This window comes from Schistocerca piceifrons, chromosome 3 (genome assembly GCF_021461385.2).
Source record: "Schistocerca piceifrons isolate TAMUIC-IGC-003096 chromosome 3, iqSchPice1.1, whole genome shotgun sequence".
NCBI classification, from domain to species: Eukaryota; Metazoa; Arthropoda; class Insecta; order Orthoptera; family Acrididae; genus Schistocerca; species Schistocerca piceifrons.
The window spans coordinates 747,121,017-747,265,195 of record NC_060140.1 but is presented as its reverse complement, the minus strand read 5'-3'; positions in this window follow the sequence as shown (position 1 = coordinate 747,265,195).

Genomic DNA, 144,179 nt, shown 5'->3' with positions numbered 1-144,179 from the left:
CCCACCCTATAGTCCTGACTTAGCGCCCAGTGATTTTCACCTGTTCCCTAGGTTAAAAGAACATTTGGCCGGAAAGCGATCCAGCTCTGACGACGAGGTGAAAGAAGAGGTTCATAACTTTCTGAACAGCATAGCGGCGAGCTGGTATGACATGGGCATACAAAAACTGCCACAGTGTCTACAAAAATGCATCGACATAAATGGTGATTATGTCGAAAATTAGCTACATGCTCAAGCTGTAAACTGATGTAAACCATTGTAGAAATAAACAGGTCTATGTACTTATAAATAAAATAGACCTTACTTTTGGGATTACCCTCGTGTTTCGATGCAATCTTAAACTGAAAACTTTTCTAACGTCGAGAAAAAACGAACCTTCTTGGTTACTCATTTATGTATTTTTAGGATGTACGTAGATATAGTGGAAACTGCATAATCGAAGAGGGTGTAGGAACGTACAGAGTTTCTTGGCAAAGTCATACCTTTAGAGTGGTAGAGAAATGTCTCTAAGAGGCGGACGCAGAAGGCAATGGAGCCACTGCATTGAAGATACACACCGTATATTCATACGACATGTGGCCTGCAATTGAAAAAGTGTCGCATTCATCTCTTCACTGGAAAAAGAATCCAGATTAGCCCTCATTCGGATCTCCCACAAACGAGTGCCGACGTGGATGTAACCTTGCGAAAAAGACCGAATAACCAACGAAAGGGTAACACGCAACGAGTCAGAGTGTGGAATGCCAGAACTCTGAATATGATAAAGAAGCTGGAAATACCGAAAACAGACATACAAAGGCTCAGTACGGACGTAGTGAGTTCCAATAAAGAAAAATTGAAAGAAGACATAGAGGCTAATACAAACAGCAGCAGAAAATGTTAAACACGAAAGTAGAATTCGTTATGAATAAGGAGGTAGGATCGAACATGAGATACTGTGAACAGTTCAGTGATACCGTTGTTCTCATCAAAATCGACAGCAAACCAACGCTAACAGCAATAGTTCAGGTGTACACATCAACGTTAAGAAGTAGAGAAAGTAAATGAGGATGTTGAAGGGGTAATTCAGTAAAAAAATAGAGATTATAATCCAATAACCTGAAGGAACTGAAATGCAAATAGCATGAGGAACTGAAATGCAAACAGTAGGGGAAGAACGGATAAAAGAGTTACAGCAGAATATGGGCTTCGTAGTAGGAATGGGAGAGGAGGAAGACTTCCTGAGTTCTGCAATAAATTTTAGTTAGTGACAGCCAATCACTGTCAAAAACCACAAGAGGAGTAGATATACTTGGAAAAGGCCCACAGATACGGATAGATTTCAGATGGCTTACATCACGACCAAATAGATATTTCGAAATCAGATATAGGATTGTAAGGCGCACCTAAGTGCAGATATAGACTCCAATTTCAATTTAATAATGATGAAGAGTAGACTGAAGTATAAGAGAATCGTCCGGAAGGATGAACATGGAAAGAAGTGGGATATGGAAATTATCTAAGGCTATAGATACTGAGACAGTGAACAGCACAATAAGCACTTGAAGAGGAGTGGACATCTCTACAAAGGGCAAGTACAGGATCTGGACAGAGAAAACAAGGAATTCAACACCAACAAAACCTTAGGTAACAGATGAAGCACTTAAATCGATCGAAAAGAGAAGGAAGTGCAACAATGTTCACGAAAACACAGGAATACAGGAATGTAAGACACTTAGGAATGAAATAAACAGGAAGTGAAGAGAAGCCAAAGTTAAATAGTTGTAAGAAAACGTGAAGAAATCGAAGTAGGCTTGGTAGTTGGAACGTCTGATTTAGCAAACTGAAAAGTAGGAACAACCCTCGGTTAAATTAACAGCAAGACTTCAGTATTAATAATAAAAATGTAATTTCATTGTCTGACGCAGAGTAGAGAGCAGTTAGATGGAAAGAGAACACTGAAGGCTTTCTACATCTACATCCATACTCCGCAAGCCACCTGACAGTGTGTGGCGCAGGGTACCTTGAGTAACTCTATCGGTTCTCCCTTCTATTCCAGTCTCGTATTGTTCGTAGAAAGAAGGATTGTCGGTATGCCTCTGTGTGGGCTCTAATCTCTCTGATTTTATCCTCACGGTCTCTTCGCGAGATATACGTAGGAGGGAGCAATATACTGCTTGACTCTTCGGTGAAGGTATGTTCTCGAAACTTCAACAAAAGCCCGTACCGAGCTAGTGAGCGTCTCTCTTGCAGAGTCTTCCACTGGAGTTTATCATCTCCGTAACGCTTTCGCGATTACTAAATGATCCTGTAACGAAGCGCGCTGCTCTCCTCTGGATCCTCTCCTCCATCAACCCTATCTGGTACGGATCCCACACTGCTGTGCAATATTCAAGCAGCGGGCGAACAAGCGTACTGTAACCTACTTCCTTTGTTTTTCGATTGCATTTCCTTAGGATTCTTCCAATGAATCTCAGTCTGGCATCTGCTTTACCAACGATCAACCTTATATGATCATTCCATTTTAAATCACTCCTAATGCGTACTCCCAGATAATTTATGGCATTAACTGCTTCCAGTTGCTGACATGCTATTTTGTAGCTAAATGATAAGGGATCTTTCTTTTAATGTATTCGCAGCACATTACCTTTGTCTACATTGAGAGTCAATTGCCATTCCCTGTACCATGCGTCAATTCGCTGCAGATCCTCCTGCATTTCAGTACAATTTTCCATTGTTACAACCTCTCGATACACCACAGCATCATCTGCAAAAAGCCTCAGTGAAATTCCGATGTCATCCACAAGGTCATTTATGTATATTGTGAATAGCAACAGTCCGATGACACTCCCCTGCGGCACACCTGAAATCACTCTTACTTCGGAAGACTTCTCTCCATTGAGAATGACATGCTGCGTTCTTTTATCTAGGAACTCTTCAATCCAATCACACAATTGGTCTGATAATCCATACGCTCTTACTTTGTTCATTAAACGACTGTGGGGAACTATATCGAACGCCTTGCGGAAGTCGAGAAACACGGCATCTACCTGGGAACCCGTGTCTATGGCCCTCTGAGTCTCGTGGACGAATAGCGCGAGCTGGGTTTCACACGACCGTCTTTTTCGAAACCCATGCTGATTCCTACAGAGTAGATTTCTGGTCTCCAGAAAAGTCATTATACTCGAACATAATACGTGTTCCAAAATTCTACAACTGATCGACGTTAGAGATATAGGTCTATAGTTCTGCACATCTGTTCGACGTTCCTTCTTGAAAACGGGGATGACCTGTGCCCTTTTCCAATCCTTGGGAACGCTACGCTCTTCTAGAGACCTACGGTACACCGCTGCAAGAAGGGGGGCAAGTTCCTTCGCGTACTCTGTGTAAAATCGAACTGGTATCCCATCAGGTCCAGCGGCCTTTCCTCTTTTGAGCAATTTTAATTGTTTCTCTATCCCTCTGTCGTTTATTTCGATATCTTCCATTTTGTCATCTGTGCGACAATCTAGAGAAGGAACTACAGTGCAGTCTTCCTCTGTGAAACAGCTTTGGAAAAAGACATTTAGTATTTCGGCCTTTAGTCTGTCATCCTCTGTTTCAGTACCATTTTGGTCACAGTGTGTCGGGACATTTTGTTTTGATCCACCTACCGCTTTGACATAAGACCAAAAATTCTTAGGATTTTCTGCCAAGTCAGTACATAGAACTATACTTTCGAATTCATTGAACGCCTCTCGCTTAGTCCTCCTCACACTACATTTCGCTTCGCGTAATTTTTGTTTGTCTGCAAGGCTTTGGCTATGTTTATGTTTGCTGTGAAGTTCCCTTTGCTTCCGCAGCAGTTTTCTAGCTCGGTTGTTGTACCGCGGTGGCTCTTCTCCATCTCTTACGATCTTGCTTGGCACATACTCACCTAACGCATATTGTACGATGGTTTTGAACTTTGTCCACTGATCCTCAACACTATCTGTACTTGAGACAAAACTTTAGTGTTGGGCCCTCAGGTACTCTGAAATCTGCTTTTTGTCACTTTTTCTAAACAGAAAAATCTTCCTACTTCTTTTAATATTTCTATTTACGGCTGAAATCATCGATGCAGTAACCGCTTTATGATCGCTGATTCCCTGTTCTGCGTTAACTGTTTCAAATAGTTCGGGTCTGTTTGTCACCAGAAGGTCCAATATGTTATCGCCACGAGTCGGTTCTCTTTTTAACTGCTCAAGGTAGTTTTCAGATAAAGCACTTACAAAAATTTCACTGGGTTCTTAGTCCCTGCCACCCGTTATAAATGTTTGAGTCTCCCAGTCTATATCCGGCAAATTAAAATCTCCACCCAGAACTATGACATGGGGGGGAAATCTACTCGAAATATTTTTCCAAATTATCCTTCAGGTGCTCAGCCACAACAGCTGCTGAGCCAGGGGGCCTATAGAGACATCCAATTACGATGTCTGAGCCTGCTTTAACCGTGACCTTCACCCAAATTATCTCACATTTCGGATCTCCGTCAATTTCCTTCGATACTATTGTACTTCTTATCGCTTTTACGAAGGGGAGGACTTGCTCGGTGGCGTAATGGAAAAAGAAATGGAATTCCATATGGAAGACACAGCGGACCAAGGATTACAGAGATTAGCAGAGCTTTGGGAGACTTGTCATCAAATCAGGCAGAAGGCATAGATAACATTCAATCGGAATTCCTAAAATAGTTGGGGGAAGTGGGAACCAAACCAGCATTCAAGTTAGTATGTGTAATCTGTGAGACTGGAGAAGAACCATCAGAGTTCCGGAAAAATATTATCCAGAGAGTAGCGAAGATAGCACGAAGATAAGTGTAAGAACTATCGCACAGTCAGCTTAGAGACTACTGCATCCAAGTTGATGACGAAAATAAGGGTGATCAAAAAGTCAGTATAAATTTGAAAACTTAATAAACCACGGAATAATGTAGATGGAGAGATAAAAATTGACACACATGCTTGGAATGACATGGGGTTTTGTTAGAACAAAAAAAAAAACAAAGTTCACAAAATGTCCGACAGATGGCGCTGGACAGCAAAACTGCTACCGTGACGGGTGAGAGGTACGCCGATATGTTACAGAATCGCATCATCCCCACCCTGGCTGATAAACACTTGCTGGAACGTACGATGTTTATGCAGGATGGCGCTCCACCCCATATTGCTAGACGCGTGAAAGATTTCTTGCGCGCGTCGTTTGGTGATGATCGTGTGCTCAGCCGCCACTTTCGTCATGCTTGGCCTCCCAGGTCCCCAGACCTCAGCCCGTGCGATTATTGGCTTTGGGGTTACCTGAAGTCGCAAGTGTATCGTGATAGACAACATCCTACGCCAATGCCTCACCATAACTCTGGACATGCTTTACAGTGCTGTTCACAACATTATTCCTCGACTACAGCTATTGTTGAGGATGATGGAGGACATATTGAGCATTTCCTGTGAAGAACATCATCTTTTCTTTGTCTTACTTTGTTGTGCTAATTATTGCTATTCTGATCAGATGAAGCGCCATCTGTCGGACATTTTTTGAACGTTTGTATTTTTTTGCTTATAATAAACCCCCATGTCATTCCAAGCATGTGTGTCAATTTTTACCTCTCTATCTACATTATCCGTGATTTATTCAGTTTTCAAATTTATACTGACTTTTTGATCACCCGGTATATAAGAACGGCAAATGAAATTGACGATCTGTTAGACGACATTCAAAAAAGAAAGGGAGATTAGAGCTTGAAGTCCCATCGACATCGAAGTCGTTAGAGATGGAGCACAAATTAGGGAATGTTTCGAGGATAGGGAACGAAACGGACTGTGGTGATTTTCTTGTTGGTTATGTGTGTTTACTGTATGTACTGTTGCCAACTGTAGATGTGTGTTTCGAAACAGCATATACATTAAACACATATAACCAACAAGCAGTAAATGTTAGGTGTTCAAACGAAATGTGTTCGGAAACGCTGAAAACATGTCCATGCAGGCTTACCAAGCCAAGTGCAGGGCCACACATTTGGAATAAGAAGAGCACAAAATCACCACTGAAGGTTCTTCATAAATAAAAAGAAACGAAATGCGTATGGCACAAAACAAACTGCCTTTCGTTTAGTTGCATAGACGGACCACTCCTCCGTGAACGAAGGGGCAACGGAGGAACGACAGAAACTAAAGGAAAATAATGAGTGGCATATGACTTCAGTTATTAGTACCTGTACTAGTGCTGTAGTTTTCTGAAAAGATATAATCTTATAATGTACATTTTAATTGTCGATAGGGACAAGTTTTCGCATTTCACTCTGAGGAATAGTACTATGTACAGTATTTGGGGCCCGGTAGGCAGATGTAGTAGTGGAGATCTACGCGAGTCTTAGCGACATTTTCCGAAGGCGTTCGTAAGTTCATCGTAACTGAAATACGCCCTTTGGTGTTGGAGACGGCTGGAGAATTCACTGCTACAACAATACTTTGCTGGATAGTAGTTCACCTTCATCTACACTATTTGCATATTCCGCAAGCCACCTTACGACGAGTGGCGGGGAGCACCCTGTATCACTACTATTAGTTTCCTTTCCTGTTTCAAACACAGTTACACCGAGGGGAAAAACGACTATCTACATGTATCCATAAGAGCTCTAATTTCTCGTATCTTATCTTCTTGGTCATTATGCGCAGTGTATGTTGGCGGCAGTAGAATCCTTCGGCAGCCAGCTACAAATGCCGGTTCTCTAAATTTTCTCGTAGTGTTTCTCGAAAAGAACGTTGCCTTCCCTCCAGGGATTCCCTTTTGAGCTCCCGAAGGATCTCCGTATTACTTGTGTGTTGTTCGAACCGACTGGTAACAAATCTAGCAACCTGCCTTAGAGTTGCTTCGATGTCTTCCATTAATCCGACCTGCTACGCATCCCAAACTCACGAGCTGCACTCAAGACTAGCTCACACTAGCGTCCTGTAATTTGTGCAGGTTCCCTTACGGATGAACGACACTTTTCCAAAATTCTCCCAGTAAACCGAAGTCGACCATTCGGCTTCGCAACCACTATCCTCATATGCTCGTTCCATTTACATTACGCTCAGATACTTAAACGACGTGACTGTTTCAAGCAGGACGCTACTAATACTGTACCCGAACGTAGCGGGTTTGTTTATCCTACTCATCTGCATTAACTTACATTTTTCTACATTTAGAGTCTGCTGCCATTCATCACACCAACTATACATTTTGTCTACGTCATTCTGTAACGTCCTACAGCCACGCACCTTCGACGCCTTCCCGCACACAACAGCATCATAAGCAAACAGCCGAAGATTGTTGCCCACCCTGTCCGTCAGACTTTGTATTTAGGGGAACTCGGGGTGGAACGGGATACTTGACGTTTAACAATTTCTATAAAAGGGAACACAAGGAAACACTTCTTAAAGTGATAAAAAACACCTTGTAGTGTAACCTAATGAACTTTATTTGAAAATGACTTAAAACAATACATTTTGCATTTTTTACAATTTTTCAAAGAAAGTCTTGCATATTTCCCGTTCCGCCCCAGCCACGGGGAAGAGTGGTATAAGGGTATTTTTTGTTAAATTATTGCATAAACGTTGAACTTGAATTACGAATATCGTATTAAACTATGACAAAATGTTGTATAACAGGCAATTCAGACTAAGGAATGTGTAATTAAAACAATTAAAAAGTCATTCTTCAAAATAAGAAAATATTTTAATGTCATTCTGAAAAATGTACAATGCTTAATAACCACCAAACCACTAACTACTAGCCCTTTCGACGACAGTCACAAATCAGTATTTCCTCCTTATCTTCACTGTCTATGCCAGCATATGAATTGTGTGCCCACTGTGGCGTACGACCCAGCCGTCATTAGAAACGGAGTAGAAGTCCCCACAGTAGAGACACTCAGCATCCTCTCTCTCTCTCTGATTCTCTCTTCTCCATCATCTTCTTCCTTTTATTTTTCTTAAGGTCTTTGATGTCCTCTCTCTTGGTTTTTTTGGATGTACAGTTTGATATTTTTGCTTATGTTGCATTGCACTTGACGTCTCTGTCCTGACATTGTTCATATTTTTGCACCCTCCTCCTTTCTGCAGGCCTACTTTACGTGCGACAGCATTCTGCAGTTCTTCTTATAAGGAGAATCTGTTAATACGACGGTTTTTCCTTTTCGTCTTGTAGTCCGACGAGTATTTTGACAGATTAGGGGGATTGGAATGACAGCTTCGGGCGATATCGGGAAAGCTGAGTTGTTCGGCGAACATAGCTGGTTGGGAGAGTCTGGCATCCATGAACATCCAGGCTGGGTTTGCTTTCTACTTGCATCAAAATATGACGGGGCAGAACGGGACACTATCCCATTCTGCCCCGTCCCGCTCCACCCCAAGAGCACTCTTGAGGATAACAACTTTCATGGAGTGTAATAACTGATCTATTTAAACGCATTAAATAGCTATAACAAATGCCATGGACTTTAAGGGAATGTGTAGTTTTAGGGTATACAATTAACAGCTTACCTGGCGTTAAAATTCACCAAACGTTAGAACAACGCAAGCGGTAACGTGACGGACAACAATTCACTTAGATCTCGCACTTCAAACTAAATCAGAATGCTGCCCTAACTTCCCTTTCCATTCGGAGAAATACGTACGTGGCCATACAACAGGTTGCAACACTGTCCAATCTAGAAAAGAGCAACTTCCCATTGTGCCCCGCTATCCCATTCTGCCCCGAGTTCCCCTACATAGAAAATAATAGCGGTTCTATCACACTTACCTGGAGCACTCCCGACGATACCCTGGTCTCTGATGAACAACCGCCGTCTAGGACAGCATACTGCGTTCTATTACTTAATCAGACTTCGAGCCACTCACGTATCTGGGAACCTATTACGCATGCTGGTACCTTAGTTAAGAGCCTGTAGCGGAATACCGCGTCAAATGCTTTTCGGGAACCTGGGATTATGTAATCTGCCTGCTACCCTTTATCCGTAGTCTGCAGTATACCACCTGAGGTAGGGGAAAGCTGAGTTTCATATTAGCGATTCCTTCTAAAATCGCGCTGATCGTGGATAAAAGCTTTTCGGTCTCTAGAAAATTTATTTCATTGAAACTCAGATAATTCATTCTAGAATTCTGCAGCAAACGGATGTTAAGGATGCTCATTTGTAATTTAGAGGGTCCATTCTTTTACCCTTCTTATACATAGGAGTCACCTGCACTTTTTTCCAGTCGCTTGGGATTTTCCGCTGGGCTTAAGATTCGTGATAAATGCAAACTAAGAAAGGGGCCAGCGCCATAGAGTACTCTTTGTAAAAACGAATTGGGATTCCATCCGGACCGGGCGACTTATTTTCAGATCTTTCAATTGTTTCTCTACAGCAGGTGTCAGTAACGAGCTGAATTGTTATTATCTGTAAAAGGAGAAGAGCCAATGAGAATGCCCGTGGGTGAAAAAGAAATCAAATATCCTGCTGAAGGCTAAAACTCCTAAATATTTAACAAATTTTGGATGTCTCTAGGAACTCACAAAATCAGAGGAGATACATGTCAAGCAGACTGGCAGTTTCCAAGTTGCGAGGATGAACTTTGCTTTGAGTGCAGGCATGATTGATTTTAAGGGGGAAATTTTGCTGTAGTAGTAGTTTACTGGTATTGGTGACTTTTAAAATCCGAGTGTATGATAATTGACACTAAACTGGATCTTTACACTCTAAGACAGAAAGAGCGACGAACCATAACGGCATTATCCGAATGAGACGAAAGTGGTAGATGCGACGTACACATACAGACAAACAAATGATTACACTTCCAGAAAAATTGAATGATTTATTCAAGAGGAAGAGCTTTATAAATTGAGCAAGTAGTTATTCGGCTTGGGATTGACAGAACTCTGTCCTGCTGAGGGGTAACGTGCCAAATTGTGTCCAATTGGTATGTTAGATTGTCAAAATCTCGAGCTGGTTGGAGGCCCTGCCCATACCATTCGAAGATCCTACCAGCTTGTTGGCCAAGGTAACGTCTGGCAAGCACTAAGACAAGAGGTAGAAACTCTTGCCATTTGTGGGTGGGCATTATCTTGCTCAAATGTAATCCCAGGATAGCTTAGCATGAAGGGCAACGAAACGGCCGTAGTATATAGTCAACGTACCGCTCTGCTGTAAGGGTGCTGCAGATGACAAAGGGGTCCTGCTGTGCAACGAAACACATTGGAATGAAGCCTCATCCGTAAAGAGAACATTTGCACTGAAATGAGGATTGACCCATTGTTGGATGAACCATTCGCAGAAGTGTACCTGTGGAGGCCAATCAGCTGCTGATAGTGCCTGCACATGCTGTACATGGTACGGAAACAACCCGTAGCACCCCCCCTGCGGGTCCGGGGTAAGAATAGGCCCAAGGTATTTCTGCCTGTCGTAAGAGGCGACTAAAAGGAGTTTCAACCGTTTCGGCCTTTCATGTGATGGTCCCCCTTGGGGTTTGATCTCCATTTTTCAAAATTCTACAGAAGTACGAGCCTTTTGGGGAAGGACGCCTTACGTGGTGTCTCACTGGTCCTCAGTGTACTAAGACCTTGGCACTCAGCATTGTAATGGCGTTGTAACCACACCCACTATTCCTCAAATTGGGCCTAAACGCCTGATGGGTTGCACAAGTTACCCCCATAGTGCGTCCCCAGCTGCACCTATGGTCATGATGGACTTTCCATGGCACCCGAAATCCGGCACAGTAGCCAGCCCGTTGTGGTGGGGTCGTCATGTACCCTCTAGGTTGTAGCCCCCTGACAACACAGGGATCGTACTGCCAATACCTGAGCTGCACCCTCCCCACATCAGCCAAGGAGTAGATGCCCATCTCCTTGGGGCATCAGGACTCCCGGCAACGGTCATCCTGCCAGGTGGCCCTTGCTGAGGCTGGGTGCCGCCCGTGGGGAGAGCCCCTGGTCGGAGTGGGTGGTATCGGGGCAGATGTTTCGCAGATGAAACTTCAACATGTATCGGGTCACTCTGCGGCCGAGTCTTTTAAAAAGAAAGGTACTGTCTCTGGTTCTGGTTCTCCTGCCCTTTCCCCCTTGGCCACTCCCTGGGAGGAAGGACAGGCCCGCCGGCTTGGGGCGAAGTACTTCCCCTGCTATTTAGTCTGTTCTCGGACCAATGGGGGGACGTGCGCCACCTCCAAGCCCATGTTCTTTGTCCAGCACATCGAGGACATCATTGGGGAAATCGAGGCTCTCAGTAAAATGCGTTCGGGGTCCGTTCTTATAAAGACGACCTCCGCCACTCAGTCGGCGGCGCTCCAGGCGTGCGACCGACTAGGGGACATCCCAGTGTGCATTGTCCCGCATCTGGCACTGAATAGGACGCAGGGGGTTATTTTTCATTGGGACCTCCTGCTGCAATCTGATGAGGAGCTCAGGGCCAACCTGGAGCGCCGAGGCGTGCATTTCGTCCAGCGAGTCCAGCACGGCCCCAAAGACCGTCGCATCGACACCGGGGCCTTTATCCTCGCCTTCGAGGGGGACGTTCTCCCGGAGAAGGTAAAGGTGATATGCTACCGGTGCGACGTGCGACCTTACGTCCCGCCTCCTATGCGCTGCTTTCGGTGTTTGCGCTTTGGGCACATGTCGTCACGGTGTGAGGCTGAGCCCCTTTGTGGCGATTGTGGACGTCCTCTTCGTGAGGAACATACATGCACCCCACCACCTCGGTGCGTCAATTGTCCTGGCATCCACTCGCCTAGATCTTTAGACTGCCCCGCATATCAGATAGAGAAGAAGATTCAAGAATTAAAAACTTTGGATCGCCTCTCTTATTCTGAGGCCAGGAAGAAGTATGACCGCCTCCATCCCATGACTTTGACAACTTCGTTTGCCTCAGTCGTGTCCACTCCTTCCACAGTATCCTCACCCCTATCCTGTTCCCCTCCACCTCCTCACCCCATCCGGGGTCTATGCCTCCACCTCCCAAATCCCTCCCTTCCAAATCCTCCCTCGCGGCCCCTGCCCCCTCTGCCCCAGTGGCCACCCTTCCCCCTCCTCCCCCCTCCGCCGCCTGAGAAGCGATCCTCTTCTCAGGCATCCATCGAGGAAACGTTCTGGACCCCGGCTTCCGAGGTCTGGCGTTCCAAAACGGACCTCGTACGTGAGGACCTGTTGGAGAGGAGGTATCCTCTGCACTATGCACAGGTGGGGTTTACGTGGTCGCCTGCCCCTTTTTATTGATTCCTTTTTAACAGATCGAAAGTTTAGGGTACATGTGGGTTCCGTATTGTCCGACGTCTTCCTCTAGGAGAACGGAGTGCCTCAGAGCTCCGTCTTGAGCGTAACCCTTTTTGCCATAGCGATCAATCCAATTATGGATTGCATTCCACCTAATGTCTCAGGCTCTCTTTTCGTCAATGACTTCGCGATCTACTGCAGTGCCCAGAGAACATGCTTCCTGGAGCGCTGCCTTCAGCGTTGTCTAGACAGCCTCTATTAATGGAGTGTGGCAAATGGCTCCCGGTTCTCTGAAGAGAAGACGGTTTGCATCAACTTTTGGTGATATAAAGCGTTCCTTCCACCATCCTTACATCTCGGTCCCGTTGTTCTCCCATTCGTGGAAACAACTAAGTTTCTAGGGCTCACACTGGACAGGAAACTTTGTTGGTCTCCGCACGTCTCTTATTTGGCTGCCCATTGTACACGTTCCCTTAATGTCCTCAGAGTTCTTAGTGGTTCATCTTGGGGAGCGGATCGCACTGTCCTGCTTCGCTTGTATCGGTCCATAGTCCGATCAAAGCTGGATTATGGGGGCCTCGTCTACTCGTCTGCTCGGCCATCCCTCTTACGCCGTCTCAACTCCATCCACCTTTGGGGGTCAAGTCTTGCGATCGGAGCATTCTACACTAGTCCCGTCGAGTCTTTATGCTGAAGCTGCCGAATTACCATTGACCTACCGGCGCGACATACTGCTTTGTTGGTATGCCTGCCAGCTGTTGTCAATGCCTGACCACCCCTCTTATCAGTCCTTCTTCGCCGATTCTCTCGACCGTCAGTGTGGGTTGTATGTGTCTGCCCTGCTGCCCCTTGGAGTCCGCTTTCGTCGCCTGCTTCGACAATTGGATTTTGCCCTCCCTACCACCTTCAGAGAGGGTGAGAGCCCAACACCACCATGGCTCCAGGCTCTGTTTCATATCTATCTCGACCTCAGCTCGCTCCCAAAGGAGGGTATTCCGGCTGCAGTGTATTGCTCACAATTTGTCGAACTTCATGTGCGACTTGCCAGTCACACCTTTATTTACACTGATGGCTCCAAAACTGACGGTGTCGGCTGTGCCTTTGTCGTCAGGCCCGGCACCTTTAAATACCGGCTCCTCGACCAGTGTTCCAGCTTTATGGCCGAGCTTTTTGCTCTCCATCTGGCCGTTCAGTATGCCCGCCGCCACCGCCATTCATCGTATGTACTCTGCTCTGATTCACTCAGTGCTCTTCAGAGCCTTGGAGCTCCATATCCGGTCCATCCCTTGGTGCAACGGATCCAGCAGTCCCTCCATTCTTTTGCTGATGGTGGCTCTCCTGTCAGCTTTCTGTGGGTTTCCGGCCATGTAGGAGTGCCTGGGAATGAGGCTGCTGATGCTGCAGCCAAGGCTGCAGTCCTCCTGCCTCGGCCAGCCTCCCATTGTGTCCCGTCCTCTGACATTAGTGGGGTTGTTTGTAAGAGGCTTGTGTCTTTGTGGTGGGATACTTGGTCATCACTTCAAGGAAACAAGCTCCGGGCAATAAAACTGTTCCCAACTGCTTGGACAACCTCCTCGCGACCATCTCGGCGAGAAGAGGTCCTTCTGACCAGGTTGCGGATTGGGCATTGCCGGTTTAGCCACCGCTACCTGCTCTCCGATGACCCAGCCCCGCAGTGCCCTTGTGGTCATGCATTAACAGTGCGCCATGTTTTATTGTCGTGTCCCTGTTTTAGTCAATCTCGTGTTGTCCTGTCCCTGCCATCTACTTTACAGGATATTTTAGCTGATGACACTCGAGCAGCTGCTCGTGTCCTTCGTTTTATTACTTTGACTGGCTTGTCCAAAGACATCTAACTCCTTCACTTATTTTATCTGCATCTTTGTAAGAACTTTCTGGTGTCCTCCCTCCCCCCCCCCCCCTTGAGTTTTACTAGATTCTATGTGCTCTAACAATTGTGACTGGGCGCTAATGACCTCAGTAGTTGAGCGCCCTTAAACCCCAAACAAAAAAAACAAAAAAAACCGTAGCACTCTCCATACAGTGACGTGGTCAATGTTACCTTGTACAGCAGCAACTTCTCTGACGCTGACATTTGGATTATCGTTAACTGCACGAAGAATTTCCTCGTCCATTGAAGGCGTCCTCGTCGTTCTAGGTCTTCCCCAGTCGCGAGTCATAGGCTGGCATAGGCTGGAATGTTCCGTGCTCCCTAAGACGCCGATCAATTGCTTCGAACGTCTTCCTGTCGGGACACCTTCGTTCTGGAAATCTGTCTCCATACAAACGTACTGTGCCACGGATATTGCCCCGTGCTAATCCATACATCAAGTGGGCATCTGCCAACTCCGCATTTATAAACATTGCACTGACTGCAAAACCACGTTCGTGATGAACACTAACCTGTTGATGCTACGTACTGATGTGCTTGATGCTAGTGCTGTAGAGCAATGAGTTGCATGTCAACACAAGCACCGAAGTCAACATTACCTTCCTTCAATTGGGCCAGCTGGCGGTGAATCGAGGAAGTCCAGTACATACTGACGAAACTAAGATGAGCTCTAACATGGAAATTAAGCGTTTCCGGACACATGTCCACATAACATCTTTTCTTCATTTGTGTGTGAGGAATGTTTCCTGAAAGTTTGGCCGTACCGTTTTGTAACACCCTGTATAAATGTCAGTAACAAGATTCCTATCCATAAGAGGTAACCTCCTATTCCGAAAAGAACCCGGAAATTTGTGTATCAGTTTATAAATAAAAGTTTCATTAGATTTTTCTTAACTTTTGCAATAAATAATATTTTCCGTTAATCTTTTTCTTACACTAACTAGCAATAGTCCAGTACCAAAGTATCCCACTAGTTATGTAAGAAAATAGAATATTTTTGTGTCTTTTCCTTACAGCAGACGACTCCAGAAGATATTTATTGCTGAAAGTTTTTCAGGCATTTCTTTTTGGTACGTTAGGAGCGTCTGTCTGACTTCTGTAGTAGTGTGGGGTGTAAATCGCTTCTTGCAGGAGCCAAAGGTTACTTGTCAGATCAATCCGTTGCGCAACTCGTCAACATAACACCCACACACTGACAACTTTGGTATCTACCTTCTCATCTTCATCTACAGACCTTTTTTCACTCCTTCCATATTTCATCGTACCCTTCTTTAGCTAGTACTTGCTTGCTACATAAGCGCTTGTGACATAACTGCAAGAAAACACCGAATGAAATACGGACATGTAATAAATAATCGTTCATTTGTGATTCGGCTGCTTTTTACTGATTTTTCAAAGTTGTCCTGAGACACGGCTTTGAACTTGTGGTAAGACGAATCATTAAACAGACTTAACTGTGAAGGAGAGGACGCTCCATTTAAGTCTGTCACTTTTATTTAATAAGCGACGAGGAGAAAAAGCAAGTGCCATAACCTGCTTTCCATTACACTCTGCCCAGTGGAAGTGGAGTCAAAATGAGCGGTCACGTGTCTCGGTTTATCCGTAGATACTCGACCGTTTCGGGGAAAATGACATTTCAAACTATCGATGAAATTTAGATGCCTTTTTAGCTCGCTAGTCCCAGCTGAAATGGTAACACAGTGGTTAGCATCGCGGCCTCTCACTTTGTGCCCCATGTTTTCGACTACTGTTTTCATGCATGTTATTTTATTTTGAACAGCTGTGCGATCGCTACACATACTCTACACCTCCCGCCGCCTTGATCCCCCCCGTCCCCTGGCTGCTCCTCTCCTCTCCAACCCCCGCCCTCTGCCATGCCTTCACAATAGTGTCCCCCCTACCCTCCATCTCTACACCCTTCACCTCCTTTCCCAAGGTGGCTTCTGTCAACTCCCCCTCCCAGATGATGCCCTCTCTCCCTCCATTTATCCCTCCTATCAACTCTGATCCTCACCTCCCCCTCCTTTCCCCTGTCCTTTCCCCAGGCTCCCTCTTCCATCCTGTTTCTTCCCCACCTACCCTATCTCTGCCTCCCTTCTCTCCCCTGAGTCGTTTCTGCTCTCCCCTGCACTGCGTTTGCCACTCCTCCTCGCGTCTGCCCAGCCCCCCTTTCCTATGTCCCCTCCCTCCATCGGTTCCCCCTTTTTTCTTTTCCTCTCTTCCCCCCTTTTCCCCCTCATAGGTCCGAGTTCCCCCTCCCCCCCATCTGCCGCTGTGTCACCTGTATAGTGCTGTTATGAGTGAGTGTTAACAGTTTTATGCATCCCCTGTCAGTGTTGCGAACAGCCGCCATACTGTCGCTAGCTGTGTTTTTTATCTCGTGCGAACAGAAACCAAACTTTCGCCTTGTTTTTTAATTGTGCCTGTCTACTTCTTGTGTGTATGCATCTGCATCGTCACTGCAGTGTTTTTATATTTTAAATTCCACAACTTACGGCCATTTTACAATTTTTTACAATGTCACCGTTTTATCGCCAGTTTTTCTTATTTCCATTCTCATTATGTTTTTTAACTTTTCTGTAGGCTGTAGAGCAGCATATTACGCTGCTGCCAGCCCGCCCCTTCTCCCCCTATGAGGGGGGGATTGAATTCCAGTACAGAAAAAAAAGAACGCTACATCGCGCCACGGTCTACAGTAGAACATCTTTGCTTTACGAGGGCATGACTAAGGATGAGATCGGAGGCGCGAGGGCAGTGACAGTGAGACTGGGAAGGTGAAACAGTTCGCTTTGAGTGAGGTGTCCGATTTGGAACCTGGTGGCGAGGCGAGTAGTGTGCCGACAGTTGTTGTCTACTACAAGTTCGGCAGTTAAGTGACCGGCTCTGAGCGTAGCAGCGATAACAGGAAGAAGCACTCAGTCGGGTCCCTGGATTACGAACCATTCGGTTGCGGCCGGCTGTAAACCTTTGAACATGTGGGGCGCGTACCGAGGGAAGGAGCGTGTGGCATGCTTCATCTACCGACCGGACCTGGAGTCCAGCGGCAGACCGCCGCTGTGCTGCAGTTGTTTGTCGGCACGCTGTCCTTGCTGGATGTTTGACGGATATGTGTGGTGAATTTCCGATTTCGTTTATCGGATGCTAGAGAGCCGAGTGTCGACAGTAACCTTAGCTATAACTGCCATTTTCTTTACCAATCCTGAGACTGTTCGGTAGTTTTCTGGTTGATTGTGAGAGTTTCACGTCCGGTTCCATATCAGGCTTCTGGTTATTGATCGCGCTTCTGTCTCTAGGCAGGAAAGTTGTCTGTGCACTCCTATAAAACTACTGAATTTGTTTCTTTATTTAATGCTCTCATCTGAGTGTTGTTTGCTGTAAGGCGTAGGATTTGCGGCAGCGCGTATTTGTATATTAAGTGGGTTCAATTTATGTACCATGTCCTGCATGTACTATTACTGGAACGCAAAGTTTCATCTATTGTCTTATTGGGCATTTGTACTACCAAGGTTGACTGTGTTTTTTTGTTTGTGAGGATGGGGGCCAGTTAGTTATCAAGCCTCTATCAGTGAAGACTTTATTTTGCGTTTGTTACTACTATCTCAGACGTGGCCGTAATGTTATTCGAAAGGTTATGTTCTGTCTGCTGTCGGTCTGGGGTTCGTTAGCCAACCGAACGCTTTAGCTTGGGGTTTAGTGTTCCCCTCCGTATGGCGGTTACTTGTTTATTCCTCGCCCACTTGGCGCGAATTTGGTACAATTTTTGGTTGACAGTCAAACTTCCTGGTCGGTAACTGTATTTAGGTTTTGGCCGCATTACAAGTTTCGTTAATCTGACTCCATTAACTCATTAAAAATTATTGAGTTGTTTTTATTGTTGCTGTGATCTTGTCTGTCGTGCGGCGGCGTTCGGTCTATAGTAGAGGCCTCGCCCGATTCTTGTACTAGACTCTATATTTCTCTTCTAATTACGTACCATTTGTGTTTCTTTTGGTCGTCCGCGCTGGACCGAACGGCCAGATGGGTGCAGGTGGTCGTGCATCACTTAATCTTTCCGAACCCACTACACCTTGCCAAGAAGGGGCTGTATAGCCGTCAATGTATTTATTTGTATCTTAATCACACCATGCGTACTGCAGCTCTCCTTTTAAATTTTTGTCATTTCTAGCTCATGTAAATTGTCGGAATGTTAACCGGCTAATTTGCCAATTAAGTAATTACTACAGATATTTACTTAAATGCGTTTGTGGTATGTACTGTATACTCCTTGTATGCACTGTTGGTCTTTAAACTGGCCAATCACTGGGAGACTGAAGATCTGTTAATCTCGTGAAGGTTCTCACTGACTGTTTGTACCGTACAGGACGTAATACTTAACATCAATTTCGTCTGATTAGTTCTCTTACGTGCCTTGCGCACTTCCGCTATCCGGCGGTACACTAATTTTCTCATATGGTGGTTATTTGCGGAGTATACTTCTATTTTGGATTATAAATCTTAAAGTTTCTTTCGAGAAGGAATTTTTAGATCTTTTGTTGTACTACAGCAATTTTTAATTATTGTATTTAACCTGTTTGCTATTAATCAATATGGTACAGTTTTATGACTGTAAATTATTCTGTTTCTTAGTAGTCAGTGCAACGGGAGGTATTTTTCCAAAAGCTGTTCAATAAATCTAACTTAGTGTGTTCTGATAAAATAAAGTGAAAGTTCACAAAGTGGATGATGGTCAATCTCCCTTTGGCCCCGTTCCTACCACAGACAGCCTGACGCGGGTAAAGTGTACCATATTTATTCTTTTCATTTATGTACCCATACCTGTAGAAGATTATTAAACGAATTTTTTTTATCAAGTTACGGAATAAAAGAGCTTATATTAATTGTAAAATTACTAGTGGGTTTCACAATATGTGTCATACATTTACTATATAATATATATATTGATGGGTTACAATTTTTTTATAAGAAAATTGGTTCAAATGCCTCTAATCACTATGGGACTTAACATCTGAGGTCATCAGTCCCCTAGACTTAGAACTACTTAAACCTAACTAACTTAAGGACTTCACACACATCAATGCCCGAGGCAGCATTCGAACCTGCGACCGTAGCAGCAGCGTGGTTCCGGACTGAAGCCCGTAGAACCGCTCGGCCACAGCGGCCGGCAATCTTTCTATATTCTCATATTCTTATATTTCATTCTTACATCATTTATTATATTAATTCTTCTGTTTCATTCTTGTTTGTCAGGAAGATTTGGTACATTCCCGTGGATGATGTCAATCGTAGAAACATTCCAAACATGGAAATTCCTAGCGCCACGACCATCTCATGAAGGCAGTTTCGTCACAGTGGCATTTCTTATCACTTTACCGAAAACTGGCGATTGCAATGTTTGTGAATACACTACAGGAATTTCACTGAAAAGAATTTAAAATAATTTTCTCGTTCATTATTTTATTTTGTTTATTTATTTTTAATTCATTGACGAGACATGGCATTAGTAGAAGAATAAGGCCAAAGTTATTTCAGTACACATTGGAAAACATTCGTGTCGTAACCTTCTACAGATACGGGTTGATAAATAAATAACAAAAATAATGGATTTTCGAACAAGGGGCGCAAAATTGTGAGCACACGACGCTGACCACTTTGCCACTATTTCGACTGAGCCATTCATCCGCCAAAAGACACACAAACTGCCTCGAAAACTTTGACCATCGTTTATCCAGAAACAGTCGAGTATGTATGGATAAGCCGAGACACGTTTTTCGCATATTCTGCCTCCTCTTCTACTGATCCAAGTCTCTGGGAAATCGGGTTATGGTACTTGCCGTATTCTCCTGATGAGCGTATGAAGCTAGGTAACAGAGTAAATATGAGCCTGAATTAGGGTCACAAGCCGTAATTCGCATGTCCCCTTGGTAAGCGACTATGAGTGCTGTGCGCTGTTCGTACTATTCACTTACTGTGCCTATAGCATCTGGCAATATGATCTCCTGTCGGTAAGTAGTCTGAGTGACTTGAACTAGCCTTCGTAGTTGTGTAGTCGTTACGAATTCAACCGGTGGACTAAATTTATGTCAGCGCTATTTGGACAGACAGAAGGGGAGGGGCAATAGTTACATACGTTTCCTGACCACCAAATTGTGTGCCAGTGTCCAAATTAGGAACGGAACCTTTCCAAAGTTACTCATGGAGTGAGTACATGTGAAACTTTTGTAATCCTCACCGTTGTATGTGGGAATTACGGTAAGAGGCTTAAGTGTTTCATGTGGGAGAAATAGGCTATCGTAGTAAAGAAATACACTGATGCTCATAAACTAAGGATAATGCTGATACATGGTGAAACAACGCTCTGGTGGGCGTTTTGCGGGTTTAAATCACCTCGGGGTATGACCATGCGGTGCATTTGACCTGCGCTCGTCGCGCGGTGGCGTTGGCAGCAGTCCACATACGCAGAGGTGTGTTGGTGCATGTCAGAGTACGGTACAGCGAGTAGGTGTGCAGACGTTTCCAGACATGCTAATGGAGACTGTGTGTTGAAAATGGCCCAAGAAACACATATTGATGACATCATGAGGGGTAGAATTCTAGGGCGACTGGTGGCTGGTCAAACACAGCAGGTCGTAGCATGGGCCCACTGTGTGCCACAAAGTGTGGTCTTAAGATTATGGCAACGATCCAGCAAACAGGAAACGTGTCCATGTGCTACAGTACAGGACGTCCACAGTGCACAACACCACAAGAAAACCGATATCTCACCATCAGTGCCCACAGCTTGAGACCTGCGAGGTGCATTCCACTGACCACTGGTCCAGGAGAGCCCATAAAGCCTGGTATCAAGAAAACAGTACATGGTCATAGGAACAGTGGTCCCAGGTTATGTTCACAGACGATTCCATGTATAGCCTGAACAGTGATTCTCGTCGGGTTGCATCTGGCTTGAACCGGAACCAGATACCAACCCCTTAATGTCCTTGAGAGGGACCTGTATGGAGGTCGTGGTTTGATGGTGTCGGGTGGGATTATGATTGGTGCACGTAAACCCCTGCATGTCTTTGACAGAGGAACTGTAACAGGTCAGGTGTATCGGGACATCATTTTGCACCAGTATGTCTGCCTTTTCAGGGCTGCGGTGGGTCCCACCTTCCTCCTGATAGATGATACCGCGCGGCCCCACTGAGCTGCCATTGTGGAGGAATACTTTGAAACAGAAGATACGAGGCGAATGGAGTGGCCTGCCTGTTATCCAGACCTAAACCCCATCGAGCATGTCTGGGATGCTCTCGGTCGACGTATCGCTGCACATCTACAAACCCCTACGACACTTCAGGAGCTGGTGCAAGAACAGGAGGCTATGCCCCAGCAGCTGCTCGACCACCTGACCCAGAGTATGCCAATCCATTGTGCGGCCTGTTTACGAATGCATGGTGATCATATCCCATATTGATGTCGGGGTACACGCGTAGGAAACAGTGGCGTTTTGTAGCACGTGTTTCGGGTCGGTTTTCTCAACTTGTCACCAATACCGTGGACTTACAGATCTGTGTAATCTGGGTTCCCTATGTGCCTATGCTATTAGCGCCAGTTTTGTGTAGTGCCACGTTGTGTGGCACCACATTCTGCAATTATCCTTAATTTATGAGCGTGAGTGTAATGTAACAGGTTACGCAAAATCACAGAAATCATTCAACAGAGATACTGTTGATAATACAGTCAAACCGACAGAAAGCAAACAAATTCATGAAAAAGCCATGGGATACCTCCTAATATCTTGTCGGACCTCCTTTTGCCCGGCGTAGCGCAGTAACTCCCCGGGCATGGGCTCATCACTTCGTTGGAAGCCCCCCTGCAAAATTATTGAGCCATGCTGCCTCCATAACCGTTTATGATTGTGCGTGAGTTGCCGGTGCAGGATTTTGTGCAAGAACTGACCTCTCGATTATGTTCTCTCCCGTAGTGCTCAGAGCCATCTGTTCTCTCTATTTATCGCTTGTGCCTTATCCTGCGGTTGCGCAGGGTCGGCCATGGTTAATCGGATTTGGCATGTTAATTTAAGGGGTGGCCAGATGCCCTTCCTGCCGCCACTCCATACCCCCCGGGACGGAATTAGTGTACCCCAACTGGCTGTGTCTAATGTAATCCGTGGAATAGTGCGAATGTGTTTAGTAACTGAAGCGGAACGTGGGGACCAGCCCGGTATTCACTTAGTGGGATGTGGGAAACCGCCTAAAAACCACTTCCAGGCTGGCCGGCACACTGACCCTCGTCATTAACCCGCCGGGCGGATTCGATCCGGGGCCAGCGCGCGTACCCGAATCCAGGAAGCAGCGCGTAAGCGCTCTCGGCTACCCCAGCTGGTCAAAACCGATCTCTCGATTATGTCCCATAAATGTTCGATAGGTGGCCAAATCATTCGCTCGAATTATTCTTCAAACGAATCAGGAACAATTGCGGTCCGGTAACATGACGCATTGTTATCAACAAAAATTTCGTTCTTGATTGGCTGCAAGTGCTCTCGAAGTAGCCAGCGTAACCATTTCCACTCAATGATCGGTTCAGCTGGACCAGAGGGCCAGTACGTACCATGTAAAAACAGCCCACACCATTATGGAGCCACCAGCGGCTTGCACAGTACCTTGTTGACAACTTGAGTCTATGGCGTCGCGCAGTCTGCGACACATTCGAATCTTACTATCAGTTCTTACCAGCTGAAATCGGGACTCATCCGTCCAGGCCACGGTTTTCTAGTCGTCTAGGGTCCAACCGATATGGTCGGGAGCCCAGGAGAGGCGTTGCAGGCGGTGTCGTACTGTTAGGAAAGGCAATCGCATCGGTCGTATGCTGCCATAATACACTAATGCCAAATTTCGTCGCACTTTCCTAACGGATACGTTCATCATACGTCGACATTAATTTCTGCTGTTATTTCAAGCAGTGTTGTTTGTCTGTTGGCACTGAGAACTCTACCCAAAAGCCATTGCTCTCGGTCGTCGAGTGAAGGCCATTGGCCACTACGTTGTAGTTGAGAACAAGTGATGCCTCAAATTTCGCATTCTCGACACTCTTGACACTGTGGATCTCACTGAATTCCCTAACGATTCCCGAAATGGAATTTCCCATGCGTCTAGCTCCAAATACCATCTCACTTTCAAAATTGATTAATTCCCGCCTTGCGGCCATAATCACTTCGGAAATCTTTTCACATGAATCACCTGAGTACAAATGACAGTTCCGCCAATGCACTGCCGTTTTCTACCATGTACCCGCGACATTGCCACCATCTGTATATGTACGAGGGTAATCCCAAAAGTAAGGTCTCCTATTTTTTTATAAGTACAGAACTTTGTTTGTGTGACATTGGCCACACTGTTATGAAGAGTGCTTCACGTGCTGTGTGTAAACATGCGCACGCCGCGCTGTGGCGCTGTCTTGGCTTGGCAGCCATTGAGAATGGAGCTCCCGTTGGATGTTACCGCCAAGTGCGAATTGCGCGCAGTTATTCGGTTTTTGAACGCAGAGGGCACTGCACCGATTGAAATCCATCGCCAATTAACGGAAGTGTATGGTGAGTCATGCATGGATGTCAAAAATGTTCGTAAGTAGTCTAGAGTGTTTGCAGCTGGTCGGACTGAAATTCACGACGAACAAAGGAGCGGGAGACCGTCAGTTTCTGAGGAGACAGTGTTGAAGGTTGAGCAAAGCACGCGTGAAGATCGGCGGATCTCCATGGATGATTTTTGCACGTTGGTTCCTCAGGTTTCCCGAAGCACCGCTCACAGAATTTTAACGGAAACATTGAACTACCGGAAGGTGTGCGCAAGATGGGGTGCCACACATGCTGACTGAGGACCACGTGCTGCAACCAACTAATGCTTCCCGCGCATTTCTTCACCGCCTTGCAGCCGTACAGGACAACTTTCTGGATTCAATTGTCACGGGTGACGAAGCCTGGGCATACAACTTTACACCTGAGACCAAGGCAAAAATCACGCCAGTGGCGGCATCCTCCTTCGCCAAAGCCGCGAAAATGCAAACAAACACAGTCTGCCGGTAAAGCCATGACAACCGTTTTTTGGGATCGTAAAGGGTTATTGTTGGTCGACTTTATGCCCACTGGGACCACAATTAACGCTGACAGGTACTGTGACACTTTGAAAAAACTCAATCGGGTAATTCAGAACCGGAGAAGAGGAATGTTGAGCAAGCGCGTACACATTCTGCATTCACCTATAGTCCTGACTTGACGCCCAGTGACTATCATCTGTTCCCTAGGTTAAAAAAACATTTGACCTGAAAGCGATTCAGCTCCGACGACGAGGTGAAAGAAGAGGTTCATAACTTTCTGAACAGCATGGCGGCGAGCTGGTGTGACAAGGGCATACAAAAACTGCCACAGCGTCTACAAAAATGCATCGACAGAAATGGTGATTATGTCGAAAAATAGCTAAATGTTCAAGCTGTAAACTGATGTAAACCATTTTAGAAATAAACAGGTCTATGTACTTATAAAAAAATAGGAGACGTTACTTTTGGGATTACCCTCGTACTTATCGCTATCCCGTAACTTTTGCCACATCAGTATATACAGGACGTTATGTGATTCACTGCCAGTTCGGAATCATATTTGCTGCTCAACTGGATAAATGTGCTACGTATTTACAGTTTGCTCAAAAATTGCTCTGAGTACTGTAGGACTTAACATCTGAGGTCATCAGTCCCCCAGAACTTAAAACTACTTAAACCTAACTAACCTAAGGACATCACACACATCCATGCCCGAGGCAGGATTCGAACCTGCTACCGTAGCGGTCGCGCTGTTCCAGACTGAAGCGCCTAGAACCGCTAGGCCACACCGGCCGGCTGTACAGTTTGCGTTTAATTAATTCTTCTCTATAGATGCCCATCATTCCTTCATGAGAGCAACAGAGATTAGAATGTAAGACAGAAGCTAGTTACTTTGGAGCACTAACCCATTTTCCACGGTGACCTTGTTACTCACACCACGATCAGCTGAGTTCGGTTGTTGGCCATTGTAAGTAGGCTGTTTATGTTTTCTTAATGGCAACGTTACGTAGCGCTCTGTATGAAAATCACTGGCTGTGCTGTGTGCAGTCTGCAGCTAGTTTGCATTGTTGTCTGCCATTGTAGTGTTGGGCAGCTGGATGTTAGCAGCGCGTAGCATTGCGCAGTTGGAGGTGAGCCGCCAGCAGTGGTGGATGTGGGGAGGGAGATGGCGGAGTTTTGAAATTTGTACGACTGGATGTCATGAACTGCTATGTATATTATGACTTTTGAACACTATTAAGGTAAATACATTGTTTGTTCTCTATTAAAATATTTCATTTGCTAACTCTGCTTATCAGTAGTTAGTGCCTTCCGTAGTTTGAATCTTTTATTTAGCTGGCAGTAGTGGCGCTCACTGTATTGCAGTAGTTGGAGTAACGAAGATTTTTGTGAGGTAAGTGATTTGTGAAAGGTATAGGTTAATGTTAGTCAGGGCCATTCTTTTGTAGGGATTATTGAAAGTCAGATTGCGTTGCGCTAAAAATATTGTGTGTCAGTTTAAGCACAGTCTTGTATAATTGTTCAAAGGAGCGTTTCATATGTCGACCCTTAGCCTAGGATACCTCACTAGAATCTTCTGATTTTTTTTCTTGTAGTTTGTGTAATTAGTGTAGCTATTGGTTATTGCTAGCACGTAATTATAGAGAGAATTTCCTTTGTAGTTGCAGTCTTTCATTGTTGTACAGTAAAACAGGTGTGGCACGCATGTAGATTTGCACCAAGTATTTCGCAGCTGCAATTAATTAGATATTATTTTCAGTGCTATATTAATGTGTTTTCTTATTTTGCTCTTCAAATTGTGCTTTTTCTGTGTTGTCGTGTGAAATATTGTGACAGTAATGGCGTGTGAAAAACGCAATACTAGGCTCCAAAGTAAACTGAGAAATGACAGTGAAGACGAAAGCAGTGTATTAGCGCCACCGTGTAATGAATTAACTAACGTTCAAAGTAGTAACTTGGTAATTGTGCATAGGGAAATGGAGCAGGCTGCAAATAATGGTGTAGGCAGTGAAACAATTAGTGAACAGGGAAGCATTATCGATCGAGCGGTCGGCAACAACTTGCCTCAGGAATCCGAAATGACAGGACACAATCCTGCAAATACTGTAGAGTCAGGTTTTGCGTCCTCGCGGTTTTCTCAAATAAGTCCAGACACATTTCCTGCTTTTCAAAATGCGAATATTGCCGGTTCAAATGCATTGTCGAATAGCACTGAGGAACATGTTTCAGACACCAGTGCATTGTTATTACAATTAATGCAACAAATGGGACAAAAGCTTCAAAAGTTACACAATGGAACAACACCAGAGACATATACAGCAACAGTTAGACACAATGGAACAAAATCTTCAGAAGTTAGACACCACACTTGAACAAACACGTTAAGATTTAACTACTGAGTTACATAACATTGAATCGAAATGTCAAAAAGTCTGTAATGACGTAAAAACACAAATTTGCGAGCATTTTTATCCTATTTTTTCGCGGCATGAAAATGCATTACAGAACCACGAAGCAGCCATAAAAGAACTGCAAACTATTGTTCATGAAAATCATGAGACCTTGTGGGCTAAAATTGACTCAGTTGCATCTACCGATTCGGTTACGCTACTTGCAAAAACTCAGGGAAACTTAAAGGACACAGTAGATACTCTGAAAACTGGTTCAGAAAGACACATGGAGGGAATTAGTTCATTATCAGAGAAAGTAGTTGAACTTTCGGATCAGCTAAATAATTTATGTACGAAGGTAGATGATAATCTGAATGACACAAAACCGGTAGTCTTTAATGACACAGAAGAGTGCGAACAAATTAGGAAATTCAAACAAAATCAGAATCAAATTAATACGCAACACCAAAGAGAAATCCGGGAAGTACAAGATCAGCTGACACAGGTAATACAAGAATTACATATTTCAGAGGACACTCGCACTCCAATACGGGAAGAGGGACATAGAAATACGGAACAGCCACAAAATAATAACACGGGGTACTTCCGAAATTATACAAGAAATTGGCAAGGTACACCGAATTTTTAGATGGAACCGCCGAAACGAAGTAACAATGACCGATATGCGACTCGCCGACATGATGACTTTGACTATAAGCTGTTCAAAACATTTAGGAATTCTGGCAACGACATTCATCCACAAGCGTGGCTCCATCAATTCTCTCATTGTTTTCCTCCCAACTGGTCATTAGAGTACAGATTAGAATTTGTGTGGCTTCTTGGAGAATGAACCTACTGTAAGAATGCGATCGGTCATTCACGATTGCCACAGTGAAGGAGAATTTTATCATGCCTTCCTCTCAGCATATTGGTCTCAAGCTACAGAAGACCGAGTAAAACATAGCATCATAATGATGAAACATTTCGAACAATCTGAATGTTTCAGTCTTGTGAAATATTTTGAAGACATGTTGCACAAGAATCAGTACCCGTCAAATCCATACAGCCCCTCAGAACTCATCCGCATTTGCTTAATCAAATTGCCTGAACATTTACGACATATTATTTTGGCAGGACGTTGCAAAGACGACATTGAAGCTTTTCAGGGACACTTACGACAATTAGAAATTGACACACAGTCGCGGGATGCAAAAACAGGAAAACAATCACTACAGGTCACATCCGTCACAATTCTGTGATGACAGAAACAATAACTGGACCCAAGTCTATTCTCACAACGCAAATCGTGACCAAAACAGACACCACCCATATGACAACCACTGGCAGAGTAATAATAGTTACAGAGAAAGATCGCATTTCTGTAGTAATGAATATGACAGAGATTACCATAGAAACAGACAATATGGGAACACAAACAATTATTATCAAGGGAGACAGAATAACGTCAGACGCAACAGTTCAGCGCGCAGTTACGATTCAGGAAGAAATTCCCCACCACATGACCGACAAACAAGAAACTATGTAAACTACCGGCAAAACGACAGACCTGAATTCCATCAGAACTGGCGAGCTTCAAACAGGGCAGGGCCTTCTCGTCAAGGTGAATTTGTAGAAGTTAGGTCTCCTGATCCCAATAACGACGTGCGCCAACAAAGAGACAGACAATGACTTGCACCGCAGGCAGCCACATGCGCCGGCTGGCTCAGAGAAAAATAACATAGATGCTAACCTTGAGAAAAATTCCAGTATTCTTTACCGACGTGTACCGCATGACAATTGCATTCAAGTTCAAACTCTGAGTACTATGAAGAGTAAAGGATTTCACCACACTTCACATATAAAACCGCTTATTGAGAGATAATCTGCTTTTTAACTTAGTCTTTGCCATAAAATTTTTCACTTTACATTACTAGTATTCTTTGTTAGACTTAGAAACTGTTAACATGCAACAGTGTTTGAAGTTAAGTATCCAATCTAGAACCTAGGATACATATTTAGACAGTAGTTACGAGTGCATTGTTATAGTGAACAGACGACACAGTGTTACTGTGTATGTACATTCGTGCTTGTTAGTTGCGCGATTACGTAACGACTATAAGGCTTACATACTTAGAACATTTACCAGTACTGCTAATGAGATTTTAATGGAACATTTTGGTTTACTTGAAAATACATTCTGGATTTGAAGTACTTTCTGTGAGATACCAGATGACACAGTGGTTAGTTTATGTGACAGCTACACGATTTTATCACGACGCTACTAATGAGTGACAATATACAGTGTTGCTTTTGCAGTGTTTCTGTTTTATTTCTGCACAGTTTTTTTGTATTATTCTGGAAAGTAAAACATGTTTTAGTAGTAACTTTTGTGGTATAGCTACAATGAGACAGCCTTTTTCATAGCACAACAATACGTTACATTATTATACTTTCTTGATCATGGTAAGGTATGTAATAACTATGGTATCCATACGCAAAGCATTTCATTTTCGTTGATGATGAGGTAAGTATATTGACTTCAGCAGAACTTTGCTTACAGAGGACGATAACTACGACACTTCCACAGAATTATCTTACAGAAAGACGCACATTTAGCGCTACAGGACACCCATTTGAGAGATTAATTTTGTACTTAAGCCATTAATTTTTTAAGATTTTTGAATTACAAAGAAAGTTTTCCATGATACAATTCATTCCATTGCTGTAATCTGTAACACCTGAGGGTATAATTACATTAATCCTCAGGGGGGTACACGCTTACTTTTGTGTACCATGTGTTTGGCAAGCACAAAGAGTCCTAGCTAATGTGTTATTTGCTTATACAACTTTACACATCGGTACCATATTTCTCTAACACACAAATTACACAGCTATCTGATCATTTAACTGAGAGATAAACTTTTTTTTACTACAGCAGTGACACATGTTTACGCAATTACACTGTTGGATAATTTCACACTTATGAAATTGTATTTTGCCTGTACTTTGTGTACTGTTCATATTTTTTTTGGAACCATTGTGATACTACGAGAGCGTTGAATGATGTATTTGGTATGGGATCATGATTTTTAAAGTACGTTTGAGGTATAGGACACTTTTGACACGAGCAGAGAATTTTTTTAGGTTTTGAAATTATTGAAGGAAGCTACGGCGATTTTGAGCTTTGGCTGAGGTTTTATGATGTTATGATTATGATGTGTATTACACTGTTGCGGTATGTTTATGATCAATAAGCTGATGCTATATGAGGAATTTGATTATGCTATGTATTTACTATGATGAAATATTGAAGAAGTGTCGACGAATATGTATATGTGTAATAAGGTAAGGAATAATGAGTAGTGGTTAGGGACTCTGACTTGTGAAAAAGGATGATGGAAACCAAGAATCGTATTTTAAGAGTTATGAAATGTGTGTATATGCGTGAATGTATCACAATGCCGATGAAAACTTTTTGAACACTTATATTCATAGGATTTTCTTTCTACACATTTGCAACGCAAATTCTCGACTTGTGAAATTTTTTATATGAGACTGTCACTGTAATGCAAACTGGTGTCGTAAATATTTCAGTAAGAAAGTTAAGTGACCACCTTCACGTAATGAGTCGTGGGCACCCAGCTGCCCGACAGTCGCCTGGAAAAAAGCTATTAGTGTGTGCCTTTCAGAGCCACAGGTGGAGGAAAAAATAAAGGAGGCCATTATCCTTGCTATTGACATTCCTTTGTAGAAAGCATCGCAAATACGACACGCTCAAACTTGAAAACATATGATTATACTGTGGAGCTCTTAATTTATGATATTTACTAAAATGTCTAATGAAACGATGAGAAACATTTCACGGCTATTGTCTTGCTAGTTGAGAGAAATGCCATATGGCTTGCTTTATGTACAGGGCTATTACAAATGATGGAAGCGATTTCATAAATTCACTGTAGCTCCATTCATTGACATATGGTCACGAGACACTACAGATATGTAGAAAAACTCATAAAGTTTTGTTCGGCTGAAGCCGCACTTCAGGTTTCTGTCGCCAGAGCGTTCGAGAGCGCAGTGAGACAAAATGGCGACAGGAGCCGAGAAAGCGTATGTCGTGCTTGAAATGCACTCACATCAGTCAGTCATAACAGTGCAACAACACTTCAGGACGAAGTTCAACAAAGATCCACCAACTGCCAACTCCATTCGGCGATGGTATGCGCAGTTTAAAGCTTCTGGATGCCTTTGTAAGGGGAAATCAACGGGTCGGTCTGCAGTGAACGAAGAAACGGTTGAATGCGTGCAGGCAAGTTTCACGCGTAGCCCGCGGAAGTCGACGAATAAAGCAAGCAGGGAGCTAAACATACCACAGCCAACGGTTTGGAAAATCATATGGAAAAGGCTAAAGCAGAAGCCTTACCATTTACAATTGCTACAAGCCCTGACACCTGATGACAGTCAAACGCTTTGAATTTTCGGCGCGGTTGCAACAGCTCATGGAAGAGGATGCGTTCAGTGTGAAACTTGTTTTCAGTGATGAAGCAACATTTTTTCTTAATGGTGAAGTGAACAGACACAATGTGCGAATCTGGGCGGTAGAGAATCCTCATGCATTCGTGCAGGAAATTCGCAATTCACCAAAAGTTAATGTGTTTTGTGCAATCTCACGGTTTAAAGTTGACGGCCCCTTTTTCTTCTGCGAAAAAAACGTTACAGGACACGTGTATCTGGACATGCTGGAAAATTGGCTCATGCCACAACTGGAGACCGACAGCGCAGACTTCATCTTTCAACAGGATGGTGCTCCACCGCACTTCCATCATGATCTTGGGCATTTCTTAAACAGGAGATTGGAAAACCGATGGATCGGTCGTGGTGGAGATCATGATCAGCAATTCATGGCCTCCACGCTCTCCCGACTTAACCCCATGCGATTTCTTTCTGTGGGGTTATGTGAAAGATTCAGTGTTTAAACCTCCTCTACCAAGAAACGTGCCAGAACCGCGAGCTCGCATCAACGATGCTTTCGAACTCATTGATGGGGAGATGCTGCGCAGAGTGTGGGAGGAACTTGATTATCGGCTTGATGTCTGCCGGATCACTAAAGGGGCACATATCGAACATTTGTGAATGCCTAAAAAAATTTTTGGAGTTTTTGTATGTGTGTGCAAAGCATTGTAAAAATATATCAAATAATAAAGTTATTGTAGAGCTGTGAAATCGCTTCAATCATTTGTAATAACGCTGTATTTATTTACTCATTTGTTTAATATCTAGTTTCTAGCTGCACTGCAGCATTGGTTAAAATAAAATTTAATAGATGTACTAATACAGTTATTTTATGCCTACAGATCCAGTCAATTTTAAATTTATGATCTACTTCCAAGAAAACGAGGCCACATAAATAGACATTTCCCTTCACAGGAATTGTATAAATAATTTTTTTAGTGACTTGGTAACTTTCTTGCAGAGTAAGTTTTTGTGATGCATCACTCTAGTGTTAAGATGTGACATAAATATTAAACATCGCCATCTCTACTACAATATTTTTTCTGATTGAGCTTTCTCATGTTTAGATCTAAGTTATTGCATTTGCTGCTGCTGTTTGCCAGGCATGGTGCTACTAAATTTCGCTTTGTATTACTCTGTTAAGCTAGTTTTACTACTGATTTATTTTTCTTGTTGCTGCACATTGGCTCATATTAGTTGTAATGTTGCATTGCTTGGTAATTTAGATTTACTGTAGCTTGCTTTGACAATTTCCATTTTTTTCATTGCTGTTTGTATTAATTGTTTTATGCTGCTGCATTGCCTCGTCCCTTAGTTTAGCATCTGAGCTCAGTAGATTTAAGTTAGCTTAAGAGGGGGTAGACTATATAAGAGAATGAGTTGCGATGAATTGGAAGAAATGCATTGAGAAGTTATACGAAAAAAGTACAGAAAGCAGGTATAGGTAGGATTTTCTTGGAAATTAATGATGAGGTAAGATAATGGAAAATAATGACGTAAGAAAAATGTGAACATATAAATACAGAAAGCATGCTTGGATAGGATTTTTTTGGTGGAAACAAATGTTGAAATAAGATGAAAGATCTATGAAATGAAGTTTTGGGTTGGACTGCAGTACCAAATGTTACACTTAACACGAACCCTGTCTTTCCTTTTGTATTATTCCGCTATGTGTTTATGTACCCTTGTGCATTTGTCTTCTTCCTGTCTTTATGTGTTTAGCTAATAAGATTTACGTTGTAGAATTTTTCAAATACTATGTTATTTTCTTTGTAAAGAGGTTTAGACATTATTTATTCTGTTTTGTTTTGATGCTCATGTGTGACATTAATGTTTCATAAACTATTTTCATTATTTTATGTATGTACTTATGTCATAATTCTTGTAACACTGATGTGCATGTTTATTTCTATTCTTTTGTAAAGCCTGTTTTACTACAAATGTTACCTGTGTTATTATGTTTTTAATGATGTATTTTGTACCTTTGTTAGTGTATTCTTATGTTATAAAATTGTAATTGACACCAGTTCATCAAATTAAGTAACTTGTAAGTTACATTTCACTGCAGACATTTCTGTTGGTCATAGTATATGGACAATATGTGAGAAGTAGGGACTGATAGTGTTTGCACGTGTGTTAATAATTCAGCAAGGGACTGATAACAGCATTGCTGGTTCTAAGGACAATTTCAAAAACTTTGTGAGTGCACAAGTGGTGGTTTATGGACTTGCTATAATATTGTCCGCAAGACTCTTCGACGGTGATTGTGCACCTGCACAGTTGCAACAGATGGCTGCTGGCCGTCTCTACAAGGACTACAGTGGTTCTGCATCTTTGATGGCCCACCATTACCATTATTTCTACAAGGACTGCAGTGGGTCTGCACCTCTGGTGGCCCACTAATACCGTAATCTCTACCAGGACTACAGTGGGTCTGCTCTGTGATGACCTACGTACCAATATTCTTCAAAACTTCGACTGACTCTGCGGTGGGTTTGCTCTGTTGTGGCCCATTACCTGTCGGCATGTCAAGAGTCAGCACTGTCTTTTCGTTGGAAGGACAACACTACTTCTTCAAGACTGCATGGAAATCCACTACTTCAGTGTGCATTTTCTTCTACTGCTATTTTACTGTGATGAACGATGAGGACTGTCTTTATTTACTGTGAGAAAATTTTAGCTTTTGAGCAACATTGTATCAATAAGTGTGTGCCTTGGATTTCTTTGTTATTGTAATTACGAAAAATTTTATCAAATCATTATTGGCCTCTGCCTAAAACAATTTGTAAAATTTTTTGTGGGGAGCATGGGGGCTATGTAAGTAGGCTGTTTATGTTTTCTTATTGGCAACGTTACGTAGCGCTCTGTATGAAAATCACTGGCTGTGCTGTGTGCAGTCTGCAGCTGGTTTGCATTGTTGTCTGCCATTGTAGTGTTGGGCAGCTGGATGTTAACAGCGCATAGCGTTGCGCAGTTGGAGGTGAGCCGCCAGCAGTGGTGGATGTGGGGAGAGAGATGGCGGAGTTTTGAAATTTGTAAGACTGGATGTCATGCACTGCTATGTATATTATGATTTTTCAACACTATTAAGGTAAATACATTGTTTGTTCTCTATTAAAATCTTTCATTTCCTAACTATGCCTATGAGTAGTTAGTGCCTTCCGTAGTTTGAATCTTTTATTTAGCTGGCAGTAGTGGCGATCGCTGTATTGCAGTAGTTGGAGTAACGAAGATTTTTGTGAGGTAAGTGATTTGTGAAAGGTATAGGTTAATGTTAGTCAGGGCCATTCTTTTGTAGGGATTATTGAAAGTCAGATTGCGTTGCGCTAAAAATATTGTGTGTCAGTTTAAGGACAGTCATGTATAATTGTTCAAAGGGGACGTTTCACCATTTCCAAGAGCATATTCCTAAGTCACGCTTTGCGGGTGTACACGAATGTGCATGTCATATTCAATTTAAGAAAATAGGAATACGCACTTTAATATAGCCGAAATTAACTGATGGTGATGCAGATAACAATTGTTCTATAACACCCATGGTGAAAACGGAAACTGTTCTTAAGGTCATTTGTCGCCGCGGAAATCGATTTTGTGAGGCCTTACGACTCCCACTGTATTTTTAAGATTACACGGTAACGTTTATCAGAGTCATGTTATTTAATGACCGCGTCACAGAGCGTGTACTTTCGTAGGACATACTGTAATTGTAGTTGTCGTGGCTTCTGACAAGATGACGATGCACGGAGCATTTGGTGCGCGATGAAGCAGACAATGACACGTTCAGGTGTTTCGTCTCCACGAACGAGTTAGGGAGACCAGCTTTCACCGCATCCGGCAAACACTATTGGACACTAGGTCAATGTAATACTCCTTTTTCTCTCCATCTCAAGGAATACAGCATTGCATGCGCGAACAGCCAGGGTATAACTTCAAGTGGGATGCAAATTTCCCAATAAGCACTTGAAAGACCAGATTATCGTATGGATTTGTCTTTATAGGGAGAAACGCCTAGCCGGCCGGTGTGGCCGAGCGGTTCTAGGCGCTACTGTTCGGAACCGCGCGACCGCTACGGTCGCAGGTTCGAATCCTGCCTCGGGCATGGATGTGTGTGATGTCCTTAGGTTAGTTAGGTTTAAGTAGTTCTAAGTTCTAGGGGACTGATGACCTCAGATGTGAAGTCCCATAGTGCTCAGAGCCATTTGAATCATTTTTGAGAAACGCCTGACAATACTTATTTCAGATCTATTAGTTAGACGCCCTTATCACTTAAGAGGTAGGGTAATCGACATGTCGAAATGTTTTCTATACATTCGGAGGTGATTTCTCTGTATGTCTCATCCGTGAACGCTTTCGTTATTTAAAAGTTTCGGTTGTTGTCTCCAATTATTATTAATTGTATCGCCGTGAATATTTATTAGTCTGTGTAATGGAATGGAACGAACTCCATTTAACGTATTGTAGTATAGGATGCACACTGCATTATATCACCTTTACAAGTGAAATTGTGGAAAAAGTTTAGCGCATGCGGCTTCAAAATTACATTATGGCAGGAAACTTTTACTGAGCCAGCGTTTAAATACAGTTATAAATATTTAGTTTTTTTTCAGGGGAGTGGTGGCGGGTCATCAGAATTCCTACTGCATAAAATGGTTTTGTTTATGCGGTCTGCCACGAATTCCTCTCCTCTGTCAGTCTCTTCATGTCACCCAACGTCCTCAATTATTTGGTTGTTATATTCCAATCTCTCTCTTCTCCTAGATGTTTTACACTCTGTATCTCCCTCAAGTACCATGCAAGTTATTCTTTGATGTCTTAACATATGGGACCGATGGCCTTTGTAGTCTGGTCCCTTCAACCCCCACAAACCAATCAACCAACCAACCATCTTAACATATGTTCCGTCATCTTGTCTCTTCTTCTTGTCAGCGTTTCCCATATGTTCATTTATGCAGTGATTCTGTGGATAACTCTTCAGTCCTTATCAGTCACCCTAATTTCCAATATCCTTCTATAGCACAACATCTCAAACTCTTTGATTATCTTCTTTTGCGATTTTCCCACAGCCCTTGATTCAGTTCCATACAGTGCTGTGCTCCAAATGTAATCCGACAGAAATTTCTTCCTCAAATTCAGGCCCACGTCTGATACCAGCATATTTCTCTTGGCCAGACATACCCTTTTTGTCAGTGCTAGACCGCTTTTTATATCCCCTCTGCTTTCTTCGTCTTCAGCTATTTTGTTTCCAAGATAGCAGAATTCCTTCACTTCGTCTACTTCGTAGTCCCTACTTTTGATGTTACCGTTATCGACAGTCTCATTTCTAGTACTGCTCATTAGTTTCGTATTTCTTCGATTTGTTCGCAACCTGTTGCGTACGCTTATTCCGTACAACAGATTCTGACATTCTTCCTCCCTTTCAAGGGATACTGTAATCTACTGTAATCATATTACCTTAAAAAAATGGCTCTGAGAACTATGGGACTTAGCTGCTGAGGTCATCAGTCCCCTAGAACTTAGAACTACTTAAACCTAACTAACCTAAGGACATCACACACATCCATGCCCGAGGCGGGATTCGAACCTGCGACCGCAGCGGTCGCGCGGTTCCAGACTGTAGCGCCTAGAACCGCTCGGCAACCCCGGCCGGCCAGTTACCTTCCTTCGGTGAGACTAGTACAGCCAATCGAAAATAAAGACTTCGTAGCCAGTCACGGTGGCCGAGCGGTTCTAAGCGCTTCAGTCCGGAACCGCGCGACTGCTACAGTCGCATGTTCGAATCCTGCCTCGCGCATCGATGTATGTGATGTCCTTAGGTTAGCTAGGTTTAAGTAGTTTTAAGTTCTAGGGGACTGATGACCTCAGATGTTATGTCCCGTAGTGCTCGGAGCCATTTGAACCATTTGAAAGACTTCGTAATACATTTATGAGTTTCCGAATTGAAAGCAGATAACTACTACTTTTTGAGAAGGGCCATTCCTACCCTACGGAGAATGTAAGAGTTCGTCGTGTGAAGTGACTGGTAAGTCTTCACATGTGCCTTCAATTGCAGCCACATCGTGGATACCCACCGTAAGTAATGTGCGGGACTCTTGCACGTCTCCTCGATTCCTGGAAAACCTCTGCCGCCGTTGTCAGCTGAAGCGAACAACGTCATTACAATAGGGCTTTCTGATGATTTGTGTGGAATGGACATTTGATAGATGGGCCGCAATAAAGCAGATAAATCGCCAACTCAATGCAAGACAGCAAAAACTGCTGAGCCCAAAAAGGGCGCAGAGGGTAACGCGGTAGCAAGAACATCACTGATGGCGATTCGTAGCGTAGGTAGCCATCGCCTGGGCTGCCGATGGCAGGCTAGCAGTACGTCGAAAATTACATGAAGCAATGCATCCCACTTACCGACAAGGCACCGTTCAGGTAGATGGAAGATATGTTCTCGTGTGAGGAACGCTTACATGTAATGAAACTGAAGCATTTGTCGTAGTCTCGCCCGTTCGGAGAGTGGTACTGGAGTTTATTGTCCGATCATCCTCATGTTTGTTTATTTGTAACACCCCAATGCAAACTGGCATCTTCGGGGAACACTCTAAAATGTTGTCAGTTGGTTCTGTGGGCCGCCATCTCAACTGAGCTCATTCCATTTGAGTATGTATGCGAACCCATCACGAGAGACTTGAGCGCTTTGGACCCAGCTTCGACTAAGCTCTGTAGGTTCAGAGCGGCCGGTAAGTGAGAAAGGATGGCTCTCAAACGCTACCGATGTGCCGTGGAGTCCCTGTGGCGACGCGTCACTGCCATAATCAGGCCGATAGGTAGCGCTACATGCTACTGTGATACTATCTCTAACTGAAGCATTTATGAACGCAGTCAAATACCGTTACAGCTGCAGCGTTCATTGTCGCTTTGTACTGACGTGTCTGAGAGGTCCAGCATCGTAGTAAACCAAGAGCTGAATCTTAAAAAGTACGTTGCAGTCGACATCTATCACCGCCTTGGCTAATCCCTATATCTCCATCTACATTCGTTGCAAACCACTGTTGAGTGCATGGCACAGGGTGGTTATCACTGTATCACTGTATCACGCGAGAGGGTTTCCTCCCGTTCCCTTTGCGCATGAGGCGTGGAAAGAATGACTGTCTAAATATCTCTGGGTATTCTGTACTTAGTTGAAACAAGATTTTGTAGTCCGTACGGAAATTATACGTAGGGTGCTGAAGTTTATGACTAGATTCAACACCTAATACTGATTCTTATTAAATTATTCTGCGCTTGCAGCGTTACAGATGTCTTGTAAGGACATTATAGTAAACCAAAGCGCTGCTATATTCAAAGACTTATTATTAAGATGTTATTTTCCGGCGCTATAAGCTTATTTCGGCTCCATAACCATTATCAAGCCACCTGTAAACATATGGAGTTGTTAGTGCAAGTATCTATGTCTACATGATGCTAATAACAATTTTGTACATATCTGTCGTGATACTTCCACAACACATAGTTAACGCTGTCGCTCTCTAATATTGTGTACTGCTCCATATTGTAGGTGTTGTGCAGAATTAATTGTTATTCTCTAGGTAAGTAGTGCTTCAGCAGTGGAATTTGTTGCTGTATTCGCTAAGGGTTATTTAATACTTTCCATAAGTTTGACAGTTTCAATTTGCAGCTGAGTCAACAATGCTACACTATGTGATCAAAAGTATCTGGACATCCCCAAAAACATACGTTTTTCATATTAGGTGCATTGTGCGGCCACCTACTGCCAGATACTCTATATCAGCGTCCTCAGTAGTCATTAGACACCATGAGAGAGCAGAATGGGGCGCTCCGCGGAACTCACGGACTCGAACGTTGTCAAGTGACTGGGTGTCACTTACGTCATACGACAGTACGCTTGATTTCCACACTACTAAACATCCCTAGGTCCACTGTTTCCGATGTGATAGTGAAGTGGAAAAGTGAAGGGACACGTACAGCATAAAAGCGTACAGGTCGACCTCGTCTGTTGACTGATAAGAAACCACCGATAGCTGAAGAGGGCCGTAATATGTAATAGGCAGACATCTATCCAGACCATCACACAGGAATTCCAAACTCCATCAGGATCCACTACAAGTACTATGACAGTTAGGCGGGAGGTGAGAAAACTTGGATTTTCTGGTCGAGCGGCTGCTCATAAGCTACACATCACGCCGATAAATGCTAAACGACATCTCGCTTGGTGTAAGAAGCGTAAACATTGGACAATTGAACAGTGGAAAAACGTTGTGTGGAGTGACGAATCACAGTACACAATGTGGCGATCCGATGGCAGGGCGTGCGTGTGGCGAATGCCTGGTGAACGTCACCTGCTAGCGTGTGTAGTGCCAACAGTAAAATTTGGAGGCGGTGGTGTTATTGTGTGGTCGTGTTTTTCATGGAGGGGGCTTGCACCGCTTGTTGTTTTGCGTGGCACTATCACAACAGGAGCCTACATTGATGTTTTAAGCACCTTCCTGCTTCCCACAGTTGAAGAGCAATTCGGCGATGGCGATTGCATCTTTCAGCACGATCGAGCACCTGTTCATAATGCACCGCCTGTGGCGGAGTGGTTACACGACAATAACATCCCTGTAATTGACTGGCCTACACATTCCTGACCTGAATCCTACGGAACACCTTTCGGATGTTTTGGAATGTCGACTTCTTGTCAGGCCTCACCGACCGACATCGATACCTCTCCTCAGTGCAGCACTCCGTGAAGAAAGTGTAAGTTGTCATCAAGGCTAAGATTGGGTCAACACAATATTGAATTCCAACATTACTGATGGAGGGCGCCACGAACCGGTAAGTCATTTTCAGCCAGGTGTCCGAATACTTTTGATCACATAGTGTACATCGTTTCATAGTTGAGTCACTCATCTACGGAAATGGGTGTGGTAGTAGCTAATATTCGCTGGTGTTGTCGTTGCCTGTAAATTTGTTTTATTCGTTATCGTATTCTTTAATTTCAATAAAGTTATCAATATCATTTTTACGTTTTGTGTCTGTTTGTACGTTCGGAATTTTGTCTGGATATTTGCGTGTGTATATAGTCCTCTATTTCTTCTAAAGAGTTTGTTACTGGGCCCTTTAGTGTTAAGTGCAGAATTTCCATCGCATTTTCGACCTGGTTTACATTGTGGTTTTCTTTAAACGTGAACATTTTAGGTTAGGATTTACCGTGACTGTTATTGACATTAAATGAAACAGTCCAGCAAGGTTCGCAGGAGAGCTCCAGTGAAGTTGGGAAGGTAGGAGACGAGATACTGGCAGAAGTAAAGCTGTGAGGACGGGGCGTGAGTCGTGCTTGGGTAGCTCAGCTGGTAAGAACTTGCCCGCGAAAGGCAAAGGTTCCGAGTTCGAGTCTCGGTCCGGCACACAGTTTTAATCTGCCAGGAAGTTTCACTTTAGTGTAGTGGTAATAATCCTAGACCGTTGCATGTAGCATCGTGAGCTCAAAACTCGCCTGAACCGTAAAATTGTAATTTCTATATTCGGTTCGAGTACATTCTAGAAGTATCCACAAACGTCAAGAATCATTGCACTGGAATGGTCTGGAACTGTATATATATACCGTAGGTGTTCTGGCCGGAGGCCGTTCTCTCCGCGCTCTTGTATGTGCAAGTGCTGAATAAACCTCCTTCTACGTGACAATATCGAGAAATATTCGTCTTTCATACTTGGCATTTTCTCTTTGAATTTATCACCAGACAGGTTGAAACGTCCCCTTTGAACAATTTATACAAGACTGTGCTTATACTGACACACAATGTTTTTAGCGCAACGCAATCTGACTTTCAAAATTCCCTACTAAAGAATGGCCCTGACTAACATTAAACTATACCTTTCACAAATCACTTACCTCACAAAAATCTTCGCTGCTCAAGCTACTGCAATACAGCGAGCGCCACTACTGCCAGCTAAATAAAAGATTCAAACTATGGAAGGCACTAACTACTGATAGGGATAGTTAGCAAATGAAAGATATTAGTAGAGAACAAACAATGTATTTACCTTGATATCATCATATATAAATATAGCAGTTCATGACAAATTACAAATCTCCGCCATCTCTCTCCCCACATCCACCACTGCTGGCGGCTCACCTCCAACTGCGCAACGCTACGCGCTGTTCACAGCCAGCTGCCTAACACTACAATGGCGAGTATTACAACAATGCAAAGCAGCCACAGACTGCACACAGCACAGCCAGTGATTTTCATACAGAGGTGGCGTTACCAATATAAGAACTTAAACAGCCTACTTACATAAAGAAAACATAAACAGCCTACTTACATAGCCCCCATGCTCCCCACAAAAAATTTTTACAAATGGTGTTGGGCACTGGCCAATACAGATTTGACAAAAATTTTTCACAATTACATTACAAAGATATAAAATGCACACACTTATTGATACAATGTTGGTCAAAAGCTAAAATTTTCTCACAGTCCATAAAGACAGTCCTGATTCATCACAGTAAAATTACAGTGTTTTTCTTTTTTTTTTTTTGTTTTTCAAAGTCTGAACAGTAAAAGAGAATGCACACAGAAGTAGTGGATTTCCATGCAGTCATGAAGAAGTAGTGGTGTCCTTCCAACGGAAAGACAGTGCTGACTCGACATGCAGACAGGTAATGGGCCACAACAGAGTAAACCCACAGCAGAGTCAGTCGACGTTTTGAAGAATATTGGTAGTTAGGTCATCACAGAGCAGACCCACTGTAGTCCTGGTAGAGATTACGGTACTGGTGGGCCACCAGAGGTGCAGACCCACTGCAGTCCTTGTAGAAATAATGGTATTGATGGGTCATCAAAGATGTAGACCCACTGTAGTCCTTGTAGAGATGGCCAGCAGCCATCTGTTGGAACTGTGCAGGTGCATAATCACCATCGAAGAGTCTTGCGGACAATATAGCAAGTCCATAAACCACCACTTGTGCACTCACAAAGTTTCTGGAATTGTCCTTAGATCCAGCAATGCTGTTATCCAGTCCCTTGCTGAATCATTAACACACGTGCAAACACTCAGTCCCTACTTCTCACATATTGTCCATGTACTATGACCAACAGAAATGTGTGCAGTGAAATGTTACTTAATTTGAAGAACTGGTAACAATTACAATTTGGTAACATAAAAATACAATAACAAAGGTACAAAATACATCATTAAAGAACATAATAATACAGATAACATTTGTAGATAATAGGGGCTTTACAAAAAATAGAAATAAACATATACGTCAGTGTTACAGGAATTATGACATGAGTACATACATAGATCAGAATAACTTGCGAAACATCAACTTCACACATGAGCAGTTAAACAGAGTGAATAATGTCTAACATCTTTAAAAAGTAAATAACATATTATTAATGCCAATTATATTTGAGGATAACAGTATTCCTCATCATAGTGAATGTAGCTTAATATTAAGAGGAAAAAATTCTATGAAACTACACAGAGACAGGAAGAAAACAACTACACAAGGGTACACAAACACATAGTGGGATAACACCAATAGGAAAGGATAGGGTTCGTTTTCAGTGTAACATTTGGTACTGCAGTCCAACCCAAAACTTCATATATCTTTCCTCTTATTTCATCCTTTGTTTCCACCAAAAAAATTCTATCTAAGCATGCTTTCTGTATTTATATGTTCACACATTTCTCACCTCAACATTTATTTCCAAGAAAATCCTACCTAAACCTGTTTTCTGTACTTTTTTTTGTATAACTTCTCAATGCATTCTTTACCTATTCTCCATAGTCAGTTTCTTATATAGTCTACCCCCTCTTAAGCTAACTTAAATCTACTGAGCTCAGATGCTAAACTAAGGGACAAGGCAATGCAGCAGCACATAAAACAGTTAATATAAACAGCAATGAAAAAAAATGGAAAATCGCAAAGCAAGCTACAGTAAATCTAAATTACCAAGCAATTCAACATTACAACTAATATGAGGCAATGCGCAGCAAACAAAAAAATAAATCTGGCTTAGCAGAGTAACACAAATTAAAGTTCAGTAGCACTATGCCTGGCAAACAGCAGCTTATATCTAAACATGACATAGCTCAAGCAGAAAAAATAGTACACTAAAAATGGCCATGTCTAATACCTATGTCACATCTTAACACTAGAGTGATGCATCACGAGAACTTACACTAGCAGATAAGTTACCAAATTGTAAAAAAATTATTTATGCAATTCCTGTGAAGGGAAATGTCTATGTGCCCTCATTTTCTTGGAAGTAGATCATAAATTTCTTATTGACTGGATCTGTAGGCATAAAATAACTATATTAGTACATATATTAAATTTTATTTTAACCAATGCTGCAGTGCAGCTAGAAACTAGATATTGAAGAAAATGAGCAAATATGTACAAAGGACGGCATGAAACATCATTCATTAACCATAGGGCATTTCATAAGGCAGTAAAAATTCTCTCAATTCTCGAGAAAAACGCTTGTCATAATCAGGTGTGCAGATGTAAGTATCTTTCCAAGTAATTAGCGTGTCTTATTTGCGGTGCTTTCTACAAAGGAATGTCGATAGCGAGGATAATGGCCTCCCCTTTTTTTCTACCTGTGCCGCTGAAAGGCTAATGGCTTTTTTTCGGGCGGCTGTCGCCCAGGTGGGTGCCCGCGACGCATTACGTGCAGGTGGTCACTTAACTTTCTTACGGAAATATTTACGACAGCAGTTTCCGCTACAGTGACAGTCTCACATACAAATATTTCACAGGTCAAGAATTAGCGTTGCAAATCTGTAGAAACAAAATCCTATAAATATAAGTGTCCAAAAAAAAAAAATATTCGTCAGCACTGTGATACAGTCACGCATTTACGCACATTTCATGACTCTTAAAGTACGCTTCTTGGTTTCCAACATACTTCTTATTCCTCATATACGGTAGCATAATCTTATTGATCATAAACATATCTCAACAGCATAGTACACATCGTCGTCGTAATAATATCATAACACCTCAGTCAAATCTCAAAAACGTCGTAGCTTTCTGCAATAATTTCAAAACCTAAAAAAAAATTTCTCTGCTCATTTCAATAGTGTCATCTACCTCAAACGTACTTTAAAATCATGCTCCCTTACCAAATACACCATTCAAAGCTCTCATAGTATCACAATGATTCCGAAAAAATATGAACAGTTTACAAAGTACAGACAAAATACAGTTTCAAAAGTGTGAAGTTACCCAACTGTGTATTGCGTAAACATGTGACACTGATGTAAAAAAATGTTTATCTCTCAGTTAAATGATCAGATAGCTGTGTAATTTGTGTGTTAGAGAAATATGGTACCGATGTGTAAAGTTGTATAAGCAAATAGCATATTAGCTAGGGTTCCTTGTGGTTGCCACGCACATGATACACAAAGTAAGCGTGTACCCCCCTGAGGATTAATGTAATTATACCCTCAGGTGTTACAGATTACAGCAATGAAATGAAATGTATCACCGAAAACCTTTGTATCATTGTACTTCAAATATCATTAAAAATAAATGTTTTAAGTACAAAATTAATCACTCAAATGCGTGTCCTGTAGCGCTAAATGTGCGTCTTGCTGTAAGATAATTCTGTGGAAGTGTCGTACTTATCGTCCTCCGAAAGCTAAGTTCTGCAGAAGTCAATGTACTTACCTCATGATAAACAAAAGTGAAATGCTTTATGTATAGATATCTTACTTATTACGCTTATTGCCATGATGAAGAAAGTACTGTGCTGTAACGTATTGTTGTGCTACGGAAAAGGCAATCTCATTGTAGCTATACCACAAAAGTTACTACTAAAACATGTTTTACTTTGCAGAATAAAACAGAAAAACTGTGCAGAAATAAAACAGAAACACTACAAAAGCAACATTGTAAATTGTCACTCATTAGAAGCGTCGTGATAAAACCGTGTAGTTGTCACTTAAACTAACCACTGTGTCGTCTGGTATCTCACAGAAAGTACATTAAACCCAGAATGTATTTTCAAGTAAACCAAAATGTTGCATTAAAATCTCATTAGCAGTACCAGTATGTGTCCTAAGTATGTAAGCCTGATAGTCGTTACGTAATCGTGCAACTAACAAGCAAGAATGTACAAATATAACACTTTGTCGTCTGTTCACTATAACAATGCATTCGTAATTTCTGTTTAAAAATGTTCCCTAGGTTCTAGACTGGATATTTAACTTCAAACATTGTTGCATGTTAACAGTTTCTTAAGTCTGACAAAGCATACTAGAAATGTGAAGTGAAAAGTTTTATGGCAATGACAAAGTTAAAAAGCAGATTATCTTTCAATAAACGGTTTTACATGTGAAATGTGGTGTAAACCTTTACTCTTTCTAGTACGCAGAGTTTCAACTGAAAAGCAATTGTCATGTTTTATATGTCGGTAAGGAATGTTAAATCTTTTCTCAAGGTTAGCGTCTGTGTTATTTTTCTCTGAGCCAGTCGGCGCAGGTGGCTGCCTGCGGTGCGAGTCATTGTCTGTTCCTTTGTTGGCGCGCGTCGTTATTGGGATTAGGAGACCTGACTTCTACAAATTCACCGTGACGAGAGGGCCCTGCTCTGTTTGAATCCCGCCAGTTCTGATGCAATTCAGGTCTGTCGTTACGATCATATCGTCTGTCGTCATGTCGGTAGATTCCATAGTTTCTTTCTTGTCGGTCACATGGTGGAGAATTTCTCCTTGAATCGTAACTGCGCGCTGGTCCGTTGCGTCTAAAGTTATTCTGTCTCCCTTGATAGTATTTATTTTGGTTCCCATATTGTCTGTTTCTCTGATTGTCTCTGTGATAGTCATTACCACGGAGAGGTGATCTTTCCCTGTAGTTATTACTACTCTGCCAACGGTTGTCATACGGGTGGTGTCTGTTTTGGTCACGATTTGTGTTGTGAGAATAGCCTTGTCGCGTCCAGTTATCATTTCTGTCGTCACGGAATTGTGACGGATGTGACCTGTAGTGATTGTTTCCCTGTTTTCGCATCCCACGACTGTCTGAGTCAATTTCTAATTCTTGTAACAGTCCCTGAAAAGCTTCAATGTCGTCTTTGCAACGTCCTGCTAAAATAATATGTCGTAAATGTTCAGGTAATTTGAGTAAGCAAATGCGGATGAGTTCTGAGGGGCTGTATGGGTTTGAAAGATATTGATTCTTATGTAACATGTCTTCAAAATATTTGACAAGACTGGAAAATTCAGATTGTTCAAAGAGTTTCATCATCATGATGCTATGTTTTACACGGTCTTGTGTAGCTTGAGACCAATATGCTGAGAGGAAGGCATGGTAAAACTCTCCTTCACTGTGGCAATCGTGAATTACCGATCGCATTCTTACAGCTGGTTCATTCTCCAAGTAGCCACACATAAATTCTAATCTGTGTTCTAACGACCAGTTGGGAGGAAAACAATGCGAGAATTGATGGAGCCATGCTTGTGGATGAATGTCGTTGCCAGAATTCTTAAATGTTTTGAATTTTCGTGTAGTAATGAACAGCTTATAGTCAAAATCATCATGTCGCCGAGTCGCATATCGGTCATTGTTAGGTCGTGTCGGCCGTTCCATCTCAAAATTCGGTGCACGTTGCCAATTTCTTTCATAACTTCCGAAATGCCCTGTGTTATTATTTTGTGGCTGTTCCGTATTTCTGTGTCCCTCTTCCCGTATTGGGGCGCGAGTATCCTCTGAAATACGTAATTCTTGTATTACCTGTGTCAGCTGATCTTGTACCTCCCGGATTTCTCTTTTGTACTGTGTATTGATTTGATTTTGATTCTGTTTGAATTTTCTAATTTGTTCGTACTCTTCTGTGTCAGTGAAGGCTACAGGTCTTGTGTCATTCAGATCATCATCTAACTTTGTAGATAAGTTAGTGACCTGATCCGAAAGTTCGGCTACTTTCTCTGATAGTGAACACATTTCCTCAGTGTGTTTTTCTGAACCAAGTTTCAGAGTATTTACTGTGTCCTTAAAGTTTTCCTGAGTTTTTGCAAGTTGCGTAACCGAATCGGTAGATGCAACTGAGTCAAATTTAGCTTGCAAGGTCTCATGATTTTCATGAACAATAATTTGCAGTTCTTTTATGGCTGCTTCGTGATTCTGTAATGCATTTTCATGCCGCGAAAAAATAGGTTGAAAATGCTCACAAATTTGTGTTTTTACGTCATTACAGACTTTTTGACATTTCGATTCAATGTTATGTAACTCAGTAGTTAAATCTTCACGTGTTTGTTCAAGTGTTTGTTCCAATGAGTCTAACTTTTTAAGATTTTGTTCCACTGTGTCTAACTTTTGAAGCTTTTGCTGTGTTTGTCTGTGATTTTGTTCCATTGTGTCTAACTTTTGAAGCTTTTGCTGTGTTTGTCTCTGATTTTGTTCCATTGTGTCTAACTGTTGCTGTGTTTGTCTCTGATGTTGTTCCATTGTGTCTAACTTTTCAAGCTTTTGTCCCATTTGTTGCATTAATTGTAATAACAATGCACTGGTGTCTGAAACAAGTTCCTCAGTGCTTTTCGGCAGTGAAGTTGCACCGGCAACATTCACATTTTGACAAGTGGAAAATGTGTCTTGACTCATTTGAGAAAACGGTGGGAACCCAAAACCTGAGTCTGCAGTATTTGCAATATTGTGTTCTGTCATTCCCGATTCCTGAGGCGAGCTGTTGCCGACCAATCGATCGATAACGCTTCCCTGTTCACTACCTGTTTCACTGTCTACACCATTGTTTGCCGCCCGCTCCATTTCCCTATGCGCAATTACCAAATTACTACTTTGAACATTAGTTAATTCATTACTCTGCGGCGCTAACACACTGCTTTCGTCTTCACTGTCATTTCTCAGTTTACTTTGAAGCCTAGTATTACGTTTTTCACACGCCATTATTGTCACAGTATTTCACACGATAACACAGAAAAGCGCAATTTGAAGAGCAAAATAAAATAACATAGCAATGGAAATAATGTCTACTTAATTGCCAGCGCAGCTGCGAAATACTTGGTGCAAATCTACATGCATGTGCATGCCACAACTGTTTTACTGTACAACAATGAAAGACTGCAACTACAAAGGAGATTTTCTCTACAATTACGCGCTAGCAATAAACAATAGCTACACTAATTACACAAACTACAAGAAAAAATCAGAAGCTTCCAGTGAGGTATCCTCGGCTAAGGGTCGACATATGAAACGTCCCCTTTGAACAATTTATACAAGACTGTGCTTATACTGACACACAATGTTTTTAGCGCAACGCAATCTGACTTTCAAAATTCCCTACTAAAGAATGGCCCTGACTAACATTAAACTATACCTTTCACAAATCACTTACCTCACAAAAATCTTCGCTGCTCAAGCTACTGCAATACAGCGAGCGCCACTACTGCCAGCTAAATAAAAGATTCAAACTATGGAAGGCACTAACTACTGATAGGGATAGTTAGCAAATGAAAGATATTAGTAGAGAACAAACAATGTATTTACCTTGATATCATCATATATAAATATAGCAGTTCATGACAAATTACAAATCTCCGCCATCTCTCTCCCCACATCCACCACTGCTGGCGGCTCACCTCCAACTGCGCAACGCTACGCGCTGTTCACAGCCAGCTGCCTAACACTACAATGGCGAGTATTACAACAATGCAAAGCAGCCACAGACTGCACACAGCACAGCCAGTGATTTTCATACAGAGGTGGCGTTACCAATATAAGAACTTAAACAGCCTACTTCCATAAAGAAAACATAAACAGCCTACTTACAAGGTTCACTATGGGCCAAGGATCTCCACTTTCCATTGATATAACACGAACCTCGGAGATAGGAGCTCTTTATTCAACTGGTGAAAATAAGCTCTGGTTTTTTGAAGAAATTAGACTTTATTTCTGCGTGCAGGTGAAGTTGACTATATAGGAACACTTTTATATTTTGCTACCCCAAGTTTTTATGATGCGTTTAATTGACACAAAAATACTGTACAGTAACTCCTGTTGTACACTTTCATCAGGTGGTACTAAATTTTCAATAAATACATAGCGTGAAGGCGTATAATTAATGATTTAGAAGTTGGTAAAGAGTTCGAATTAGGAAACCAGTTACTTAATTTTAACCTTCATTTGCTTAAGTTGGACCAGATGGTAAAACCGTGAGTATAACGTAAGTAAGAACAGCAACATTTTGAAGAAGCTGTATTTAAACATATTTATTAGACAAACATGATATTTAGGCCTCAATATTATTTTGGAATGTTCATCACCAATGAATTATTTGTTTTGGTAAATTTGGAGAAACTGTTTTGTCTTCATAAATCTCTTCAAATTAGAAAAATTTAAAACAAAACCTCGGTGCACTGAAATATACTAATGTCATCAGACTGAGATTAAGAATGACCAGTTACAGTGTAGTCTAATTGCAGTCCGAAAAGGAATATTTCTTTATGCTGGGCTTCCCATTGACACATTGTGTATGAACTCTAATTTGCAGTATACACGCTGTATTATGTCGTCTTCTTTTGTCTTCTTTTACAAAACTTAGAACCAGCTTCAACTGCCAAAACTGTCGTTTGTCTTCTGTTCTATGAGAATCAAAGTTACCTTCTTCTTTTTGTTGCTTATAAGGGCTTCTAGTGTTTGCAGTGGTATTCTGTGCTTTTACTCTACCTCGAATAGCAGGCTTCATACAGCTGGAAGGGGAGACTCCTTGTTCACAACCTTCTTGAAAGTCTATGTAATTGTCGTACAGTTGCTCTCACTTCAAGTGTCTTCTAAAGAAGATCCTTCCTACCATTGTTTATAGAAGTGGGCTTTTCTCGGAAATTATCATCAAATTCTGAGTAATTTGCTGTTGAAAAATTGTGATTTCCAAAAAAATTCTTATTCATAGGCTAAATTACTTCTGGGCAGAAGGCCCTTCCTGCTGTTTCAATTGTTGAATGCAATCATAGGCTGCGTCGAGAGCACAAACAACTATTATGTTGATCCCTTGCTCCCCTCTTGTCATGGCTTCAACTCGGTGTTAACCTTTTTGCGCACTGACTTCATGTTGTCTTTTTGAACCGTTGTAAATCCATATTCATCAACATTGAATCTATTGTTAGCTGTAATTCTATTCTCATCGGCAGTTATCTCAAGGAGGTCGATGAATTGATTCAAGCTCTCTCTATTAATCAATTACCTCTCCTCACTGATATACCTTCTGCCAGACTGAGGGAAAGCTATGGATTTCGTCCCACAAACGAAGGGAACCACGTTTTCCCCGTCATTTCTTTCTCTGTTGAAACAACGAGGTAACTAAAAATGGTTCAAATGGCTCTGAGCACTATGGGACTTAACATCTGTGGTCATCAGTCCCCTAGAACTTAGAACTACTTAAACCTAACTAACCTTAGGACATCACACACATCCATGCCCGAGGCAGGATTCGAACCTGCGACCGTAGCAGTCTCGCGGTTCCAGACTGAGCGCCTAGAACCGCTAGACCACCGCGGCCGGCTCAACGAGGTAACTCATCGATGGTAGGAATGAAAAGCGCGCAACTCTGTTTCGGTAAATTTTGCAGATGAAGCAAAAACGGTATCTAAAAAAAAATATAGTGATGCAGAAAGTTGCTACATGTGTAAATGTATAGGGTAGAAGCCTAGTTATTGACAGGTAAGAAAAATCCGCGCACTTAAAAATCTCTTTGATTATGCAGTTACTGGAATTACGTTTTTTCACAGACAAATGGAGTCACGAGATTTTCATTGGCTACCATCGTCATATTTTTCTGCTATGTTTAATGAAAATTTACGAACATCCTTGATGGTAAATCAGAAAAAAACATCTGTTCAAATAAGAGGAGGTGGGTGGTCTACGAGTACTTCAAAATGGTTCAAATGGCTCTGAGCACTATGGGACTTAACATCTGTGGTCATCAGTCCCCTAGAACTTAGAACTAATTAAACCTAACTAACCTAAGGACATCACACACATCCATGCCCGAGGCATGGTCGCTCGGTTCCAGACTGTAGCGCCTAGAAACGCACAGCCACTCCGGCCGGCCTGCGAGTACTTTTATTATCTCAGCTATAAAAGTAAATTGCCTTCCAATGATTGTACTTCATTTGAGGATGTATTTTTGCTGTCAGCATTTCCTGTTATTGAAGTTTTCGGTACTCCATACGCACAAGCATACTCATTAAGTCCACACACAGTTCCTGTATACTGCCACGGTGACCTTCAGCTCGTCTTCTGTCCGTTTCCCGTATATTCCCCTTTTCTTCCATCTTGAAAACTTAAAAGCACTACCCATCCCCATTACTGCACTTTCATATTAATTGTCATGAGTACCTCCTAAAATGTACTGGTCCAAATGCAGCAACTGGACGCCATATGAGGAAAGATAATGCTACGGGAACACACATAATTAAACTGTAGTTTTGTGATGCTTAGCTATTAAGTAATGAGTCACTTATCCAGTATACTGCAGATAATTTTACTTACTCGTACTGTATACGGTACATTATGATTTGTTGCACAACAGTTCTAACAAAAAACGAACAAAAATGGCAATTATGTGAAGGCTGCAGGTGACTGACCGCGACCTTAACAACATTTTTCACCATTAGAGGTATATTTCCTATAAAGAAGAATATTATTTCTAGTCATTATAAACACAATTCATGTTTTGGGTAACACATATCCATTCAAAACAGCAACATATCAGAATACTGACTTCAGAAGGAACGATTCTGTTGCTGCATAAATAGGAAAAATTTAGAGGTAAGGTTACGATTTAATGTCCCTTCGTCGACCATGACATAGTCAGAGCATAGACAGAAGGTTGCGGAAGAAAATTGGCCGTGTCCTTCTGAAAGAAATCAACGTAGCATTTATCTTGATCGACTGTGGGAGACCTGGAAAAACCTAAGTGTGGATGGTCGAACAGTAATACGAATCGAGCACCTACAATATGCGAGACTGGTCTCTTGATTACAGTGCCTCATCTCTGGGATGCAGAAATGAATAACAGAATCATTATTTTTAAAAATATCTGTAAAGCACAAATTCAGCACATTATTTCTGTAAAATTAAATTAAAATTAAACCACTCTTGGAGTGTTTTTAAAGCTGTATAAACTAAAGAATGTTAAATAATTTCTAAGTCTCGGAAAAATATACCCTTCTAACTGAACTGGACTAAAAGATGTAAGAAGTTCGTGTTCCTTAATAGACCTCCTGGCACCAGTTGTTTTACATTTTTGTGAGTGTACGCAGTTGACGCCCATCTCTTGCCTTTTGTCTTGCCGTATTCACGCGGTGATAAGTGGCTAGTTAAGACGAGGTAATTTCATTTGCACGCAGTGAAAGTCAGGGGGTATTCCAGCTGTGTCGTATGCATGACGTGTGCTGTAAGGTGATAAACCAGAACCTTTGACGGTAACGCCGCGTTACGTAGCCTGTGTTACATAGCCAGCAGCAGTACAGTAGTTGAGTGATGTAAATTGTACGAACAAGGACTTCGAAACTTAAGTGCACATTTCTGGCAGATAAAACAACAGTCCAAGAACAGAACGTAACGCTAATCTTGTGAAGCACTGCCGAATGCAATTACTTTCACTCGCTTTGGTTTCGTACCTTCGCCTCACAAGCTTTGCCTAGTTTGGATGTAGTATAGTTAATCTTTGTTGATTAAAGGGAAGAGTACTCATTAAGTGGTGCTTTCAGTCATGAAGCTGACATTTTTCCCAACAGATTTTTTCGTATGTCCAAGGAGGAGATTCGTGTTTAACGTCCCGTCGACAACGAGGTCATTACAGACAGAGCACAAGCTCGAATTAGTGAAGGATGGAGAAGGAAAGTGGCCGTGCCCTTACGAGGGAACCATCCCAGCACTTGCCTTAAGCAGTTTAGGGAAATCAAGGAAAACCTAAATCAGGATGGCCGGACGTGGGTTTGAACCGTCATCCTCCCGAATATGAGTCCAATGTGCTCCCACTGCGCTATCCCGTTCAGTTCGTTTATGTTCAGACGGGTGTAATTGGTGAAGTGGGTACTTTGAAAACATTTCTTTTTCTGTAGTCAACAATGTTTCGTCCGCCCCCGGTAGCTGAGTGGTCAGCGCGACAGAATGTCAGTCCTAAGGACCCGGGTTCGATTCCCGGCTGTGTCGGAGATTTTCTCCTCTCAGGGACTGGGTGTTGTGTTGTCCTAATCATCATCATTTCATCTCCATCGACGTGTAGGTCGCCGAAGTGGCGTCAACTCGAAAGACCTGCACCTGGCGGATGGTCCACCGGACGGGAGGCCCTAGCCACACGACTGGAAAACAATGTTCCGAAACTTTTTGAAATCATACTCCGTCTTTTCTTATCTTGTTCTGTGTCAACCATTTTTTGTGAGACCCTAGCACATACATGGTGCTCGTTAATCTGTTTCCGTGCTAAGATATTAACGAGTCCCTACATTTCGTAAGCGTCTACACTTCTATAAAGACCAGATTCTAAGTGACATAGCGGATGTTCTTCTTCATTAAAGGATTTTACAAAGATTTCTTTTTCATTTTTCTGATACTTCTCTATTTGGTAATCAACTTGCCATTCAATTTTTCAAAATCGCTCTTTCACTCCCTATCCACTGTAGAATTACGTTTACCTTTTCTCTGGAACTCCCACGGTCACCGTTACACTTCCACACAATCCTGTACTCGAAATGTATACTTTGAAGAACTTCCACAGTTTCAGTATTTCATAAATACAGAACTACACTGTTGACGGAAACTATCTTCTCCAGCGACTATCTCTGGCGTCCGCCATTTTATAAGTTTCCAAGTTAGAATAGTTATTTCGCTTCTTCTTCGTATTGTTATGCGTTTTTCTTACTTTCAGCAATGTTTTCTCAAGAAAACAGTCGAGATCACATTTTTGTTTAGCTTTGTTGACCCGTTTCGGACGAGTGACGCCATATTTAGATGTAAAACTAGAATAAATAAAAATAAAGCGTTAGTTATCCCCTAAGAATCTCATATTTGACATAAGTATATAATTTAATTTTATCCATATTTCGCAGCTCAAAAAGTGACTGTATTCAAAACACTGGAGGTATAAATTAAACACCACCTTCAGTCACAACCTTTTCGTGTTTTATTAACTACACGATGCATTTCGGACCCTGTGGGTCCATCGTCAGGTGTAATTTGTCTTAATACATGTTTTATTTCTTCTCCTGAATGAGATGAAATGCGTATTCCTGTCACGAAAAGGTTTACTGTTAGGTTATGAATTTCGTAAGTCGAACGCGGAAAATATGTGCAAAATAGTGGAAAATGAACAGTGTAAAATGAACAGTGTAAACTTTCCACATCATCCAAGGAAAGCATTTCTAACTTTTTAGTACCGGCAAACATTCTTTTCTCCGTCGTTTTAATACATGTCACTTCATTCAAGATGTACATTTGCACACACATGTTTATAAACATTTCACAGATGTTTTTTGTGCATGGTGTTGTCAAAGGCGAATTTATTCGTAGTGCTAAAGATATAACTATTAAACAATTGACATATGCGAGAAAAAAGTTTAGAATTACTGAAATAACTAGGGCTTTCGAAATCTGTTTGCTCATTTAACGTAGATTCTGGTTTTTTTCATTTTGTGGAGGTGTAACTCCAGTTGTTCAAACAGACTTAGGGTCTTACCGTTATGTAGTATTACCAAATTGTTTTCTAGACTGTTTCGTTTACAATATATGTTGTGCAATGACTGATTTTTGAAATTCTTGAGCCTGAAAGCGTTTACATGTTCTTGAAAACGGGTCTTGAAGTTTCTGCCTGTTTTCCCTACATTGTAGGCAGGACAACTGGGGCATGATACTGCTGTTGTTGCATGTTTGTGTATTTGAGTTTACGTTATGGATGAGTAGTATTTACACTGTCCAGTCACATTAAAGTGACCACCTATTAAAAGCCTGAACAACCACCTTTTACAACGTAGACCGTTGCGAGACATGGAGGAAGAGTGTCACTGAGGTTCTGGAAGGTACCAATATGGATGTGGATCCACGCTGACTCAATGCCATGGGCAGCTACGCAAGTTTTCTCCACTGAGGATCCATGAAGCGAACAACCCGATCGAGGTGGTCCCATAGATTCTCGACTGCGTTTAAATCCAGGGACGTCGGTGCCCAGGGAGTACAGTAAACTCATAAACTCATCCTGGTGCTCTTCGAAACAAGAATGTACACTGCGAACTGTGTGACAAGTTGCATTGTCCAGCTGGAAGATACCATCGTGTCAAGGAAAACCAACTGCTTGTAGGAACGAACATGGTCTCCAAGGATAAATGGATACTTTTATTGATCCATTGTGCCTTCCAGAATGATGAGACCACCCAGGTAATGCCACGAAAACATTTTCCAGGCCATAATGCTCCCTCCTCCGAATTGGGCTCTTCCGACAGTTATTGCAGCGTATTTGCTTTTAGTCCGATGAAGCATGTAACGTACACTACTGGCCATTAAAATTGCTACACCACGAAGATGACGTGCTACAGACGCGAAATTTAACCGACAGGAAGAAGATGCTGTGATATGCAAATGATTAACTTTTCAGAGCATTCACACAAGGTTGGTGCCGGTGGCGACACCTACAACGTGTTGATATGAGGAAAGTTTCCAACCGATTTCTCATACACAAAGAGCAGTTGACCGGCATTGCCTGGTGAAACGTTGTTGTGATGCCTCGTGTAAGGAGGAGAAATGCGTACCATCACGTTTCCGACTTTGATAAAGGTCGGATTGTAGCCTATCGCGACATTGCTGCTCGCGTTGGTCGAGATCCAATGACTGTTAGCAGAATATGGAATCGGTGGGTGCAGGAGGGTAATACGGAACGCTGTGCTGGATCCCAACTGCCTCGTATCACTAGCAGTCGAGATGACAGGCATCTTATCCACATGGCTGTAACGGATCGTGCAGCCACGTCCCGATCCCTGAGTCAACAGATGGGGACGTTTGCAAGACGACAACCATCTGCACGAACAGATGCAGCAGCATGGACTATCAGCTCGGAGACCACGGCTGCGGTTACCCCTGACGCTGCATCACAGACAGGAGCGACGGTGTACTCAACGACGAACCTGGGTGCACGCATGGCAAAACGTCATTTTTTTCGGATGAATCTAGGTTCTGTTTACAGCATCATGATGGTAGCATCCGTGTTTGGCGACACCTCGGTGAACGCACATTGGAAGCGTGTATTCGTCATCGCCATACTGGCGTATCATCTGGCGTGATGGTATGGGATGCCTCGGTCACCTCTTGTTCGCATTGACGGCACTTTGAACAGTGGACGTTACATTTCAGATGTGTTACGACCCGTGGCTCTACCCCTCTTTCGATCCCTGCGAAACCCTACATTTCAGCAGGATAATGCACGACCACATGTTGCAGGTCCTATACGGGCCTTTCTGGATACTGAAAATGTTCGACTGCTGCCCTGGCCAGCACATTCTCCAGATCTCTCACCAACTGAAAACGTCTGGTCAATGGTGGCCGAGCAACTGCCTCGTCACAATATGTCAGTCACTACTCTTGATGAACTGCGGTATCGTGTTGAAGCTGTATGGGCAACTGTACCTGTACACGCCATCCAAGCTCTGTTTGACTCAATGCCCAGGCGTATCAAGGCCGTTACTACGGCCAGAGGTGGTTGGTCTGCGTACTGGTTTCTCAGGATCTATGCACCCAAATTGCGTGAAAATGTAATCACATGTCAGTTCTAGTATAATATATTTGTCCAATTGAAACGTCCCCTTAGAAAAATTATACATGACTGTCCTTAAACTGACACACAATATTTTTAGCGCAACGCAATCCGACTTTCAAAAATCCCTACAAAAGAATGGCCCTGACTAACATTAACCTATACCTTTCACAAATCACTTACCTCACAAAAATTTTCGTTACTAGAACTACTGCAATACAGCGAGCGCCACTACTGCCAGCTAAATAAAAGATTCAAACTACGGAAGGCACTAACTACTTATAGGCATAGTAAGGAAATGAAAGATTTCAATAGAGAACAAACAATGTATTTACCTTAATAGTGTTGAAAAATCATAATATACCCAGCCGTTCATGACATCCAGTCTTACAAATTTCAAAACTCTGCCATTTCTCACCCCACATCCACCACTGTTGGCGGCTCACCTCCAACTGCGCAACGCTATGCGCTGTTAACGGCCAACTGCCCAACGCTACAATGGCAGACAATAATGCAAACTAGCCACAGACTGCACACAGCACAGCCAGTGATTTTCATACAGAGCGCTACGTAACGTTGCCAATAAGAAAACATAAACAGCCTACTTACACAATGAATACCCGTTTATCATCTGCATTTTTTCTTGGTGTAGCAGTTTCAATGGCCAGTAGTGTAATTCATCTGAAATGGTCACTTCTTGTCACTCAGTGGACGTCCAGATATGATATTGGCGGGCAAATTCCAGCCTTCCTTGCCAAGGAGCAGCAGTCGGCATGGGTGCATTAACCAGGCACTTGCTGTGGAGGCCAATACGCAGCTTCAACCACAGTGGCACGTGAACAATTTACAACTGGGTCTTTCTATTTAAACGTTGGAACTTCCGGGCGGTGATAGAGCAAAGCCTCGTAAAAGCGACGTAAACAAAAAAATAAAAAAGAGCTAAAATTTAGTGACGATTTACGTTGTGATATCAAGGTAATACGAAATACATACTTGAGCAATTTAATCAGATAAACTTAGTAGGATAGTGTCTGCTATCAGTTAGATCAGGCGAGGGCAAACTTTGACGACCTGCGAGTCTTATTCACATACTTAATTGCGGGCTGCTTCGTCACGTGTTACGGCAGTGATTATACCGCATAAATCAGAACTATGCGTCCATGACCTTGCTGTTTATTGTTGTGCATTACTTCCTACTAAAGGTAAGTAGAGATGGGCTACAGAGCGAGTGATGCAGCAGCTGTTGCCATAGAGAAGCTGGACAGGAACAGAAACGATTAGCGAACAAATAAAGACAAGAAATAGAAGTTTTACTTAACCTACAGCTTTCTCCATGCATTGCGAAAAAACTTTACAAAAGAATAAGTAGCAAAGAGATCCAGTTCTTACGAAGAAGCGCACTAAGAGCGCCGTGGAATGAGAGGCTCCCGCTACTAGCACACGACTGAACTGCCGAAGGCTGACTAAGGCCCCTTTTATATGATCGACTTTCTTGTCTCAATTGAATACTTGAGAGAAGTGCGTCTACTGCAGCGGCCCTGGCATTTTATTCCCCTTCTGAGTTTCGTCTGTTTTGAGTGGTCATTTTCGTTTACTCGGCATTGCTGGTGTTCTGAAGACTGTCTGTCGTGGAATTTGGCACTTGAATGATGAAAGTGAAGTTATGAGCAATTATCGTTTTTGCATAAAAACCGAAATATATTAACAAAATGTAGGAATAATTAGTGTCAGTAGAGTTTATTAAAGACCAAAGCAGAATTCATGGTGAAAATTCTTGTCAAGGGTCGTGTGGTAAATTGTTCACATTCTCGAGAACTAAAGAATAGGGAAAGTGTCATCCAGACATTTCATAACACATACAGCTTATTTTCTCGAGAAAGTGTGTGCTTGTAGACACATCAAGCAGTATGTAGAAAGCAGTAAATAACGCCTTTCCCTTTATGCTTTGCTTTTTTTTTTAATTTTTTTTTGTGCTAGGTGTCAAATAACAACGTAAATTCTTTTTATCGTCTAGTAATTCTGAGCTTTTCACTGTTGAAATAATTTACATTAAAACACGTTTATCTATGAACTTTCTTATCTATACACAGTGCAGGTTCTTTCTCCGTTAAACGTTAATACTTTTTGTATGTCCATCCTTGTGATCGAAGGTCGTGGGACTTCGCCGTTTACTTATGTAAGAAAATTAAACACCTACAACCGTTCTTATGACTTCATTTATTGTGTAGCTACCAGTTTCGGTGCTTCAGTGTGCCATCTTCAGGGTTTAGCTGATGCTACAGGGACGGCTGTATGTGTTTCATTTTCTTACGTAATTTTTTCATTTTCTTGTTTTTTAGGTATTTCGTCTCTTTTGTAGGAGAACACTAGTAGGAAAAAACGCTAGGACCTCGTGTAACTTTTCAGTCTGCCACGAAAACAAAATAAAGATTAGGAGGACACGAAATCACAAAATCTATTTCTATAATAGGAGTGAACACGACCGGCATTTGCCATAACTTCCAGTGGTGGCAGACGCTGCCATAGTTCCTTGTGTCTGCATGTCTGCAGCTCGCAGCATACATTGAAATTTAGAACTCCACATTCAGTACAATCCATGGATCGTTGATACTATAGACACACTCGTCTCGTGCCCCTTCGCTAACACAAAAGAGAAATTTAGCGGCACCGTCCCACCACCGCAGCTGTGTTGGGAGATCAAACACACGGGACCACCCCCCAAACCGCCATTCTGCAATGGAAAACAATGGTATTTAACGTCAACGCATCTCTTATAGTTGAGCATCTATTAAGATGTAGGATCCCAATGATAAGAAAAATTCTCTTTCCACGAAAATTGGAACAGTCCATTTTCTTTTAATTTTATGAGCGAAATCGGTAAAGTCTTTACGTTCGACCGGAGGATACAATTCGACATGTCCAACCTGCATAAAATGGGGGGGAGGGGGGAGGGGGGGGGGAGGGAAACTTCCACTATTTTGCTGTAAAAACTACCGATCATAGCAGAATGTCCTTGTCATTTGAAAACCATCATCGGAGTAAACAAAAAGCGAGAACTTAAATTCCAAAGAAAAAATATCTATGTAAAGCAATTTTTCAGCTTGATGGACACATTGCACGACCTGAGAGCGCGTCTCAGGTTCAAATCAGTGTATGTAAATAAAGTCATGCACATGTGTATTACAAACATCTCAGACATTGGCTCACATATCGGGAAAAAATACAGTCTACTTGTAACAACTACTGTACATAAAATAATTTTTTCTTCTGATTTTCGATAAATTAGTGTAAGCAATGTTTTGATTTCATTTCTTTTTCTTTTCGTGTCATTATGTTAAAGAAACTGTAAGCAACTTTCGATGTGAATATTAATATTTATGTCAAATTTCAAGCAATGCTATAACAGAATTGAAGTGTAACCCATGTTGAATCTATTGTAACATGTTTAAAATTGTAATTGTGCGCCTGGTCCATACGAAGGCAATGTATTAGGATTTGTGGGATGCAAAACCTTTGGTGAATACCCTGTCTGTAGAGGAGCGGTAAAAGGTGGATGGCAGGCGAGCGCGGGAAAATGCACACGGGCGTGGCACGGCATAACGGGCTCAGCAGTAGTAGTCGGAGTTGGGCATCGGTCTGAGAAACACGCTTTGGATCGAGGAGGCTTTCCTGGAAAACGTGATTTCATTGAGCCTCGGATGTGCTGTTCCCGACAACTATACAGCATGGCTATGTTCCATAGGCACTAAATGGAAAAGGATTGCGACGCTAAGAAGAAGCAAAGTGCCGATACAGCAAGAGCCATAGCTGTGATTGTACGTGTGCCGTGCGCCTCGCCATCTCGCCGCCCGCCAACCGCCGCATCGACACGAACGGGTTGAAACATTTAGTACTGTATTCGTGTGGACCAGTGTTACTTTTGTTCCCGATTGTTCAATAACAACTTAACTTTTACCAGAATTGTCCTATCATTTAATTATCCTCATCACTAACCTAGACAGGGTCCTTTCCACATGTTGTGCAATCCGAGTGTCCCGAAATGAAGATTTAAAGTTTATGTTAATAAGAATTACCTGCAGACCTATCTATGCTAGAATGATGTTTAAGGAACTTTATTGTTAATGACTAAACAAGTAAATAACATAGGTCTGACAAAGTTGGAAGATAATGTTGAAATTGGTTGAGTAATGAAGTATAATTAATTTGAGACAAGAATAATGGTAGTTAAATAAGCAATAAATAAGAGTAGTAATTCATATATTGGAAACGTTGAGTGCTTAATGAGTTCAATAGTCAAAGAATTTCAATACAGTGACAATTACAGTTTCAGGGCCCCCCCCCCTTTTTCTTTTCTATTCATTTAAATCCAGAAGTGTACTGAACTGATTTGACCAGCAAAGTTAAAGTCAATATAAAACCTAAATTTATCAGTGTTTTACCCTTCTTAAAATTGACATTGTATGTGTGTTTCAAAAGTGCTATTTCTAGGGTAACCTATGCCCGATTTCAATCAGACCAATAGACAATACGAATTTTGTAGTAAACATTATAGTGTATTGTTGTGTATTTATAGCTTGTCCATGTTAGTACAGAAAGTGAAAATATTAGTTCAGTAGATTTCCTGGTTCTAAAACTTACCATATAATGCAGTGTCACTACGTGTTGCTGTGCTTGAACGTAATCCCTCTTGTACAGGGAAGAAACTCAGTTAATGCCTAATTAGGCTGGCGACCGTATTATTAACAATTGGTAGCATCTGCTGTGTTGTTTCTTGTCCGTCCTAATGTGTAGTTGCACTTTAGGCTTGCTTGACGTGTCATTGTATTTACTGAGTGAGTGTAAGTTTGATTTTGCCTCCATTCAGGTACACGCGGTCAACATATTTACCAAAATCCTTTATTATAAGGTGAAGCCCGTCAACTTACCATAGTACAGGCTTTAATAAGTATCGTGCGCAGTAGCGTAGACGTTACATACTCACTGTTAGGGAAATAAAACACTATCATTTCTAAGTTCCACAACGAACTATAATTCAAGTGGTGTCAACTTTATAATTAGATGTTATGAAGTATGAAATAACACAGGACTTGCAGTAGCACCGGTTTTTTAAACATTCAGTTATGACGATGATTCCTCAAGAATATATAACAGCCGATTTCTAATAGTTTTACGGGCAAAATAGGAGTAGTTTTAGAGAATTATCTGCAGCCAAACTTTAACCAGTTATTCTACTCCTTGAAATAGAACCTCCTATAAAATTTTACCACATATCTCTCTTTCAATATATAGAAAAACAAATACTCCTTGTGTGTTGACATCGAGCATATTACATTTACACATATTTCTCCACTGGAGCACGTGGCTAGTGCTCGAAGTCACTTGCACAGATCTGTGTAAGGTTTTATTGACGGTACTACAGGAAGACCATGAAGACTATGAATCACAAGAGAGGGTTTCAGTATTATTCCTTCATAAGCAGTTTAGTATGTTGTTTTTTCGGCTGGAACACATCCAAACAGTATACGATTACAGTTTTGTACACCACTGTACACTTTTTTTTTCTACTATGACTTCGAGGTCTTTTTGTCAGCTGCTAAACTGGCATTAAAAAATTTCGATACTTTGGTTCTTACAAAAAGCTGAACGTCGCATGGTGTAAACTAAGCAGCTCCCACAATACACAGGTGGTGGAAATGAAACACAGAGGCAATGTTTCTCATTGACAAAAATATGGAAGTCATCGCAACATATGGAAACTGCAAGAGCCTGCGGCATTGTAGAGGGTTTCCAACACCTATCTGAAGGTGATTGCTATACAGTTAATCTCATTTTCCACATCGACGGGGTAGCAAATGTCTCGGTGTTCCGTTTCGATGTTTCCTCATTTTATAGTCATCTACATGATTAGTGTTCCAGGGTTGACCATCGCTGGAGTCTGTTCACAACATGTGCGAGTTAGTAGAAATAAAAAAACCTACAGTTATCTTATTGGTGCAAAAAATAAAAAAATAAAAACATGGAGAGCATGGGAGCATGTGGAAAGAGGACGAGTCTGCAGAATCGTGGAACGCTTCCAAACAACTTTCTGAAGGTGATGACCTCTACATTTAATCCCATGATCCACAGTGACAATTAGCACATATTCAGTGTTCCGCTAAAGCTCCCTCCAGTGGTGTCAGTCAATCATTATGTGGTAATCAACAGCATACCAGTGGACGGGCAGGATGGGAAAGACACTTTTCATATGGAGTGATTTACTGTAATACAAACCACAGTTTATAGTGTGATCAATTTTAGCAATTTTACCAATTGTTCTGTAATTTCTACCCAGCCAATGACACAGCAGAATGCTTCCCAGTATCTGCATCATCACAAAATCACCCCTCGACTACTTTTCAAGTACCATATACTAGATTGTGAATGCAGCTAGATGACTGTGCGGTACATCCATTCGACCATATACACCAAAGTATACCAGACAGCGTCCTATACCGATGCAATTAGGTTATCTGCATATTTCCAGCGCATCCATTGTGGTGCGGAATTTACGATTACGACTGGCTATCTTTCCTTGTGTGGATGGGCGTCATAGAGTATTCTCACGTTCACAGAATAAAGTCGGAGTTTGACAGATCCCTACAACATTGTCCTTTACCAATCCTCCCTGCAACACCAACCTTACGCACGACACCAATCCAAAAGCACAAAATCTCTCCAGATGCGTTCGTGTTGAGGAGAGTACCGTCTGTTATCGGTGTATAGTAGACATGAGTGTTGTCGTGATATAACAGACGGTTCAGGAGGAACATGTGGTTTATACATGATGGAACTCCAGATGATGGAGTTTGAAACGTTTCACATAAAGCAACCGTGCTGTCAATTCTGAAGCATTCTTCCACTGTCTGAGGTCAATACCAGGAAGGTGTCATTGAGGTACCATCCACACACTGCTGCACGAAAATGCAAACGAAGAAGCAGCAATTGCTTACGAGGGAGTAAGCACCACGATCAGTACAGAAAGGAGATGTAACAGTCTTATTACTGTTTACAGTAGCATCACCATAGCTCTGGTAGCATTCCTCTTACAGAAAAATGTCCTGGTCTGATGTTAGGTAGTTTTGCTCATGTGTACAATAATATAGCAGTTTCGTCCTAACACCATATCTCTCGAGTACACACCCCTCACACTATTAAAGGTGATACATCAGATATCTGTCCTTCTCCTACAGAACAATCTAAGGAAAGGCTCAAGTCTGATAAACGCATTGATTCTTCTCCTTAATACTTCAGGAATACCGTTCTTTGTGAGAAACAGGCGTAATTTGGCAACATACGTATTTGACTGCTTGTGTGAGAACATAGTTATGAATAGGAATACATATTTTTTGCCTGTTTTAATAGGGCACCTCTATGTAATACATCGCTTTGTTGGAGTATGTGTTACAAAAACCCACGTAGTTTACACGGAGAGGGGAAAGGCTAAAAGTGAGTGCAGGTAGAGCATAATCTTTAACCTTTTCTCGGTCTTAAGTGCCCGTATACCCACAGCCCAGCTCAATTCCTCGTATTTCGTGGTACTTCTTCCATAATTTTGTGTATTCTCAGTCAATTTAAGTAATTTTACAAGTTTATTTCCAGATTTTACATTTTTCGTCGTATTTCCCTCAATTTTATTTCTTTCCCACAATTTGTCGTAATTGTACCAGGTTTTACTCGATTTTTACCGGTTTTATTTCTTATTTCTATATTTTTCCCCATGTATGTGGTCATATTTCTGGCGTATCCATGTGTTTTTTTGATTTTATACGAGGATATTTGCATATCTTATACACAGCCTACTAGAAAATCTTCCCAGTGATCTACATGCATTCATTTTGCGTGGGAAGATCACGGAACGTATAGTGACACTCGTCTCATACCTAGATGAGACTCAACAAGTGCTGCAGGTTGGAAACTCTTAGTCTGGAAACAAATCCGTGTACTGCAACGGCACAACGGAGAGCTTGTCTGCAGACTCATGAAGTGACGCACTTGATGGAAACTAAGTCTGGCACAGTTCTACACGTTCGTCAGACTTCCACTCTATCATGTAGGGATCTGCAACAGGCAGTTGACATGTGTACAAAGTTGATTTCTGCCGATGCTCTGATATTTTTTCCCGTAAGTATTTGCTCTTATTGGTTAGCAGATGAGTTTCGCTACCTTCGTTTGCACCTTCAAACTCTGATACATCCCCACAACCATGTCAGGATATCTACAAACAGTAGTTTTCGGGTTGTTTTTACTAATAATAAGTTATTCGTTATTTGACAACGTATCGACTGCACTTCGTATCCCGGTCGGCGAGAGTTTCCCTTCCCCGTACCTACAGGGTGCACGCCACCGGAAACGTAATTTATTAACGAGCAGTTAGCAAGTTATGCATTCAAACTACAACCGTACACTGCTTACTGCTCTACACACAATTATGCATGCATATTACCAATCGCGAAGTCTCGATTTCAACTGCTTTTAGGTTATTTTCGCAGCGCTACAGCCCCGCAAAGAGCGGAAAACGCTTCACAAAACACTTCTGTAGGGAAAGTAAGCACATTTAAATACATCCTGCTAAAGAGCATAACATCTTCGATGCAAGTCATAATAACGATGTTTCGTGATAATATTGTCTAGATTCTCCAGTAATAACAGCAAATCAAGGCAGCCATCTGCTTTTATACTCTTAAACATCCATGATGTCGGCACATCATCACCCCAGTTCCGCTATTTTGTGTGCTACATGTCCATCTAGCATCAGTCCTTTGTGAGTTTTATTCTTATATACGGTGCAGAACTCCACATTAGTCGGATGGTATAATACTATACTCGAAGGCGCCCAGTCACTCGCAACCGAATATTCTACAGATGCAATGCATTTGCTCTTATTTTGTTATGTCCCTAAGGCTGCTGCAGCTGCAGTTTTGAATGAGAGCCTGGCCTTAAGACTGTAGATTGTAGAAGCCTGCGACTGAGAGTGGTCCCTGTAGCTGCCACCGGCCATCCGATATCGCGGCAGCATAGGGCGCTTGTAGTCGTGGCCGCTGAAGCCGTGGTTCAGTGGGCGTGCGTCATTGGATCCACTTGGTCCCCGCGCGACCACTATCGGCATCTGTCGGAAATGTGTCGGAAACGTGCGTTTCTGTCGTCAGCTGTGAGACTCCAGTGAGGGTGGTATCGATCTATGACATCACATTTATGGATAATACATTTTAACTCGGCGCTAAGCTTCCGACATACCATCAAAAATAGCTATACCTCAGAATATGCCTCTTCAAGAGAACATGAATACTATTGTACATAGAAACTCTCAGATTCCACGTCCTCGCTGTAAATTAATATTTTCATTTTGTTTTTCCTTAATTGCCCTGTAAGCTTGTAAGTGGTCCATGACCGGGGAATTCATTGCTAGCGCACTTGAGCAGATGTAACTTCGATGGATTGCTCACGCGCTGCCTGCGATATGTAAGCTATAATAGAATCGCATACCAGAGAGCAGTGTTGGCAGCAGTAGTAGCAGCTCGCAGTGGGGCGGTTGGGTCAGGTCGCTCGTAGAGAGCAGTTGTCGAGTTGTATAGCTCACAGAGAGCACTTGCGTCCTGTATATAATTACCAAGGCCGGTCGTGGAGAACGATGGCGGTGCCTGAGCGATGTAGTATAAGGTAAAAGCAAAAATTATTATCATTTATTGGCGCGTGCATATGTAATTTGCAACAACTCATTTTGTACTATTGTTATATTAAAGTCACATGTAAATATTTTCCAATAATTTTTCAATAATAATCTTTCTTATAAAGGTAACTTTTGACAGTCATTCATCTGAATTTAAAGTTTTTACTGATTTCTCCTATCCATAGTCATGCCAATTATCGTACATAAAATCAATTGTTTATCATACATAACAAAATCTAGTGGCCAGTATTGCACTGGGCTGTACCAGAAAAAATTCTTATTGGAGCAGTTATCCGGAGACATAATTGAGGTAAGAACTTTCGGTTTATTCAGAATGTCTTTTCAGGACAATGACGCAGCATTGCTGATGTCCAGATTTACCAGTTTAGATTCACAGTCAGTTAATTATTGAAAGGTTATATATGAGTCGCATTTTCATTGGGAGTTTAGCCAGATTTTTATTGCGAGGTTACTGAAATAATTTAACTGTTGGGAGGTTACAAGCTGTTGTTGAGCATTGTTTTTTGTAGAAATCGCCTTTTCATATTATACCTTATATTCCTTCACAGACATAGTTATCAGCAGTCAACAAGCAAAGAGGTTTATCTTTGTGCATGGTAAAGAAATAATCCGCTGTCCATTTCTCCTGGAATTGTCCACATTCAGGATCTACTTTTCTCTCGTTTATGTCAGACTTTTTTCAAATAACCTCAATAAAGATGCACAGAAACATTTGCACGAATTTAACGAACAAGCAGCACAGAATTTTACGAGTATACTGTCAACAGATCACTAGTTTGTTCAAGTTATCAACCTTTTAGCTTGATGAAATCGGCACGCTTCGCGAGTAGTCGGTAGTTTTCGTGTCATTGTCGCCTACTACGAACGTTCGCGATCTATAAGTGTGTAGCACAGACGCCCGCAGTAAGTAACGTGTTTGTGTTGTCAGCACTGATCCAGAGACGAAAATATTTCACATCGCGCCTTTTAAAGGTAGTGAGTGGTTTCCACCACTCTCCACACGCACATGGGCACATGAGCCATGGCTTCGCGCTCAGTCTAGAAACCTGTTTCTATTTGTTGTTCAAATCCAGCGGAGGCGAAATGGCATTGCGCATGCGCAAGGTGGCCAATACTTTCACTGTTTCTCCGTCATGAGCTACAAACACGAGGTGAGACAAGTGCCGGCGGGAAAAACCAAAACTGCCTCCCGGACGGACTACGATGCAAGGTCTACTCTTGTTCTCCCGCGAATATCTTCCGCGGGCCGGACTGAAACTAGTTGCCGGCGCCGGATGCCTACCCGTGGCTAGGATACTGGATGACGATGAGCACAGAATTCATGACGCGCCAAAAGCGACGAGAAACCATCGTGATCCATAACCGTTAGATTGCTATCCACGCCTGAGCCAGACTGCTCTGGCTGAAATGAGCACACATCACGGTCATGGAGTCAGATAAATGCTTAGCGGATCACACTCGTATCTCTGAACATCCTCGCACAGTTTTGGGAGCGTTTGGAGAATTTCAGGCTGGACAAAGCTATTCACATGGCCCGATAGTACGAATGTGTAATATCTGCCGATGTGAAATGATGGCAGTGGTAGGACTCCTGACTCGCATTCGAGAGGACGGCTGTTCTAATCCACATCTATCCCTCCGGGGTGAGGTTCCCTGTAGTTTTCTAAACCCATAAAAGTTAAACGTGGAATGGTTCCTCTGATAAAGACAACGCTGATTTCCTTCTCCGTCCTTCCCTAATCCGAGCTTGTGCTCCGCCTCCAGTGACAACGTGTCGACGGGACGTTTAACCCTGTTGTTCCTTCTTTTCACCAACTGTTCGATCGGCGCCGTGATGCCACTAGGGAAACATCGACTCATGCTCTTCCTGAAGTACTTCCATCCTGTCACCCGAGTTACCAACATCTACCGCGACTCACCGTTACATGTAACCATTTTCCACATTTCAACGTTCCGACAGCGGCGTTCCTGCAGCACTGCTAAGCTATGTGCCCTGTGATCAGTGGTGAGCAGAGATATACGTTGCTCGGCCGTAGTCATCCAGCGTTGGACTCGCTGGCTCTTTTCTGCGCTGCGCTGTCTTTCATATTTTACAATCCGCGATAAGCAGCGGGTACTCCTGTCATTACAAGTAAATATCCTCGGAGTAGTGAAGCAACTCAAATCACTTAATAAAAGCAAGTCTTCTGGTCCAGACTGTATACCAATTATGGTCCTTTCGGAGTATGCTGATGCATTAGCTCCATACTTAACAATCATGTACAACCGTTCGCTCGACGAAAGATCCGTACCGAAAGACTAGAAAGTTCCACAGGTCACACCTAAATTCAAAAAAGGTAGATTTTATAACATGTATTATGTTCGAACATTATGAATTACTGTACCTCGAAGAAAACTGTCAAAAAATGGTTCAAATGGCTCTGAGCACTATGGGACTTAAGTTTTACTATTTAAACCTGTCTAACCTAAGGACATCACACACATCCATGCTCGAGGCAGGATTCGAACCTGCGACCGTATCGGTAGCGCGGCTCCAGACTGTAGCGCTTACAACCGCTCGGCCACTTCGGCCGGCAGAAAACTGTATATTGACACACAGCAACATGAGTTTAGAAAACATCGTTCCTGTGAAACACAACTGGTTCTTTATTCACATGAAGTGCTGAGTGCTATTGACAAGGGATTTCAGATCGATTCCGTATTCTTGGATTTCCGGAAGGCTTTTGACACTGTACCACACAAGCGGCTCGTAGTAAAATTGCGTGCTTATAGAATATCGTTTCAGTTATGTGACTGGATTTGAGATTTCCTGTCAGAGAGGTCACAGTTCGTAGTAATTCACGGAAAGTCATGGAGTAAAACAGAAGTGATTTCAGGCGTTCCCCAAGGTAGTGTTATAGGCCCTTTGGTGTTCTTATTTGGGAGCCAATCCGAGGAGCCGTATTCGGTTGTTTGCAGATGACGCTGTCGTTTATCGACTAATAAAGTCATCAGAAGATCAAAACAAACTGCAAAACGATTAAGAAAAAATATCTGAATGGTGCGAAAAGTGGCAGTTGACCCTAAATAACGAAAAGTGGGAGGTCATCCACATGAGTGCTAAAAGTAACTCGTTAAAATTCAGTTACACGATAAATCAGTCTAATCTAAAAGCCCTAAATTCAACTAAATACCTAGGTATTACAATTACGAATAACTTAAATTGGAAAGAACACACAGACAATGTTGCGGGGAAGGCTAACCAAAGACTGCGTTTTATTGGCAGGACGCTTAGAAAATGTAACAGACCTACTACGCTTGCCCGTCCTCTTTTAGAATACTGCTGCGCGGTTTGGGATCCTTACCAGATAGGGCTGACGGAGTACATCGAAAAAGTTCAAAGAAGAGCAGCACGTTTTGTATTATCGCGAAATATGGGAGAGAGTGTCACAGAAATGATACAGGATTTGGGCTGGACGTCATTAAAAGAAAGGCGTTTTTCGTTGCGACGGAATCTTCTCACGAAATTCCAGTCACAAACTTTCTTCTCCGAATGCGAAAATATTTGGTTGACACCGACCTACATAGGGAGAAACGATCACCACGATAAAATAAGGGAAATCAGAGCTCGTACCGAAAGATATAGGTATTCATTCTTTCCGCGCGCTATACGAGATTGGAATAACAGAGAATTGTGAAGGTGGTTCGATGAACCCTCTGCCAGGCACTTAAATGTGATTTGCAGAGTATCCATGTAGATGTAGACAACGTTGATTTCCACGCCACTTAAACCCAGTCGGAGTGGTCCTCCCCGAATGGAAGTACGCCACACCTTTGAGATGATGGCACGTAATAAGACCCAGTGTGTTGACATCATTTTCCCATGCGTCGAGCATCCATGATGTGGCAGCGATCAGATGTGTCGGGTAAGGTACTACTTGCTCATTCTGCACTCCCCTAACAATCAGAGAATGCTTTAGTTAATTCGCAAGCTGATATAGTCTATTCATCATGGTGATAGGAGCGTGTTGCTATACAGCAGGAACCTCAGATTCAATTTATCGTTAGTGTATAGTGTTTCGCAAATATTTTGTGTGCTTCTTATTTTAATTTTCACGATGACCGCATAGATCACTTGTCGAGGTGATTATATGATAGAGTAAGGTGATATAAGAACCTCACAATGACGTATGGCACGTCGCTGCTACAGGGGAGTGCTGGCAGTAGGCAACATACCTACGCTGGCGAGCAGCGGAAGCTGCAGAGGCGTGTGACGGAGACACGGTCCGGCGCAGCCGTTAGCTGGACTACTGGGCAGGCGAGAGGGACCGCTACACTGCCGTGAGTGAGCAGCGTATGCACACCGTGCTGATCAGCGCCACTCGAAAACGTTACACAAAGTGTACAAAATATAGCTACAGATCGTGACTGGTGGTTGTAACCATGTAAACAGAACTTGATTAAAACCGCATGCAGCTGTCAATTGAAAATTTATTCGCACGACTGGATTCGCTGCGTTAAAGCAACATCTTCAGGTGATACTACATACAAAGGGAAGCATCCTTCTAATCTACGCTGAAGAGCCAAAGAAACTGGTACACCTGCCTAACCTGTAGATCTCCCGCGAGCACGCAGCAGTGCCGCGACACGATGTCGTACTGACTCGACTAATATCTGAAGTAGTGCTGGAGGCAACTGACTCCATGAATCCTACAGGGCTTTCCATAAATCCGTAAGAGTACGAGGGGGTGGAGATCTCTTCTGAACAGTACTTTGCAAGGCATCCCAGTTACGCTCAATAATGTCACATCTGGGGAGTTTAGTGGCCAGCGGAAGTGTTTAAATTCAGAAGAATTTTCCTGGAGCCACTCTGTAGCAATTCGGGACGTGTGGGGTGTCGCATTATCCTGCTGGAATTTCCAAAGTCCGTCGGAATGCACAATGGACATGAATGGATGGCCGGCCGGAGCGGACGAGCGGTTCTAGGCGCTACAGTCTGGAACCGCGGGACCGCTACGGTCGCAGGTTCGAATCCTGTCTCGGGCATGGATGTGTGTGTTGTCCTTAGGTTAGTTAGGTTTAAGTAGTTCTAAGTTCTAGGGGTCTGATGACCTCAGAAGTTAAGTCCCATAGTGCTCAGAGCCATTTGAACCATGAATGGATGCAGGTGATCAGACAAGATGCTTACGTACGCGTCACCTGTCAGTCGTATCTAGACGTATCAGCGGTCACATATCACTCCAACTGCACACGCCCCGCACCATTACAGAGCTTCCATCAGCTTGAACAGTCCCCTGCTGACATGCAGAATCCATGGATTCATGAGATTGTCTCCATACCCGTACACGTCCAACTGCTCGAGACAATTTGAAACGAGACTCGTCCGACCATCCGACCAGGCAATATGTCTCTAGTCATCAACATCCCAAAGCCGATGTTGACGGGCCCAGACGAGGCGTAAAGGTTTGTGTCGTGCAGCTATCAAGTGTACACGAGTGGGCCTTCGGATCCAAAAGACCATATCGATGGTGTTTCGTTGAATGGTTCACACTTTGACACTTGTTGATGGCCCAGCATTGAAATCTCCAGTAATTTGCGGAAGTGTTGCACTTCTGTCAAGTTGAACGATTCTCTTCAGTCGTCGTTGGTCTCGTTCTTGTGGCATCTTTTTCCAGCCGCATCGATGTCGGAAATTTGATGTTTTACCGGATTCCTGATATTCACGGTACACTCGTGAAATGGTCGTACGGGAAAATCCCCACTTCATCGCTACCTCGGAGATGCTGTGTCCCATCGCTCGTGCGCCGACTATAGCGCCACGTTCAAACTCACTTAAATCTTGATAACCTGCCACTGTAGCAGCAGTAACCGATCTAACAACTGCGCCAGACACTTGTCTTGCATAGGTGTTACCGACCGCAGCGCCGTATTCTAGCTGTTTACATATCTCTGTATTTGAATATGCATGCCTATAAAAGCTTCTTTGGAACTTCTGTGTATATAACTAAAAATAAGGGCAGCCAAAAAAATAAACCTAAATGAAAAGTATTTGCAGAGTGTTACGTAGACTGGCAACGGAGACAGCCCAACGTTTGTAGTCACAGAATCCAACCTCACGAACAGAGGAAGTAGTCAAAAAATACAGTAGTAACCAGCGGAGCATTGGGGCGAATAATGCAGGAAGTGAGACACTATGACAAAAGAACCTCAATTAAATGTAATAAATATGATTAAAAAGTAACAGAAGATGAATAAAAGTAAATACCAGAAGTAGAGCGTCGGTCTGATTAACATAACCTATTAACCAGTCCCGTTACTACAAAGATAAAAAATCTCCAGAAGAAAGAGGTTATGCAAGATTAAAACTCGGGACTCGAGCAATTAATTAAGCTATTGGCCCTACATGAGTATCCATATGCAAACTGGAATACAGCTAAAACTATTAAATAACCTTGTAAGTTTATAAAAAGAGTCTGTAATTACATATTCTGTTCCTTTATATGTAGTTATAAGAAAAACTAAAATGCCAACGAACTCGAGTGAAAGGACCCTTATTTAAAAGTCTTAAATTAGACATTGTTACATATTTTGAGGTATAATACATATTTCACACTATGCTGCATAATTTTACATATTTCAGTATTATTGCGGAATTATTAAAATTATCCCATATTTTCATTACATAGCAAGGAAGGAAAAAAAATCAGTTTTGTTATTGTGTTTGTCATAATGGCGTCGATTCCGTTACACTCGAAACTTAAGTGCACAAATTCGATGCGGATAATAATCACTCGTTTTAAACACTTTCTTTCCTTGACCTCAAACTCTTCATAACCAGTGTTGCCGAATCAGCTTTTTTTTTAAAAAAAAGAGCTAACTCCGGTTCCTTTTTGATATCATTTAGTTGGCAAATGAATGATTCACCGGGGCCCGAAAATATGGCTTTTTTCACAATCATTTGGCTTCTCTTCTAGCTTTTTCCCTTGAATATAGGAAAGCATTAAAATCCACGTCGATTAATGGAAGAGTATTTGCATTGAACTAAGATTTCATAAAACGCTTCAACATTCTATGAAAATGTCATCTGAGCTCGTCAGCTTACACATACAACACTAAAAACATAACTGCGAAATATAAGTAGTTGAGAGCCTTACTGGAAAAGATGTTGGAGCAAAACTGATATCAGCCAAGTATCACAACTTCACAATGATGGAGGCTGTTGTAAGCAAACCAGATCTTGGTTTATGCAGGATGAATCAGAAGTCATACACCTCAAAGTTGCAATAAACAAGGTGTCAACGACTGAATTGTGAAGAGGAACAATGAACTTCTATTGAGTGCAATAGTTTGCTAAGCGTAAGAAATAATGTTATATTACAATGCAGGTATTGTGGAGTCTGTCCGTAAGGTACCTTGTAGAAATAATTTTACTGCGAGGAAAAAAAGCTATGCGAAAGAAACAGACATGAAGACTTTTATTAAACACATTTTTGTCTCAAAATATCAAGTTTTTCTAATAAGAGAATGGACTCGCCGGAATGTTTATCTAATATGCATATCAGAGACATAAAATTTCAGACTGTTAAAACTTCATTCGAAGTGCAAGTGCAACCACAAAGCATTTCCCTAACGAGATGCTAAAGGCACCCCCCCTCCCTAAATTATTGTTCTTTTGTGCTTTCCGGAAGCCTTACATTTTTTTAATATCTATACATTTACCCTCCATCTCGTGAAACGTCGTACACGAGTTTAAGATATGATGCAAAATCCTTTGGAACTGTTATTTCCTGAAGTTATTTTAAATTGAGTTACACACCTGATATGAGTAAATCTGAATAAATTATTTTTTAAGAACTTGATTCCAAGCTAAAAAAAACATCAAAGTAATATCAGTGTTGATTCCTTTTTGGCTTGTCTGGGTACAAAATTTGATCAAATTGTTCTTCATACAGTTGGAGTTACCTAACAATATCTACCTTACTGCATTTTCGTATACGGACCTCCCGATTAAATACGTTACAAACTATAATTATTGCAAAAATAAAAGTGCACGATAATACACCTTGTAATCACAATGTGCAACAGTCAGTTGAATTTATGTTAACCAGGGCACAGTTTGCGTCTTCACTGTCATCCAAGCTGAAAACATGGATTTCTATTGACAGTGCTTTAAGCGCTAATGCTTTGTCCAACTTAGGATAAAACGTACAGGATGTACGATGAAATCCCAAATTGAACATTATTTACGGAGCAATCTATATATTAGAAATAAACAACGGACTTCTTCAACGAAACAGGTTTTCCTCACACAGTTGCAGGGACACCCTACGTCATCTAATAGTCAATTTTAGAAAGAACTGTGTTGCATCGCTTGCAGGGAACGTACGCTGGAACAGACTTCAGGTACCTGAATTTCAACATCCTTATTGCAGTACTGCAACCGCAACATTCCGACGAGTCCACTCTCTCTCTTATTAGAAAATAATGAGGGCTGACATTGGCAAATTACCAATACTCAATTCTCCTGAAGAGACGACGGATGCTGCAGGTCTTTTCATCGTTGATGTAATTGTGTGTAAGTTAGACTCTGATACTGCATTTGAACCCTATTTAATTTATGGTAAACCTATAGAGGTAAAAAATAGTTCAGCTATTGCTAGATTCATCAATGAAGAACGTAAAGTACTATCGCAAGATGGTGTAAAAGAAGAGACGGTCCCTCTGACATGCACAGAAGCAGCTCCACATATGTCGAAGGCGGGGAAATCGCTTGACGTATTTTATCCAAACTTAGTGCATGTTACGTACACCGCTTACACATTACAGCGAGTGGCAGAGAACAGTTGAACATAAATACCTATAAGTAAATATAGTGATATGAGCAACGAAGAAGGTTTTCTTAAAATATCCTCATCGTTCACGACGTTACAACGAGAAGTTTCGTGACATACCTCTGCCTCCGGAGCCAGTGTAACAAGGTGGGCAACATGGATTGAGACTGTGACTTTCTACAGTAAGCACCTTGAAGCTACGAAGTCAGTGATGGATAACTTTTCTTCTAATCCTGCAGTGTCTGTGCGTGAATCCCTAACATTTAGTTCAGTTTCGTATACCGCAAATCACTTCATCTGGCTCTCCGACAGTATCAAACAATCGGAGACTGAAGTATGCCTCTCCAAAAAGCTGTGGGGAAAATGAAAGACGCAGTTCGAAAGGTCAGTGTCGTACCGGTGAAGTGAAGTGGGTGGTGTAGTTTCCAGTAAACTGCTACCTGTGCTGAATAATAACACTGCAGACTCAAATCATATAATTTTGTTTCGCTTATTTAATAGTGATATTGTAGAACCCAGTGAGAATATTAATCCTAACACAATCACTCTTTACAAATATGCACCGTTGACACTTTGCGAGGCTGAGCGATCTTTCTCTATTTATAAAAATGCATTGTCAATGAGGTGACTCTGCATGACAACAGAGCATTTGGGAGAAGAACCTTATAATTGACTGTGCATTCCATTCCAGTGTGACTTAAATGCTTGCATATGAGACACTTTTACTTCAGTAATTTCTTGCAGAAGTGAACAGATTAAGAATTAACTTGTATTTTCTAGCAAATAAAATTTTTGACTTTGCATATAATTTCCAATACAGATTTATTTACATATTTCACATATTTTGATTGTATATTTATGTAATTATGTCTTAATTTGGTATTACATAAAATCTGGGCTCTATTTATAAACCTGCGATGACAAAAGTCCTGGGATAGTGATATGCACATATGCAGATGGGGATAGTATTGCGTACACGAGGTATAAAAGGATAGTGCATCGGTGGAGCTGTCATTTGTACTCAGGTGATTCATGTGAAAAGGTTTCCAATGTGATTATGGCCGTATGTCGGAAATTAAGACTCTCAACGCGGAATAGTAGTTCGAGCTAGATGCATGTGGCGTTCCATTTCAGAAATCGTTAGGAAATTAGATATCCCGAGATCCACAGTGTCAAGAGTGTGCCAAGATTAAATTTCAGGCATTACCTTTAGCAACGGACAACGCAGTGGCCGCAGCCATTCACTTAACGACATAGACCAGCGGCGTTTGCGTAGAGTTGTCAGTGCTAACAGACAAGCAGTACTACGTGAAATAACCGCGGAAACGAATGTGGGGGTGTGTGACGAACGTACCGTTAAGAGAGTGCGGCGGAATTTCGCTTTAAAGGTGTATGGCAGCGGACGACCGACGCCTGCAGCGCCTCTCTGGGTTCGTGACCACATCGTTTGGACCTTAGACGATTGGAAAACCGTGGCCTGGTCAGATGAGTTCAGATTTCAGTTAAGAGCTGATGGTAAGGTTCGAATGTGGCGCTGCCCCACGAAGTCATGGATCCATGTTGTCAACAAGGCACTGTGCAAGCTGGCAGTGGCTCCATAAAGGTGTGGGCTGTGTTCATATGTAGTGGACTGAGTCCTCTGGATGTACCGCTACATGAAGACCATTTTCAACCACTCAAGGACGTCATGTTCCCAAACGAAAATGGATTTTTTTGTGGATGTCAAGTCACCGCGCCACAATTGTCTGCGATTGTTTTGAAGGACATTCTGGATAGTTCGAGCGAATGGGTCGGCCACCCAGATCACCCGACATGAATCACATCGAACATTTATGGAATATAATAGTGAGCTCTGTTTGTTCACGAAATTCTGCACCGGCAACACTTTCGCAATTATGGATGGCTATAGACGCAGCATGGCTCAATGTTTCTGCAGGGGAAGCAACCTTTTGAGTCCAGTTGCTGCAGTGCGGCGGGTAAATGGAGATCTGACAAAATATTAGGAGGTATTCCATGACTTTTGTCGCCTCAGTTATTTAAGACATTCAGCAGTAGCAAACCAATGGAAACCGAGAATGAAAGTTTGACTGTTTCATAGTAACGGGGCTAGTTGGTAGGTTGCGTTTCTCAGACAGACGCTCTTGATGGTATCTCATTTTACGCGTCTGGTATTACATTTTAATCAAATTTACCGTTCCTTTGTTACAGTCTCGTCCCCTGCATTATTCGCCCCAATGCTCTGCCGATTACTATTTCTTGACTACTTTCCCTCTTCATGAGGTTGGATTCTGTGACTACGAACGATTGAGGCGTCTCCGTTCTTAACCTATTTGACGCTACTGTTAGTACTTTTCACTTTCGTTCATTTTTATTGGTTGTCCTTATCTTTTAGTTACATAGATTACAAGGATGCTTTACTTTCTACGTAATATCACCTGAAAACCATGATTTAACGCAGAGAAACCGGTCGTGCAAATAAAACATCAATTTTAACAGCAGCTTTTTAAGTCAGTTCTAGGTGTTTACTTTGTGCACGATGCAGATATACTGCCTGCCAAAAAAGTGAAGCAGCCACAAGATATGGTCGGATGTCAGCGTAATTTCATAAAGATACACACCATCTGCGGGAATGTAAATGATTATAGTTGCAATTCTCTGTGACAGGTAGAACGGCCACCAAGGTGCATCAGTGTTGTTCACATTTAGAATTATTACTGAACCTGCTAGGATATACAATGGGCGCGAACCGCGTGAGATATTGGGTGATCACTGTGAACGAGACGGAGACGCCACTTACTCGTGTGAGACAGCGTCACCTGACACGGTTTGAAAGGGGCCTCACTGTGAGTTTCCATTTTACTGTTTGGCTGAATCGTGTAGTATCCAGATCTGTGAGGCATCTGGATCTGACAGGGGCCTGACGTAGGACTGAATGGGAACGCGCAGGCATTCTCTTCCTCAAGGTTCCGGTTGACCACGTCTGATCACCAAAAGGGTGGGTCGCCATGCTGTACACCAAGCTCCTTGTAGCCCCTTCGAATCTGCGCCTTCTATTCGAGAACAAATAATTGACTCTCTGCAACATCCTGTGTTATCCCACACCGCTGGTCGTAGCATAGTAGCGGTCGGAAGAGGGGATTCCGTCAACACCACAACGCAGACGGCTGCTGGAGTGGTGTTGTGACAGGGAAACATGGACTGCTGATGGGTGGCGTTGAATTGCGTTGTCGATGAGTCGTCGTTCTGCAATATACCAGATGACCATCGTCGGCGAGTATGGCGGCCAGCTGGAGAGATGGGCCATTCTTGGAATGTTTAGGAGAGGCACAGCGGTATTACTTGTGGAGTGTGATGTAGGGAGGCGTATGGTATGACTCCAATTTACGGCTGGTGTTGATTGAACGAAGACTGACGGCAGAACGGTTCGCACGGACATCCTGCGTCCTCATCTGTTACCTCTAACGCAACAGTAACGCCGTGCCATTTTTCAAAAGGACAGTGATTGACCACGCATGTCGCGTGTCTCTATGAACTGACTGCGTAACGTTGAGGTACTCCCGTGACCAGCATACCCAGATCTGCCCCCACAGAACATGTGTGGAACCAACTGGGACGTCACGCCATCCCAGTGCCAGTAGTCAAGATATCAAGGACCATTTACAACAGTTGTGCACCAGCGTGACTCAGGAGAAGATACAGCGGCTTTATGACACCCTTCCCAAACCAATAAGTGCTTGCGTCCATGGCAGAGGGTGAGCAACGTCATAATAAGAGGGCTCATACTGCCAAGTTCCTTGCACATTGTACTCTGTGTTGTAATCAGAAATAAAATCACATTAGCTCTCAACTGTGATGTTTCATTTCGTTTCCTCCAGTTCGTTTGAGTTCTTCACTTTTTTTCAGAGAATATATTTTGACATCGTTGTGTTTTAATTTACAGGGTGTTACAAAAAGGTACGGCCAAACTTTTAGGAAACATTCCTCACACACAAATAAAGAAAAGATGTTATGTGGACATGTGTCCGGAAACGCTTAATTTCCATGTTAGAGCTCATTTTAGTTTCGTCAGTATGTACTGCACTTCCTCGATTCACCGCCAGTTGGCCCAATTGAAGGAAGGTAATGTTGACTTCGGTGCTTGTGTTGACATGCGACTCATTGCTCTACAGTACTAGCATCAAGCACATCAGTACGTAACATAAACAGGTTAGTGTTCATCACGAACGTGGTTTTGCAGTCAGTGCAGTGTTTACAAATGCGGAGTTGGCAGATGCCCATTTGATGTATGGATTAGCACGGGGCAATAGCCGTGGCGCGGTACGTTTGTACCGAGACAGATTTCCAGAACGAAGGTGTCCCGACAGGAAGACGTTCGAAGCAATTGATCGGCGTCTGAGGGAGCACGGGACATTCCAGCCTATGACTCGCGACTGGGGAAGACCTAGAACGACGAGTACATGTGCAATGGACGAGGAAATTCTTCGTGCAGTTGACGATAACCCTAATGTCAGCGTCAGAAAAGTTGCTGCTGTACAAGGTAACGTTGACCACGTCACTGTATGGAGAGTGCTACGGGTTGTTTCCGTACCACGTACAGCGTGTGCAGGCACTATCAGCAGCTGATTGGCCTCCACGGGTACACTTCTGTGAGTGGTTCATCCAACAATGTGTCAAATCTCATTTCAGTGCAAATGTTCTCTTTACGGATGAGGCTTCATTCCAACGTGATCAAATTGTAAATTTTCACAATCAACATGTGTGGGCTGACGAGAATCCGCACGCAATTGTGCAATCACGTAATCAACACAGATTTTCTGTGAACGTTTGGGCAGGCATTGTTGGTTGGGCCCCATGTTCTTCCACCTACGCGCAATGGAGCACGTTATCATGATTTCATACGGGATGCTCTACCTGTGCTGCTACAACATGTGCCTTTACAAGTACGACACAACATGTGGTTCATGCACGATGGAGCTCCTGCACATTTCAGTCGAAGTGTTCGTACGCTTCTCAACAACAGATTCGGTGACCGATGGATTGGTAGAGGCGGACCAATTCGATGGCCTCCACGCTCTCCTGACCTCAACCCTCTTGACTTTCATTTATGGGGGCATTTGAAAGCTCTTGTCTACGCAACCCCGGTACCAAATGTAGAGACTCTTCGTGCTCGTATTGTGGACAGCTGTGATACAATACGCCATTCTCCAGGGCTGCATCAGCGCATCAGGGATTCCATGCGACGGAGGGTGGATGCATGTATCCTCGCTAACGGACGACATTTTGAACATTTCCTGTAACAAAGTGTTTGAAGTCACACTGGTACGTTCTGTTGCTGTGTGTTTCCATTCCATGATTAATGTGATTTGAAGAGAAGTAATAAAATCAGCTCTGACATGGAAAGTAAGCGTATACGGACACATGTCCACATAACATATTTTCTTTATTTGTGTGTGAGGAATGTTTCCTAAAAGTTTGGCCGTACCTGTTTGTAACACCCTGTATATTGAAAACAGTTACGGGAGTAAGTTACCAAACATGTGTATGTGTGACGTTATATCTTCATCTAGGTTTACAACATTCGTTAAGTTTCTTTTCCATATTTATATAGCCGAATGTCACAGACCTCATGTGTCAGAGATGAGGCTCTTTATTCAACCTCTCAGAAGTTATCACCTGTGTTTTCAACCGCCTTATCGCCGCCTCTTAATGCCAAAGGCCTTTTTGCAGGAATTCTTTCAGCTTCGAAACCAGGGTATATCATTCGGTGCAAAATCTGGAATCTAATCTAATGAACTGATTCCACAAAGGCATTTTCCCTCACCATTTGCTTTGAAGACTCCCATGATTTGTAACAATGATTTGATAGACAAAGTGGTTTCAAACGTTTTGTCTCCAAACGCGAAAAATGCATCGCTGAGAGTTTTACGGACAGACTGGGAAAGTTCCTGATACTAAAATTGATTTAAGCTGGTGAAAACCATCTAATATTAAGATCCTTCAATTATATATTCTTATATTTGGTCCACAACTATAATAAGTGCATGAAACCTCTACCCAGCATTCAGAATAATGGACATCATGGAAGTCTGAGTTATATAGTATAAAGTTAGCCTCTAACTTACAAGAATCAGCTAAAGAGAAGACTAACACTACATTTTTCGTGTCAACTGTCGAAATATTAAAGTAGGAGACATCGGATTCACATTGCTTATGAGGTGTGCTTCGCAGATAATACACACTCAGAAACTATTAATATTTATTTAATTACATCAATAAATGGCTTAGACGAGCACATCATTCGTTGTTTGAAACACGTGGGTTCAAAATGGCTCTGAGCACTATGGGACATAGCATCTATGGTCATCAGTCCCCTGGAACTTAGAACTACTTAAACCTAACTAACCTAAGGACATCACAAAACACATGGGCATTAATAATTAATTTATTCTCCGTATAACCGCATTTATTCAAAAGAAATTAAACGTTTCCATTTTAGCTTATTTTATTTTACCATTTATGCGTATAACATTGCCTTACCCTGTCGTGCCGGCCGCTGTGACCGAGCGGATCTAGGCGCTTCAGTCCGGAACCGCGCTGCTGCTACGGTTGCAGGTTCGAATCCTGCTTCGGGCTTGGATGTGTGTGATGTCCTTAGGTTAGTTAGGTTTAAGTAGTTCTAAGTCTAGCGGACTGATGACCTCAGATGTTAACTCCCATAGGGCTTAGAGCCATTTGAACCATTTTTGAACCCTGTCGTGTAGACCCGTAAAACAAATGGAGTTGCTTGAGATTGATTTCGTTAAACTGATATTCCTAGAAAATTATTTTCCGGAGTATGGGGAAGTTTGGAATCCAAGAAGTTCTTGGAAATGACGCTACTCTGGTTACAGACATGATCATGTTGTTCAGTACGTACTTCCTTTCCAAGACGGTAAGTTTTCTACTGTCTTGCAAAGGCTCTTTTTCTGCATTGTTATGCTCTTGTGTAAGTTACAGCTAATGAAAGTAATTATACAAAGTTACAGTATAAACATTCTGTTTTGAAACATTTGCAAAGATCCAGTACCCGCTTACATTTAGAATGCCAAAAAATGTGTGTGCAAGCAAAGTTTCATGAGAACTATAGCAAGTTGTTTCCTAGAGTAGCTTTGAATGCCAAGGCCCCTTGTGACTTAAATAATGTAAAACAGAAGAAATGAAGTAAAAGAGAACAACCAGAACAAGGTGTTTCAGTCACGGGTGTGATTACGTCTTCTGAATAACGATAACAAGTCGCAGTATCATCATTTCCACAAAATACGTGAACTATTAATATTCTCCGAAAACAATAATGTTCACAGCTGTTCAGAGAAGAGTTAGACCAGCACCACAAATATGAGAAAGAAGACGAACGGTGGTAAACAAAAAACAAAAAGCAGCTACAATCGGCAGGTGTTTCACGGCAGTTACCTAGAACAAATGGTACGGTAAAAACTGTCATTTTCTCACTGGTTTGAAGCAGAATAAACGGTAATTTTCACATTTCCTGCTATTGTGGCCTACAAAACTGCTGCGGCAGTTTCAAACACGTGCTGTCGTTAGACCCGGAGTTCAGAATCTGCTGGGTTGCGTGGGAGCGGCTTTCGGGAAATTTAGCTGTTGATCACATAACCATGCACTGAAAGAGCTGAGTGATGAAGAGGGCCACACTCAGTTCTGTGCGCATCAGATCTGATTATATTTTTAAAGGCTTTTCCTCTAAACGTTATCTGAAGTAAGTATTAGTTTACAAATTTATATTTTGCAGTGAGTAAGGAAAGGGGCAATGACGTTGCCAAGCGAAGGAGAAGCCTGAAGGTGTTACACGACAATGCAATGTAGAATTTCCTCGTCACTGGAACAAATGACAGTCTCATACAGACATGCTTTTTATCCTGTTACAAACAGAACACCATTTCGATAACATCAACAAGAAAATTGTATTCTGCAGAGGAATTTCCTGCTGAATACGTCGTAAAACAGATCTATAATGCTGCTCAATCTCGATTAATTGAAAAGATCAGCATAGCGCGTGTCCGTGACGCCGACCTTGCAGCGTACGTCTCAGTAATGGGACAGGCCAGTGAACACATCTCAAGTAGTTGATCGCAGCCACTTCGCCGAGGCCATCTGTAGAGAGGGTACCTGGCTTTTCCAGGGACTATCATATCAAGAGACTACCGGGATACTTAATGCGGGTAAAACAAGTGCGTCAGGGGTGACCTATCACGGTCAAGGAAAAGTGGATGGCAGGAGACGTCACCTTCTGATCTGCATATTGCAACTGCTGATGGTTTGATCACAGTGAAGCAGATTACTCGCCAGTTCACTACGAGGAAAAACAAAGCAGAGATACCATTCTAAACCAATTCTCAAAAGGATCCACCGAGGAACATAAGTGTGGCTGACCACCGCCAAAGTACGGTGGTGCAGTAACACCGCTATTGAACGCCCGAAGCATCGGAAAAGGCTATCACAACTACGCTTTCGACGTGTAATCGGAAAGCAAGTGAGGGGATGAATTCCCCATGCCAACAGAGTTGCAGAGAACACCGTGATGGAGTACGCTAGACGCAGGTATTTGTCTTTGACTAAACGTGATTCCTAACATGTCTGTCATCATCTCTCACATCTGATCGATAAGGGATCAGGGAGCATATTGTAGCCTCATTTTTAAAGTGACGTTTAAAATCAAAACTGTGGATAAAGAAAGGACAATGGATTCACAAGCGTATTCTGTAAAGAATTTCCTTTTATGTGTCATTGGTAGAAATCAAAAAGGCTTTTTCTTGTAATCACAGAAAGCATTTCTACCGACAACGAAGCTTCTGGATTTCTGCTGAAACACCTAATTTATGTCACTAGTAACAAATAAAAAGTTTTATCTTCAGTTATGATATTATTACTTTTGTACCTTTCGCCTGTGTGAGCTTTCGTAGATCGAATGTAAGTTACGTTCTCTCTTTTTGCTGGTAAATAATCATGTTGTTTATTATACATAGTCGTCTTAATTATTTAAAAGATTAATCACCTTCTTCATCTCCTTATCATGAAAGTAATTTCTATTGTGTTCTAATAATTTTCCAAGGTCAAATTCGATGAGTTGGAGGCGTATTTTTCGATGATGAAACGACCGAACACCATTCATGTTCTCGTTAAACGAAGAAAGAAGCCCACTGAGATTAGTTTGCCGTTCGTTACCATTACCTTACGTAATTCACTGTGTAAGAATTTTCCTCGTTTGATCGGTTATGCATCATCGAACAATAATGTAAACCAACACACTCAATGGCTTGATACAGCATCACACTGATGGCCAATCTAAGGTAACCATTGTCAGTGCACGTGCATTCTCGTCGCAATTATTGAATTACGCGAAGTTATAAATTCCTCGCAATGTTTTGTAATGGCGCTCATTGTGAAACTTTTCTTGAAATATCTCAATACATGAGAAAGGCACGTTTCAGTGTGTACTAACCTGTTCGCATACGGTAATCCATTGAGGACCTGTGCACTGAACAAGACACTGCTGTGTATAACTGATCGTGTTCTGTGAGGTTGCCTGATCTCTGTCACAGGACACGCGAGTGCTTTGGAGAGGAACTTTAACGCCCTGGGCATTGCCCCGAAATGTACCGCGGGGTGTGGCGGCTGTTCGGTGGTCAAAGATCAACACCGTTTCCTATCCTTAAAATGCTTCCCATCACTAAAGGATCATCTCTGGTTTGCTCTGTCCTGTCATATCATTTGAACTAGGCATTTTATCTCAAAGATTTGATTTTCGTTTTTCAAAGGTAAAGTTCCGTCAACAAATCGGCAATTCCACTTCATACACCTCGTAGCCAAAAGTCTCTTCGATTTACCAGCCACGTATTTAACAACACATGTGAACTCCAGTTGCCACTGCTGCTTCGTTTAATATTCGGAAAGGCTATCCACTAAATTATAATACAATGAAGGCGTAATATCCTTTCGTTATATCTAAAGAACTTTGTATACAGAACAATGACAAAGACGAACATTGCTGAAGAATGAACTTTAGTATAATCCACAACTAATCTTTGCTCTTAATCGTAATGGCCGATCCGACACTTTATCCGAAGCACAGGTGGCTGCTTTGCCTGGCAAAGTCATACCGTGATTTAATGAGTTCTCGTTTTACACCACATAGACTGCTGTTAGGCAATGGCATAGACTGATAATCTGGAAAGATTTCGCAGTAGAACGATAAAAAATTCTTAAGAACGATCGACGTTTTTTCTATTTGCTGTTGCAGGCTGCATTTAGCTTTACAGCTAGCTTGATGATAGGGCCATGATCCAGAAAAACTTAGCTCACATTTATTTTTATTGTCATTCTGGCGATTTTTGTTCATACTGAAGTGTATAGTTGCAGTTAGCTCCTTGAATCAAAATAGCTAAAACGTAACCAACGCTTTAGTTCGTCCCAAATATGTGTGATACTTTTCAGATCGAAGCTTGGAGAGAGGCGACTAAGATTATCTACTTGATTTTCTTCTAACGATAAATTTTACGTGCTCCAGTGGAATTCACACAAGAATTGGAAGGTATGGAAATTAACAAATAAGATATAGTGGAATTCATTGACTGTTCCGTCGGTTCTTGGCAGAATTTTATAATTATGAATGAAAACACATACTGCACTGGTGTAATATTTTACAATATTTATTATTTATTTTACAAAACGATTTTCGGCTGTTACGCCATCATCAAGTACAGAGATAAATATGTATGGTAGTGAAATTCTTGCAGTATCAAAGATTTTGAAGTAGTGAATCCACAGATTATCTCTGTTTCCAAAGATGACAATTGTTAATGTTTGAGTTAGCACTAAAACGAGAGGAGTAATTTCAGTGAAAATGCGATGTAAGATTATTGAACTTAAATAAAAGATGTGGCACATTAACTAAGGAACTACATAACAAGTTACAACAGTTGTTCTGAGAAGAAAATAAATCCATACAAATTATAAAAATGTATGTACGTATGTATGTTTGTATGTGCGTATGTCCCACATCTGCTTCTAAACCACAGGACCGACTTCAACCAAACTTGGTACACATACCCCTTACTGTCAGGCAACAATCGCTCTGGGGGTAAGAACCACCTAACTACCATAGTTCAGGGGGCATGACGTCATAAGCATTGAGATGCTTGAAAAACTGGCGCATCATGCTAGACTTTTAACTTTATTACTTCTCTGATACTATCTCGGTTCGCAATATATTTCGCAGACAGTAAAGATACATGCCGCTGAATATACCACATATCATTGTACGACACATAACTCAAGAGATGTCTACATCTACATACATCAGTGTGTGACGCACGATACGCTGTACCACTACTAGTCATTTCATTTCCTGTTCCACCCGCAAACAAAGCGAGGGAAAAGCAACTGTATATATGCCTCCGTACTAGTCCTAATTGCTCGTATCTTATCTTTGAGGTCCTTACGATGAATGTATGTTGGTAGCAGTAGAATCGTTCTACAGTCAGCTTCAAATGTGGATTCTCTAAATTTTCTCAATAGAGTTCCTTGAAAAGAACGTCACCTTCCCTCTAGCGAATCCCATTTGAGTTCCCGAAGCATCACTGAAACCCTTGCGAGTTTTTCGAAACTATGAGTAACAAGTATAGCAGTCCGCCTTTGAATTGCTTCGACTCCTTCCTTTAATCCGATCTGGTACGAATCGCAAACGAGCAGTACTCAAGAAAAGATCACACTAGTGTTCTATACGTGGTCTCCTTTACAGATGAATCATACTTTTCCAGAATTCTCCCAACAAATTCTAGTCGACCATTCACCTTCCCTACTACCATCCGCACGTGCTCGTTCATTTCATATCGTTTTGCAAAGTTACACCCAGATGTTCAAAGGACGTGACTGTGTCAAGCAAGACACTATTAATGCTGCATCCGAACGTTATGGGTTTGTTTCTCCTACTCATTCGCATAAACTTAAATTTTTCTACTTTTAGAGCTAGATGCCACTTATCACACCAATTATAAATTTTGCCTAAGTCATAAACAATGAGATGTGCGAAAAAATACCGCATCATGCATGAAGTTTTAATACTTTTATTCTTTGTTAGTAAGACACTCTACAGTCAACTTACGGAAATCCCTTACACCTGTCAGCGCTATTGCCAGCTTTCAACTGCGTCTCGCAGACGGCTGTAGGCGAAAACAGTAGCTGTCTGTAGAGCTATGAAGACGTGTTGTCATAGAAACGTTTAAAAAATCGTGTTGTAGGCATGCGAAGCACCTGTACTTATATATTTGTACATTATGCATCTTTCTTTGTACGGCTGTTTCATTATTTCAAAGATGTTCACATGAATACGTAGAAAAGGATTTTTTTTCAATATGACACAGCAAACATCGTTCATTTTTTGTTTTTGTTTCTAATAGAAAGTTTGCTAAATGAACACCCAGGCAATGCCGCGGCTTGTCAGCTAGACGAGCAATAAACTTTGACTACATTTTCCGAATAAGTGGCTGAACAAAATAATCTTGGCTTTGAGAGCCGTACATTACAAACAGATGAGATATAATAATGAAGTAAAGCAGGTAAATGAAGCAAATGTGGTCTTCAAAGCAAAAATTTTTAACAGGACAAGTGAAATTGTAGTAATTGAAATAAAGGAAAAATGGTTCATGTGGTTAGGTGGGGTAATTTACAACATTGCCTGGATGAAATTATGAGCAGCATGTGCAGTTACTAGTGGCGAGTAATGAAACTGTTTCTCGTTATTCAGTACTAAGCTTGGGCAAATGGACATATGCTTCTTAAGTTCCATTTTTTTTCAAGGTAGTTCATCTTCCTCGATTTATGGATGTGATGAAAGAGTTCGTTTTCCCATGTAACTATGGACTTCTTAAAGCACGAGGTCTACAAAAGTAGAGTATCCTTTCCTAAGTTTCTAACTTCTATGGTGTTCCTTCAAGAGGGTGCATAATGCCGTGTCAGACTGACCTACGTGGATTTTGCTACATTTACTAGCGACTTTGTATATTCCACTGTTTTCCAAAGCTGACGTGCTGTCTTTACCATTGTTCAAAAGTGTCCAACAGTGTTGTGCACGTAAAGTGAGGTTTTAAAGTTCCTAGATTTCAAAAATACGGCTACATTCAGAGAGACTTCTCCTAACTAGGGATTTGTGTACCATTTACTGCATCCTTGAGGTGGTGTGTCAGCAACAGGGTAAAGAAGAGAGCACACCTTAAGTTTCTGCTTTCAGTGCGTTATGGAGTCCACCAACGCAGGAGTGTAGCCATTGTTTAATGCTATTAGTTTGATTGCATTTAATTCAGTTTGGAAGTTATCACCACTCATATGACACTAGTATAGTGCGTGTTTTCATTCCCAAGACATTGTCATTAACTATGTGCCAATGTGCTGATGCCCGACATTTACTGTCCTCAGCTTAAAAAACTTCGTTTGTGGATACTTGCATTACCATGTTGCTGTAGAAAGAGCCAGATTCCGAACTGTGACCCCAGTGTGGGAAGTTTGCGGTTGACTACAGTATACTCAGAAGCCTCTGCTTTCCTTTCGTGTTTGAATATACATGTTTCCCTGTAGAAATAAGGAAAGAGGCCAAGATGGTCAAACTATCTATACCGAATTTTCTTGTCACTGAACTAAGCTCAAGAGAATACCGCCCACAAAGCAGCCCCGAAATTCGCAGGCTCCCAGCAGTGTAGCTAATGAGTCCTTTTATCACCTTTAGTTAGCTTTTTACCATTCTGTTCATATACCATATGCATTATTTGCAAGGTAAATAAATTCCAAAAAGTAAATTTTATGGCCTCTGCGCCCTCTAACCGATGTGTGGTTGCCTCATATTAAAGGAAGCTTGCAGGCATGCGTAGCTCAAAAAATGGCTTCAAGTACTATGGGACTTAACATCTGAGGCCATCAGTCCCCTAGACTTACAACTGCTTAAACCTAACTAACCTAAGGACATCACACACATCCATGCCCGAGGCAAGATTCGAACCTGCGACCGTAGCAGCAGTGCGGTTCCGGACTAAAGCGCCTAGAACCGCACGGCCACAGCGGCCGGCGGCATGCGCAGAAGTTTTAGTGATGAAGTATATGCATTGACTGCTTATACCGTTTTAACCTATCTGAGTTTTAATTCTTTTACATTTCCTACATAGCGCACGAAGCAGGCAGAAGGGAATACATATTTTTAAAAACACACACACACACACACACACACACAGTAGCAGCGCATGGAAAAAAAGACATATCGTGAAATAAGCACAAGAACGTATATACGAATTCAGATGGCAAGTCAGTCATAAGAAAAGAAAGGCCGCGCGGTTAGAGGCGCCATGTCGCTAATCGTGCGGCCCCTCACGCCGGAGGTTCGAGTCCTCCCTCGGGCATGGATGTGTGTTTTGTCTTTAGCGTTAATTTAGTTTAAGCAGTGTGCAAGTCTAGGGACCGATGACCTAGGAAGTCACAAACATTTGACATTCGAATTTTGAAAGAAAGAAAGCCTGAAAGGTGAAAGGAGTATATATAGGGTCTAAAGAAGAGAAACACAAAGACGAGAGCATAGAAAGAGAAGAGGAAGTAAATGAAGATGAGATTGGAGATATGATAGTGAGAGAAGAATTTGACACAGCTCTGAAAGACCTGGCTTAAACGACATTTCTTTATGATTACTGAGACCCTTGGAAGAACCACTCACGACATAACTATTCCACCTAGTCTACCAGGCAGTTACAGAGACCAAGACTTGAAAACAGTAAGCAGGTTCAAATGAATGTAAGTTGCAGTAGCTATGCGGGGGCCGGCTTTCACAGGAAACCCTAGTATAGATGCTGCATGTACCCTTTCTCCGCACTGAAAACAACAACAACAAATAGTGTGTATTTATGATTTTCACGAGTAGAGCTTTCCTTTTCTGTCTATCTTGGATTTGAAGGTGGAGTTTAACTATTGAAACTAGTCATCAGACATGTATGTCACGCTCAAGACTAATAAAATTTATACAAAACTCCTTGTGTTCGAGGGTGTGTCGCCAACAGAAGTTCATCCAAAGTTTGTGAGAGTTGATAAGACATCGGTTCTTTTTCATTCAAGAGTTACAGCAAGAATTGCCGTATTCAATTGTTACCACACTTCTGTTCAATCTGATTCGCATTAAACGTCGAAAAAGTGCAAAATTTGATATTGTGTGATCAGTGATTAAACTAACGTGAAGCGGCATACTTCTTATATGTATCACAAGAAATCTCTGACTCAGTATTTTACCATTTCAAGTAACATACAACTGATTCTGGAAGTTGCTTTACTACTGTGAATATCGAGTAATATGGTTAAGAGAGAGGATTCGAAGAAACTGGTAAATATGAGGAGGCAGCAACAGCTGCCGAAGACATCCGGCATGAGAAGTAACCCTCATTCAGCCAACAACCTTGTCAAAGAAGACGGAGGAGTGGACAGAGGCTTTTCCCTTGCAATGAGGAACTGCCCCTAAAGGCGGAAGAATCAGCAATGGTCAACGGCATGAGGATGCAGAAGACAATGGAAGCCACTGCATTAAAGACACGTAATGTGTATGCACAGGACATGTCGCCTGTAGCTGAAAAAGTGTCGCGATGGCATCTCTATTGGCAAAAGATTCCCGAGTAATCCCCCATTCGGATCTCCGGGACTGACCATGAGAAAAAGACAGAATAACTGACGAAAGAACAGCGTTCTAGGAGTCGGGGCATCGAATGTAAAAATTTTGAACGTGGTATGGAAACTAGAAAATCTGAAAGGGGAAATGCTAAGGTTCAATTTAGATATAGTGGTGTCACTGAAGTGAAATGGAAAGAAGACAACGATTTTTGGTCAGATGAGTATAGGGTAATAGCAGCAGCAGAAGAAGATGGTGACAAAGAAGTAGGGTTCTTTATGAATAGGAAGGAAGGGCAGACAGTGAGTTTCTGTGAACAAATCAGTGATCGGGTTGTTATCATCAGAATCGATAGCAAACGAACACAAACAACGATAGTTCAGGTATACCTGCTAACGTTGCAAGTCGAAGATGAAAAGTTGCAGGTATAAGAGGACATTGAACGGGTAGTTCAGTACGTAAATGGAGACGAAAATCAAATAGCCATCGGGGATTGGAACGCGGTTATGGCGGAGGGAATGGAAGAAAGCGTTACGGGAGAATATGAGCTTGGTCGCATTAAGGGGGGAGGATAATGGCCGCGCGGGGTGGCCGCGAACTTAGAGGCGCCATGCCACGGATTGCGCGGCCCCTCCCGCCGGAAGTTCGAGTCCTCCCTCGGGCATGGTTGTGTGTGTTGTTCTTAGCGTAAGTTAGTTTAAGTAGAGTGTAAGTCTATGGACCGATGACCTCAGCAGTTTGGTCCCTTACGAATTCACTCACATTTGAACACGCAATAAATTTCAGATGGTAATACAACAGGAGCGACTATACTTGGGAAAGACCAGGAGATACAAGGAGATTTCAGTTGATTGTGTTATGCTCAGGCAGAGATTTCGAAATCAGATATTACATCATAAGGTTCATCCAGGGGCAGATATAGACACAAAACAGTTTTTTGGTAATCATGAAGAGCAGGCTTAAATTAAAGAGAGTAGTCAGGTAGGATCAGCGCACAAAGAAGTGGAATACGGAATTACTAACGAATGAAGAGATACACTTGAAATTCTTTCAGGCTATAGGTACTGCGGTGATAAATAGGTCAGCAGACCCTTCAGTTGAAGAGGAGTTGACATCTCTGAAAAGGACTATCACAGAAGTGGGAAAGAAAAACATAAGTCCAAAGACGGTAACTGCGAAGAAACCATGGGAAACAGAAGAAATACTTTAGGAGATCGATGAAAGAAGGAAGCACAAAAATGTTCAGGAAAATTCAGGAATACAGAAATACAAGCCACGTAGGAATGAAATTAATAGGAAGTGCAGGGAAGTTAAGGCGAAAAGTCTTCATGACAATCGTAAAGAATTCGAAAAAGAAATGATTGTCGGAAGGACTGACTGAGCATATAGACAAACCAAAACAACCTTTGGAGAAATTGAAAGCAAGGGTGGTAACATGACTTTTCTGATGACGTGACAGAAGAAGAAAAAGGATTCGACAGGGAAGAGATAGGACATCCAGAATTATAATCAGAATTTAAAAGAGCTTTGGAAGGCTTGAGATCGAATAAGGCAGAAAGGATAGATAACATTCCAACAGAATTTCAAAATCATTGGGAGAGTAGGTAATAAAACGAATATTCACGTTGGCGTGTGGAATGTATGAGCTTAGCGACATCCATCAGACCTCCGGATGAGCATCATCCACACAATTCCGAAGACTGAAAGAACCAGCAAGTGCCAAAATTATCGCACAATCAACAGCTCATGCATCCACTTTGCTGACAAGAATAATATACAGCAGAATAGGAAAGAAAATTGAAGACGTATTAGACGATAATCAGTTTAGCTTTAGAGGAAGAAAAGATTTTGCCTTAGGGAAGGAAAAGACACCAGAGAGGCAGTTCTGACGTTTCGGCTGATAATAATGAAGAAAAATCGAAACACATTCGTAGGATTTGTTGACGTGGAAAAAGCGTTCGTCAACGTAAAATGGTGTAAGATATTCGAAATTCTGAGGAAGATAGGTGGGAAGCTATAAAGAAAGACGGGTACCATACGCTACGCACAAGAGCCAAGAGGGAACAACAAGAATGGAAGATCAAGAACGAAGTGCTCGGATTAAAAACAATGTTAGAAAGGGATATAGTCTTTCGCCCCTGCTCTTCAGAGTGTACATCGAAGAAACAATGACGCAAATAAAAGAATGTTTCAAGAGTGGCATTAATATTAGAGGTGAAAGGATATCAGTGATAAGATTCGCTGATGACATTGCTGCTCTCAGAGAAAATGAGACGAATTATAGGATATACTGAATGGAATGAACAGTCTAAAGAGTACGAAATATGGATTCAGAGTACATCAACGACAGACGAAAATGATGGAAATTAGCAAAAATGAGAACAGCGAAAAACTTAAAATGAGGATTGCTGATCACAATTAGATGACTGTGAGTAATTCTGCTATCTAGGAAGCAAAACCCCATGACGGACTGAGCACGGAGGACATAAAAAGCAGACTAGCAGTTGCAAAAATGGCATACCTCGCCAAGAGAAGTCTACTAGTACCAACGTAGTCCTTAATTTGAGGACGAAATTTCTCAATGTGTACGTCTGGAGCACAGCATCCTATGGTAGTGACACATGTACTGTGGGAAAACTGGAACGGAAGAGAATCGAGGTATTTCAGATGTGGTGTAATAGAAAAATATTGAAAATTAGTGTACTGGTAATGTAAGGATTGAGGAAGTTCTTTGGAGAATCGGTGCGGAAAGGAATATATGGAAAACAGTGACAAGAAGAATGGACAGGATGGTAGAATATCTGTTAAGACCTCACGGAATAACTTCGATCGTACTGCGGTACTAGAAGGGGCTAGAGAGGGTAAAAACTGTAGAGGCAGACAGAGATTAGAATACATCCAGAAACTGAGAACGGGGCTGCAAGTGCTACTCTGAAATGAAGATTTTGTGTTTGTGCACGAAAATGAAGATGTTATGGCTGTGTACGAAAATTAATTAATTATATAAATCTAGTTTGATGCTAACTGTACATTGCATTGTACTGTTGATGGCACGGTCTCTTGGTTTTTGTTTTACTTGACACCACAGTAGGAACGTTGCCATAGAAGCTGATGTAAATGATTTTATGATATCTGATGATGATGATTAGATTATCTAAATTGGCATTTTTAAGCTTTTTTTTCTTTAGTAGCTTTTGACGGTTCTGACTTTTTGAAATATCTATGCCTTTTGGGCTGCACCTGCACAAAATACACTGCTTTTGTTTACTGGCAAACAGCGATTCGCCGGCCGGGCTGGCCGAGCGGTTCTAGGCGCTACAGTCTGGAACCGCGCGACCGCTACGGTCGCAGGTTCGAATCTTGCCTCGGGCATGGATGTGTGTGATGTCCTTAGGTTAGTTAGGTTTAAGTGGTTCTAAGTTCTAGGGGACTGATGACCTTAGAAGTTAAGTCCCATAGTGCTCAGAACCATTTTTGAACAGCGATTAGTTCTGATACCGCAATCCGTATTTAGATAACGCGCGGTTTTCCTAAATCGCTTAAGGCAACTGCAACGACGTGGTGTTCATTCCGGCCCCCTCCCCCACCCCCCTCCGCCATCCTTCCACCAGTTGGAATATGTGCTCCGTCTCTTTCTTCATCCCCAACTTCCTGCCTACTCTACTGCTGCAGATGAATCGTGGATGGACCACGCCACATTACAAACAAAACATCATATAAAACAGTGAGTAGCAGCCGGTAGCTCCTTACTAAAGGAGGCAAAGCTTTTTGTACATGCTAGACAATCAGATTGTCGTGCATTTTTAGAACGCAAAAAGAGATTATTGCTGTCGTCTTCTTCTCATGTAGTAAAACAATTACTGGCGGATAGAGGGCGGGGCCGTCTGGGCCAACTGGATGAAAGGATACGTGAGAAGCGGTCTGCAAAAATAATTACTTTTATCCTGAAAACCCTGTAAAGGTGTTTTGGCAGTGGGATAGCTGAGAGGTTGGGAAGTCCAACAGATCTGACACCCGCTGATATCCAACGATTCCCACAAATAACGATAGCTGTGTCTAAAATCCAACGGGGAGGTTAGGGCAATACCGACGAATATTTTGCAATTATTCCAGAGTCGCTGTTCCGAGTTGAATATGCTTTCTGTAAAACGTAGGAAAACTTGCATTGAACTAAAAGTGAAACCATTTTTTTGTGTACAAAAAGAACTCTTTCATTGACAGGGGCGAATTTTCCATATAGTACTCTTATGCGAAGGGGAAAAAATTAGTAATAATAATCTTTAGTATGATAAGCCTGTTGTCATACAGGCAACGAAAAAGTACTTTGATTCATATGCTCGGGAAAGATCTACATCTACATGGTTACCCAATGACTCACAATTAAGTGCCTGGCAGAGTGTTCATAGCACCACCTTCAAGCTACTTCTCTACCGTTCCACTTCCGAACGGCGCGCGGGAAAAAACGAACGCTTAAATATTTCCATGCGATCTCTGATTTCTGTTATTTATTGCGAAGATCATTTCTATCTGTGAAGATGAGCGTCAACGAAACATTTTCACAAGCTGAGGAGAATGCTGGTGATTGAAATTTCCTACCACAGCGAGAAGAAACCTTATTTTTAACGACTGCCACCTCAGTTCGTGTGTCACATCCGTAACACTCTCTCCCCTTTTTTGTGGGTGGCGGGGGCTCATAAGTCTTCTGATTGGTTTTGTGCCGCCCGCCGCGAATTCCTCTCCTGAACCAACCTCTTCATCTCAGAGTAGCACTTGCAACCTACATCCTCAATTATGTAGTGGATGTATTCCAACCTCTGTTTTCCTCTATAGTTTTTACCCTCTACAGCTACCTCTAGTATCATGGATGTTATTCCGTGACGTCTTTAACAGATGTCCTACCATCCTGTACCTTCTTCTTGTCAGTGTTATCCATATATTCCTTTACTCGCCCAATCTCCGCAGAACCACCTCATTCCTTACCTCATGGGTCTACCTTATTCTCAGCACTCTTCTGTAGTACCACATCTCAAATGCTTCGATTCTCTTCCGTGCCGGTTTTCTCACAGTACATGCTTCACTGCCACACAATTCTGTGCTCCAAACGTACATTCCCAGAAATTTCTTCCTCAAACTAACGCCTATGTTTGATACGCGCAGACTTTTCTTGGTCAGGAATTCCGTTCTTGCCAGTGCTGGTCTTCTTTTTACATCCTCCGTGCTCCGTCCGTCATGGGTTATTTTGCTCCCTAGGTAGCAGAATTCCTCACATTCATCAACTTCGTGATCATCGATCCTGGTGTTAAGTTTCTCGCTGTTCTCACTTCTGCTACTTCTCATTACTTTCGTCTTTCTTCGATTTACTTTCAATCCATATTCTGTACGAATTAGGCTGTTCAATTCATTCAGCGTATCCTGTAATTCTTCTTCATTTTCACTGAAGATGACAATGTCATCAGTGAATCTTATCATTGATATCCTTTCACCTTAAATTTTAATTCCGCTCTTGAATTTTTCTTTTATTTCCGTCGGTGCTTCTTCGGTGTATAACCTGAACATTAGGCACGTACGATTTCATCCGTCTCTTATATTGTTTAATCCGACTACTTCGAACTTGGTCTTCCACTCTTTTTATTCTCTTTTGGTTGTTACACATATTCTATATTACTCGTCTTTCCCTGTGGCTTACCCCTATTTCTCTCTGTATTTCGAACATCTTGGACCATTTTACATCGTCGAGCCCTTTTTCCAGGCCGACAAATCCTAAGAATGTGTGTTCATTTTCCTCTGTCTTGCTTCTATTATCAACCGCAACGTCAGAATTGCCTCTCTGGTGCCTTTCACTTTCCTAAACCCAAACTGATCGTCATCTAATACATCTTCAGCTTTCTTTTCCATTCTTATGTATATTTCTCTTGTCAGCACATGAGCTGTTAAGCTGAATGTGCCATAATTCTCGCACTTGTCAGCTCTTGTATTCTTCAGAGTTTTGTGAATGACGTTTTTTCTGAAAGTCAGATGACATATCGCAGTCTCATACAGTCTACCCACCAACTTGAATAATCGTTTTATAGTCACTTCCCCCAATGATTTCAGAAATTCTAATGGAATGTTATCTATCCCTTCTGCCTTAATCGATCTTGTCTTCCAAAGCTCTTCAAAATCTAACTCTAATATTAGATTCACTATCTCTTCTATATCGACTCCTATTTATACTTCTATCACGTTATCAGACAATCTTCGCCCTCATAGAGGCCTTCAATGCACTCATTCCACGTTTCCGCTCTCTCCTCTGCATTTAAAAGTGTAATTTCTCAGTGCACTCTTAATGTTACCACCCTTTCTTTTAATTTCACCGAAAATTGTTTTGACTTTTCTAGATGCTGAGTCAGTCCTTCAACAATCATTTCGTTTTCGATTTCTTCATATTTTTATGCAGCTATTTCCCCTACGCTTCCTTGGACTTCCTATTTATGTCATTCGAGAGTGACTTGAACTTTTGTATTTCTGAATTCCCCTAAACATTTTTGTACTTGGTTCTTTCGTCGATCAACTGAAGTATTTCTTGTTTGTTTCTTGTTACCAATGGTTTATTCGCAATTACTTTCTTTTTACCTATGTATTTCTTTTCAACTTCTGTGATTGACCTTTTCAGAGATATTCGTTCCTCTTCAACTGAACTGCCTACTGAGCGATTTATTATCGCACTGTCTATAACACCACGGAACTTCAAATGTGTCTCTTGATTTCTTAGTACTTCGGTGTCCCACTTCATTGAGCATTGATTCTTCCTGAGTACTCTCTTAAAGTTCAACCTATTCTTCATCTTCATTAAATTATCTGAGTCTATATCTGCTCCAGAGTACGTCTTAGGATCCAGTAACCGATTTCGGATACTCTTCATGACCAGGATGCAATCTTCCCGTAAATTCCGGCGTTTACGAAGTATGCCTCCTCCTGCTCTTATTATTCTTAAACAGAGTATTCGCTATTACTTGCTGAAATTTATTGCACAACTCCGTTAGTCTTTCTCCTGTTTCACTCCTAGTACGAAGCCCAATTCTCGCCATAACTGTTACATTATCATCTCCCTTTACGTACTGAATTACCCGTTCAGTACCCTCACACACTTTCTTTATCTCTTCGTCTTCGGCTTGTGACGTCGGCAGGTATACCCGAAGTATCGTTGTCGGTGTTGGTTTGCTGACGATTCAGATAAGAACAACCCTGTCACTGAATTGTTCACAGTAGCTCACTCTTTGTCCTTCCTTCCTATTCGTAATGAACCCTACTCCAATTATATCTTTTTCTGCTGCTGTTGACACTACCCCGTACTCGTCTGACCAGAGATCCTTGCCTTACCTCCATTTCACTTCACTGACCACAACTGTATCTAGATTGAGCCCTAGCATTTCTCTTTTAAGATTCTGTAGATTCCCTATCACGTTCAAGCTTCTGACATTCCATGCCACGACTCGTAGAACGTTATCCTTTCGTTAATTATTCAATCTTTTTCTCAGGGTAAATTTCCCCTTGGCAGTCCCCTCCCGGAGATCCGAATGGGGACTATTCCTGAATCTTTTGCCAATGGAGAGATCATCATGACACTTCTTCAATTACAGTCCACATGCCCTGCGGATACACGTTACGTGTCTTTAATGCAGTGGTTTTCATTGCCTTCTGCATCCTCATGCCGTTGATCACTGCTGATTCTTCCACCTTTAGGGGCAGTTCCCACCTTACGGGCAAGAGGGTGCCCTGTTCCTATGACTACTCCTCCGCCCTCTCTGACAAGCCTGTTGGCAGAATGAGGGTGATTTCTTATGCCAGAAGTCTTCGGCCGCCATTCCTGATAATTTCACTCAAAATAATACAAAACGAACTATCCACTTTTGAACTTTTCGATGTCCTTCGTCGAGCCTATCTGATGCGGATCCCACACTCCACAGCAATACTCCAGAAGAGGACAGACAAGCGTAGTGTAAGCAGTCTCTTTAGTAGACCTGTTACGTTTTCTGAGTATTAGGGGAATAAATAGCAGCCTTTGGATTTCTGCTTTCCCCACAACATTATCTGTGTGATCGTTTCAATTTAAGTTATTCGCAACTGTAATCCCCAATTATTTAGTTTAAAACCTTTAGATTTGCGTGATTCATTTTAACAGTCATGTGGAAGGTTTCACACTTTTCATTAATCAGAGACAGTTGTCACTTTTTGCACCATACAGATGTCTAAATCATTTTGAAATTCATTTTGATCTTCTGATGACTTTGCAAGACGGTGAATGACGGCATCATCTGCAAACAATCTAACAGTACCGGTACTGCTCAGATTGTCTCGTAAATCGTTTATCTACATCCGGAATAGCAGAGAGTCTGTGACGCTTTCTCGGGGAACGCCAGATATTACTTCCGTCTTACTCGATGACTTTCTGTCAGTTACTGTGACGTTTCTGACAGGAAATCAAGAAACCAGTCACACGATTGAGACGGCACTCCATAAGCACGTAATTTAACTAGAAGTCTTTTGTGAGGAACGGTGTCACAAGCCTTTTGGAAATCTAAAAATATGGAGTGAACTTGACATCCCCTGTCGATAGCACTCATTACTTCGTGAGGATAAAAAGCTGGTCGCACTTCACAAGAATGTTATTTTCTGAACCTTTGTTGGCTATTTGACAATAAATCGTTTCCTTCGATTTAATTCATAATGTTCGAGCACAATATATGGCCCACAATCGCTATTTGTGACTCTGCTTTAATGTAAATTGTAAAACTATTATCGATATTACCTGTAATGGCCTTATCTAACTTCTTTGTCTGTGTTTACTTTTTTATACTTCTGTATATCCATACTCTTTGATGTAACGTCCATGATAATGTTTTATTCATTATTTATGATAATTACTGTAATTGTAATTAATCTGTGGATGTAATTTCAAAATTAGTGTAGTGTAAGAGGAAGAAAATGTTAAAACTTTACTTGTAATACTGGTTCGTGCCTAATGAAAGTAGGTTTCTAATAATGTAAAATTTGGAGGCAAGTCCTTCCGCAACGGGTCTGGGAGGGAACAGGAAAGGTGGATCTGGCGGTCGAACTGTAAGACTCCTGTGTGGCACGAGTCGGTCGGTTAGCTCTGTACTTCAAAAATCCGACGTAATAAGAGAATTTTAAGAGATAATTACACAGCAAGAGCCATGGATATTTTTGTCGCCTTTTTTGAATAGCCCAGGAGATCGACATTGCCACCACCTTCGTCTCAAATTACCAGTTGAGTAATGTATGGTTGCATGGACCAGTTATGCAGTTTCTTTTTCGATAATAAGTTTGTGTTCTGTAAGCTTTGTGTTGAGCATTAGCATTTTACCCTTAGTCGTTTACCTAGACAGGAACCTATCCCAAATGCTACGTTATTTCCTAGAATCCTATTTTATTAAGCTGAAAAATCATTTTAGTAAATTTCCTTAACAAACTTTGTGGAGTTGTAAAGTACACCATTATTTGGCGAGCATAAGCGTTGAAATATCCCACATAGTTTTCACAAAAAGGTAGTTAAAGTTCCATCAAAGTACAATTACCAATAGAAGATTTAAAGTATTCAAAGATTTTTCTGATCGAAGAAATAACGTTTATAATTTCATGTGTTATGTAGTTAAGTAATTCCCATACTGTGTTTTGACTAAAGTGTTCAGCCTTGATCTGAGTCTACAGACAGATTATTTTCTGGGTCTCCATGCTAATAGTTAAGTCAGATGTAAATGTCATATTACAATAACAGCAATCAAGAATAAGCAACTGGCTACACCTACTCAGACTATACTAGATCAGGTACAACATGTTCCCTTTGAGCTAAATAGTGTAATGAAGTGAATGTTCCTTGAGAATACAAATAATGGTCAGTACAAAAGATACAATTACTTCTTAACTATTTTAATGGTACTAATTTCCTATAATTACACTGACGAAAGAACCCTTGTCTAAGCTAATAGTGCTCCACCATTAGTAATCATTTACCTATAATGATAATTGGCTTCCTACTGTAATGTACAGGTAGTAAGTGATATTGAGAGCCAGTTGTTGCCTGAACTTATCAGTACTCCTATGTAATTCATGTCAAACCACTTGTAGATTACTTGCTAAACTCAGCCACTGCCATGTATCTTCTCAGCAAAACAGGATTTCTGTATCAAGTAAAGTCAATCCCTGTGGTTAATTTTCTTTATGAACCGACATAGTACTTGATACAAATTTGCCTGATTGGGCTGTTGACCGTTTCCTGTAATGTAATGAGTTTAGCTGATTACTAATAGAACCTTGCTTCGATTTCTGTTTGTTCTGCTGTTGCTTCCTTTCAATAGAAATCTTTAGAGATCCAAAGATAGTCTGTTATCTTAATCCTTCTATGCACCATCACAAATTAAAAAAGAGTAACATCATCGGTGTGTTGCTAATTTAATAGCAGCCGGTAGTGTTATAAACTGTTATGAGCACCATCACCACTGCTGCCCCGCGTTGAAGTTATCGATTGCTTCTTGCCACTGATGTACTTTGGTTTTATGCCAGATTCCGTTGTAGAAACTACTAAAATCATGTCGCATTGAAGTTCATGCTAAATTTCGAGCTTCTGTAAAACTAGTATAAGAAATCTAACCGAGATGGAATGTGAAGAATGCAGGCAGACAAGGAATTTTGTTCTTTTCCGAACGCCTTTTGTTGCACACCGGCCACCGTGGCAATTGTTCGGTTAGCCGCGGTGCTTCGTGTGCAGACTTGCAGTTTGCATTGTCCCTGACTACCGGCGGCCACGAAGTCATTGCGGTTCAAGTAGGAAAAAAGTTCGTGAACGGATACTGTGAATTACGCAGTTCAAATTCCGACGTGTACCAACACTTTCCTTCTTCACAGCAACTAGAGGCATTCGTCCCCTATCGCACTTTTAGGAGAGCTGATTACCAATTTACGACGTAAGTCTTGTGTAGTGCGCGAAACTTTTCGGTGCACTGAGAACTGAGTGATGTAGTTGATTTTTTTGTATTTTTAAGTAATGCCTATTATATATTGGTTCAAAGTAGTAAATTCTGCTACATAAATGTGTTTATTTTCCTGTCGCACGTCACAAAGCGAGAGCAGAGAAGACCAGCGTCACATATTTGCTTTGTAAAGGGTCTGATAGCGCCGTCGCAGAAAATCTACCAGCCGACGGCCAGTTCACAACAAAAGATGCCACTGGACTAGTCTACATCGTTGATATTTTACTATCGTACGTTGTTAAAAAAAAAAAGAAATGTATTACTTTTAACTCATCACATGTCGTGAGACTTTGAGTGACTCTAAATCTGCCTGCCGAAATGTGAAGCTCTATGTGTCAAGCTGTTCACAGGATTGAATGTTTTACACTCTATTCCGCAAGAAAATTTTGTTATACATTGTGTGTGATCAATTTTGAATAACTCAATGAAGTTGATTCTCGAGATATTTTTAAATTTTATAAGATGAGTGAAAATTATATCGGAAAACTAAAAATTTGCTACAAAGCAGGTCACAAGAATATTAATCAATATCTCTGGAGTATTGGTTTCACGTAAACTGACATGAGCAGTGAAATAATTTTGCAATGGTTATAATAATTTTAACCAAATTAAGAAGAAGATAGTCCAAATTATACTCTTTCTTTTTCGATTATCCTGTACCTGCACAGGGTCAGCATGGTTCTTGTCGGATTTGCTATTGTTGATGTTTGAGATTGGCAGGATAGCCTTCTTGTCAGCCCCCCTCTAACTGCGGGGAAAGAGTTTGTGTACCCTAACTGTCCGCGTCTAGTACTATCCGTGTGAAAGTGTGCGAAGGTTCACTAAAGGTTTGCAATTTATGTGACTGAGGAGGGACTTGGGGTACAATTCCCGTCTTCACCTAGTGGGATGTGGGAAACCGCCTAAAAGCCGTATCAAGGCCGGAACATCAACGCTCGCCGTTAATCCGCCGGGTGGATTCGATCCAGGGCAGGCGCGCATCCCCGAATTCCGGAAGTGGCGTGCAAACACATTCGGCTATCCGCGAAGGTAATAGTCTAACTTTTAATTCATATCCATTCACATTTACGAAGGGACAAGCAAAAGTTCATAATCAGTTTTTACAGAAGCTAAAATTAATAAATAAAACGTTAACTGCAAAATACGATTTGTGGCATATACGGTTTATGGAATATAAGTCAGAGAATCGCGGTTTCTTTCCATGGCATCAGTGAACTAAACACCACAAATAGAATTTTTCAACAACATGACTGTTCTCCTTCCCTTACCTGAATTCTACGAGGGCCTAAGAAGAACATTTAGTAATGGGTAAGAGATTAGGTCACAAATATACAGTAGTTATGGTGAAAACTTGCAGAAAAATTATCTTTAAATAGTGACCTATCTGTATCAACGTATCAAACATGCGATGAAATTTGCATTCGTCCCATTGTGTTCAACCGCTTATTGCTACTGCATTACGGCCGGACCTGACAGTAGATTTAAAGCGTAAATCGACTCAGGAACTAACAAATTGAAATTCAAGTCACGACGCATCGTTGTTCTCTTTCTGCCTTGTGCTGACGTTTTCACCCCTGTATTCGCACTATAACCATAGTCCTCTCTAGTATAAATAGTTTAGCATATGCTTGCTTAGGCGTCTGTAATTTTACTTACTTTGTTAATAAGTAGATAACATAGATGGACAATATTTAAAATTTAAAGTTCTTAAAATTGTACCTGATTAAACGTCAGTTGAGAAAAGTCACAATCATTTGCAAAGAACTACTCATAAGCAGTAAAATAAAAGGGACAGCACTGCAGCTTGCGACAGCACTACATGGCAGTTAGAATTTTATTGAATCCGCTTTGCGTTATACAGACCAATATATCGTGGATACTGTAAAGATTGTAACAGAACAGAACTACTTCACTTTCAAGAAGAAGCTCTATCTGAAAAAAGACGGCCTACCAATGGGCTCATTCATCAGCGGTCTACTTGCAAACATATATCTAAACCACACTGAAAACAAAATATTCTATGAAATCAAAGATCCAAAACAGTACAACATTCTATACTGGTATGGGTGTGTAGATGACATCATTTGCTTGATTGATGAAACAGAAACCCGAATAAAACAATTACACAGTGACATAAATACAGTTCAACCAAAAATAAAATTCACCACTGAGACAGAAGAGGAAATGAAACTTAATTTCTTTGGCGTAACGATAAACAGAATCAACAACAAACATAATTTTGGGATTTCCAGGAAACCCACAGCCACAAGTCCAAGCATTCGCATCAACTCCAACTACCCCCCAAGCACACCGACTCTCAAGTTTGACACATGCTAAACAACCATAACAAAACTCTACTGGACAAAGTCAACTACACACAGGAACTAAACACAATACACCAAATAGCCAGACATAATGGGCACAACGCACAACAGAACCACAAAATTAAAAACAAACAAGTTAAAAGAGAACAATTCATGAATAAATCACCAGACAGAGAACAACACAAACTGCAGACAAACACAGGGTACCAGGAACACCCGACAAAGAGTACAGCATGGCACATAGTAACATACAGTAACTAAATCGTCCACAGGGTGGGAAACATACTGAAGAGACAAGGGTTACAAATATCATTCTGCACAAATAACACAGTACAGAAAAATCTAAGCACTAAGAACACCTCTGCAGACAAATTCTACAAAGCTGGAATATATCAGTTAACCTGTGTAAGTAGGCTGTTTACGTTTTCTTATTGGCAACGTTACGTAGCGCTCTGTATGAAAATCACTGGCTGTACTGTGTGCAGTCGGTGGCTAGTTTGCATTGTTGTCTGCCATTGTAGTGTTGAGCAGCTGGATGTGAACAGCACATAGCGTTGCGCAGTTGGAGGTGAGCCGCCAGCAGTGGTGGATGTGGGGAGAGAAATGGCGGAGTTTTGAAATTTGTACGACTGGATGTCATGAACTGCTATGTATATTATGACTTTTGAACACTATTAAGGTAAATACATTGTTTGTTCTCTATCAAAATCTTTCATTTGCTAACTATACCTATCAGTAGTTAGTGCCTTCAGTAGTTTGAATCTTTTATTTAGCTGGCTGTAGTGGTGCTCACTGTATTGCAGTAGTTCGAGTAACAACGAAGATTTTTGTGAGGTAAGTGATTTGTGAAAGGTATAGGTTAATGTTAGTCAGGGCCATTCTTTGTAGCGATTACTGAAAGCCAGATTGCGTTGCGCTGAAAGTATTGTGTGTCACTTTAGTGAATGTTTGAGTACGTTCAGTTTTCCTCAGCTGTTTGAAAACTAAATAATGTAAGAGGTTTATCAGCACAGTAATCCATAAATTTTTCAAAGGGGACGTTTCATATGGCGACCCTGCCAGGGTACCTCACTGGAATCTTCTGATTTTTTCTTGTAGTTTGTGTAATTAATGTAGCTATTGTTTATTGCTTGTGCATAATTGTAGACAGAATCTCCCTTGTAGTTGCAGTCTTTCATTGTTGTACAGTGAAACAGTTGTGGCATGCATGTAGATTTGCACCAAGTATTTCGCATTTGCACCTGCGATTAACTAGAAATTATTTTCAGTGCTATGTTAACGTGTTTTCTTATTTTTGCTCTTCAAATTGTGCTTTTCTGTGTTATCGTGTGAAATATTGTGACAATGATAGCGTGTGAAAAACGTAATACTAAGCTCCAAACTAAACTAAGAAATGACAGTGAAGACGAAAGCAGTGTGTTAGCGCCACCGTGTAATGAATTAACTAATGTTCAACACAGTAATTTGGTAATTGTTCATAGGGAAATGGAGCGGGCTGCAAATAATGGTGTAGGCAGTGAAACAATTAGTGAACAGGGAAGCATTATCGATCGATCGGTCGGCAACAGCTCGACCCAGGAATTCGAAATGACAGGACGCAATCTTGCAAATACTGTAGATTCAAGTTTTGGGTCCTCACAGTTTTCTCCAATAAGTCAAGACACATTTTCTGCTTGTCAAAATGCGAATGTTGCTGGTGCAACTTCACTGCCGAAAAGCACTGAGGAACATGTTTCAGACACCAGTGCATTGTTATTACAGTTAATGCAACAAATGGGACAAAGGCTACAAAAGTTAGACACAACGCTTGAACAAAATCAGAAACAAATGGGACAAAATCTTCAAAAGTTAGACTCAGTGGAACATAAGCTTGAACAAGCACGTGAAGATTTAACTACTGAGTTACATAACATTGAATCGAAATGTCAAAAAGTCTGTAATGAGGTAAAAACACAAATTTGTGAGCATTTTCAACCTATTTTTTCGCGGCATGAAAATGCCTTACAGAATCACGAAGCAGCCATAAAAGAACTGCAAACTATTGTTCATGAAAATCATGAGACCTTGCAAGCTAAAACTGACTCAGTTGCATCTACCGATTCGGTTACGCAACTTGCAAAAACTCAGGAAAACTTAAAGGACACAGTAGATACTCTGAAAATTGGTTCAGAAAGACACATGGAGGGAATTAGTTCATTATCAGAGAAAGTAGTTGAACTTTAGGATCAGCTAAATAATTTATCTACGAAGGTAGATGATAATCTGAATGACACAAAACCGGTAATCTTTAATCACACAGAAGAGTGCGAACAAATTAGGAAATTCAAACAAAATCAGAATCAAATTAATACGCAACCCCAAAGAGAAATCCGGGAAGTACAAGATCAGCTGACATAGGTAATACAAGAATTACGTATTTCAGTGGACACTCGCGCCCCAATATGGGAAGAGGGATATAGAAATACGGAACAGCCACAAAATAATAACACAGCGCATTTCGGAAATTATGAAAGAAATTGGCAAGGTGTACCGAATTTTGAAATGGAACCGCCGAAACGACGTAACAATGACTGATATGCGACTCGCCGACATGATGATTTTGACTATAAGCTGTTCATTACTACACGTAAATTCATAACATTTAAGAATTCTGGCAACGACATTCATCCACAAGCATGGCTTCATCAATTCTCTCATTGTTTTCCTCCCAACTGGTCATTAGGGCACTGACTAGAATTTGTGTGGCTATGTAGAGAATGAACCAGCTGTAAGAATGCGATCGGTCATTCACGATTGCCACAGTGAAGGAGAATTTTATCATGCCTTCCTCTCAGCATATTGGTCTCAAGCTACACAATACCGAGTAAAACATAGCATCATAATGATGAAACATTTCGAACAATCTGAATTTTCCAGTCTTGTCAAATATTTTGAAGACATGTTGCACAAGAATCAGTACCTGTCAAACCCATACAGCCCCTCAGAACTCATCCGCATTTGCTTAATCAAATTACCTGAACATTTACGACATATTATTTTGGCAGGACGTTGCAAGGACGACATTGAAGCTTTTCAGGGACTCTTACGAGAATTTGCAATTGACACTGACAATCGCAGAACGCGAAAACAGGAACACAACAATTACAGGTCACATCCGTCGCAATTCCACGATGAAAGAAATAATAACTGGACACAACAAGGTTATTCTTACAACGTAAATCGTGACCAAAACAGATACCACCCGTGTGACAACCGTTGGCAGAGTAAAAATAATTACAGAGAAAGATCGCATTTCCATAGTAATGACTGTCACAGAGCCTACCATATTAACAGACAATATGGGAACCAAAACAATTATTATTACGGGAGACAGAATAACTTTAGACGCAATGGTCCAGCACGCAGTTACGATTTAGGGAGAAATTCTCCACCACTTAACCGACAAGAAAGAAACTACAGGAACTACCGACATGACGACAGATGATATAATCGTAACGACAGACCTGGCGAGATTCAAACAGAGCAGGGCACTCTCGACAAGGTGAATTTGTAGAAGTTAGGTCTCCTAATCCCAGTAACGACGCGCACCAACAAAGAAACAGACAATGACTCGCACTGCAGGCAGCCACGTGAGCCGGCTGCCTCAGGGAAAAATTACATAGACGCTAACCTTGAGAAAAATTTCAGTATTCTTTGCCGACGTATACCACATGATAATTGCGTTGAAGTTGAAACTCTGCGTACTAGAAAGAGTAAAGGTTTACACCACATTTCACATGTAAAACCGTTTATTGAAAGATAATCTGCTTTTTAACTTTGTCTCTGCCATAAAACGTTTCACTTTACATTACTAGTATGCTTTGTCAGACTTAGAATCTGTTAACATGCAACAATGTTTGAGGTTAAATATCCAGTCAAGAACCAAGAGAAAATATTTAAACAGAAATTACGAATACATTGTTATAGTGAGCAGATGACACAGTGTTGTTATTTGTACATTCTTGCTTGTTAGTTCCACTATCGCGTAACGACTATAAGGATCACATACTTAGAACATATACTGGCAACGCTAATGAGATTTTCGTGCAACATTTTGGTTTACTTGAAAAGACATTCTTTATTTGAAGTACTTTCTGTGGAATTAAAGATGACTTAGCATTTGGTTTCTTTGACAGCTACACAATTATATCACGGCGCTACTAATGTGTCTGATTTAGGTTTTCCGTGATTTCGCTATATCGTTTCAGGCAAATGCCGGGATGGTTCCTTTGAAAGGGCACGGCCGATTTCCTTCCCCATCCTTCCCTAACCCGAGCTTGCGCTCCATCTCTAATGACCTCATTGTCGACGGGACGTTAAACACCACTAACCTAACCTACTAATGTGTGACACAATTTACATTGTTTCTTTTGTGCTGTATCTGCTTTATATCTGCACAGTTTTTTCTGAATTCTTCTGGAAAGTAAAACATGTTTTAGTAGTAACTTTTGTGGTATAGCTACAATGAGACTGCCTTTTCCGTAGCACAACAATACGTTACAGCACAGTAGTTTCTTCATCATGGCAATAAGCGTAATAAGTAAGATATCTATACGCAAAGCATTTCACTTTTGTTTATCATGAGGTAAGTACATTGGCTTCTGCAGAACTTAGCTTTCAGAGGACGATAACTATGACACTTTCACAGAGATTATCTTCCAACAAGACGCACAGTTTAGCGCTACAGTACACGTATTTGAGTGATTAATTTTGTACTTAAATCATTTATTTTTAAAGATATTTGAAGTACAATGATACAAAGGTTTTCCATGATACATTTCATTCCATTGCTGTAATCTGTAACACCTGAGGGTATAATTACATTAATCCTCAGCGGGGTACACGCTTACTTTGTGTACCATGTGTGTGGCAAGCACAAGGAGCCCTAGCTAATATGGTATTTGCTTATACAACTTTACACATTGGTACCATATTTCTCTAACACACAAATTACACAGCTTTCTGATCATTTAACTGAGAGATAAACTTTTTTTTTACTACATCAGTGACACATGTTTACACAATTACACAGTTGGATAACTTCACACTTATGAAACTATATTTTGTCTGTACTGTGTGAAATGTTCATATTTTCTCGGAACCATTGTGATACTATGAGAGCTTTGAATGATGTATTTGGTATGAGATCATCATTTTTAAAGTACATTTGAGGTGGATGACACTATTGAAATAAGCAGAGAATTTTCTTTAGGTTTTGAAATTATTGCAGAAAGCTACGACGTTTTTGAGATTTGACTGAGGTGTTATGATGTTATTATTACGACGACGATGAGTATTATGCTGCTGAGGTATGTTTATGATTAATAAGCTGATGCTATATGAGTTATTTGATTATCCTACATATCTCTTATGATGAAATATTGAAGAAGTGTCGACGAATATGTATATGTGTAATAAAGTAAGGAATAATGAGTAGTGGTTAGGGACTCTGACTTGTGAAAAAGGATGGTGGAAACCAAGAATCGTACTTTAAGAGTTATGAAATGGATGTATATGCGGAAATGTATCACAACGCCGACGAAAATTTTTTGGACACTGTTATATATACAGGATTTTGTTTCTACACATTTGTAATGCAAATTCTCGACCTGTGAAATTTTTTATATAAGACTGCCACTGTAGCTGAAAGTGCTGTCGTAAATATTTCTGTAAGAAAGGTAAGTGACCTTGATGTAATGCGTTTTGGGCACCCAGCTGAGAGGTAGTCATCTGACAAAAGAAAGCCATTAGGTGGAGAAAAAAAAAGAGGCCATTATCCTCGCCATTGACATTCCTTCAGAGAAAGCATCGCAAATACGACACGCTCATTACTTGGAAAGATACTTACATCTGCACACCTGATTATGACAAGCGTCTTTCTACGTGAGTTGAGAGAATTTCTACTAACTTATGAAATGTCACATGACTATTGAATGATATTTTTATGCTTTGCCTATATAGTTGCTTATTTCATTTGATATCTAGTTTCCAGCTGTGTTGCAGCATTGGTTTTATAAAATAAAATAAAATAAAATGCATTTGCTAATGTGAACACTTTCTGTCAACAGATCTATTAAATAATAATTTTTTGATCCACATTCTTCAAAAAAGGAGCACTTGGAAAGGAAAGAACAATAAGAAGGGACTAACAATAGTAACTGCATACATAATTTTCTTTTCAAGTACATGGTAATTTTTTTTTTTTACAATAAGTTGTTGTGGTGCACCATTTTAATTAAATAGACACTAAGATGTGACATAGGTATTAGACATGGCTATCTTTAGTGTAATATTTTTTCTGCTTGAGCTTTGTCATGTCTAGATATAAGTTGATGCATTTGCTGCTGCTCTTTGCCAGGCATAATGTTACTGAATTTGACTTTGTATTACTCTGTTAAGCCAGTTTTACTACTGATTTATTTTTATTGTTTGCTGCACATTGCCTTATATTAGTTGTAATATTGCAATTGCTTTGCTAATTTCTATAATGCTGCTTGCCTTGCCAATTTCCATTTTTTTGTCATTGCTGTTTGTATTAATTGTTTTGTGCTGCTGCATTGCCTCGACCCTTAATTTATGCATCTGAGCTCAGTAGATTTAAGTTAGCTTAAGAGGGGGTACACTATATAAGAAACTATGGACAATAGGGAAAGAATGCATTGAGAAGTTATATGAATAAGATTTGGACCAAAATGAGTATTGTACACTGAGAAATAATTATTTTGAAAGAAATATGAATAGAATACAGAAAGCAGGTATAGATAGGACTTTTTGGGAATAATGATGAATGAAGGGAGATCTCCAAGAAGTAAAGAAAGTTTTGTTTGCAAAATACTGCAGTAAAACAAATCCTGTCCTTTCCTTTTGTGTTATTCCGCTATATGTTTGTGTACCCTTGTGTATTTGTGTTCATCCTGTCTTTATGTGTTTATCTGATACGATTTATGTTGTAGAATTTTTCTAATACTCAGTTACATTCACTATGATGAGGAATACTGTTATCCTCAAATATAATTTGCATTATTAATATGTTATTTACTTTGTAAAGATGTTTAGACATTATTTATCTGTTCTGTTTTGTTGCTCATGTGTGAAGTTGATGTTTCAAAAGTTATTCTGAACTTTTATGTAGGTACTTATAATTCCTGTAACACTGATGTATATGTTATTTCGATTCTTTTGTAAAGCCTGTATTACTACAAATGTTATCTGTATTATTATGTTTTTAATGGTGTTTTCTGTATCTCTGTAATTGTATTCTCATGTTATAAAATTGTAATTGTCACCAGTTCATCAAATTATTAACTTGTAAATTACATTTCACTGCAGCTGTTTCTGTTGGTCATAGTATATGGACAATATGAGAGAAGTAGGGACTGATAGTGTTTGCACGAGTGTTAATAATTCAGCAAGGGACTGGATAACAGCATTGCTGGTTCTGAGGACATTTCAAAAAAAATTTTGTGAGTGCAGAAGTGGTGGTTTATGGATTTGCTATATAGTATAAGACTCTTCGATGGTGATTGTGCACCTGCACAGTCGCAACAGATGGCTGCTGGCCGTCTCTACATGGACTACAGTGGATCTGCATCTTTGATGGCCCACCAATACCATTATTTCTACAAGGACTGCAGTGGGTCTGCACCTCTGGTGGCCCACCAATACCATAATCTCTACCAGGACTACAGTGGGTCTGCTCTGTGATGACCTACCTACGAGTAGTCTTCAAATCTTCGAATACCTCTGCTGTGGGTTTGGTCTGTTGTGGCCCATTACCTGTCTGCATGTCAAGAGTCAGCACTGTCTTTCCATTGGAAGGACAACACTACTTCAAGACTGCATGGAAATCCACTGCTTCCATGTGCATTTTTCTTTTACTGCTCAGCCTTTGAGAAATACACTGCAATTTTACTGTGATAAATGATCAGGACTGTATTTATGGTCTGTGAGAAAATTTTAGCTGTTGACCAACATTGTATCAATGAGTGTGTGCATTTGGTATCTTTGTTATTGTAATTATGAAAAATTTTATCATATCATTATTGGCCACTGCCCAAAACAATTTGTAAAATTTTTTGTGGGGACCATTGGGACTATGTAAGTAGGCTGTTTGTTTTCTCATTGGCAACGTTACGTAGCGCTCTGTATGAAAATCACTGGTTGTGCTGTGTGCAGTCTGTTGCTAGTGTGCATTGTTGTCTGCCATTGTAGTGTTGGGCAGCGGCAGCTGGATGTGAACAGCGCGTACCATTGCGCAGTTGGAGGTGAGCCGCCAGCAGTGGTGGATGTGGGGAGAGAGATGGCGGAGTTTTGAAATTTGTAAGACTGGATGTCATGCACTGCTATGTATATTATGATTTTTCAACACTATTAAGGTAAATACATTGTTCGTTCTCTATTAAAATATTTCATTTGATAATTATGCCTATCAGTAGTTAGTGCCTTCAGTAGTTTGAATCTTTTATTTAGCTGGCAGTATTGGAGCTCGCTGTATTGCAGTAGTTTGAGTAACGAAGATTTTTGTGAGGTAAGTGATTTGTGAAAGGTATAGGTTAATGTTAGTCAGGGCCATTCTTTGTAGCCATTACTGAAAGTCAGATTGCGTTGCGCGGAAAGTATTGTGTGTCACTTTAGTGAATGTTTGAGTACGTTCAGTTTTGCTCAGCTGTTTGATAAGCAAATAATGTAAGAGGTTTATCAGCACAGTAGTTCATAAATTTTTCAAAGGGGACGTTTCACCTGTAGTTCATGCCAGTCGGTCTACATAAGCCAAATATGCAGAAATTTCAAAACAAGGTACTCTGAACATCTCAGAGCCCTAAGAAGTGATAGTACACTCTCCGCTTTTGCTGACTGATTGTGTTTGCATAAGGCAGATTTTCAAAACAATCCAACAAAGAATCAGTTTATAAATAAACCTAACATTGATACAGTAAAAAATAGCCACATTTCTTCATTTTCCTTTCGTAAAATGACGGAATATGGCTAATTCTTTCTTTTAAGTGTGCTTGACAATGACGCGTAGTCGAAATCAGCTACTCCCACGATTAAATAAACATCGCATTACGGCCTACTACAGAACATGTTTGCGTTTATTATTCTGCAACTGATGGTGGCCGAAGAAGACTCATCATGCAGGTGGCTGCTATGAATATTGACATCTAATGAAATTAAGTAGTGGATGGATTGCTGACGTGGAGATAATTCTCGAAGCTATTTCGAACAGTTCAAAATTTATTAGCTCCGGATTTATCCACTTCAGACCTACATTGCAGTTACCAGTTGCAAGCAAAAGGAAAAATTGTCTGTAACCGAATTGCGCAGCACAGTAACTATATAAAAGACCCATCAGAATTATGAAACGAAGCGAACATACATGTTCAAATATTCTCCATCTTACTTGAAAAAGTATACGTTGGTCTCCGTAGTCAAGTTGTTTCAGTGTTTATTTGATAGGCTGCTTTCATTTGTTCCATATGTTTTGAGAATGGAAATGTTTTACACCATTGATTCATTAATAGAATCCGACATAGCATGGCATCTCGTCTATCACTTTGCAGGTGCTCAGCTGAGGAAGGAAACACCATTTTCTTCGACAATGATGTTTACCATTGATTTTATATTTCATTTTACGTTAATCTCAGAGGATTTAACTATTAATACTTAGGGAAACTCTTAAGATACATAATCATGGCTGAAACTTCCTGGCAGATTAAAACTGTGTGCCGGACCGCGAGACTCGAACTCGGGACCTTTGCCTTTCGCGGGCAAGTGCTCTACCAACTGAGCTACCCAAGCACGACTCGCGCCCCGTCCTCACAGCTTTAGTTCCGCCAGTACCCCGTCTCCTACCTTCCAAACTTTACAGAAGCTCTCCTGCGAACCTTGCAGAACTGTTGACCACTATGCGTTTCTGTACGAAATTAAATGCGCAGCTGAAGTAAAACTATTATCTGGGCCTAATCAAGATTTCTATTTCCCTCGTGTTTTGACAAAATGTATGTAGAAGCACAACAGCAAACAGCAAGCACACAGTGGCTAAGCTGGATATCTATTTTTAAATAAAATTTCCAAACAATATTCAAATTGTTGCTTACCATACGATGCAATGTGGTAATGCGTAATGCTCAACCTTCTTTAAACTGTGGGATGGGAAGAGTAACTATTCCTATAAAATGATATTCCTAGACAACGATTTTAGAATGAAGTATGCGTTTAACAAGACAGAGTAAAGCTTTGCGTGATCTTCATGCGTAACACTGATCTCAACAATACTAGGCTTAACACAGTCAAAAAATGGTTTAAAAACGGTGTAACAGTGAATTTCTGTAAAAACCATCAGCTTACTCGGTTAATATGTTAATGAAAGACTCAGGTAAGTGGAGCGGTCTTTCTCTCAGCTCTGAGCAAGTGAACAGAGTTAACGAGGTGACAGTAATCATTCCGAAAAGCTAGCTACGCAGTGCTGCAGCCTTATCTCAGATTTACTCTCTTAAAAATAATATTATTCAAAATTTTTGTTGTTTTCCTCTTTCAATTACACATTATATAAATCCTTGCTAACTTTTACAATAAATCTTTCTTCGTCTAACAGTCAACACAAATCAACACAGCACTACTGAATACATCCATCAGCTACCACACTTCAATAAGAATGTATCATTCTGCGCAGAGGCAAAGACTGTTCCACAACAAGACCAAATATTGTGTAACAGTAACATAACTTGCGCTCTCTCTCTCTCTCTCTCTCTCTCTCTCTCTCTCTCTCTCTCTCTCTCTCTGACGTGCACATCGATAACTTAAAAAAAATCCAAAATATCAAGCCCAATTTACACTGTCTACTGTGGATCTCTGTCTAGAAAAATCCGCAAACCTGTAGGGACCTACTCCACAATATCCAGGACTGATTCCGAAAACATCACTCATGAAGTCCAACTTGCGTTTTTCTCACATGACATCCTGAGAGCTATGCATCAAGGGGTAAGGAAGACGCAGTGTTTCTCGATTCACGAAAAGTATTTGACGTCAGTATAACACTTACACTTACCAAAAGTACGATCAGATAGGTTGTCAAGCGGCATTTGAGACTCGATTGGGAATTTCTTGGTAGGGGGGAGGCAGCATGTTACCTTGGATGAAGAGACATCGACAGATTTAGAAGCAACAGCGGATGTGCCCTGGGCAAATGTGTTAGGGCCCTTGCTGTTCTGCCTCGGGGGTGGATGTGTGTGATGTCCTTAGATTAGTTAGTTTAAGTAGTTCTAAGTTCTAGGGGACTGATGACCTCAGAAGTTAAGTCCCATCGTGCTGAGAGCCATTTGAACCAACCTTGCTGTTCATGTTGTACATTAATTGTCTTGCAGACAATATACATATTGGTGACGAAAGTCATGGGATACCACCTAATATCGTGTCGGGCCTCCTTTCGTACGACCATAGTGCAGAAACTCGACGTGACGTAGGCTCAACAAGTCATTGGAAGTCCTTTGCAGGTACGTTGAGCCATGCTGCCTCTACAGCCGTCCATAAATTCAAAAATGTTTCTGGTGCACAATTTTGTGCACACACTGACAGCTCTATTATGTTCAGTGGGGTTCATGTCTGGCAGTCTAGGTGGCCAATCTATTCACTTGAACTGTCCAGAATGTTGTTCAAACCAATTTCGAACATCTGTTTTTTGGGAACTTCTGTTGTTTGGGAACATTAAGTTCATGAATGGCTGAAAATGGTCTCCAAGTAGCCAAACATAGCCAATTCCAGTCAATGTTCGGTTCAGATGGACCCAGTTCATTCCAGCCCACATCGTTTTTGGGGCCACCAGCAGCTTGCACAGAGCCTTGTTGACAAATTAGGCCAATAACTTCGTGGGATCTACGCCACACTGGAACTCTAGCGTCAGTTCGTGTCAACTGAAATCGGGACTCATCTGACCAGGCCGTCCCGGCGGTGGTTCGAGTGCTCCCTCGGGCATGGGTGTGTGTGTGTTTGTCCTTAGGATAGTTTAGGTTAAGTAGTGTGTAAGCTTAAGGACTTAGCAGTTAAGTCCCATAAGATTTCACACACATTTGAACATTTTTTGACCAGGCCACGGTTTTCCAGTCAAGAGCCCAGGAGAGGCGCTGTAGGCGATGTGCTGTTGGCTAAAGCACTTGCGTCGGTCGTCTGCTACCATAGCCCATTACCGCCAAATTTCGCCACACTGCCCTAACAGATGCTTTTGTCGCATGTTCCACGTTGATTTCTGCAGTCATTTCATGCAGTGTTGCTTGTCTGTTAACACTGACAAATCTACGAAAACGCCGCTGCTCTCGGTCGTTAAGTGAAGGCCGTCGGCCATAGTGTTGTCCGTGGTGAAAGGTAGAGCTTGAAATGTGGTATTCTCGGCACACTATTGGCTCTGTGCAGCTCTGAATATTGAATTCCCTAACGATTTCGAAGTCTTAATTCCCGTCCTGCGACCATATTCACGTCGGAAACCCTTCCACACGCATCACATGAGTATAAATGACAGCTCTGCCGATTCACTGCACTTTTATACTCTGTGCACGAGGTACCACCGCCAACTGTACACGTGCGTATTACTATCCAATGACTTTTGTCCAGTGTAAGTAGCAACCTCAGACTTTCTGCAGCTAATGCAGTTATCTATAATGTAGTACTGTCTGAAAACAACTGCATACATATACAGTCAGATATTGATAAGATTACAAAGTGGTGCAAAGACTGCTTTAAATCAGAAATATAAAATTGTGCAGTTCACAAAATTAAATCCTATGAGTATAGTATCAGCGAGCCACGAGTGGTACCTGTGAACTCATACAAATACCTGGATATTCTTTTTGTAGGGATATGAAATGGAACAGTCACCTAGGCACACAAAGCTTAATCATAGCTTTTTATGAGTCTTAGGTATGTTGTAGCGGGATCTATCCTGAAAAACTGGCTAGCGGCTTTTCATGGGAAGAACCTTTCTTTCCGAGAAAATCGAAGTTGAAGTTTTATGCGTACTTGAATACCTGTAACATACACTATGGGATCAGAAGTATCCGGACACCTGGCTGAAAATGACTTACAAGTTCGTGGCCCCCTCCATCGGTAATGTTGGAATTCAGTATGGTGTTGGCCCACCGTTAGCCTTGATGACAACTTCTTCTCTCGCAGGCATATGTTCAAAAATGTGTGTGAAATCTTATGGGACTTAAGTGTTAAGGTCATCAGTCCCTAAGGCTACACACTACTTAACCCAAAGTACCCTAAGGACAATAAAATACCGAGGGAGGACTCGATCCTCTGCCGGTACCAGCCCAGGCATACGTTCAATCAGGTGCTGGAAGGTTTTTTGGGGAATGGCAGCCTATTCTTCATGGAGTGCTGCACTGAGGAGAGGTATCGATGCTGGTCGGTGAGGCATTACTCGAAGTCGGCGTTCCAAAACATCCTAAAGGTGTTATATATGATTCATGTCAGGACTCTGGGCAGGCCAGTCCATTACAGGGACGTTGTTGTTGTGTAACCTCTCCGCCACGGACCGTGCATTAAGAACAGGTGCTCGATCGTGGTGAATGATGCCATCGCCATTCTCGAATTGCCCTTCAAAAGTGGGAAGCAAAAAGGTGCTTAAAACATCAATGTAGGCCTGTGCTTTGACAGTGCCAAGCAAACCAACAAGGGGTGCCAGCCCCCTCCATGAAAAATACGACCACACCATAACACCACCTCCTCCGAATTTTACTGTTGGCACTACACACGCTGGCAGATAACGTATGACGTTCACCGGGCATTCGCCATACCCACACCATGCCATCGGATCGCCACATTGCGTACCGTGATTCGTCCGCCATTGTTCAGTAGTCCAATGTTTACGCTCCTTACACCAAGCGAGGCGTCGTTTGGCATTTACCGGCGTGATGTGTGGCTTACGAGCAGCCGCTGAATCACGAAATCCAATTTTTCTCACCTCCCGCCTAACTGTCATAGTACTTGCAGTGGATCCTGATGCAGTTTAGAATTCCTGTGTGATGGTCTGGCCAGATGTCTGCCTATTACACATTACGACCCTCTTCAACTGTCGACGGTCTCTGTCAGTCAATAGACGAGGTCGGCATGTACGCTATTGTGCTGTACGTGTCCCTTCACTTTTCCATTTCACTATCACATCGGAAACAGTGGACCTAGAGCCGGCCTAAGTGGCCGTGCGGTTCTGGGCGCTTCAGTCTGGAACCGCGTGACCGCTACGGTCGCAGGTTCGAATCCTGCCTCGGGCATGGATGAGTGTGATGTCCTTATGTTAGTTAGGTTTAAGTAGTTCTATGTCCTAGGGGACTCATGACCACAGATGTTAAGTCCCATAGTGCTCAGAGCCATTTGAACCATTTTTGAAGTGGACCTAGAGATGTTTAGGACTGTGGAAATCATGCGTACAGACGTATGACGTAAGTGACACGCAATCACCTGACCACGTTCGAAATCCGTGAGTTTCGCGGAGCGCCCCATTCTGCTCTCTCGCATTTGGGAGGACGACGGTTCAATCCCGCGTACGACTATCCTGATTCAGGTTTTCCGTGATTTCCCTAAATCGCTCCAGGCAAATAGTTCCTTTGAAAGGGCACGACCGACTTCCTTCCCTGTCCTTCCCTAATCCGATAAGACCGATGACCTCGCTGTCTGGTCTCTTCCCCCAAACAACCCCCTCTGCTCTCTCAAGACGTCTAATGATTGCTGAAGTCGCTGATGTGGAGTACTTGGCAGTAGGTGGCAGCACAATGTACCTGATATGAAAAGCATAGGTTTTTTGGGGTGTCAGGATACTTTTGATCACATAGCGTAAGTCAAGTTTTGACAAAGCTAGCGTAGCGCGACAGCTAATCCTCAGGGACACCATGCTGGCGGCACGCGTTCAAATACCGTCTTCGTACTTTTTTTTGCATTTCATCGTACAGAAAATCATTAAATAGAATACGTCATACCTACTTATTAAAAACAATCATTACAGCAAACATTTTTTAAATGTGTATTCCGTTTGTTAGAAAATAGATTACAGTATCGTCTAACTCGCTATCATTTGCTCCGCAAGAACAGAATTCCGGATGGTATTTGTCGTAAGTGCAACCGAAACATGAATTCCAAGAATACGCTCATTGAACGAAAGCTACTGTCGGGGATTCTTCAGAAGCGAAGCCGGGAAACGCAGTTATGGTTCAAATGGCTCTGAGCACTATGGGACTCAACTGCTGAGGTCATTAGTCCCCTAGAACTTAGAACTAGTTAAACCTAACTAACCTAAGGACATCACAAATATCCATGCTCGAGGCAGGATTCGAACCTGCGACCGTAGCGGTCTTGCAGTTCCAGACTGCAGCGCCTTTAACCGCACGACCACTTCGGCCGGCAAACGCAGTTAGATTAAATTCAGAAACATTATTCTTTCTTCGATCACGTTCGAGGCGAACCACGTGTATTTGATCACTACTATGAAAGCAGGTGCACTGAAGTGATGCAGAATTAAGTAATGTATTTTTCTAAAATTTTCTATCGAAGTGATTTCTCAATTATTCTTGAGCAAATCTGGGGCATTTTGAATTTTTTCTTTGAAATTTTAAACTGCATTTGAAAATAAACGTTTTCCGATGCAGTTACAGTATACTGTTCTGTGAAAGAGCGACTAATCTTGTTTCAAATTGGTTTTCACCCCTTCTTCCGCAAGGGCTCTATTGTATGTCTACCGGTACTGACAACAGATTTGATTGTATTTTTTAATGGAGGGCAAAATTAGGGTACTTTCGTCAGTGTCTGGAATCCTTCCACAGCTGCTAATACTTCATCCATCGTTGCGAAGTCTTTGGAGCTTGGCTATGAATTACAAACAAAGTACACATTTGAATAAAAGTGTGACGTAATGATTGATTTATTAATGAAACTACACTGGCGAAAATGACTGTTTCTATCAGTTTTGCATGACATATATTTTTAATGACATTCCGTGCGGAGAATCAAAGAAGAGACAGAAATAAGATACACATGCATGGTTCGAACCCGTTCCTATGGTGGCCGTGAGCTTTAGCCGCTTCGATATGCTCGCGAGCTCAAAACAAAATTATCTTTACCGACGTAGGAAGTACGCATAAAACTTCAACATCAATTTTCTCCGAAAGTAGGGGCCGTCGCGTGAAATTCCGCTACCCAGGTATTCAGCACAGTTCCCTCTACTCTGTAACATACCTATGACGCATCAGAGTCTGTGGTTAACAGGTCTGATGGTCTCCTTGACAGTCGTAGGTAAATCAGGTAGAACACTAGGGAAATATAATCAGACTACAAAGGAATTGGTCATAAATAACTCGTGACATCCATCCTAGAATAGAGCTGAAGTGCGTGGAACCCGTAGCAAATAGCACTGATAGAGGACTCTGAACATTTACAGAGATGGGCAGTACGAATGTCATAGTTTTGTTTGACACTTGGAAGAGCGTCACAGAGATGCCGGAAAAACTGAATGAGCGGGCACCTGAAGGTATTCGCAAATCATACCGAGAAATCCTACTTACAAATTTCTAAGAATCAGTTGCAAATGTTGAATCTAGAAATACACTACCACTTCCTATGTGTCACCCCTGTAGGATAGTGCGGATAATATTAGACTATTACTGCATGCGCAGAGGAGTTTAAACAGTCATTCTTCCAACGCTGCATACGGGGATGGAGTGGGGAAAAGCCTCAATAACTGGTACTTGGATGTACCCTCAGCCATGCATTTCACATAGGTTTGCAGAGTATGGACGTGGGTGCAGATATAGACGAGGACATGAAAGAGTTACAAAAAGAACGTGACATTCAAGCACCAAGAACTGAGGACTAGTTAGAGAAATTGAATGCCAGCTGGGCTATCCTATTGTTTACGCAGTGCAGGGCAGGCGTACACACTCCTCCACCCATTGCGTGTGTTCACGATGTTTTTGCCGTTGGTGCGTACTCGCAACCCGGCGGTTCGGAAGGCGTGCCGTCGGCCGATCATTAAGCACTTGACGTGCTGTTTGACGTCACACCAGCTTCTCGCCCACGCTGCGCCAATAGACGGGTGGCGATTCCTGCCAAGACTTCGCCAGACAGAACAGCGTTTTCCTTTGTTTGTCTTCGTTGCTTTCGCTTTCGCCGATATCGAGCCAGTTCTCTGCCATATTCACCGAGAACACTGCCCTCGAGGCCAGCCGGTGTGGCCAAGCGGTTAAAGGCGTTACAGTCTGGAACCGCGTGACCGCTACGGTCGCAGGTTCGAATCCTGCCTCGGGCATGGATGTGTGTGCTGTCCTTAGGTTAGTTAGGTTTAAGTAGTTCTAAGTTCTAGGGGACTGATGACCTTAGAAGTTAAGTCCCATAGTGTTCAGAGCCATTTGAACTGCCCTCGAGTGTGCTGCGTCTGAAGCACTAAACATCAGTTGCTGTTCGGAGACCCTGTCTAAAGAAAGCAGGCACCGAGCTTTGAGTGTGTCGGTCCACCCACAATGTGAGGCTCCACAATGTCTCAAGCATTTCACAGAACGGTATGGTCTGTGTTGGAGCATTGCGCCACGTAGTAACCATACGTTAAATTGGAAATCGAACAAAGATTCCTGGCTTTCGCAGAAATACAACAAAGGTTCAACAGTTTGTATGTAGGCTGTTTAGGTTTTTATGTTGGTAACGCCACGTAGCGCTCTGTATGCAAATCACTGACTGTGCTGTGATCAGTCTGTGGCTGGTTTGCATTGTTGGAATATTCGCTATTGTAGTGTTGGGCAGTTGGAGGTGAGCCGCCAGCAGTGGTGGATGTGGGGAGAGAGATGGCAGAGTTTTTAGAGCGGACGATCTGGACGTGTGTCCGTCAGAAAAAGGAAATTTGTAATACTGGATGTCATGAACTGATATATATATATATATATATATATATATATATATATATATATATCATGACTTTTAAACACTATTAAGGTAAATACATTGTTTGTTCTCCATCAAAATATTTCGTTTGCTAACTATGCCTATCGGTAGTTAGTGCCTTCAGTAGTTAGAATCTTTTATTTAGCCGGGAGTATTGGCGCACGCTGTATTGCAGTAGTTTGAGTAACGAAGATTTTTGTAAGGTAAGTGATTCATGAAAGGTATAGGATATTGTTAGTCAGGGCCATTCTTTTGTACGGATTATTGAAAGTCAGATTGCTTTGCGCTAAAAAAAAAAAATTGTCTGTCAGTTTACTGTTGATCAGAGTAAAGAGAGAAATGTCTGAGTAAGTTCAGTTTTGCTCAGCTATTTGAAAATCAAATAACGTGAGAGGTTTACCAGTATTGTCATTCTTAATTTTTCTAAGGGATGTTTCAAGTTCAAAGTGGAAAACTGGTCCAAGAAACAAACCTTGGACTATGATCAATATATTTATCACGCTCGCATTTCTCTCAAAAGTTGTACAGTACCTTTTTTTGTGGATTTTGAAGCACTACATTTATATAATTATTGGACGCCATATCGTCAATCATAGCTGCTATATAGTGTCATTCCCGAGGAATATTTTGTTAAATATAAGAAAATAAGTGGAATAATTCCAACGGGGCTTCTTGGCTGGCGCCCATGATGAGTGTGCGGTGCCAGATGCCACGAGACGAGGCAAACTTGAGTATTTGTTAATGGTAATACTTCAGAAACAGCTGATACAGTTGACGGCCTGTCAAGATTACAGCAAGTGGATAACGCTTTTCAGCCCGCTAAATGAGTTGCGGGGCGAGGCCAAATTAGTGACAGGAAGAAGCGAACTTTGGATTTTCGCCAGGCGGGAACTGAGATGATCGCGTGTAGATGGAATGTTCCATAAAGATAATGAAGATGGTTGTGTGCAGCCAGATTCAAGTGGAAAAACTGGAAACGTATAAAAGGTCATCCATGGGCAGGCAGAAGCGAATAATCAGTCAGTGAGTAGAATGAGATTTTTACTCTGCAGCGGAGTGTGAGTCTCGGTCTGGCACACGGTTTTAATTTGCCAGGAAGTTCGTCAGTGAGTAGTCAGTAGTAACGGATTACGCAGAGTATCAACAGAGGCGCCAGCACAAAGACGACGGCAGCTACTGATGGAACAGTAATACTTCATCAACAAGAAGACAGTGCTACTCGGGGCAAAAGAGCAACAACTGATAGTAGATTAGCAAAGCGTCTTGGATGTTTATAAATTAATGGTGCGCTTTTAAAAATTAGTAAGTAATCGATTTATTACTTTATGTTGGCAAGCCTTACAGAACATGCAGCAGCTTCTGTGTAAGCCTTTGGTGCGCAACCTGCTGTTCACTTTTAGTGCTTATTGCGCAGATGCAGCTTATGTTTTCAAGATGGCGTCGCAACACCAAAAGGCTTTCAGTGTGCTCCGTTTTGAAGTGTCCAGACCTGTGTTTGCAGTGCAGCGTCAGTTTCGTGCACGGTTTAGGAAGGACCCGCTATGCAAGAATAACGTAAATGGGTGGTACCGACAGTTCGTGGAAATCAGATGTCTTTGTAAGGGGAAGGCTCCTGGTCGACCTCGTCGAAAGAGTGCGCTAGGTGTTTCACGAAGTCGTCGGAAGTCACTTAGCAAAGCAAGCCCGGAATTGTTCACGACAAAGTTTACGGTGTGGAAGGTGTTGTGTAAGCGGCTATATTTTAACCCGTACAGTGTGGGATTAGTGCTGGCCCTAATGCCAGCAGACAAAGTGAAGAAGCGTGACTTTTGTGAACAGCTGCAGTTAAAAATGGAGGTCGCTGGTTTTGTAGAAGAACTCATATTCTGCGATGAAGCCACTGTCCATGTAAGTGGCAAGGTGAACACGAAATGCTCATATCTGTGGAGGCGAGAAACCACATGTTGACAGAGCATCAGTCATTTTTCTGTGCAATGTCGCGCGAGAAAGTTAACTGCCCACATTTCATCTGACCACAAACGATGACAGGTAAACTCGTTTCGAGGCATGTTGGAATAAGTTATAGTGATTACATTTTGCCACCTGCCCCATTTTCACAGGAACGTAGGAGAACTTCTCAATAGTGTTTTTCACCAGTGCTGTATTGGGAGTGCTGCAACAGCAGACAACCACCTTCTGCTTTGGCCATCCCGTTCATCAGATTTAATATACTGCAATTTCTTTCTGTAGGGGTTTACGAAAGACCGAGAATATGTATCGTCAACGCCCGTCTCCCTTCAGGAAATGCGTGATCGCTTAACGCATGCACTGCAGACCACCATGGAGGACATGCTACCCCAAGCATGGAAGGAATTTGATTACTACGCAGATGTATATCGTATGACCAAGGATACACATATTTAAGGATTGTGATTCATGTATCAAAATCTTGGACAGCTGCCCCTGCTTATGCTATAAGGTTTGACCACATAAAGTAATAAATAGATTTATTATTGGTTTTTAAACCCACACCATTCATTTATAAACTCCTGTATGTATGAATATATATGTATGTATGGACGTACGTATGTAAGGAAGTGTATGAATATACTTTTGTTTGTATTCATATGCACAACAAATTTTCGAAGACTGCTGTAAATTTATTTTAAAATTTATTCTCTGTTCAGAGACTGTCTAACATCTACAATGACGTTCACACACTTCCGGCACGTTACTGAGTCTGTGACACAGTACAAGAAAACTGGACACGAGGATGCTGAACTATTACAATATACACTGATCAGCCAGAACATTGACTACCTACCTAATAGCCAGTATGTCCATCTTTGTCACAGATAACAGTGGCGAAGCGTTGTTGCATGGAAGCAATGAGGCAATGGTAGATCGCTGAGGGGGTATTGGCAGCACATACGCACACACGTCACCTGATTCCAGTAATTCCGGAGAGGGGGGGAGGGAGGCATGAGCTCTGACGCCACTTTCAATCACATTCCCGATGTGTTAGATTGGATTCAGATAAAGCGAGTTGGTGGGTCAGCACATCAATTGGAACTCGCCACTGCGTTCCTCGAACCACTCCATCAGACTCCTGGTCTTGTGACATGAAGCATTATCTTATTGAAAAATGCCAATTCCGTCGGGAAACACGATCGTCATGAAGGGGTGTACGTGGTCTCACCTTCATGGTGCCTTGCACGAGCTCAACTGGACCCTTGTATGCCGATGTGTATGTTCCCCAGAGCATAATGGAGCCGCCGCCAGCTTGTCTCTGTCGCACAGTATAGGTGTCAAGGATTTGTTTCTCTGGAAGGCGATGGGTTCGCGCCCTCCAATGGGCATGATGAAGAAGGTATCGAGATTCATCAGACCATGCAACGCTCTGCCACTGCGCCAGCGTCCAGTGCCAATGGGCACTTGCCCATTTCAGTAGTAGTTTCCAATGTCGTGCTGTCAACGTTGGCACATGCATTAATCGTCGGCCGTGGAGGCCCATCGTTAGTGGTGTTCGGTGCACTGTGTGTTCAGGAACACCTGTACTCTGTCCAGCATTAAAGTCTGACGTTAGTTCCGCCACAATTCTCCACCTGTGCTGTTTCACCGGTCTGCCCAACCTACGACGTCCAACGTCAATAATGAGGGATGGCCGACCAACCCTACGACGTCTGGACGTGGTTTCATCTTGGTTTCGCCATGTGTTGAAAACGCTCATCACAGCACTCCTGCAGTTTCCGAAATGCTCGTGCCGAGCCTCTGGGCCATCACAGTCTGCTTTCAGTAAAACTCAGATAGATCGAACGCCTTCTCCATTTTACACTCAGACAGAACACTCGCTGAGTGTACATGCACATTGCGTGTGTCTGACTAGCAGTCATTCCTCGCCAGGTGACGCTGCTGTTACCTGGACGGGTTTATATAGACAGTTGGTCGGAATGTTCTCATCCGTGTATGTTTCATTGAATAGTGATGAACACACACAGTCTGGCTTTGTCTAAGTTCACAGTGGTATTTCATTTGCTGGTGGGAATAAGTAGCTTAATTACACATGTCTTTTCTGAGTTAGGCCAAGTGCCCATTCATTCTGTAGACATAAGAACAAATGGCAACGACTGGACTTGTTCCTGGGCTATGTACCCCAGGTAGTGCATTTAACACTGATTGCAACTAGAAGGCACGCGGCTCTAGTCCCTTGACAAGAACGAAAAATGCTCCTGTCATACCACAAAGAAGTCGAATATGTGCTGCTCAGATCTAACGATACAAAAGAAGGCAAATAATTTTTCGACTTATCTGGTAGCTTCAATGACATTTAAATCAAAACAATTTGACACATTAGCGTGTTTTTTCTTATTAGTACTAGTACCCATGTCATGTAATATGCATCGTGTCAAGTAAAGTAACATGATTCATGATGTAATCCCCCCTCTGCCCCCAAGAACAAATCCCACCACCCCATCGGAAATTTTATCCCCCCCTCCCATAAAAAAACATTTTTAGGCATTACATGCCTGGCCTTCAGCCATATGATATTATGTATTGTTTACTACGGCTGACGGATTTTCCGGATTCTGAGCTCATGATCACGGAGTTTAACCTGTAAATTGTAAGATGCAGGTAGCCAACAACTTGTAAATATAAAAGCTCACTGCATTGGGGAAATAGAGTTAACTCGTAAAAAAGCGCGAGTACATCAAGATGTTTCCAATGTCTTTGACGCTGTCTGATAAGATCAAAAGCTTGTACCTTTATTTGACATCCCTAACCCTCCCCAGGACACATTCCTCTCTTTTATACTATGATAAGAGAATTTTGAATTCTGGTTCCCAACGTTTACTCCACCATAATTTTGACATTGGACCGCCATAGCTTCGCAACCGATGGCGAGTTTTGTTGACTCGGGCGACTACTGATCCAGTATAGGTCTTTTTTGTTGTCTTTCGAACCATGTCGTGGTAGCGGATAATTCTATCACAAAATAACAGGACGATCTTTACTTATATGCGTTTGTCTACCTTCTTGCAAAATTTGAACCGATCCCAGAAGTCTGAATCATGAAACTGACGCGTAAAAGAACTCACAAGAAACGTGTTTTTTGCACTCAAGATTAGATGAGATTTACTTTCATTCCAATTGATCCGTAGTGAGGAGGTCCTCCAGGACGTGGAACATGTCAGAAAAACAATAATACATGACAAATATTTACAAGTAAAACAAATAACCTAATGTTCCTTCCACAAGTCCCAAGTGCAATGATCACCTCTTTTTTTTTTCTTTTAATCCGAGTGAAGCTAGATTTTTGAAATAAAGTTTTCTATCTTATCGTAAGAATGTATTTTTTTTTTAATTTTATTTAACTGCATCACTATCAACCGCTTCCGCACTTCCAGTTCACGTAAGAATGACTTTTGCGTGGTACGCTTATCTCTAATTTAAACCATCGTATCTCGACAACGGGCAGAGATTTAGGCATAAAAAGAATTTCATTTTTGCTTTATTCACTTACTATCTTAGTGCAAAGTTTGAACCGATCCGTACAACACTAAGATATAAAAGTGGCGCACTTCAAAGCGTCCCCATTTTGCGCGTAATTTGAAACACAGAAATGCATGCGCAGAAAAAGTCACGTAACACATTTTTGTGCACGCAAATCAGAATTAAGCTAGGTTATTGAAAGCCAGTTTTCAATTTTATCGTAAGAAAACATTTTTTTATTTACCTGAATCACTTTAAACCACTTATGCACATTCAGTTCACATAACAATTATTTTTATGTGCTACATACAGCTCGACTTAAAACCATTGCATGTCGACAACGGATAAATATTGTTGGATAAAGAAAATTTCGATTTCAGTTTATCCATTTATTACCACAGTTCAAAGTCTGGGCCGGTTTCGTATAATTTTAAAGTGTATAAGTGGCGCACTTCACAACGTCCCATAAAAGCCTACCTTTTGCGCGTATTTGCACTTGAAAATCCTAGTGGTGCACATGCAGATTGTGACATTGGCTTAGCATTAATTTCCGGCCAATTAACAGCTTTTGAAAAAGGAATTATTCGATTCGCACAATTTTCCTAGGCGCCAGTCCGGTTCGTGAATGGCTATATAAATGGCCGCCGGTCCGAGTTAAACCAAAAACTTTTTACCCCATGCTGCTAGTTCAAATGGGAACCAAGCACCAAGACCCTCTTCCTCCCCCCCCCCCCCCACTCCCCCACCCCCCACCCCATAGCCCCAGCCGTCATTCTGCGACTGCCCTTCTCAAACATATTTGTTACATCACTTCCGTGCAGTAACAATAGTGAGAGACCCGTATGTAATCGGACATAACCGTAGTGAAATGGGTTGCAACAGTAATACATTGGCATGATGTGTAACTAGTGTATATACGTGTTATGGGTGTTCTTGGTCAGATTACCATTCTACTCAAAGATTCTTCTCTGTTGCCCAGTACCAAACCTAAAACAATCAAGGACGTTCGACTCCCTCTCGACTCAGTTATAATAGTAAACTAGGGGAAACACAACGAACACTGCTATTGTCAACGCGCTGACTACGCCACGCAGCCCATACCAAATCTGCATTGGTAGTTTCGACGTGTGCTGGCACGCAACAGTTATATATTCTATTCTCATCCAATTTGACACATACTGCCATCAACAGTTTCAACACTTCAGCACTAGGACATTACACCATGATGAAAAAAATTGTACTCACATTCATATTTTGCCAAATATAATATACTTGCTGGGCAACAAAGATCAATATGTGAAAAATGACACATAAGGAATTGACACTGGATGCAAATAACAGTCAACACTGCAAAATATTCTCCTGCGAAATAACAACTGTTGCACTCAAACTAAAAATGTGCGGGTATAGTACGCCGTTACTAGTTTAGCACTGTTGAATGCCATTTGTGTCCAATTAGCGACCAACCCCCTCTTCAAACAGGTAGCACTGCCTGTCGATGGTCGAACAACTTGTCCGACGTACTGGTAATAAATTATATACACAGACCTCCCTCATGAACCATTTTACTAGCGCAAATCATAATAATCCCTACAGTAGTAACAGAGATTAATTTTCACGTAAAGAGAGAAAAACGCGTTGAGGACTTTAATTTAGTAATGTGTATACATGTCAATGCTCCATCTGTCAAATTTGGTATACTGAACTTGATTGTTCAGGAAGTTACGTGGTATTGAGGCTTTCCTACGCTGTGGTGGTATGCGCTGGACCTCCTGTTGCGGTTTTCGTTGTATAAGTGAAAGAGATTTCACTCTGTGGGTTCAAATTTGTTTTTTAGACAGGTGTCGAAACATTGGAGCTCCATTGGTTGGTTGGTTTTTGGGGGAGGAGACCAGACAGCGAGGTCATCGGTCTCATCGGATTAGGGGCGGATGGGGAAGGAAGTCGGCCATGCCCTTTGAAAGGAACCATCCCGGAATTTGCCTGGAGCGATTTAGGGAAATCACGGAAAACCTAAATCAGGATGGCCGGACGCGGGATTGAACCGTCGTCCTCCCGAATGCGAGTCCAGTGTGCCACCTCGCGCGGTGGAGCTCCATTGACAAAGCAAACAATGGTGGACAAGTAGTTTACTTATTCTAGCCAGAGCAATATCCCATAGACAGCCATAAAAAAGCGTAAAATTGACCCTGTGCTATTTCTTATACGCCAGATAAGAATGATGTTCCATCGACATTTTCAACATACTCCAACATATTCCACCACAAGCGTCCCGTTTCTGATGAATGCCTCCAGCATGCTGCTTTGAAATGGCGTTTGTCGTTACTTGAAAAGCCACAGATGAGTTATATGCATTGAAAATGCATCTGTAATCCTAAGAAAGCAGCCTGCAAATTAAAAATATCGAACAATTCTTTCCTTTATACAAAACAGTCCGGCAACAATTTTCATTGCCGTCTTTCTCTTATTCAGCTGCTGGATGTTCGTATTCGCAACTGCGAACATATTTCGTGTATTCCATAACGGCTGTAATCAGTGCAGTGTATGTTTTTTTTTTTTTTTTTTTTTTAAGAAGAACGATGAAATGTTCCTTCGGACATACATGCACGTCCGAAGGAACGTTTTATCAAAATGGTTCATGTGGCTCTGAGCACTATGGGACTTAACATCTGAGGCCATCAGTCCCCTAGACTTAGAACTACTTAAATCTAACTAACCTAAGGACATCACACACACCCATGCCCTAGGCAGGATTCGAACCTGCGACCGTAGCAGCACCGTGGTTCCAGACTGCAGCGCCTAGAACCGCTCGGCCACAGCGGCCGGCAACGTTTTGTCGTTCTTCTTAAAAACATAGGCACTGCAACATCGTTCCTGGTGTCTCGTTTTTCAGACTTCAAGACTTGATTTTTTATGGTCTTCTTGGATGGTCTACTTTTTTTTTTTTTTATCCTGCAGATATGGAACATCAAGTGCTAGATGTCAGAAGCGAATTATCTCGTCATGCGTCGGGTTTGTAGTGTGCACGCGCGTTTCTACATTTCCCCAGAGCCAAAACTAATCTTCCCCGAGGTCAGTTTCTACCAGTTTCTACCAGTTTTTTCCATTCTTCTGTAAATAATTCATGTCTCTGTTTTGCAACCAAGACTCCTTAGACCGATAATTCGATAACATTCACATCTGTCTGCTCCTTTCATTTTTGAACTCACATCTGTCTGCTCCTGTCTTTCTCGAACTTACAATTATTGCATGAAGTATGGGGTATTCCGCCTTCTCTTTCTTGAATACCGGGTGGAATGGTTTTTGTTGTGTTCTGCCCACTCGTCTAATATAGAGTGCCTAGAAAACCTGGTTTCTCGGATCGCTAGACAACATTTCGACCAAATCGTATTAATAACGTTTATTAAAAAGGAAATGATTATAATACTTAACTTCCGAACTATCAGAAGTGTCGCAAGCAAAGGGTGACACGAAACACAAGCAATGTCCTTCGGTATATACCATTCCAATGCGAGCAAAACAATACAGTTCGTAAGTCACTGCTGGAGCATTTGGTGGACGGCTCGTCTACAACTCGGGTCGTGGCCATTTTTTTTTCTTTATTGTCATTTTCAAACCTATACAGGAAAGGTAGGCCGGCAGCGGCAAAACTACGCCCTCTTCGGCCACAGATAATACAAACAGTACATAAAGAGGCATAGAAAAACAAAACAAACACGGTGGATAAAAAACAGTAGACAGACAAATTAAAATACATGGAGCCATTCACAGGCGCAGTGTCCGAATAAATAAACGTTCAGCATTTGTACACGAACATAGACGACAGAAATGACATATGTGAACGATGGAGCACAAACGGTGAAACACTAAAGCACTAACACGAAGGCACACACAAACACTGGCGATGATCTCCAGCGCACGAATATTCACTGTTCATGTACAAATCCGGGGACCTGACACAGGGGAAAAGGTGGGATTAGGATGGAGAGAGAGAGGGTGTAGATGACAGTGGCAGAGGAGAGGGGAGGAGGAGGAAAGAAGGTAGGGGGTAGGGGAAGCCCAGGAGGAGAGAGGCAGGCAGAGAGGAGGGAGAGAAGGGAGAGAGGGTGCCCTGGTGGCAAAACACAGGGCGAGGAAAGGGAGGATCAAAGTTGATAGGGGGGGTAGATGGAGGGGATGAGGGCATCATCAGGGAGGGGGAGTTGGCAGAAGCCACCTTGGGCAAGGGTATGGAGGGTGGAGAGATGGAGAGTGGGTGGGATGTGGGAATTCAGGTGGGGCAGCAGACGGGGGTGGGAAAGGATGGGAGAGACAAGTGGGTGAGGGGGATCATGTTTGCAGGAGGTGTAGAGGATCTGCATCAGTTCGAGGAAAAGGAGGAGGTATGGGAACGGAATTAGGTCATACAGGATCCGCATGTGGGAGGGGAGGCGGATATGATAGGTAGGGCGAAGTGCATGGTGTTCCAGGATTTCAAGGGATTTGTAGAAGGTAGGAGGGATGGAGATTGAGGCGGGATGGGTATAGCATAGGATAGGGCAGATGAGGGATTTATAGGTGTGGAGGATGGTGGAGGGTTTCAGACCCCATGTGCGGCCAGAAAGGAGTGTGCCTTGGCTTGGATTGTCCGGAGATGGGGGGTCCAGGAGAGGCGGCGGTGATACCAAGCGTGATACCAAGGTCCTTTAGGGTGGGGGTGAGGTTGATAGGACAGCCATAGATGGTGAGATAGAAATCAAGGAGACGGAAGGAAGGGGTGGTTTTGCCTACAATGATCGCCTGGGTCTTTGGAGGATTGACCATGAGCAACCACTGGTTACACCAAGTGGTGAACCGGTCAGGATGGGGGCCGCGGCCAGACAGTGCGGCGCTTATATTCTCTTCGTGTAGATGCCGCCCCCGTCTCGGTGTCGTCGTAGAGAGGGTCCATCAGCGTACTATTGACTGATGTCGTCTCTCAGCCCTCTTTGCTGTAACGTTTCTGCCCGACGTGTCGGCGCTTGACATTACACCGGAACGGTTTTGTCTTCCAAGGATCCCAGTATTTCTCAGGAAATTTAGTCTACTCCAGGGACCTTGTTTCCACTTATGTCATTCAGTTCTCTGTTTCTCTTTTCGCCAAAGGTGCTATAACTTTCCTATGGACAGCCCCTATCTTTTCCCTAGTCATTCAGCTTCAACATCCTTGCATTCGTCCTTTGGGCTTTCTTAACTACTAATGTCCGCACTTTATCTGAGTGAGCAGTTTGTGGGCTAAGTTTGGATTCCCTGCCACATTTGCAACTCCACGGCCCAAATTCCCGAGGTGGCGACTATTGGCCATGAATGGTGTACGATCACTGCGCTCACTGCACTACATTACCTGTTTTGTATTTTATACCAGTCATAATTTTTAGTCCTTTTTGTCTGCTTCATTTGCTGATTTTTTATATTTTCTCCGTTCAAAGATAAAATATCTATCTTCACCATGTGCCACTTTATTTATTTTTACGTCGTGTGTGGAACTGGTCGCTTAAGATACGAATAACTGTCAGTCAACACTGAGTTTTGCACCTGTTTGATCAAAAGCGCTTTAAAAGTTACCTTTACGAGCAGTCAGGGGTAGTTTCAACGACGTATCAGCTGCAAGCTAAGCATGGGAGTCTTCATATCTGTTGCAACAGTCTGTAGCAAACGTTTTCGTCTGCAGCACCGACTGAAACTGTGTCACGAGTAGCGACGTTACCTTGTGTACTAATCATTGTTGACTGCGCAAAGTGTATTCAGCGAGGGGGGAAACCGTCTGCACTGGGGAAACAGAAACACGATTCGGTGTTTGAAGAGGCTCCCCTCTGCCGACGCCCCCAGGAAGTTCGCACGGAGCGTGACCAGCCAAGTGGACAGCTCAGCCTGCAGACGTCAGAGACAAAACAACGGCGCCCGCAGAACAGATAGGAGTCCTCACGCTGCTGCAGACACACGGAGTTCTCGCACAGTGATCGGCGAAGTAACGACAGCAGGGAACTGCTTTGTCGGTGCTCGTCAAATTACTTTAATTTTCTCAGCTTCCAATGAATGCTCACAATGTTTTAGTGGTAGATTCTTCCCGGAAAAAGAAATAATTTAATCGTCTAGGGTTTCATTGCCTCTTGGTTTACGTCGACTTATACCATAAACAACAGCGGAGCAGACACATGCGTGTCCGTATGACCTAAAGAGTTGCTGAGTGAAATACCGCAACTACTGTGTGTCTAGCAGCAAGCTCTGGTGAATACGGAATGAATCATGTGATATGTAAAAATATTTCGAGAACTATGCATCCCATAAGAAAAAATTAAGACCATATTCACTTGATTAACTGCAGTCTACAGAAAGATACTGCACACCACATGGCGCAGTTTTCAGTGAAACGGAGGGAATCTCATTTTTTAATTAGCAATCCTTATAACTACGTGTGCGTACTATATGAGAAAAACGTTTTATCTGTTTTCGATATCGATACTGGCAAGAAAATGATACCGTGAATTTCAAGACTGTATCAAAATCTCTACAGCAGTTCCTCAAACTGCCCGGACATACAAAAAGGAGACATCTATTTATATAAGTACAGAGAAATGATTTTATGAAACTTCTCTGGTTTACTTACTAAAACGACTAAAACATACATATTATGTTTGCATGCAGTAATGTCAGTCTGTTATGCTTTTGATGGTTGATAAATGAAATTTATGTTCAAAGGAGAAATATATTTTTATGTTATATAATTCCAGTTTAACAAGTTGCAGATTTTTTTGCTTTATTTGTACTGTGAAACCGTGCTTCTAGGCGAATTTCACGATTATAGGTCAACGGAAACACTCTACAGGTTCTGATGCGGAAGTATGCAATAATCAAAATATTTGACATACATGACCGTATCTTTTGATTGCATTGATTTAGAAGCTTACATTTTTTAGGCTGCCAAGTGACCGTAGACCTTAATAGGCGACGTAAATTTGAAATTGGTATGCCAAACTGTTCCAGAGAAAAAGGATCTTAACATACAGACTGACAAACAGACAGATGGGTGAAAATATGATAAAAAGATTTAGAATTTTTCCTTTTATTGCATCTTGCCAAATTTCGTGATCCTAGGACAACGAGAAGCCCCCCGAGGTTTTGACGAGTATCAAAGTGTGTGAAATAAACAGCCGTACCTTTTGACTGAAGTGACTTAGAAGCTTAAATTTTTACACTCCTGAGGGACCACAGGCCTTAGTTTTAAATTTATACGTCTATCAGTTCCTGATAAAAATGGATTCGTAACAGTCGGGCAGAAAGATAGACACAGAGACTCACAGACAGGCGGACAGCAAACCGTTCCCATATGGGTCTCGTTTTTATAGACTGAAGCACGGAACCCTAGAAATGAATAACTTTCCCCTTAAACATGTTTCCGAATGAGGCATGAAGCTGAAATTTGACTTCAGGATCACATGCATAGACACATCTTCATAAAAATTTAATAGTAATTACTCCCATCACGATCCGTTTTTAGCGATGTTCGTATGAAGCGGAAACGAAGCAGAAGCACTAATACGAGGCACCATAGTGGCAGGCAAAAGAAGTAATCAGGTACGGCCTATCGTCCTCTAGAAGGAAGGAAGGGCAGGAAGCGAAGGAAAGAAAGTGGAGGACAGAAGCGTATCTGACACTTTGTCCGAAGTGTGTGGTGCACAGCTACAGCGGTCATGCTCCAACGCAACACTATGTCGTCCATTATAGGTCCGTTGGTTTCCTTGACAGAGAAACATACAGGGTGAGCACTAAGTCTTGCCCTGATTATAACAATTTATTACAGAATAACCGTTTGACATAATAATTTACATTTGATGCCGTTACATAGGCTAGTGTTACTAGTTTTTTTTAAGACCACTTACGTTGGTGAACCTCAACGTGTGCTCCCTTGGTAGCTCGGAGAATGTCGAGGCGGTATTCCAGTTCCCGCCAAGTGTTTCGTAACACGTGTTCTGTCGCAGTACCCACAGAAGCTTGTATCCTAGCCTGCAGTTCGTTGTCGTCAGCAACTGGTGTGAGGAAGACTGTGTCCTTGATATAGCCCCAGAAGAAAAGGGGCGTAATGTCTGGAGAGGAGAGTAATGTCCGCATCGGTGGATTGGAAGGAATGGTCCAGCACATTGGCCACCCCGCTCTCCAGACATTACGCCACTTGACTTTTTTTTCTGGGGCTATATCAAGGACACAGTCTTCGTCACACCAGTTGCTGACGTCGACGAACTGAAGGCTAGGGCACAAGCTGCTGTGGGTACTGTGACAGAACACATGTTACGAAAACCTGGTGGGAACTGGAGTACCGCCTCAGAGCTACCAATGCAGCACACGCTGAGGTTCACTAACGTAAGTGGTCTTAAGAAAAAAATAGTAACACTAATCTATGTAACGACATCAAATGTAACTTATTATGTCAAACAGTTATTCTGTTATAAATTGTTATTATCAGGGCAAGACTTTGTGCTCACCCTGTATTTCGCCTGTCGGTAAAGCCGTGTACGTAAGTTACGCGTAGCGAACAGCATCCACGGCCTCCTTAGCGAAGTCATACAACTCGACGATCCTACGAGTGCTTCAGAAGAGCCTGCTCTGTGAAGTACACTACCAGACCGGTGGATAACTACTTCTGTATCTTTAGTGTTCTCTTTGAAATCATGCTTCGACGCGGCTTAACATGATCTTGTTGCTAGAACGGTTTGGCCGGTAAACAGTCATCATCGAACCGTTCAGTAAGATTTAATTTCTTCGTTTTTATTATTACTGTTATTACTATAATTATTTTACAAATTGTGCCTGCCACATATTCGGTGCTCAGATCGACACTTCTTCTGTTGATTTGTGGCCTTTCAAGCTTCGAAATATGGTTCCTAAATCAGTTATTACTGTCTGCGTTAACGTTGGAGGGATATTTCGTCCTCACCCAACGCTCTCAAGTAGAATATTTGCTCACCTTTTGTAACTAGACAACCTTTAAAGTCAAAAAAAACGGTGTGACAATTTACTCACAGCGTTTTTTCCTCTTTTTTACATGTTCTGAAGTCGACTGCCTTTTCTCTGGTTGTTAATGGATGTTAAAGTGGAAGAAATCGTGGTTGCACATTAATCTTGTGCGATTTTGGGCTTTTACGAAATCTTTTCTTTTTTTTTTTCTTCTTCTTCTGCATTTCCGCATTTTTCATCTCGCTTCTGTAAACTTCACGAAAGTTGTTTTCATTTCATGCGAACTGAAGTGCAAAAAACGCAGATCCAGCAGATGCTTAACACAACCACTCTCAAGTTCAATACAGATGTCAAACGAAACACCTTTCAACCGTCTAATTTCCAATTTCATTTCTCGGCAAATGATGGTGATCGCTATATGAAGCAGAAATCTACAGGTGCAGTAATTGAATCCTGGCCTTTATTTTGGCCAGAATCGAGGTGCAACTTCCTACACGTTGGTCAGGGACCTGAAGATGGCGTAGTAAATCGCCGAATCTGGTAGCCTAATAAGTTTGGAAATTAGAAGGTTGAAAGGTGTTTGATTCGACACCCTGCAATGAACAGCCGAGTCCCACAACCGTCTCTGGAAAGATGGACGTAGAGAGACTCAGGTTCACTAGCGCACCGATACAGAGCAGCATTCGCCGTTACTTTCACCAATGCCTTTGTTTATATCGTAATTTACAACTAAAGTCAAGTTAAAGTTTTCTTACATATTACAAAACTGCTTCTGACGGCAGTTGTGCTCATTGACTTAATACTGATCGTCAGAAAATAACACACGTGTTCCCATATGATTAAAAATTTTATCGGTATACTGTGTGGGTTTGTAATGACTGCCGGCCGGGGTGGCCGAGCGGTTATAGGCGCTACTGTCTGGAACCGCACGACCGCTACGGTCGCGGGTTCGAATCCTGCCTCGGGCATGGATGTGTGTGATGTCCTTAGGTTAGTTAGGTTTAAGTAGTTCTAAGCTCTAGGGTCCTGATGACCTCAGAAGTTAAGTCCCATAGTGCTCAGAACCATTTGAACTATTTTCTGTAGTGACTGACACACTCTTTTTCTTTTAGATGGAAAATGTCTGTATTAGAAATGAACGTGAATCGTTATTTACCCATCTGTATAGAACTAACAATGACAGAATGATAACTAAATTATATTGCTATGTATCCGCCTGCTTAGTGGAGTGTCTACGTGCTCATCTACCATGCAGCGGGCCCGGGTTAGATTACCGGCCGGGTTGGAGACTATCTCCACTCGTAGACTGGGTGTCGTGTTGTCCTCCTCATCATTTCACCCTCGTCACCAGCACGCGAGCCGCTCAATGTGGCGTCGAATGAAATAAGGTTCGCAGTCGGCGGCCGAACTTGCCCGGATGGGGCCTCCCTGCCGGCAGGGCCGTATGATCATTTCATTTCTCATTGCTATATTATCGAAAATAGTCATTATGAGGACCGTTGTTGTAGTATAATTGAAAGATTTCTATTATGAAACAGCAAACAGCCATACGTATGGTTTAAAAAGGTTTATATAAGTCAAGCCATTGCTGGTTTCGAATTTCTTACAAATCCATCATCAGATAGCTCTTATAATTTACATAATTTAGTGCCGGGACCTGGTTTTGTAGTTGCCGTCTTTTGTGCACTGGTGTAACTAATTCGAGAAGTTTTGCAAATGTTGCGTGTGTCTGCTGCCATAAAACGTTGGATAGCCAACCAGTTTTAAGTGACTTTAGTAGCACTTGCGTAAGCCATGTGCCAAAGTGAAGAAATTTTAAAGTTCCAAGACAAATACATGACGAATATGTCACACAGAAATACGCACTAAGGTGACAAAAGACACGGGATAGCGATATGTACATACAAAAGGTGGCGGTAGTATCGCCTAATCAAGGTATAAAAGGGCAGTGCGTTGGAGGAGCTCTCTCTCCCATTCTCGCCCATCCCAGTCTGCTGCCGCGCCTGTATTCTCGCATCCCACCTGTTCTCCATCTTCACACCCTCCATACCCTTGCCCAAGGTGGCTTCTGCCAACTTCCCCTTCCTGATATGTCCTTGTTCTGTCCATCTACTACTCCTACCAGCTCTGACTCTCCCCTCCCATTCCCCCCCTTTTCCCCCAGGGCTCCCTCTCTCCCTTCTCACCTTCCTTTTTGCCCCCTCCTCTCTCCCATGTCTCCCACTTCCACCTCCCTCCCCGGCCTTCCAACCCCTCCCCTCTCCTCTCCCCCTACTCTCCCTTCTTTCTTCCACTGACTCCACCCCCATCCTTCCGGCCCTCCTAGCTCTCCCTTCCACCTGGAGGCAGTCTCCCCCCTTCATCAGTGTGTGTGTGAGTGTTTCGCTGATGATTGTCATCAGTGTCTCCGAGCTTCAGTGTTTCTCAGTTGTGTGCTACAGTGTTTTCATCAGTGTTCTCCTATGTTTGCATCTCCAACTGGGTGGCTTCATCTATTCTACTGGTGACACTCTTTGTATACCATGCCTTCCGTCGAATGGCTTCTAATATATCATGTAATGTTCATGATGTATTACCATCCTTTTTATGTTCTCTGTCTTCTATGTCTATCTATTTTATCTCTTGGCCGAAGAGCGGCGTATGTAGGCCGCTGCCGGCCTGCCTCATCTGAGGCATGAAATAACTATAAAAAAGAAAAAAAAGGAAGTGTCGTCCATCCTCAGATGATTCACGCGAAAAGGTGTCCAACGTAATCATGGACATATGGCGGGAATTAAGAGACTGTGAAAGAGGACTGGTAATTGGAGCTAGAGGCATGGGACGTCCGTTTCGGAAATTGTTAGGGAATTCAGCATTCCAAAATCCACAGTGTCAATAGCGTGCCGAGAATATCAAATATCAGACATCACCTCACACCACAGACAGAGCGGATGTCAACGTCCTTCACTTAACGACTGAGAGCAGCGGTGTTTGCATAGAGTTGTCAGTAATAACAGAGAAGCAACACTGCGTGAAATAACGGCATAGATCAATGTGGAACGTGCGACGAACATATCATTTAGGACAGTTGGCGAAATTTTGCGTTATCGGATATGTCAGCTGATGACCGAAGTGAGTGCCTTTGCTTATAGCGTGGTACAGCCTGAAGCACTTCTCCTGAGCTCGCGACCATATCAGTTGGACTCTTAACGACTGGAAAACCGTGGCCTCGTCAGATTAGTCCCGATTTCAGTTGCACAGAGCTGATGGTAGTGTTCAAGCGTGGAGCATACCCAAGTTTTCAACAAGGCACCGTGCAAGATGTTGGTGGTTCCGTAATGCTGTGGGCTGTGTTTACATGGAATGGACCAGGTTCTCTGATCCAACTGAACCGATCATCAACTGGAAATGGTTATGTTCGGCTACTTGGAGACCATTTGCAGCCTTTCGTGGACTTTATGTTCTCAAACGACAGTGGAATTCTTATGAATGACAATGCACCATATCTCCAGGCCACGATTGTTCACGATTTGTTTGACGAACCTTCTGGACAATTGGAGCGAATGATTTGGCCACCCATATTGGCTGTCATGAATCCACCGAACATTTATGGGATGTAATCGAGAGGTCAGTTCGTGCACAAAGTCCTGCACCGGCTACACTTTCGCGATTGTGGACGACTATAGAGACAACACTGCTCAATATTTCTGCAGGGAATTTCCATGCCACGTCCAGATGCTGCACTTCGCCGTGAGAAAGAAGATCCGACACGGTGTATAGGCGGTATCCCATGACTCTTGCGCCCCAGTGTACACCACCAAACAAAACCAATAACGACTACAAAACGAGACCCCAGCAGGAAAAAAAACGGTTATTCTGTAACAGCCTTCTAAAGAACGGTTTGCGAGGAATCCAAAACCGGTAATCATTTGATTTAAATAAAAGTTGTTAATCCTAACTTGTGGCTGGTCGTTGTTTCAAAATATACTCCTTATGAATTATATTTAACGTTACTAAAAGTGGTATGGTATGTCTCTTTCCCCCTACAAGTGTTGATATCAAATATTTTACACGTAGTTAATAGGATGACTTATTGGCCTAACATTTTAGAATGAATAATGCAAGAAGTTATTGCCTTATGGTATACACAGGTATTCAGTTGTCTCATTAGGGAGGAGAACCGAAAGTTATTGTCTTTTATTGATTATTGTTTTTATATTTTTTCCAGGGCTGCAATTGATGTTTTGGTTGTATAAGTATTTTATGGTAATTTTAGCAACGTTTTCTTGGGTAAGTCTGTTTGATCATTTAGGATATCGTTTGTGGATATGCACTTGTCAAAATAAATTTCTAGTTCTTGGAGTAGGTCTATGTTTTACCATTTTCGGCCACGTACAATGTTTATAGATAGTGTGCTATGTCAATCACTTGATATTTATCAACATGTAAGGAAAAGGTAGGTTTGTTTAGGTTGTTTAAACCAAGAGTATCTAGATGTTCGTGGAATCATGTAGTGCATGTAGTGCAATTCTTCCTAGGTGGGAATGTACATCCTCAGATATGAATTGTAGATAACCTTGTATACTCCTGTTTCATTGTATGGATTTCCTTTTTTATACTCAGAATGACTTTGTTCTATATTTTGTAATTTGTGCAAAAGCTGATTTTCATGTACTGATATAATTCCTTGAAAAATGGATGTTCCTTTAAACAAAGGTTTCTTAAATATGACATAATCAGGTATTTTTGTGTTACTTGTGATGTGGTGTTGCTTTTTGGACTGTAGCCATCATTGAGGGTAATTTTTAATGGTGTTTAGTGCTTCGCTTTGGTCAGCTGATTTTAGTGAGAGTTTGAAAATACAACTGATAAAAACGTTTTATGGACGAAGATAACAGTGTAAGATGCCAGTTAAAGATGGGTGAAAAACAGAAACACGTCTTGTCATAAAATAAATATATATAAAATGTGGTTGGCTGCTGTTTTTCTTCTGGTAATTCACGTAACTCAATTTACATGTGTAAAATAATGTTAACATTACCTCGCCAGGTGTTTAGAGTTTTACACATCTTCACAAAGTACAAATTTAAGTTGTTGAAAACAGTTCTTCCGATCACATTCAACACGAAGTGTTTAAGTGAGGTACTCATTCCGAAATACATCGAAGGGAATGTCAATGGTCATAACTGCTCAACAAAAAAAAAGAAAAAAAACCTGAAGAACTGAAGTTATTAAAAACCAGAATGGGAGAAAAAGTTTCTGAACCACTATCTGTGTAGTTTACATTTAAAACTAAGTGATCAGTTCACACCCACATTCAGATATGTTCTAGAATTCATTCTAAATTACCCGATCTAAACAAACACATTAGTTGGCAACATGGTGAATGCTACGCTACATAAATGCGTTAGCAAACCTAAAAGTGTTCGTATTACGCTTATAAAGACTGAAAAAAGAGGCACAAATTACAAGAAAAACCAAATGCGTCTAACTACAAATTAAATGTTAGACAACTCGAAAAACGTGATAAGTAAACTAACTGTTATGTAGCACCTTGTAGTTGGTATAACGGCAGTTGAAACTAGGTGAAGGGCCGTAAGGTGACTTAGCATGTCTTTATTCAATCAGGTATGATTACTATTGCCTCCCTCTTTCCCTCTCCCTCCCCCACCACCCTCACCACCTCACCTCACCACACACACACACACACACACACACACACACACACACACACAGTCACTGTTCGCTTTCATGGAGGGATTATCTGTAGCCCCAGACCTAGAACTTCTCCCTATCAAAACATTCTTTTGTGACGTGTTTAGAGGAGAGTCTCAAATATTTTCAGAAAAAAACTTCCTTTTTTTCTTGCATATATTATTAGTTTTTACAAATCCATATGGAAATTAAATTATTTAATTACACAATCAATCCTCACATCTTCAGTACTAGAAGTATATCGTCCTATTGTGACTGCTCTATTACAAACATAATCATTTGGAATTCAGACTGTTTAAATCTTTTCTGCAGATAAAATGCGCTCGAAATGTGAATACATTCAATAGATTTACCAACATAATTCTCCCACACTACGACTTATCTCATAAATGCTTGATCATACAACTGCAAAAGTATCCTCATGATATTACACCTTCGTTGCAATGGGTCTTGATATTTTACAACATACAAATTGGTTGTTATTACTATGATAGCGGGCCGAAACCTTTCTGGTATTTTGTTATGAAGTTTTGTGGCAATGCCAATTTGATGTTGAGTACATTTACATTATGCTGTGCTCACTTTAGTAACGTCTCTATGGTATAGACTGTCGTTTGTGTCATTCTTTGGTGTGGCATTTGGTTATATTTGAGAGCATGTACAGTGGATTTCACGAAGAATACTGACCACTAAATTATTTTAGAATCACCACTCTCACATGTGTAATTAATTTCATACTGTTGTTGTGAGACCAAAATTTTTCATCAGCGTAAACATCTAGGTCACAGCTTTATTCTGTATCGAGAATTTTTTTTCCTGACGACGTCAATGCGTCTTTTATGAGTTCAACATCGTCGAGAATTTACGTACTCACAATTGGATTAAAATGTAATTTATCTGTATATGTGCTGCGCATCAATCAGCAAGTGTATTAGTTCTTGGCTAGTGTCAGTCACCACTTACTGACCTTGGAAGAGGGAAATAAAGTATAAAGGTCTGTAAATACAATGACATTTGCAGTGCTTCCGAAATAATTTCATACATATAAGGAGCGCCATTCATTTTTGATAACTGACGATTAAATTACTGATAATGGTTAGGTCAGAAGTCTGCCTACTTAAGGAACACGCAACGCAGACTGTACTTCTTTGTTAAGGATTTTCGACGGGCTTTTGATGGAAGTGTTGCCTTTTAATAAATTTCATATTAAGGAATGATTGAAATCGAGGCAAGCAGGGTAGATCATGACTGTATAGGGACTGGACCAAAAAATTTGGAAACAAATGGTTCAAATGGCTCTGAGCACTATGCGACTTAACTTCTGAGGTCATCAGTCGCCTAGAACTTAGAACTAATTAAACCTAACTAACCTAAGGAAATCACACACATCCATGCCCGAGGCAGGATTCGAACCTGCGACCGTAGCGGTCGCTCGGTTACAGACTGTAGCGCCTAGAACCGCACGGCCACTCCGGCCGGCAAAGAGATAGGGGATCAAGTATAAGAATCAGAAGTGAAGCCATTTGGGTGACATAAGATCAAATAACGCAGAATTCCTAAAATCATTTACGGTGGTGTGTAGAAACTATGAGTCTGGCGATATACCATATGAATTTCGGAAAACCATCATCCACACAATTCAGAAAATAGCGATAGCTGAAAAATGCAAGAATTATCGCACAGTC